Here is a 109,256-nt window from a genome sequence, read left to right as displayed (position 1 = left end):
ACTGGATTCTGCTGTTAGTCCTATCCCTGGTTCACTCACATGGTCACTGTTCTCTGTCCCTGCTATAATGCAAGCTTTAACTCATTTACAGAGCTGTGGGGAGGACCCAATAAGATGAGGAATGGGAACCTGAAGACGTTGTCAAATATGGCTCCTACAGGAGAGATGTTGGGAGTCCATGTGGGCCTCAGAAAAGATATAGGGATTTACATGAGCCTTTAGGAGAGGGGTCTGAGGTCCACATTGAAGTTTACAGGGTATATGTCTGGGTTCCACACAGAATTCACAGGAGATATCTTGTGATTCATGTGGATCCTACAGGAGAAATGTTTGGGTTCCCATCTGATGACCTCAGATGACTTTTTCCCAGTCAGGAGAATCAGAAGGGCCTCTTATTTGTCCAACAACTAAGGCAGGAAAAGTATCCAGGTCCAAAGTCATAAGCCCATCTTTGTCCTAGTGGATTACACCTTCAGAGTATAGGTAAATGGAAAGGTACAACGCTGTCAGTGGTGACAATCATTTAAAGAAACTTAGTCAACAAGCATTTACTGATCACCTACAATGAGAAAGAGCATAATGCAGTGGTTAAGAATATGGACCTAGAAAGCAGACTGCCTGCCTTCCCCCAGCTGTGTCAGCTTGATCAAGGTACTCATTCTTACTGAACCTTAGTTTTCCACATATATAAAACAAGGGTGGTGATCACAGGGCCTGTATATAGGTTTTCTGTGACAATGAAATGAATTAACACATGTAGGCACATGTAACATAAGGACAGTGCCTGTTACACAGTTAATAAGTGCTTGTTTATACTGTGTGCTAAGCCCTGGGAACATGTCCTTCTCATGGTTGAGGGCAGGAATGAAAAAGCCTGAGCCAAACCTTGCAATAATACATTTAAAGCTTCTTCTCACATGTGGTGAATGTCACATGCCACTCACCAAAGCATGTCATATGGCTAATGCATGAGAGACAGAAGACATGCTCTCTCTAGAGGATGAAAGGCATGACAAACGTGGGGATGTCTAATTGCAGGGAGGGAGCAAGTAACTGGGAGCAAGAATCCAATCACTCATAGGGCCAGCTCCAGGCTGTTTGTCTTTTCTTGCCTAGCTATGGTTAAATTAGGCATGTCTACCAAAGGGTCTCTGGGATAGTATCTATGTTACAGGCCAGTGAACAACTGAAAATAAAAGAGGATTTTTCTAGCATTTACTAAATCTTTAATATGTCTGAGTGAGATGCTAAACCTCATGACTATTCCATGAAGTTGTGCAATTATCCTCAATTTGTACACAAGGAAATTGAGGTTCAAAAAGGTAAAGTGATCTGCCCAAGGAAATAAAATGGATGTATCTAAGAAATGGAAGAACGAGTATTTTTAGTTTGGGTTTCCCCAGAAGCAGACACTGGGATAAGGATGTGAGTACAAATGGTCTTTTGGAGAAATGATCCCAGGAAGCACTAGTAGCGGAGTGGAGGAAGTTGAAACAAAGAAATGAATGGAAACCAATTTAGGGTGCACTAATGAGCAGGTTACCACTGTGGGCAATGGTGGGGGGTGGGGGGCATCTTACTGGGGACCTCTGGGACACAGTGCAGAGTGCAACACAGCTGTCCCACCAAACAAATGAGGGAACTAAGGGTTGACAGCTGCTCCTGGCACTTTCAGACTTCCTGTGAGCCTTCTGAGCAGAAAAAGCCCTCAGGCAGAAAATCCCAGGGGTCTGCAGTAAGAAGTCATCAGAAATGGTTAAGGAAGAATGGAGAGAGCACTATGTAGCAGCATCTACTATAACCAAGATCTAAACCCAAGTCCATCTCGCTCTCAAGCCACATCATGCTGCCCCCAAGGTAACCCATTAGGCCTGTGGAAACTTGCAGTATGGAATCTCCTTTCTTAAGAAAGAAACTCCTGCTCCCCCCATCCCACTCCATGCTCCTAGGCTGGGGAGATACCAGGTCCCTGACACTTAGCATATATGCCCGATCACACAGCACTGTGTATACAATGACATGCATTCTTGCCTGCAGAACATGGCAATGTCAGTCCAACCAGTCCACTTACTACTCAAGTGGGCAACCCTGAAACGCAGGGAGCTCACCCTAGGCCTCCCCATACAGTGCCTCTCCCCTCCACCCCTCCTCCCTACCACCTGCTCCCTGTGTCTGTCTTCTCTCCCCAACCAGACTGGAAACTCCACCAAGGCAACCCACAGAACGGGAGAAAATATTGAGAAATCAAATATCTGATAGAAGACTTGCAGGTAGAATATATGAAGAGTTCACAAAACTCAATAATAAAATGAAAAATAACTCACTTTAAAAATGGGCAAAGGATCTGAATAGAAATTTCTCCAAAGAAGGGGCACCTGGCTAGCTCAGTTGGTAGAGCATATGACTCTTGATCTTGGGGTCATGAGTTAAAGCCCCACATTGGGCATAGAGCTTACTTGAAAGAAGGAAAGGAAGGAGAGGAGAGGAGAGGAGAGGAGAGGAGAGGAGAGGAGAGGAGAGGAAAGGAAAGGAAAGGAAAGGAAAGGAAAGGAAAGGAAAGGAAAGGAAAGGAAGAAAGGGAAAGAAAATTTCTCCTAGGGGCGCCTGGGTGGCACAGCGGTTGAGCGTCTGCCTTCGGCTCAGGGCGTGTTCCCGGCGTTGTGGGATCGAGCCCCACATCAGGCTCCTCTGCTATGAGCCTGCTTCTTCCTCTCCCACTCCCCCTGCTTGTGTTCCCTCTCTCGCTGGCTGTCTCTATCTCTGTCAAATAAATAAATAAAATCTTTTTTTAAAAAAAGAAAGAAAAAGGAAATTTCTCCTAAGAAGACATACAGATGGCTGATAAGCACATGAAAACATGCTCACCATCATTAGTCATCAGAGAAATGCAAATCAAAACCACAGTGAAACACCATTACACACCCACTAGAACTGTTATAATCAAAAAGACAGATACTAAGTATTGACAGGGATGTGGAGAAATTGGAACCCTCATACACTGCTGATAGGATTGTAAAATAGTGTAGCCACTTTGGAAAATCGTCTGGCAGTGCTCCAAAAAGTTAAACATAGAGTTACTGCTTGACCTAGCAAGATCTAAACCCAAGAGAAATAAAAACATAGGTTCACAGAAAAGCAAATTTGTTGCAACTGTATTCATAGTAGCTAAAAACAGCCATCAACAAGAGAATGGATAAACAAATTATTATATATTCATACAATATAATATGACTCAAGGAGAAAAATGAATGAGCAATGAATACATGCAACAATGTGGATGAATCTAAAATACATTAAGCAAAATAAGCCAGACCAAACAATAACAAAAACAAAAACAAAACCATACTATGATTCCACTTACATGAGGTTTAACAACAGGAAAATTGATGTGATACAAATGAGTATAGGGGTTGCTAATTGGGGGGTGGGCAGGCGGCTGGGTAGACTGACTGAAAAGGGACAGAAGAAAACATTTCTGGGTTGATAGAAATATTCTAGATCTTGTTTTGGGTGGTAGTTACGAGTTATATAAAATTATCAAAACTTATTAAATTGAAAACTTCAGATCTGTGTACTCTATTGTTCGTAAACTATAACTCAGTATTGTTAGCTGAAAAAGATGGGGATTACCGGAACAGCTTGAGTCTAGGAAACAAGTACGATTCCCCACCCTCAACCTCTCGCCTGCGTAACAAGCCCTAGTCAATGGCTACTCCACATTGGTTCCCTTCTACCAGCAGTGCCTCAATAGACCACATGGGGGCAGCCACGCCTGCAGTGGTTAATATTTGCAAGCGCTAATTTTCTACCAGCTAGGTTGCTCACTGGCAGCTAGAAGGGCTGGGCGCTGCTTGTATAGACTGTTGGCCTACACAGCTCACCTTCATTCATCACCACCACCTCCTTTAGCCTAGCCAGCAGATCCGAACATGCCACACCCACTGCCTACTTGTCGAGTTAGAACAAAAGTATCCATCCAAACCTGTTCCCACTAACTGCAGGCACAGCAAGCCCTGTGTCCCTCAACTTCCCATCCTGTCCCTATTCTTCCTGTCAACAGCTGGGCATCGTGGCATTCCTTTGGCTAGCTGATTCCTACCCATCCTCCGAGTACCCACATGAGTCTCAGATCCTCTGGACACCTCCCTGGACTAGATGTCTTCGTGCCTTCCTTCCCCGCCACCCCGTGCTATGTTGTTAACTAGGTATCTGACTCCCCATCAGACTGAGTTCAGGGCCAGGGCTGAGGGACCAGGCCCACATCTGTGTTGCACACCATCACCCCACTGCCAGTCGCAAGGAACCTTGGTTGAGTAGCGTGTTTGGTAAATGTTTAACAACTGGCTCTTCAGGGGGAAAATGTACATATAGATATATATTTATTTAAGTTTTACTGATATAAAGGATGTGTAACATACAACATATACATAATAAAATATACAACACAGTTTATCGTCAATTCCATATAGCCAATTGATTCTCAAAGAATGCTTTCATCAGTTTTTCCTTTATTCTTGCCTCCAACAGCCTACAGTTACAATTGATGAATGAGCATAGATAATTAACAAACAAATAACGATAAATCAAGCTCTGTATCTGTAGCCTTTGCTTATTTCTGTGATGTAAGTACTTCCACCACGGCTGATTTCAAGCTACCAGTATAATGTTACTGAATGCTGTATCGGGCAGAGATGCCCCACAGCACACCCGTACATAGTATTACCACCATACAGATACCAGAAGCCTAAATTAATTCTAGAGCATGAACAGTATAATGTCATAAAGTTATTAGAATGTACGAGTTTTGAATGACGAGCTGAATATTTATTACTTTTCTTTTAATGCAGCATACTTAATTATAAACTAATATAATTAAATTTTTAATAATGGTTATAGTTTAACAACCAGCCTACAAAATGAAAAATTTAACAATTGGCTCTCGTGGGCCAGTATAAGCTGCTTCTAGCACTATTATGCTTTTCATTTGATTTCAAGGATCTGGCTGCTTTATTCTTTTGTTTTTATATGCAACTTACTATGAAAAGAAAAACATGGTCATGCGTATTCCTCCAAAAAGATTAAGTCTTTTTGGACCAATTAAAACAACAAGTAATTAACATGACTGTCCCAGGGTGCCTGGGTGCCTCCGTTGGTTAAGTGTCTGACTCTTGATTTTGGCTCAGGTCATGATCTCAAGGTCATGAGATCCAGTCCTGCATTGGGCTCCATGCTCAGTGTAGAGTCTGTTTGAGATCCGCTTTCTCCCTCTTCCTCTGCCCCTTCCCCCATTCACACTCTCTTTCCCTCTCTCTCTCTGTCTCAATAAATAAATAAAATGTTTAACAACAAAAAATGCCAAACATGACTGTCTCTAGAATATTTTTGGTTATCACCAAACTCAGAGACTTACTGCCCTGGACTTGTCTTCCAACAGCGCATGGGCCACTGTGATGCTGGGCTCCTTTGCACACTTGAACTCTTCCCTGGGTCCAGGTCCCTCACCTCTTCCCAACCCTCATCTCTCTCTGGGACTGCTGACGATCAGCTCCAAAATCCCCAACTCCACAACATGAAGATTGGTTTAGACTTCACTTTCTACTCTCTCAAACATTTTAGTCTGAGAACCATTTTACATTAAAAAAAATTATTCATCACACCATAGACCTTTGTAAACATGAGTTATTCACCTACATTTACTGTATAATAAATTAAAACTGGGAATTTAAAAAATATTTCTCTATAATTTCATTTAAAGTAACAACAAGGTCGCCTGGGTGGCTCAGCTGTTTAAGTGACCAACTCTTGATTTCGGCTCAGGTTATGATCTCAGGCACGTGAGATCAAGCCCTGCATTGGGCTCTCCACTGGGCATGAAGCCTGCTAAGATTCTCTCTCTCCCTCTCCCTCAGCCCCTCTCCACCTCACTCATGCACTCTCTCTCTAAATAATAATTGCAGGAGCGCCTGGGTGGCTCAGTCAGTTAAGCGTCTGCCTTCAGCTCAGGTCATAATCCCAGGGTCCTGGGATTGAGCCCTGCGTCAGGCTCCCTGCAGGCTCCCTGCTCGGCAGAGAGCCTGCTTCTCCCTCTCCCTCTCCCTGTCCGTCTGCCTATTTGTGCTTTCTATCTGTCAAATAAATAAATAAAATCTTTAAAATAATAATAAACTCATTACATGGTAACATAAAAAACATATCTTTATTTAAAATAATTACATTTTCCAAAACACACACACACACGCACACACACACACACACACAGTAGTGAGAAGTGTGGCACTGCTTTACAATTTTGCAGATCTCTTTAATATCTGGGTTAATAGAAGACAGCTGAAGTCCCATATCTGCTTCTGCATTTATTATTTTTATTGGGGAGAGGGACAGAGGCAAAGAGAGGGAGAGAATCTCAAGCAGACTCCAGGCCCAGTGCAGAGCCCAACAAGGGGCTCAATCTCACAACCGTGAGATCATGACCTAAGCTGAAATCAAGAGTCAGACTCTTAACCAACTGAGCCACTCAGGTGTCCCTGCTCCTGCATTTAATCCATTGCAATAACACATGTTATGCAACCTTTGGGAAATTCCACTGTACCTTCATGATATAATAAAAATGAAAAAGGCAAATAATGTCTTAGTATTGTTATAAAAACAGTTTTGACCTCACAGCCCCCCCCCACACATACACACACACACAAAGAAAGGGTCTTAGGGACCTCCAAAGATCCCCGAATCACACCTGAAGAACCACTCACTGTTCCAGACCATGTCCTGGGAGGGAATGCAGACTTTTCACACTCAAAGAAGCCCATCATTTATTCATTCAATAAATACTGTGCACGGAGTATCAGACACTGTTCTTGGATGCTGGAGATGCAGCTGCGAACACAACCAAGTGCCTGCCCCCACGGAGCTGACATTCTAAGGGGCAGAGACAGATACTAAACAATACACAAATACAGGTATGTCAGGTGATAATAACTGCTGTGAAGAAACACAGAACCAGAGACGGGACAGAGATTGGAGGAGGAGGAGTGTTATTTTACGGTGGTCAGGGAGGCCTCTTGGAAAAGGTGACATTTGGGCAGGGCCTGAAGACTATGAGAAAGCCAGCGCGGGGGACGTGCCTTCAGGAGGACCAAGTACAACCACCCGGAGGCACAGGGATGTTCATCGTGTTTGAGGAAGGGCGAGGAAGCTGGGGAGGCTTGATGGAAGCACGGAGGAGAGTGGGAGATGAGGTCAGAGGAGGGAAGAGGGCTCAGCTGCTGGGTATACTTTCAAAGGTTAATGATAATTTCACTGACTCCATGCCCCTCCTTGAGGCTGCAGCAGAAATAGCCACAGCAATATTTGTAGCCCCACGTGCTCTCCCAGGATGTTGCCATTCCCCAACAAGAAGTAGAGTGTACTTCCTTTCCTCTTGAACTTGGGCAGGGGCTTAGTGACTTCCTTGATAAACAGAAAGTGGCAGCAGTGACACTGTGTGACACCCAAGGCTAGGTCATAAAGCATAATATGGTTTACACCGGGTTCTCTCTCTGTCATTGGATGCTCACCCTGGAATCTGGTCACCATGCTGTGAGGATGCCCAAACTAATCCAAGCAGAAAGACCACATAGAGAGGCCCACGTGGAGATCTGAGGCTTTCAGCTGACGGACAGCAAGAACCAACAGACATGCAAGTGAATGAACTTTCAGATTATTCCATTCCCCAGCCTTCAAGTTCTCCAGCTGAAGCGACAGACATGATGGAAAAAGAGGAGATGCCCTGCTCAAATTCCTAACCCGCAGAATCTGTAAGCATAACAAATGACTGTTTTACCTAACTAAATTTTGAATAATTTGTTATGCAGCAATTGGTAACTAGAACAGAGGCCTCTTGGGATTCTATGTGACCCTTCCAAAGTACTAATCTAATCAATATAGGCCCGATTAAAATCCTGCAATGATTTATTAGGCTAAAGTCAAAGGTGGTGATCCCACCAAGGCATTAAAAAAGATCTCAGCAATCACTCAGCCTTCTTCCTTCCAGGTTATGACTGGGAAGCTTTGGGGTTCACACTGATGGGTGGAAGCAGTCCCCAAAGCAGGTTAATAAGAAGGAAGCAATAAGGGGCGCCTGGGTGGCTCAGTTGGTGAAGTGTCTGCCTTCGGCTCAGGTCATGATCCCAGGGTCCTGGGATCGAGCCCTACATCGCTGCTTCTCCCTCTCCTGCCCCCATACTTGTGATCTGTCAAATAAATAAATAAAATCTAAAAAAAAAAAAAAAAGGAGGAGGAGGAGGAGGAGAAAGTAAGTAATAATAGTCTGGCTGGGGCAGTGCCTAGTTCCTGACATTCTTCTCCTCCAATGAACAGAGGCCACATAAGCACAAGAGAAAACCCAGGGGCTCCTTCCCTGGCTATTCCCCACCTCTTCCTCCTGCCATAAAAAAGCTCCTGGTCATAAAGGATTTCCAGGTGAATTCCTTAAAAATTTCAAGTAGAAACTGCAGACCTGAGCCACACAGACCTGCAGATATGTGAGTTAGTTGATGTGCTAGACTGTCCACAGAATGGCTACCATCTCTATAAAGGCTCCCAGGCCTGTATATACAGGTCAGGCCTTCCACCAAGAGGTGCAATTTCCCTCCTTTTGAATCTGGGCTGGATATTTACGTTGGTTTGACCAACAGAATGCAGGAGAAGTAACAATGTGTGACTTTAAGGCCTAAGCCTTCTGAGGCATCACAGCCCCCATTTTCATCTTTTGGGGATCAAGCCACTCAAGAAATATGTGGACAAAAGCACAGCCCTAGCCATTCCAACCAGCCCAGCTCAGGCACCAGACATGCACGTGAAGCCACCTCGAGTGTTCCAGTCCCAGTCAAGCTCCCAGCTGAATGCAAAGGAGTGACCCCAGCCAACACCATGTGGTACGGAAGAACTGACCAGCAGAGTCCAGTCCAACTACAGAGGAATTAGAAATAATAGATTATTTGTAGCCATTCTGTTGTTCTTGTTGTTGTTTTTAAAAATTTTATTTATTTGACAGAGAGAGAGAACACAAACAGGAGGAGCCGGAGAGGGAGAAGCAGACTCCCCACTGAGCAGGGAACCCAACGTGGGGCTCAATCCCAGGACCCCAGGATCATGACCTGAGCCAAAGGCAGACACTTAACCACTGAGCCACCCAGGCGCCCCAGCCATGACATTTTAAGGTGATTTGTTACCCAGCAGTAGCGACCTGAAACAAGCTGACAACTTTTTAAAACATGAAACTATCACACAAAACCATGAAATTTTTTAGCTTGTTTTCTTGAAAACACTTGGACTTCAGGGCAGAATCTGAAAGGGGTGCACCCTTAACCCACAGCGAAGATATGTGGGCACAAAAGACAACCGCTGGGGAGCCTGCCTGGGTGGCTCAGTGGGTTGGGCATTGGCCTTCAGCTCAGATCCCAGGACCCTGGGATCGAGCCCTGCATCAGGGTCCTTGCTCAGCGGGGAACCTGCTTCTCCTTCTCCCTCTGCCTGCCGCTCCCCCTGCTTGTGCTCTTTCTCTACCTCTATCTCTGTCAAATAAATAAATAAAAGCTTAAAAAAAAAAAAACCCAACTCTTCAGAGATCTGCCTGTCCCCATGACTTCTCCTGGAGGCAGGAATGATGGGGGCTGATGACATCCACTCATGACTCTATTACCTTTTCCAAGGCAGGTTCACCAGGAAGATCATTAATCAGCAATACACATAATTTCTAGGCAGAGAGACTTCTCCCAGAAATTCTGCAAACAAAATATGTTCTTTCCCTTGTTGAAATATATACAATTTATCTTCCAGGACAGTATGTACAGGGCACCTTGTGACTTACTTCAGAACAATAGATGGTAGACACACTTGGTTAACTTCATCTTTTGCTCAAAAGAAGGAAAGAGGGGCGCCTGGGTGGCACAGAGGTTAAGCGTCTGCCTTCGGCTCAGGGCGTGATCCCGGCGTTACGGGATCGAGCCCCACATCAGGCTCCTCCGCTATGAGCTTGCTTCTTCCTTTCCCACTCCCCCTGCTTGTGTTCCCTCTCTCGCTGGCTGTCTCTATCTCTGTCGAATAAATAAATAAAATCTTTAAAAAAAAAAAAAAAAAAGAAGGAAAGACACAATTAATTACCTGGTGGTAACAGGGAATCCTCATGGCCATAAAGGGGATTTGACCACGTAGCAACTGAACTGGAAGGAGCCCCAATTCATCCAGCTTGATTTTGGGGCTCTGTCCCGGACTGGTAGGGTGGGGGATGGGTGAACAGCATTGTTATATAAAAAGAGCTGTTTCTATTCTCACCACCATAGAGAGGTAGGGAAGGGGCAATTGCCAGGAAGACAGGTGACCCAGGGAAGAGAGAACTGTTTCCTGGCTTCTTCCCAGGGCTCCAGACCTACGTGCCTCTACAGCAACAAAATGACACAGTTCTTCATAAGCCTGACTCCAACAGAATGTGGGGACTCTATGGATATACGTAACATTCAGGAAAGTTGATACAGCCACTCGCCACTGAAATGAAATGAAAAGCGTTAAATCACACACAAGCAAAATAAAACCACTGGGCCTGCATCCCTGCCTGTCAACAAACAGCTGGGGCCCAACAGCTCTGGCGGCCTCATGGAGGTTAACGTTCTGTTCTGCCTTTTTTTCTTTTCCTTTTTTTTTTTACCCCGCCCTGTTTGCCTACAAGCTTTATTGCTCAGTAGCTGAGTGGGCAAGGGGCTAGCCTGTCTCTGAAAAGTGGGAGTGAGGACCTCACGGCAGTACTGGGGGGACAACCCGAGACAATTCCAGGAGGTAAGTACTATTACCACTTACATCACCATTTCCATTTAACAGGAGAGGAAACTGAGGCACGGAGAATTTCCAAAGCCTGACCAAGAGCACAGCTAGCAAGTGGCCAAGCTAGGATTCAGACTCAGGCAATGGGCTCCAAGAGTCCGTATTTTTAACCACCCCACTAGCTGCTTCTGGGTATCGAATGGGCAAGCATTTTATGACTTGTCAACAAATTCAGTGCACCCCTGAAGGATAGTTTTAATTCTGGGAAGGCATAAACTAAGCACCTTAGCTCTGCCCCAGGTCAGAGCTGGAGAAGGAAGAGCAGCCCTGGCGCCCACCCCCCATCCTAGGCAAGCACTGGCACAGCAGAACCCTACCGGGGAGTTCCAGGACCTTTGTTCCAGATAACTAGAGAGGCCTATAGCTGATGGCTTTCAGCCCTGCTGTCCCTTCCTCCTCTAGGGAGTCTGGTGCCAGGATTAAGAACAGATTCTGGGGGTGCCTGGGTGGCTCAGTTGGTTGAGCACCCAACTCTTGATTCAGCTCAGGTCATGATCTCAGGATCGTGAGACTGACCCCGCATCAGATTCCAGCCATGTGTGGAGCCTGCTTAAGATTCTCTCTCTCGGGGCGCCTGGGTGGCACAGCGGTTAAGCGTCTGCCTTCGGCTCAGGGCGTGATCCCGGCGATCTGGGATCGAGCCCCACATCAGGCTCTTCCGCTATGAGCCTGCTTCTTCCTCTCCCACTCCCCCTGCTTGTGTTCCCTCTCTCGCTGGCTGTCTCTATCTCTGTCGAATAAATAAATAAGATCTTTAAAAAAAAAAAAAGATTCTCTCTCTCAGGGCATCTGGATGGCTCAGTCAGTTAAGCGGCTGCTCAGGTCGTGATCCCAGGGTCCTGGGATGGAATCCCACATCAGGCTACCTTCTCAGCGGGGAGCCTGCTTCTCCCTCTCCCTCTGCCTGCTGCTCCCCCTGCTTGTGCTCTGTCAAATAAATAAATAAAATCATAAATAAAAAAGATTATCTCTCCCTCCCTCTGCCCCTCCCCACGTTTACACGCTCTCGCTCTCACTAAAAATAATAATAATAATAATAATAATAATAATAATAATAATAATAATAGATGCTGGAACCAGGCTATCTGACTTTGGATCTGGCTCTGCCTTATTTATGAATGAGTAGTAGCTACTGAATAGTGCTTGTATGAGATGAGTTAGTATATGGTGAGTGCATATAGTACAATGCCTGGCACATAGTAAGTGCTACATAAATGTCAGCCATAATTGGTAACTATTCCCTCACTTTATCAGCCCTATACCTTCCTCCCACCCCAAGATTCTCAAAAATCCTGTTTCTTTGGTTTTACGTCAATTCCCACCTTAGATTTAGAAGTATAACCTTATCTTCTGAGTGCAAAGCTGATCCAAAGGTGGAGGGAATAATAGGGAATTTCAGGCATCACAGCAGACTCTTGGGAAGTCTTTTGGGGACTAGCACTCTCCTGGGAACTCTCACTTTGCCCAGGTGAGTAGCTTTTCACTACACTTGTCTCTGGAGACTGGCAGGAAGATGGGGGCTGTGGCAGCACCCATCTCTTGTGGAGATGGAGAGGGAGCTCTGATGGCTTTTTGCTTCTCCTTCCCCCTCTTACAGTCCTGTCTCCTCACTCATTCTAGGCCCCACATATCCCCTCTCCTCGTCTTCCTCTTGGGACTCAGGACTTGGCCTGATGCTCTGAAAGCGGCTGAATTTCATGCAAAGTTGCTGGCTCGCTGGGTCTGCACCACAAACCCCCATCTTCCATCTGTGGGGCCAGAGCCAGCTCAGGAGAAGGAGCAGCCTGAAGGCAGAGGATTGGCTGGTGATGGGACTCCTGGGTCCTGTCCTGGCTGGCCCATGGGCAAAAGCAATAACTGGAAGTGAGACATGGTGAGGACGCTGGACTGGGGCAGAGACAGGGATGGGGAGCTAGAATCAGAGCACCTCCCTAGGGTCTGGGACTCAGTCTGAGTGAAGAGGTATCAGGCCTGGGCAGGGAGTCCTCAGAGGCTGAGCTCTTGATCTTTCCCAGGCCAAGTTCCCCCTCCAGGCTTCATCGCCTAGCAGTATTAAATTTACAAGGACCTTTGATAGCTCTAGTCTCACTCAGTCTTCAAGAAAGCCCTGTGCAGTGGCGACTGTTCTTATGCCCATGACCAAGGCCTTGAAAACAATCTTAGAAAAGTTGTCATTCATGCAGCTGTTTAGCAAACATTTATTGGTGCTCCTGAGGGGTTTAGTGGGTTAAGTGTCCGACTCTTGGTTTCGGCCTAAGTCATCTCAGGGTCTTGAGATGGAGCCCTGCTTTGGGCCCTGTGCTCAGGGTGGAGTCTGTTTGGGATTCTCTGTCTCTGCACACACACCCCACCTCACGCCCTATATCGTGCTCTCTCTTTCACTCTCTCTCAAATAAATAATCTTTTTTTTAAAGATTTTATTTATTTATTTGACAGTGAGAGACAGCGAGAGAGGGAATACAAGCAAGGGGAGTGTTGAGAGGGAGAAGTGGACTTCCCGCCAAGCAGGGAGCCCGATGCGGGGCTCGATCCCAGATCCCTGGGATCATGACCTGAGCTGAAGGCAGACACTTAATGGCTGAGCCACTCAGGCGCCCCGGAAAATAAATAATCTTTTAAAAAAATTTATTAAGTGCTTTCAGTACGCCAGGAAATAAATTTGGCTTTCCTGATTCAAGGTCTTTCCACATATTTGCTTCAATATGTTGATTCCTGATTGCCTCTCCTAAATTTGCCTCCCAAATATTCCCCTTCCGCTGTGGTTTTGAAATATTGACAAATTTTTTGACACTGCTCCCTTCAAGAAGTAGAACCTAATTCCTCTTCAGAGGAAGCTGGGTTATAAAATGCACTCTGGCTTCCTGCTTGCTCTCTCTCTCTCTCTCTCTCTCTCATCACTTATTCTGGGGGAAGCCCACTGTTATGTTAGGAACACATCTATGGAAACAACCAATGTGATAAGGAACTGCGGCCTCTAACCAACATGTGAGTAAGCAGAGGAGCAGATCCCCCAGACCCAGCCGACATCTCGACGGCACCCTCAGGAAAGGCCCTGAGCTAGAACCACCCTTACAAGCTGCTCTTGGGTCTGCAGACCTCAGAAACTGTAAGATATGAATGTTATTTCAACCTGCTGAGTTTGGGGGATAATTTTTTTATGAAGCAATAGATAACCAATTTATCTTCCCCACTGTAGGAACCCCCACTCAGCCCAAAATCAACTCATACCTTTAATAGGCAGCTCGAATCATTTGAGTTTCTTTTTTTCTTATACTCAGGTGAGGTAGGAAAGTGAGTCAGAGCACCTGCTTTCAAACACCTGTGGTCGCTGCTTTTTAGCTGTGATGATTGGGCAAGTTACTTAACTTGTGCCTCAGTTTCCATGTGAGGAAAAGGGAGATTATGAAAACTGAATCAGGGAATAGATCTGTGAAAGTATCTGGCCCAATACTGGGCACTTTGTAGTGAGCTCACTCTGTAGTGAGCTCCCCTTCTAAATTTCTAGCTCCTTGCTCCTTTGCATGCTCCCAAGTCCCAAGAGAGGCTGGGACTAGGACCAGCGGCTTTAGGAGATCTGACGCTCGCTCCTCCTGCCATTGGAGACAGAGGAGGAGGAGACCTGCCCTGCACCTGGGGAATTCTCTCAGTCTTGGGGTAAGAAGAGACTTGTCTACAGAGGCAGGGTGCAGTGCTGCTGGAAAGGTCCTTTTGCAGAACAAGGACTGCTGTTACACTGGCTCGGCTTGGGCTCCAGTCTAGCCACCCCACCACCTCCCCTGAGGGTGAAAGGAGTCTAAGCTGCCACTAACTAGTCCCTAACATATCAGGAAAACTGCTCTTGCCAAGGCTTTGCCCATTTTCCTTTCCTTTCACCAGCTTCCTTCCCCCCCCCCCCCCGCCTCCCTTTAAAATTTTTCTAAATTTATTTTAATCTCCAGTAACATGTGAAAAATATTAGCCAACGTTTCCTGAGAATTTACCAGCCAAGTTTCTACCACTGCTATGTGTCTCACGACCACTTCAGGAGACCGGTTCCTCTGTCAGCCCCATTTCACACAAAACCAAGGCACAGGAATTAAGTCAATTGCCCAAGGTCACATAGAGGCGAAAAGGAGGTAATGAAGCTTGGGCTCCAAGGTCAGTACCTCCTGTACTCAGGCTGTTCCAGGGCTCTGAGCTCAATTCTGCATTCAGTAGTTCTTTTCTTAAAGAGGCTCACAGAAACTGGATGCTGCCTCAGAGGTAACAGATGCAGTATGCTCTTTTCTTAAAGATATTTAAAAAATACATTCACATCTACAAACGCACACATATGGAAATAGATCCTCCCCCCACCCGCGCGCCTTAAAAACAAAACAAACAAAACAAAACAAAACAAAAAACTTGTGGCCCTACCCAGCTCTTTTAACAGAAAGCTTTGAATGTCTTTCCTCGTTTCTAACCGTCGCGGGGTCTGCGCCATCCATACGCGAATTTACTTGCCCACCTTCCCAGAGTTGAACCCTCTACTCCCCTCCCAACCGCGTTCGCCCCTTCTCCGGGGCTCCTCGCAGCCTCCCTGCGCATTCTCCCTTCCTCCCGCTCCCTGTCCCCGTTTGCTCTCACCTCGGCCCTCCCCTCCCCCCACCCCCGCGCGTACCCTTGCTACCTCTCCTCTGTCCCCAATCCTAGCAGCCTGCGCATTTCTCCCCTCTTCCTGCCTCGCCTCGGTACAGCACCGCCCACCCGTTTTTTTCACCCCACTGGCCCCTCTGCAGCCCCCGCTTCCTCCCGGCAATCTCCTCACCCTTACTCACAGTTCCCCCACTCCTCGAACCCTCCCACCCCCCTCTATCCCATCGCCCAGCTGGAGCGCACAGCCAGCAGGCTAGGACGCGCGCTGACAGGGTAATGAATGGCTTCAGCGGTAATTAGCGACCCAGCGGCTAATCACGATGTACATTTACATTTTAAGTGCTGCAGAGGGAGCGGGGAAGGGGAGGAGACCCGGAGGGAATGCGGGCATTTTCCGCCCTTTCCCTTCCCTGGGGAGCGAAGTGAATCCGAGTATTCTACACCTGGAGGTAGGAGAAGGGGGAAGGGGGAGCCTTCGAGGGCCAACCCAGGCGGCCGCAGTACAGCAGCGTGCTAACCCGACGCAAACCCGGAGCTCCCAGGGCCCTTCCACCAAATTGCAGACCCGGCCTATATCCCCTCCAAGTGAAAAGTTCGGCCTAGGCTTGCATACTCCTGCGGATGGACAGCTCGCTTCTTCCCTAACCACCCCGTTCTAACGTCGATTCCACCCGCTCCAGGACTTTATCCCAGGCCTAGCCGAAACTGCTGCCCTTTAAGTCCCACCACTACCTCGGTCTTACGGAATGTGAGGTTCCCTGCGCCCCGCCACGCGCTGCAGTCTTTGTGTTCTCTCAAGGCTGCTGTGCCTCCGCTACTGTGGCTGTTCCTCGTGGGCCCGCGGGAGCTGGGGCAGAGCCGAAGTCCCGGCTCCAAGCGGAACACGACCCCGAGGGCCCCTGAGCCTAGGGTGCGGGCAGGAGATCCCGGACGGAGTCGGTCATTCAGACGTTGGGGCGCAAAGTCCACCAGCTCCAGCCGTTCCCCAAAGGGCGGTAATGGGGTCAGCCCGGGTTTTGAACAGCAGGGGCCGAGAGCTAGGACAAACAAGATGCCGAGGAGGCGACAACAGCTGTGAGAAGAGGGGCACCCCGGCAGCCCCGTCGCAGGACTGGGACCCAGCTCCCCACAGGCAGTCAGGCCGCCCGCACTTTCAGGTTTCCCGCGCGCTGCAGCTCTCCCTGCGCCTCCCCGCCACGCCCGGTGCTAGGCACCCCGACCCGGATCAGGTCTGCACCTCTCCCTCTGTCTGACTCTGCTCTTGCGCGAGGGGCGTGGAAGGGTGAAGGGTGAAGGGCGAAGTCCTGGGGCAGTTCTGGGGAGGGTCCTTCTAACTTCCCTCCCATCATCAGCCCTTCAACCCCAGCCTCACCCTCACCGTCCACCTCTCCTGGCAGGGTGTTGGGGCCACTCTCCCAGTCTGGTGGCGTTCCCGGTAGCTTCATAATGCCCCCGAGGCTTCAACTTACCACCTTCCTCCCTTCCCCCCTCAAGACCTGCCTTCATCCAGCCTCCTTTTTAAAAAAGGACCCCACTGGGTCTCAGGGGGCCAAGATTGACTGACAACGAGTTCCACCTGGGAAGAAGGGGGGGGGATCCACGCTACCAGGGAACAGTGCCTGGCTCACCCTAAAGCATGCAGGTCTCATAGTGGACGCTCCATGGGTGGAGGGAGCTTAACTTCCCTTAAGAAGGGCTCTCCTTGTTCTCTTCCCATTCGCCTCAGGGACAGCCTGGCCCAGAACCTCACCCCTCGGTCCAGGAGCGTACGGGGGTCCGGGAGCCTCCAGCTCCTGTCAGGTGCGGCGAGCTGAGACCTCAGTCTCCCGCCGCCCGGCGAGGACCACGCCGCGACGTAGTCGTCCGAGGGCAGCGCGGAGCGCAGCTGCAGCCCGCGCCTCCGCACTCTGCTGACCGTGCACATGCTGTCCTTGAGGCGAGAAGAGCGGCTCGGGAGCGGGAGGGACGGAGTGGGAGGGCTCCCCTGAGGAGTGGGGGAAAGAGGCTCCAGCAGGCCTCTCGGAAAACCCTCCTTGAGAGGGGACAAGGGGGGCCTTCCGTTGGAACGCGCAAGGGCTCGGGGACCCGGTTTGAGCGGCTTTTGCATCGCAAACACAGGTTTTTGTTTTTTTGTGGTTTTTTTGGTCGCCCGTTTATGAGGGTTGGCTCAGGGAGGGCAGATGGCGATTAAAGGGGGACTTCGCCCGGCAGGTCACCCCCTGACGCTGCTATTACACCTCACCGTGCGCACCGCTCCCTTGCCCGGGTGGCTAGACTCGGGACTGGTTCCGGGAAGCGACAGAGGCTAGGACGGGGGCGGGCCAAGCCGAGTTAGGGGCGGAGCCTGGCAGTAGGGGCGGGGGCTCCCATGCTCCCAGGCGGGGCCTCCGCTAAAGGCGCGGAGCACCGGGCGCCGAGAGCGCGGAGCAGAGCAGCGCCCACTGGAGTGAAGTCGGAGACGAGGATCGCGCCGTCCCAGCCCGCCCGCCAGCGTCCACGCCGCTCCCGCACCCTTACCCCTGCCGGCCCTGGCCAGGCGCGACCGGCGGCCATGCAGCCGCAGGGCTGAGGCGGCCCCATGGCGAAGCCGGCGTCCCCGCGGTCCGGGCAACGACGGCGCATGGAGAACTTCCGTAAGGTGCGCTCCGAGGAGGCGCCGGTGGGGGGTGGGGCCGAGGGGGGCGGCCCGGGCTCCAGCCCCTTCGCGGACCTGGCGCCGGGCGCTGTGCACATGCGGGTCAAAGAGGGCAGCAAGATCCGGAACCTGCTGGCTTTCGCCACCGCCAGCATGGCGCAGCCAGCCACGCGCGCCATCGTTTTCAGCGGCTGCGGTCGGGCCACCACCAAGACCGTCACGTGCGTGGAGATCCTCAAGCGCCGCCTGGCGGGCCTGCATCAGGTCACGCGGCTGCGCTACCGGAGCGTGCGCGAGGTGTGGCAGAGCCTCCCGCCGGGGCCCACACCGGGTCGGAAGCCTGGCGAGCCGGCCGCCAGTCTCAGTGTACTTAAGAACGTGCCCAGCCTCGCGATTCTACTTTCCAAGGATGCATTGGATCCCTGCCAACCCGGGTACCAGCCCCCGAACTCCCATCCCGGACCCTCGTCCCAGCCAACTGCACCGACGTCCAAGAGGAGCCTAGGGGAACCCGCGGCTGGAGAAGGCTCTGCGAAGCGGTTACAGCCTGAGCCAAGCGCTGCGGAAGAGGACCGGACGGCCTGAGAGCTCGTGGATCTGGGCCACCTAGACGCGCTGGATCTCACCCCCAGCGCCTCAACCTTGACAAGACGCATCTCCAGCCTTTCATGCCTCGGTGCTCTGGACATAGCTCCTCAGACGGTCAGCATGGACCCCAAGGCAACAAGAGAGGGACCACAGGGAAGCTTCGTTGGACCCCAGGGAAGCTTCGTTCCACCACTTGTGTTGCCTGAAGACGCAGAACTCCACCTTCAGCTTTTTTGAGCCATACTGGAATCTTCTTCAGGGAGGGAGTGGTGGGCAGTGGGATTCTTGAGCCTTGCTCAGGACCCCCAAGGGTTAAAGGCATCCCGTGTCCACCTGAGTACTTAACCGGAGGAGAGCTCTTGGAATCACCTTCACCATTGGCGGATGAGGGCAAGGGGTGAGAAACGGACTGCTTGAAGGCAAGGGAGTCTGAGTTGGGGGGCCGGGTTCTGTTCTGCCCCTCACCCTGGGAGACCGCTTCCTTTCTAGTTTTCCTTACCCCGATGTTAAGGAGCATCCTGAGATCGAGGTGCAGGGGCACCAACATGGGCTCTAGCTTTTTTAACAATTCACCTTCCCCCCTGGCCCAGAAGGAGAGACCCCGGACAGAACTCTCTTTGCCTTCTCCCAAGTCTCAGAGCTGGAGTCCTGCTTCCAATAAAACAAACACAAAAATGACTGTGCCCCCAGGTTTCTTCCTTAGCACTTAACCTATGTGGAAACTGCTTTGGCCTGCCCCCTTGTGACTCAGTCCTCTCCAGCCTGGAGTCCTTGGCCTTTGAGTCTTCAGGGTCAAGCACAGAGACTGGACAGCTTCAGAATGGAACCAGAGGCACATTGCCCAGTCGCTGGCTTCTCCCTCTCCTAGCCTTCCCTGTCTGGCTCTAGCCTCAGGGTCTTGTGGCCGGAAGGGGGCCTTTGTCCCCTGGTGCATTACTACTGAGGGAAAGGGAGGAGCACATTGCTTTTCTGGAAAGGAAAGAAGACAAGCGCCAATGAACTCTCCTAGGGGTCACTGCCAAGGGAGACACACCCCGCTGGGCTCCCTAAACCTGCAGCCTCCTGCCAATTGACAGCCGCATCCAGAAAGCTGGCACAAAACCCCTCATCACCATCCATAGGATCTCCCCTTCACTGCTCGCTCTCTCAGAAAGGACAGCACACCCTTGGGAGAGGGGGAGGAGAGAGACTGAGCACAAATCCACTGCTGGAAATTACTATTCAGCAGAGAAGCTGGAACTTGGGCTGTGAATCACTGCAGGCTCCCTGATAAGCTGCTGCCTCCAGCCCTGCACAGCTGTCTGTTGAGAGATAACAGCCTCATAAGCCTCTCTGTCCAGCTCCAAGTCAGCTGGGGCTGGGGGTGGGGAGAGGAGTGCTGTGTGCTGGAAGGACTCTAGCGGGTAAAGGGGGGGGGGGGGCACCTAGCCCCAGGATCTTAGAAACACACCCTACCACGTGCAACTCAACAGCACCTCTGGAAAGGAGATGGGGAAGAATGTAAGTCACTTTGCTGGCAGAACCCTGAAATAAATCCTTCCAGCGACAAGAGGTGAGTTTCGGCAGCTGACAGACAGGAGGGGCTCTTTAGGGAGTTCTCTACCCATAGGGGAGCTTTGGCCCAGTGAGCCCTGTCATCCAGACACTGTTTGCCCTCCCCAATTTCTTGTTCTTGATGAGTCCCTGCGAAGGGCCAAGGGGTTTATGTGTGCTTGTCCGACTCACAGGGGTGATCCAAGAAGGTTGGAAAAAATGTACTATCCTGACAGCTAAGGTGCCCTGGGCTGGTCCTGGGCTTGTGCATCTGCAGTAATGATAAAACTCGGAAGAGGTCCTGCATGGTAGATGCTTATAGAAGACTGGTCTTGGTTCTGGAAAAGGGCCAACTTTCCAAAACAAGGATCTCAAGTCCTGATTGCCCAGTCACCAGGACAGTGCAAGCAGAGGCTTGTCAGGGAGGGGGGGCTGCAGAGGCTTTCTTTTCTTGATGGTGGGGATCAGATTAAGTCCCTTTTCCTGCCTAGAAATTCATCCTGCGGTATGGGGAGGAGAGGAGCTTGTTTCCCCATCTTCAGAGCATTAACCTGCCTTAATGGTGGGCTGAGTTTCCGCCTCCCATGCCAGAAGGCAGGTAATGAAACACTTTACTTTCTGCACCCTCGTGCCCCCCCAGCAGGTTCAGTTCCCAGGCTTTTGATGGGTGCTGGTGGTGCCAGTGGAGCCCAGCACCCATGAGCACCCTACCCCTGCCTTACTGATCCTCTGGCTCTGCTGACCCAGAAACAGGCTCCAAAGGAAGGTGACCGATATCCCTATACACCCCTAACCCCAAGACTGAGGTGGGAGCCTGAGAAGTGCTGCAATAAGGGGGAGTTGGCTATAGGAGCACCTAAGAGATGACTTACTGACTACGGGCAGAATGGGAGGGAATGGAAGTTGCTCTGTGAGACCCCATCTTTCCAATAGTGACCTCTATCCAGGAGGAGCTTTCTGGGCCCTGTCTTAGGGCACTTTCAGGCTAGGGGTGGCAGTGAAGGCTCACACCCGTGAAATTGTCAGGTGCCAAAATCCATTTGGGAATGTAAATGTATATATAATCCAAGGCCGGAGCTCATGGTCGGTTGGGCAGTGGATCTCCAGCAGGGCCTTAAGGGACTTCGTTGTTGTGCCGGATCCTAGTCTAGGCACACGGTGGGGCTGGGCGGCAAGGGTGGGGCAGGGCAGGGGATCACAGTATAATCACGTTGTTCCCGTTCAAGGATGTCCCAGTTAGTGGAAAGAAAGTAAGTTACAACACAATGCAGTGATAGTGGGAGAAGGTAGGAGCTCTGAGAAGGGGCGCTTAATGCACCCGGGGTTGCTGATGGAGGTGGATCAGAAGGAGGTAGCCAGCAGAACAGGACTGGACAGGCAGTTCCAGGCAGAGCACAGAGAGGTGATGCTATGTCTGGTGTTGCAGCAGCTACAAGTATCTGAAGGGTACCTGGCAACAGGCAGGCGGGGCTGGGGTACCAGGTCGGAGCCAGGTCACTGGGAGGCTCCCCAAAGTAAGTGGGAGGCCAGTGGGAGCCAGGGAGTGCCCCAGTCTGATTGGCATTTGGGAAGGATCCCTCTGATACCTGTGTAGGTGGGCGGTGGATTGGAAGGGGACTGACTGCATCCCTGAGGACACAAGAAGGTAAGAGACGGGGTTACAGGATTTCTTTCCCTTCAGCGCCCATGGTTCTTGGTCACATCGCTTGAAAGAATGAAGAGGTAGATCGGGCAGAGTGGTGGGCAGCACAGCAGGTTTATTGAGAGAGAGTACAAAGCTCCCAAGGAGGAAGGGGACCCGAGAGTGTTGCCACCAGAGTTTCTAAGTCTAGGGGTTTTCGTGGGCTCGTTAGCAGGCTGTTTTCATATGATTAACCCTCCCTGCACCTGTCATCCAATCAGGTTTTTGTCATCTACCTATCACATGGGAAAGGGTGGAGGGCTCCTTCCAGGGTGGTGTAAGATCTTTTCAAGGGTGGTTTCCTCTTAGGGTGGGGGCCCCTTGTCCCTGCCTGCCTGCCTTCCAACTATCCTTCATCCATGGGACTATGGGAGCGTGGTACTAGGGAGGGAGATGGAGACAGATTTGAGAGCTACCCAGGCTAGGTAGGATTTCACTGCCATTATAGCCAGATCAGAGTGGGGCTTCTTCTTGTGGCATTAACCCTACCTGGCCAGGGCTTGGCCTGCCTTCTTGGCATCCCAGGGGACATGCTATGTAAGGGCCAAACAGTAAAGCCTTTAGAGGGGAGGAGGTCCACAGCCTCAAATTGGTAAAAGCTTTAGGAGCTGTTGTTCATTGGCCATGAATTGGCCAGGGCATGTTCACTGCACAGTAGGGGAAAAACCTGGGTAAGACTGTCTCCCACCCTTATCCCTTAACAGGAACCTCTCCACCCCTCCATCTCCCAACCTCTACCCCATTAATCCTGCACTTTGGGCTGTTGCTGTGCACACATTGCTAGGGATGCTCTAGTCCCCTCTATTTCACTGAGATGTTGCAATACCTCTAGGTCTCCCAAGAGGAGGGCAATTGATAAAAGCAAGGGAGGGAGGGAGGGGAAGGGAGGAATGGAAGAAAGAACAGAGAAAATACAACCACAGGAGGGTCTCCCTGGTGACACCACGTTTCTTCTTAGAGCACAAATCTACGTTTGTAATTGTGCCCTCATTAGTGTGATCCTCTGGTTGTCAGTCATCCCAAAAACCAGAAGCCATGATTGGATCCTGCCTGCCTTGCTCCCCACCCAGCTCTTGAAACATAGGAATCCCACAGAGCTGTTGACTGAATGAATAAAGTCTGGTTGAGCCAGATTTATGAACTATTCTGATGCCACATCAAAGTCCTTAACTGTCAGGGACGGTGGCCACCTTCCCCTGTGCCCACCAAGCTTCTCTTCCCATCTGGGCCCTTAGGTTCTACCTGCTTTTAGAAACGAAGCATCACCATAGTGATACGGACTTGTATGTCCCGCATGAGGATTCTGGTTTTGTGTGACACCTGCTGATTATCATAGATGTGGGTTGAAGTGTGTCCCCCCAAAAGATAACGTTGAAGCCCTAACTCTGGTGCCTGTGAATGTGACCTTATTTTGAAACAGGGTCTTTGCAGATGTAATTAATATGTAAGAAGAGGTCATACTGAAGTAGGGTGGGTCCGTAACCTAGTGTGACTGGTGTCCTTATAAAAAGAGGAGAAGAGTCAGACATGCAGAGAGAAGAACAACCCAAGAAGATGGAGACAGAGATTGGAGTTAACGCAGCTGCGAACCAAGGAGTGCCAAGGATTGCCAGCAAACAGAAGCTAAGAAATATGCATGAAACAGATTCTTCCCGAGATCCTTCAGAGATAGCATGGTCCTGCCGACATCCTGATTTTAGATTTCGAACTTCCAGACCTGTGAGAAAATAAATTTCTGTTGTTTTAAGTCACCCAGCCTGTGGCATTTTGTTATAACAGTCTTAGGAATTAAATACAATACATATTCTCACCACATTCAGTGGAAATAGAGAAGAGGAATGTAGGGTGTTTGCCAAGGTCCTTGTTATCAGATTTCCAGTTCTACATGAAAGAGGCTCTCCGCTCTGCAGGCCTGTGCTATCAAATGTAATGCCTGATGTCATATTGAACATACAGGCTTTGGGGAAAAGCTGTGATTTGGGGCAAGTTCATTCTTCTCTGAGCCTCAGCTTTCTCATCTGCAAAATGGGCCAGATTACTGTGGGATAAAGGATATAATATCTTGCTTCCCAGCCATGGTTGGGAAAAAATTAAAAAAAAAAAATAAGATCCCCATGATTTTTTTTGTTTGTTTAAAGATTTTATTTATTTATTTGAGAGAGAGAGAGGATGAGCTGGGGGAGGGGCAGAGGGAGAAGCAGACTCCCTGCTGAGCAGGGAGCCCGACACTGGGCTGGATCCTAGGACCCCAGGATCATGACCTGAGCCAAAGACAGATGCTGTAACTGAGCCATTCAGGTGCCCCTAGATCCTCATATGATTTTTTTATAGTTAATCAGGGTTGACTATTCCCTGAGCTAAAATACAGAGAACAGCACTCAAACTGGTAGGAGAGACATAAAATTAAATCCCCTTCTCTTTCCCTTCACGTTCAGCCAGCCAGTTGGAACCCTTTTCTGGAGAGAAAACAACTGTTAAAGAACTGTTGTGAGCTGCCCCCTAGAGGTGGTTCTGGGAAAGAGAGTGAGCGCCCAGAGCCGGGAGGCAGAGGGAGACCGGCAGCTAATACAGCACAGAGCTTCCCTGCCCTGGGCCCTGTTTCCAGAAAGGAAACAGCATGTGGGATCCAGCTCAATCAGCTACAGAGACTTCGCTTTCTTTGTTTAAAAAAAAAAAAAAGTATAAGGATTTGGAAAAATTGCAACCTGCGTACATTGCTGGCAGGAATGCAAAGTGGTAGGGGCGCCTGGGTAGCGCAGTCGTTAAGCGTCTGCCTTCGGCTCAGGGCGTGATCCCGGCTTTGCGGGATCGAGTCCCACATCGGGCTCCTGGGCTGGGAGGCTGCTTCTTCCTCTCCCACTCCCCTGCTGTGTTCCCTCTCTTGCTGGCTGTCTCTCTGTCACATAAATAAATAAAATCTTTTAAAAAAAAAAAAAAGGAATGCAAAGTGGTAGAGGCTGCTTGGGAATAATTTGTCAACTCTTCAATACAGTTACCATTTGGCCCATACGATACTCCTACAGGTATACCCAAAAGAACTGAAAATATGCATCCATATGAAAACATGTACACAATGTTCATAGCAGCCTTATTCCTAACAGCCAAAACATGGAAACAACTCAAATGTCCGTGAACTGATGAATGGGTAAACAAAGGTATATCCACATAATGGAGTATAATTCTGGCATAAAAAAGAATGAGGTACTGATTCATGCTACAACATAGATGAACCTTGAAAACATTATGCTAAGTGAAAGATACCAGACACACACAAAAATACATATTGTATGAGTCTATTTATATAACATGTCCAGAATAAGTAAATCCATAGAGAGAAGGTAGATTACTAGTTGCTTAGGATAGGGTTGGTGGGTGCCATTGGGTACAGAGATTCTTTTTGGGGTGATGAAAATGTTCTGGAATTAGTGATTACACATCAGAGCGAATATATTACAACCGAGCTGTACAGTTCAAAAAGATGGATCTTATAGTATATAAGTCATATCTCAATAAAAATTATATCCTTTAATGATTTTCTGATTAGGAAATCACATACTAGAAATAAGTAACTACACTGTGAAAAATAACCACTAAAGCCTCCTAATGGGGATGCCTGGGTGGCTCAGTCAACTAAGCATCTGCCTTTGGCTCAGGTCATGATCCCAGGGTCCTGGATCAAGTCCGGCATCTGGCTCCTTGCTCAGCGGGAAGACTGCTTCTCCCTGTTCCTGTCACTCCCCCTGCTTGTGCTCTCTCTCTCTGACAAAGTCTAAATAAATAAATAAAATCTTAAATAAATAAAGCCAGCCTCCTAACGGTGGCCCCACAGGATTACTTTTGAAGGCTGCTTCCTTCTACCACCCCTTCTCCCTGATTCTCAGGCAACCAAGCTGGTGTATTTATCCACATCACCTCTATGCCTTGTCCCCCATATCACAAGCCGCTCTGCCCTGGGAAAAGAACTGTAATTTTACAACAGCAAAATACTTAAAAAAAAAAAAAAAGATTTTATTTATTTATTTGAGAGAGACAGCACAAGCAGGGGGAGCAGCAGAGGGAGAGGGAGAAGCAGGCTCCCTGCCGAGCAGGGAGCCCGATGTGGGGCTCCATCCCAGGACCTTGGGATCATGACCTGAGCTGAAGGCAGACACTTAACTGACTGAACCACCCAGGCGCACGAGGAAAATGCTTTTTCTACTCACCATTTATTGAGCCCTGACAATGTGCCCTGACCATGTGCCTGCCAGGACCATGTTTTCCATGCACTACATACATCTTACGAAATCTGCCCAATAACCTATTGGGTAGGTTCCATTATTATTCCCATTTTATAGATGAGGAAAGTGGCTAAAGAAAGTGAAGTAACTTGTCTAAGGGCATGTGGCAGAGCAATAATTCAGTAGCAGCAAGAATGTCATTCTCTCAGGTGCCTTCTCTCATAGATCCCCATCCCCCTAGCAGTGGGATCTGCATCACTGGAGGTGCTCAAGGCCGGCCGGAGGAAAGGGAAACAATGTAGGATCAGTCAGACTACTGGCCTCAAGGGCGACTCCCGGCCTTGACAGGCAGCATTCGCTTTTTGCCAGTACACACTTCATTCCCAGCAGAGAAAATAAGAGCTTTTCTGGACTGTGATCTTCCCTTTACTAGAAATTCCCAGGGTGGAATGATGCCTTTGTCCTCACAAGTTCCTCAATACCATCATCTGTCCCCTCTGCACGCGTCAGAAAGGCCTCATCACAGCTCCTCCAGGATGAAGGCTCCAGGCTACAGCAGAAGCTGATGGGCTCATCAGCTGGTGGCCTTGACATCCCTGAGGCATCTGAAGCCCAGCAGCTGCTCCTCCAGAGGGACAGAAAAGGATTTAGGGGGCGCCTGGGTGGCTCAGTCGTTAAGCGTCTGCCTTTGGCTCAGGACATGATCCCAGAGTCCTGGGATCGAGCCCCGCATCGGGCTCCCTGCTCCACTGGAAGTCTGCTTCTTCAGACCTCTCCCACTCCCCCTGCTTGTGTCCCCTCTCTCACTGGCTGTCTCTCTCTCTGTCAAATCTTTAAATAAAATCTTTAAAATAAATAAATAAATAAAAGGAAACTTTAAAAAAAAAAGAAATGAAAAGAAAAAGATTTAGGGCAGACGTTGATAGGAAGAGACCAAAGACCCTGATGGCTTTGGGCAAGAGCCAGGATGTCTGGCCTCAACCCTTCTGGGAAGGAGCACCCACCAGAAACAACAGAATGGACTGGGGTCTGGGGGCCCAGCTGGGGGAAAACTTGGGAAGGAGCAGGGCCTACCCCCCAAGTGGTGCGGTAGGCTGAATTCAAAGACAGCCCCTAAGATTCATCCCTGCTGGTGTACATAGCTTGTATAATTGGGGCAGAATCTGCGAATTTGATGGGATATCATTTCCAAGATTAGGCTACTTATCCATTTACTTTGAGTTAATCAAAAGAAAGGTTTCTCTGGATGTGCCTGACTTAATCAGATGAAGTCTTTAAAAGAGGTAAGCTGCGGTACTGTGAGAGGGCCTATGGAGGGGCCATGTGGTAAGAGCTGACAGTGGCTCTTGGCTACCAGCAAGAAAAAATGGGCACTCAGTCCTACAACTGTGAGGAACCGAATTCTGCCGACCACCTGAACAAGCAGGGAAGAGGACTCTGATTTTCAGATGAGACCTCAGACCTGACATCTTGATTTCAGTCTTGTGAGACCCTGAACAGAGAACCACTCATGCCATGCCTGGACTTCTCACCTACAGAAATTGGGAAATAATAAATGGAAATTGTTTTAAACTGCTTAGTTTATGGTAACTTGTTATGCAGCAATAGAAAATGAAGACTGGTGATGAGGGCTGAGAACTGCCCCCAAGGTAGCAGGGGCTTTGAGAAGCTGTCAAAACCTACCTTTGTGGGGCAAAACCCCACAATTTCTGGAATCAGACAAACCTGGCCTCAAATCTAAGAACGATTTATGACCTGTGTGATTCTTGGGCAAGTGCCCTTTGAGTCTATTCCTCCATCCATAAAACAGATAAATGCTTATCTGACAGGGCTGTTATGAGGCTTAGAGGGGATAACAGTTTGCAGGGGCACCTGGCTGCCTCAGTTGATAGAGCATGTGACTCCTGATCTTGGAATTAAGACTTCGAGCCCCATGTTGGGGGTAGAATTTATTTTAAAAAATATAAATAAAAAAATAGTATGCAGCATGCAGAGACACATAATAAATTATAGCCGTAATTGTATTAAACGACACTCTAGTAGCCAATCTAAGGCACTGTAGGCAAAGGGGAGAGACCAGTTGGGATTCAGGCGCAAACATACCCCAACCAGTACTTTCTTAGTTATGGGAGCCCTGACATCATCCTGAGCTTCCAGCTCTTGATTTGATGAATATTAATTGAAATGCAGTGAGGTTAAAGCTTCTCCAAATGTCCTTTGGTTTGGCTGGTGGAAGAAGCTGAGGGCAGGTGCTTTGAAAAGAAAAGCTTTTTTTTTTTTATTTTTTTTTTAAGATCTTATTTATTCATTTGACATAGAGAGAGACAGCCAGTGAGAGAGGGAACACAAGCAGGAGGAGTAGGAGAGAAAGAAGCAGGCTCCCAGCGGAAGAGCCTGACGTGGGGCTTGATCCCAGAACTCCAGGATCACGCCCTGAGCCAAAGGCAGACACTTAACGACTGAGCCGCCCAGGCGCCCCGAAAAAGAAAAGTTTTTTTATCCTTTTACCAGCCAGGATCATACCCCCTAAAGCCACACTGCTAGGGAGGGAAAAGAGAAAGGCAGATGCTCATACCCAGGAGAAAGGGCCTAGAGTGAGGAAGAGGAGCCTGAATGTCCATTTTTTTCTTCCCTCAGTGAGTTCAGGGGTAGAGAATGAAGGATACCAAGACAAGAGACTGTCTCATTAACTCCGGGTGGCAGCGTGGTAATTCAGGCCTGGGGAAATGGCCCCACTGCCCAGGAGCTCAAAGTCACAATGTAATTAATAAGGCCAGATTAGATGTTAAGAGCCTTGGAATGTGATCAAACCCATTTCAGGGGCGCCTGGGTGGCACAGCGGTTAAGCGTCTGCCTTCGGCTCAGGGCGTGATCCTGGTGTTCTGGGATCGAGCCCCACATCAGGCTCCTCTGCTGTGAGCCTGCTTCTTCCTCTCCCACTCCTCCTGCTTGTGTTCCCTCTCTCGCTGGCTGTCTCTGTCGAATAAATAAATAAAATCTTAAAAGAAAAAAAACCCATTCAGAGCTGTCCTTTATAGGAGCCCTCCTGTAGGGATTTGGGGGCAGGCATTTGGCCAGAACTACTGTTTTATTTGAGGCAAATTACGCACAGAGACTGAAATTGTCTTTGCCAATAATTTACTTAACACAGGTTCACTGTGTTAATTATAATTTACAATAATACTTCACAAGCCAATAGCATACAGGATAATGTCTCTTATGGAGCCAATAAAAAATAACATACTCCAAACCAATGACAGATTAATTACACTACTGTTCCAGACAAAGTGGAGATGAAAGAAATAAAGTCCACATTTAGTTGAGGTGAACCTTTCTACGAGTTGGTTCTTGGTAGAGTCAGTCCCTCCAACTAGAAGCGGGATATCAGCGGCCTGCCTAGATCCCTCACTATTGGGCACATAGCAAGCAGGCCAAGACACTGGTGTTGGTGAGCAAAGCAGGCTGCTTTAAAGGTTATTTCTCCAGGGAGCATTACGTGGTTTGTGCCACTGCCTATAAGGAGTAGCCTTGCCACGGTGGGAACAGATGTCCCTTATCTCCCTGAGACTGCTGTGTGGTTTAACACCACTGCCAACCAAGAGCAGCCAGCCCGGCCATGGCAGGAGCAAGTGCCTCAGGTTCTTCCGAGAACAGCAAAGGGTAGTTTTGTCCGGAGGGGACGCTCTCGCTAAGTCCTCACAAATTCTTTATAAAGTTTAAAAGCCCATCAGGTGATAGACACCACCGCCCTTACTAAGCTGCCAACGACCTGAGTCTTTTCGGCTCCAGGTGCAACTTCCATTAGAAAGTTTTAATATCCAGGGGCACCTAGGTGGCGCAGCGTTTAAGCGTCTGCCTTCGGCTCAGGGCGTGATCCCGGCGTTATGGGATCGAGCCCCACATCAGGCTCCTCTGCTATGAGCCTGCTTCTTCCTCTCCCACTCCCCCTGCTTGTGTTCCCTCTCTCGCTGGCTGTCTCTCTCTGTCGAATAAATAAATAAAATCTTAAAAAAAGAGAGAAAGTTTTAATATCCAACTTCAAAGCAATTTCATTAAAATAAGTTATTCTAAACAAATTCAAACCATGAACAACTTTGTCCAAGACAAGCTTTCAAAACACGGATTTGAAATCATAAATTGGTATACAACAAACATCCAGGTAAGTCCTCAGAACTGGGGATTTGAGGGCCTTGATTGCCAGCAAGCAACCTGCTTTCTGAGTCTGTTTCCTGATCTGTAGTGAAGTGGCTAAACTCATTTTTTAATGCTTGCGGGTTTGTGATAAAAGAATAGTTACTGGGGCACCTGGGTGGCTCAGATGGTTAAGCGTCTGCCTTCGACTCGGGTCTTGATCCCAGGGTCCTGGGATAGTGCCCTATGTCGGGCTCCCTGCTCAGCGGGAAGCCTGCTTCTCCCTCTCCCACTCCGCATGCTTGTGTTCCCTTTCTCTCTGTATCTCTGTCAAATAAATAAACCTTTAAAAAAAAAAAAAAAGAATAGTTACTAAGATCCTTTACATGTAAGCAGTTGTGTTTTTCCTCATTTTCTTATTTTAGGCTCCAACAGGGAAGAGGTTAACAAAGAAGGTGTGTTTGTTTGTTTTTGTTTAAGATTTTATTTATTTATTTATTTATTTATTTATTTATTTGACAGAGAAAGCAAGACAGCTCAAGTGGGGGAACAGCAGAGGGAGAGGGAGAAGCAGGCTCCTCGACGAGCAGGGAGCCTGACGTGGGGCTCGATCCCATGACCCTGGGATCATGACCTGAGCTGAAGACAGACGCTTAACCATTTGAGCCACCCAGGTGCCCCAATGAAGAAGGTATTTTTATTATAACTTATTGCTATCCTTGTAAACACTCCCATTTAAATCTCTTTATTTCCTTAAGTAATCTCTAAGACCAACTTGGGGCTCCAACTCAAGACCCCGAGATCAACAGTTGCATGCTTTGCCGACTGAGCCCGCCAGGAGCCACTTATTACTCCTATTTTGGGTTGATGGACTCGTTTCCGAGTCGGACTTGAACCACTATACGGTCCACCGCCAGGCCCCTTCACCTCACTGACATCCTGGCTCGAAGAAGGCCGCAACCAGAGACTGGGCGGGGCGGGGCGGGCACAGCGTTGAAATCGTTTGTCCTTAGCGCGCCGCCGTAGCCCGCTCGCATCCGCGTGGTGCTCCCGCCCGCCAAGGCGCGAGCGCCGCAGTGGGCGGGACCTCACGCTCCGCCCGCCGTGCGTCGGTGCGTGAGTCCGGCCCCCGCGAGCTCTGGAGCGGCCCGTGAGTTCACACCCGGCTTCCCTTCAGCCTTGGACTGCGCGCCGCCATCGCCGTCATGCTCGGCGCCGCTCTCCGCCGTTGCGCTGTAGCCGCAGCCGCCCGTGCCAGCCCTCGAGGCCTCCTGTACTCAGCCCCGGCCCCCGGCCCCGCCGCCGGTAAGGCCCCTGCCGCCACTGCTAGCGCCCGCGTGTCCTTGCGGTGACCTGGGCCCCCGCCGCCACTCGAGGGCAGGCTCGCCCCGCGGCCTAGCCCCTGCCCTGCGGGCGGGCGGATGAACCTGGTGACCGCTGGCTGCACTCCCCGCCGCCTCCACTTATGGGGGACTCGAAGACGCGGCCCCCCGGGCCTCCCCCAGCGCGACTTCCTAGTGCGGGCACCGCTGACCGGTCAGGTGTGGACTTGCTGTGGGCCTCAAGGAAGGGGCGCAGCGCGCCTCCCGCGCCCGCTGGACCCCTTCGGTCCCCGGGCCGTGACCGTGCCCCGGCGCTGACCCCTGCAGCCACCTGACTGGGAGTGTCCGCCGCGGGCCTACAGCGCGTCGGCGAAGGTGACATTGAGCCGCCGGGCGCGTCGCAATCCGTGTAGGGGTAGGGGTAGCCCTTCCGGAGACCCGGGCACGGACACCAAATGTTTCTTTGAGGGACACAGTATACTTTTTTTATCAGGCCTGTCTCGGTTAGCGTTTTGTATGTCATCTTCACAGACCGTTCTGTCGTTTTAGAGACTGCTGTGCCACGTTCTAATTTTTCCATTTTTACGATAGCTCTCCATGTATGGTCGTTTCCTGAGGTCTGGAAGAGAGCCTGAATATTGATAGGTCTTAGGATAAGAATATTACTCTTTCGAAAATTGGGTACCACAGACTCAGGAATACTGGGTTCTACAAATATAAGGGAAGCTGGTTTTTTGGTTTGGTTTGGTTTGGGTTTTTTTGCATTCAGTCGGAAACCTGATTGCTGCGGTATGAGATGTGCTGCTGATTCCTCTCTCTTAACTGTGCTTTTCCCCTGTGTTTGGGGAGACTCTGTTTCCAGCAGGGTACTTTTAGTTGTGTAACTGCTCTTTGATCTTAGTCCATGATATGCTGCAATGTGAAATTTAGGCCCTAAGCATGCAAATTTAAATGTATGAACTCAAACTCAAAACTAGTAAGATTGTTCTCTTGACTCTTGAGTGTTAATAACTAGACCCTTCAGAACCTAAGAAATGTGTTTCTCTTCATTCAGTTTAGATTTTATCTTGTGTAATTTCTCATAGGACAGTAAGGCTGGCATGTACTTTATGAAGACTGCCTTATTTTATGGAGGAGGAAATTGAGGCCCATCTTGGGAAACTGGTTCCTTTACTAGTGGTGGAACTGCTTTCAGTTTCTTAGCTGTAATTATTTTTTCCCCATCCTGATGTTTGTCAAATTTTATGTTTTTTGCTGTTTTTTTCCTTATCTACATGCTGAAGTACTACAGTTTTTTCATATAGATGCCTTTTGGGGAGTTTTCTTTTGACTTCTTCAAAAGAACTGCTACATTTTGTGGCAGTCTGGGAAAAAGGCAGATATTTTTGGCAAACTGTAGATTAAGGGGATTCCTCTTTTCTTAGTAAGTTTGAACATGTTGGTTTATCTCCTAGGCGTTCTGTTTCCACTCTTGGATATGATTTATAAACGAAAATCTTTATTTTAGGTGTTTGTCCCGTAGACGTGTTTGCCACAAGGAGGTAGTGTTGGTTACATTTATGTCAGCTACTTTCTAGTTGTGTGACCTTGGACATGTTAATTAACATTAAAACTCAGTTGCCTCATCTCTAAAATCAGGGTGTTTGGTAGTTGTGAGGTTTGAATGAAATAATGTAGCTCTTAGTATCTTGCCTGGCACAATGCTTAAATATGTATTTGTTTTATTATAGTGGATTTCATTTTTGTAAATTATCAGAGTTTGTTATCCACATAAAACTAAACAGGTTTTATAAATTGAAAGTCAAAAAGAATAAAATTTTTTGGATGAGGCTGTTCAAGGCCAAGTGTGAGTATACTTGAAAGAGAGCTCTGAGGGGCTTCTGGGTGGCTCAATTAAGCCTCTGCCTTCAGCTTGGGGTCCTGGGATTGAGCCTGTGTCTCCTCCCTCTGCCTGCTGCTCCACGTCCTTGTGTGCTCGCTCGCTCTCTCTCTGTCAAGTAAATAAATAAGTAATTAAATTAATATAATCTTTTAAAAAGAGAGTGAGCCCTGGAGGGGTTAACCTGAGGGGCCTCAGGTTTGCTCTAGTTAAGTAGCATCCCACATTCCAGAAGCCTCCAACTTGAAACATTGTTTTCCAATAACTGCTGAATTAAAATGTTTTAAAACAGTGGTTAGATTCTTTAGTCAACCCTGAAAACTTAAACAATCCTGGCTCCTACATCCTGACTGATAACTTAGGAAGAGTGGGGTGGAGTTTTCTCTTTCCCTGTCTTGCCGCAGGCCTTGATTTAGGTAGCACTTTCTAATCACCTTCCAACCTTTTCTGCATTACTACACTTCTAGATTTCCAGCCCCCCAAAGTTCATGGCTGCTCTTCCGGCTTGCACCTCAACAGTCCTTCGTTTGAGCTTGTTCGTGTGCCCTTTGCATTACTCATTTCTTTCCCTTTCTCCTAGAATTACCAACACCAAAAGTCCGTTTGGGGGCTTTATCTGAGCTGATTAGTTATTAAGTGGAAAGCTATCTAATTTAACTAAACTTAAAACTAAAGGGATTAATTTTTCTAAGCATGTTAGGTTTTTGGTTGTTTGTTGTTGTTTTATTTTTTATTTTTTATTTTTTATTTATTTTTTTTTTTAAAGATTTTATTTATTTATTCGACAGAGATAGAGACAGCCAGCGAGAGAGGGAACACAAGCAGGAGGAGTGGGAGAGGAAGAAGCAGGCTCCCAGCAGAGGAGCCTGATGTGGGGCTCGATCCCATAACGCCGGGATCACGCCCTGAGCCGAAGGCAGACGCTTAACCGCTGTGCCACCCAGGCGCCCCTGTTTGTTGTTGTTTTAAAGATTTTATTTATTTGAGAGAGAGAGCATGAACAGGGTGGAGGGGCAGAGGGAGAGGAAGAAGCAGGCTCCCCGCTGAGCGGGGACCTCGATGTGGGGCTTGATCCCAGGACGTTGGGATCATGACCTGAGCCAAAGGCAGACACTTTAACCAACTGAGCCATCCAGGCGCCCCTTTTGTTTTTTGTTTTGTTTTGTTTTTTAAAGATTTTATTTATTTATTTGACAGAGATAGAGACAGCCAGCGAGAGAGGGAACACAAGCAGGGGGAGTGGGAGAGGAAGAAGCAGGCTCATAGCGGAGGAGCCTGATGTGGGGCTCGATCCCATAACGCCGGGATCACGCCCTGAGCCGAAGGCAGACGCTTAACCGCTGTGCCACCCAGGCGCCCCTTGTTTTGTTTTTTAATAGAGTACTTAACTGAATGCCAAAACGTAGTGTTAGAAATAACTTTCTAGATTGAGTTTGTAGAAATGTTTAAGCTAAAGGAGATGGGTATGAAACACTTTTCTGGGTAGTAAGAAAGGTACATGTAATAATTACCTCTGGGGAAGGAATACATATTATTTCGTTTTTCTTGGGTAAACACGTAAAAGTGGATTTATTGAGCAGTATGGTAGGTGTGTGTTTAACTTGATAAGAAAGCATTAAAGGGATGCCTGAGTGGCTCATTTGATTAAGCATCTGCCTTCCGCTCAGGTCATGTCATGATCCCAGGGTCCTGGGATGGAGTCCAACATCAGGCTCCTTGCTCAGCAGGGAGCCTGCTTCTCCCTCTGCTTGCTGCTCCCCCTGCTTATGTTCTTTCTCTCTCTGACAAGAAAATAAATAAAATCTTAAAAAAAAAAAAAAAGAAGAAGAAAGAAAAAAAGAAGCACTAAACAGTCTTCTGAAGTGATTATAAAATTTTATACCGTGCTTTAAGTATTCAGGTAAGGATAAATTTTTAAAATTTATTTATTTATTTAAGTAATCTCTACACTCAGCGTGGGGCTCGAACTCATGACCCCGAGATCAGGAGTCACATGCTCTTCCTACTGAGCCAACCAGGTGCCCCTAAGCTAAGGATAATTACAGTTTTTGAAAAAGGTAGCTTATAAATTTTTGGTAACAGTGGGTTGGTTAGAAGGTTGTTGTGACTTACACTTTCTGATATATTAAATGTGAATATTAGTCTTGTAAGCGTTATTAAATATCCACATACTTCTGTTTTTTTGTTTTTTGTTTTTTAAGATTTTATTTATTTGGCCAAGAACAAGAGAGCACAAGCAGGGGGAGCGGCAGAGGTAGAGGGAGCAGCAGGCTCCCCACTGAGCAGGGAGCCCGATGCTCAATTCCAGGACCCTGGGATTATGACCTGAGCTGCAGGCAGTTGCTTAACCAACTGAGCCACCCAGGCGCCCCAAATATCTACATACTTTTGATTAAATGTTTGTACTTACTAAATACATTGAAGTCTAGGGATACATTATTTTTTCTTGTAAAAGAAATTAAAGCATGGCGAATTCCAGCCCATTCATATACATGTCCTTCTTCATTCTGGGCTTGGATAATGGAGATAATTTATGTCTCTGGGAAGATTGGAACTTGTGCTGTGGTCCTCTGTGACTAATGGCAGGTATTTGGCTCCAGGCTCAAATGGAAATTTAAGTGATTCTCGTTTCACTTGATGTGCTAGTAACAGTCCATTTCCAGAACTCGCTAGTCTTCACCTTTTTATCTTTTTCTGTTTTGTTTCCTTTTTCTCTGCTCTTTCTCCTGTCATTTATTGCCTTAAGGATGTTTAGGATAGGGGCCCCTGCCTGGCAGAGTCCGTAGAGCATGTGACTCTTGATCTCAGGATGGGAAGTTCAAAACCCACTTTGGGGACAGAGTTTACTTTTAAATGTGTGTTTTTTGTTTGTTTGTTTGTTTTTAAGATTTTATTTATTTGTTGGGACACCTGGGTGGCTCAGTGGGTTAAGCCTCTGCCTTCTGCTCAGGTCATGATCCCAGGGTCCTGGGGTCAAGCCCTGCGTTGGGCTCCTTGCTCAGCGGGGGCCTGCTTCTCCTTCTGTCTGCCGCTTGCTCTGCTTGTGATCTCTGTCTTTGACAAATAAATAAATAAAATCTTTTTTTTTTAAGATTTTATTTATTTATTTGAGAGAGAGAGAGAGCACGAGTGGGGAAAGGGCAGACGGAGAGAATCTCAAGCAGACTTCCTGCTGAGCACAGAGCCTGACTCAGGTCATGGGACTTGGGCTCTATCCCAGGACCCTGAGATCATGACCTGAGCTGAAATCGTGAGTCGGAAGCTCAACCAACTGAGCCACCCAGCTGCCCAATGTAGGGAGCAGAATTCCTTTTTTTTTTTTAAGATTTTATATATTTATTTGACAGAGAGACAGCCAGCGAGAGAGGGAACACAAGCAGGGGGAGTGGGAGAGGAAGAAGCAGACTCCCAGCAGAGGAGCCTGATGTGGGGCTCGATCCCAGAACGCCGGGATCACGCCCTGAGCCAAAGGCAGACGCTTAACGACTGAGCCACCCAGTCATTATATATATATATATATATATATATATATATATATATATATATATATAATATGTTATATTTAAAACTCTCACTTCTTAGATAAAGAGCACTTTTTTCCATTGGCTGTTAAGTGAGAGGACATGTTCCCTCTTAAGGGATTTATCAGAATTTGCAGGGAGGGACTGTAGTTTGAGAAAACAATTTTTTAAATTACTATTGCTTTGTCAGGATGTATAATTTATTTTGGAATATAATTTAATGGAGAGCATAAGATTTCTTTTTAATTTATCAAAAATACATCTTATAAATTTGCTTAAGAATTGAAATGGGCATTTTTTTAAAACTGGGAATTAATACTGTGCTTATCATAGAAATTCAGACATTATGGAAGTATATAAAGAAATAGTTTTTCCTTCCAAAGATGACCACTTTCAACAATTTGAAGCTACATCACACATTGGGGGGGAACGTGTAAACATACATATGTAGTACTTTTTGTTCTACTTGCTTTTCTTTGCTTAGTTTTTACGATTTTTTTCATATCAATACATAAGATTTGTTTCATTTGACCTGCTGAATAGTTTTCCTACCATGATATATATAGTTGATTCAGAATTTGATGCATGGAATATATTTAACACCACTGAGCTGTACACTTAAAAGTGGTTAAGATGGTAAATTTGATGTTGTATATATTTTAACACAGTTAAAAAAAAAGAAAACAAACAAATAAACTTAATGTATTGACAGGACGTGTCAGTATTATTTCTTTCTATACATTGAAGTCATTGTTCTTTCTTCATTGTAGCTGTCCAGTCAGTTCGCTGCTACTCCCATGGGTCACATGAGACAGATGAAGAGTTCGATGCTCGCTGGGTGACATACTTCAACAAGCCAGATATTGATGCCTGGGAATTGCGTAAAGGTAATTGGAACAGGTGTATTTGTCTGCTTTGGAATAGAATTGGCAACTACTTTGTAGTCTTTCACTACTCTGTTGAAAGCAGCAATTTTGAAAATATGCCCCATGTAAACTAGTAAACTAGGTATTGTCATGCTGCTTGCAGTTGGGAAAGTTTATATCCTTCATAGTGTTTCCTGTAAAGCAGCATTTTAAAGCAAACACAGTTGACTTTTTGGGCCAGATAATTCTTTGTTGCAGGGCTGTCCTTTGCACTGTAAGGTGTTTAGCTGCATCCTTGGCTTCAGCCTACTAGGTGCCAACCACCATCTCACGCATACACCCCCACCCCCGGTGTGCCAACCAAAAATGTCTCCTGGGGGCCAAAGTCACCCCTGACTGAAAACCACTGCTATAATGATAGATCAATATGAGCAAGAGTTACCAGTTTTGTAGCTTTTAGATAAGTTAAGCAAGTAGTCATTTGGCTCTCCTTCCCACTCTTGGCAATAGTTTGGGTCTTTTTGTGATTTTTATTCTAATTTATGATTTGTCTTGCCCTGAATTAGTGTTCCAAAAAACAACTAGAAGTTGTTTTTCCTAATTTGCAGTTGTACACTGAACATGAATAGGTAATATTAATGATAAACTAGTCTAATAGTCAAGTAGGTAACTAATTCTAAGTGTAGGTAATTTATCTCAGACCAAGAGTTCAGTCTCTGTGACTGTATTCTAGCATTGTAGTCATTGTGTCTTTTGTTTACATATATTAAAATAACTAAAAGCAGGACACTAAGTGCTTCAGACTTACCTGCAGTAATGTAATAATAACTTATTTTGTTGCAACCAGGGAAATTCTACTGAATAATCTTGAGTAGCAGTAATGAAAAGAACAGTAATTCTTTATTCCCATTAAGAGAATCTTAAATTTTATGATGTGTCATTTTGTGCAGAGCTGAAAGTAATCGTGCCCAGTCATTTTCTGGTTGAATGTGCACTAATGCTTCTCTATATCTCCATAATGTTCTCATTTGGGCTTCATTAACTCTCCCTAAGCATTTCCTGGGTTGTTGTTGGATTATTTTTCAATCAAATCTATTTTAAAGCAACCAAAGTATACACATTTTACTAAGAGTTAAGGATATGAGTTGAAAATGACCCTCTTGTTTGAAAAGAAGCCAGCTAATTATTATGAAAATAGTATCAGGATTTAAGAAAACTCTTGGGTTTTTTGGGTTTTTTTTTAAATCTCAGTCTGCATGCTACTACATGCATGGTTCCACTACATGCATGTTCTTTCCACTAATTCACTGTGGAAGATCACTATGATCTTATTATCTAGAATTTTTTTAAAGTAGATATTTTATTTTATAGACAAGAGAATAGAGTCCAAACAGACAAGATCCCATGTCTATGATTCAGTAAAAATGTAGGTAATTAAATTGTAGTTGATATGAGGATATTCCAGGTTAATATGGCTTCTCTTTTTAATTTGACAGGGATGAACACGCTTGTTGGCTATGATCTGGTTCCAGAACCCAAAATCATTGATGCTGCTTTACGGGCGTGCAGACGGTTAAATGATTTTGCTAGTGCAGTTCGCATCCTAGAGGTTGTTAAGGTCAGTGAAATAACAGTGCTAAAGTTGTTCCGGATGTGGATGGGCTTTTGTTAGGTATCAACATATCCTGTGTTTTTGAATTTGTTAAAATACCTAAAATTAGTTCCTACAGCTATAGGAAATGTGCATTGCATTCTTTCTGGAGGGCAGTTTGGCAGAATTTATGCAAGGTTTTAAAAAATCGTGCTTGAGGGGTGCCTCAAGCCCCTCAACCAGTAGCTCAGCTAGTTAAGTGTCTGCCTTTGGCTCAGGTCATGATCCCAGGGTCCTGGGATTTAACCCCGAGTTGGTCTCCCTGCTCAGTAAGGAGTCTGCTTCTCCCTCTCCCTCTGCCACTCCCCCTGCCCATGCTTGCTGTCTCCCTCTCTCTGTCAAATAAATAAATAAAATCTTCTTTTAAAATTTTTGCTTGATAACCTTTTGTCCAGCAATTCCATTTGAAAATTTATCTTAAGGAAATAATTAAGGATGTATAAAGGTGGGGCGCCTGAGTGACTCAGTCGTTGAGCGTCTGCCTTCAGCTCAGATCACGATCTCAGGATCCTGGGATCGAGCCCTGCATCGGGCTCCCTGCTCAGTGGGAAGCCTGCTTCTCCCTCTCCCCCTGCTTGTGTTCCCTCTCTTGCTGTCTCTCTCTCTGTCAAATAAATAAATAAAATCTTAAAAAAAAAAAAGATATACGAAGGTTATTTGTGCTATTTATGGTATGAAGTTAAATGTTGTTAGTGGTTTCTTAAGATGGGACTTCCCAGAAGAGGTTATCTATTAATGTTATGGAAATCATTCAACATTAAACAATTCATAGTATATTATTATTAATTTTAAGTAGGCTCCACACCCAACGTGGAGCTCAAACTCAGGACCCTGTGATCAAGAGTCACACTGCTGACTGAACTGGCAGGCGCCCCAATAATTCATACTATATTAAAATTATGAAACGATTTTTATGGTGTGACCCCACTTTATTTAAACAAATACATAGATGAAAATGTAGGAGGATATATACTTATCCTCTATCTCTCTCTCCTTTTTTTTTTTTTTAAGATTTTATTTATTTATTTGATACCACAAGTAGGCAGAGTGGCAGGCAGAGGGAGAGGAGAAGCAGTTTTCCCGCTGAGCAGGGAGTCCAACGCAGGGCTCGATCCCAGGACCCCAGGATCATGACCTGAGCCGAAGGCAGACACTTAACCAAGTGAGCCACCCAGGCATCCCTTCTCCTCTGTCTTTTGATTATAGTTCCTCATTTTTCTGTAATGAACAAACGAATACATTGCATTTTAAACAAGAATTTTATACTTTTTTTTTTTTTTTAAGATTTTGTTTATTTATTTGGCAGAGATAGAGACAGCCAGCGAGAGAGGGAACACAAGCAGGGGGAGTGGGAGAGGAAGAAGCAGGCTCATAGCAGAGGAACCTGATGTGGGGCTCGATCCCATAACGCCAGGATCACGCCCTGAGCCGAAGGCAGATGCCCAACCGCTGTGCCACCCAGGTGCCCCGAGAATTTTATAATTTAAAACAAAACAATTAAGGGGCACCTAGGTGGCTCAGTTGGTTGAGTGTCTAACTCTTGATTTCGGCTCAGGTCATGATCTCAGGGTCATGGGATTGAGCCCTGTTTCGGGCTCCCTGCCCAGTGGGGAGTCTGCTTGAGGTTCTCTCTCTCCCTCTGCCCCTCCTTCTGCTTGTGCACCCTGCTCTCTCTCTCTCTCAAATAAAGATATCTTTTTTTTTTTTTCAAGATTTTATTTGTCAGAGAGCACAAGCAGGGGGAGCAGCAGGCAGAGGGAGAAGCAAGCTCCCCACTGAGCAAGGAGCCCAATGTGGGACTTGATCCCAGGACTCTGGGATTATGACCTGCGCTGAAGGCAGACACCCAACCAGGCATCCCAGAAATAAACCTTTTTTAGAAAATATAATTAAGGAGATGTAGATTTGTTAAAGGCAGAAGAACAGCAGCTTGGCACTCTCTTAGTCGATTTGACTTTTTTTTAAAGATTTTATTTGAGAGAGAGAGTGCAGGCGCATGAGCGGCGGTGGGAGGAGCAGAGGGAGAGGGAGAAGCAGACTCCTCGATAAGCAGGGAGCCTGACACAGGGCTCGATTCCAGAACCCTGGGATTGCGACTTGAGCCCTTAAAGGTAGGCACTTAACTGACTGAGCCACCCAGGGGCCCCCATTTGACTTTTTAATATTTGTCCCTGAGGAAGCTTGTGAAAATACAGGTATAATTATATGTTATGGTGAGTATTTGTCAAAACTCTCTTGCCCTGGAAATAAGTGCTCTAAGTATAGCTCTGCATGAAGGGACATGGTCTGTAAGAAAGAAATTCAAGTCTGTAAGGGGGAAAGTGTGACATTATTTTATCTACAATGGGTAAGATAATTAAGGGTTCTGTAGGCTATCAATCCATTCAGCACCAGTACTTAATTCAGTTAAGATCTCAAATTGGAAGCAAATTTAAAAACTTTTCTTGTGTTAACTTAATTATTCGTGTTGCCTGCTGGGCATGTTTAATTATCTTCACAAAATTCTGTCATCACCACCTTTCCTATTAACTTGAGGCTTTAAAATGTTTTGTTTTTTTCTGGATTTAGTCTAACGGTCTTAGTTATTCTCGAGGTGCTTAAAAACCTATTTTGAATAGTGCCTGCATAAATTGTTCTATTTATTGAACTGATAAGTTAAAAGTAGCTGACTTGTATTCTCTGCTGCTAGCCTCTACATATGTGATTAAAAGCTTTCTCAAGTTCATTTTTTAAATAGAGACAGCTTTTCAGAGAGCTAAATGTAAATATTTTCTTTGCCATCAGGACAAAGCAGGACCTCATAAGGAAATCTACCCCTACGTCATCCAGGAACTTAGACCAACTTTAAATGAACTGGGAATCTCCACTCCAGAGGAACTAGGCCTTGACAAAGTGTAAACCCCATGGGTAAGGAACACACCAATGAATAAGGCAGGAAATGAATCCAGGGAATGACATTTCAATTTCTCAGAGTGTAAGACCTTTTAATGGCCTCCTTAGAGGCCAAGAACATAAAGGTTTAAAAAGTGCTAATGGTGGTAAGTTTAAGGAGCTGGAGTTGTCATTTCTAGTTGTTATAATTACTCTCTTACTAGTGTAAAGGGAAGAGGAAGCCTCCTTAATTAAAAATCTATATAAAATATTTCAAACATAAAATTCCATTCCTTTACCTCCCCCAAGCTGAAGGTAATCTGCATACAAGGTGTTCATCACACATGCTTTTATACATCTGTTTATTTGTAATAGGGTGTTATTAATTTGATGCATTCATTTTTGTGTGTCCACATTAGAATTTAACAGTCAAGTAAATATTCACTGATAATAAAAACTTACTTAATACTTTGTTCTCTGTCGGAAGGCACGTAATAGAACTAGCCACAAGATTGTCTAGGCACTGAGAAGCATGCAGAAAATCCTTTGTAAAACAGAAAATAGATAAGCAGTGACTTGTTTTTATTTTATTTGAACACATATAGCGTATATAACTCTATGTCAGGCACTGTTTTAAGTGCTCTGTAAATATTAACTCGCTTAACCCTCAGAAACCATCCCTTGAGGTAGTTACTATTATAATTACTCCCATTTTACTATTTTATTAATGAGGAAACTGTGGCACTTTGTCCAAGGTCATATAGCTAGTACTGGAACCAACACTTAAAGCCAGGCAGTCCAGCTCCAGAGTCCATTGCTGTTATATGGCACACATCCTGTGTCGGCATTTACTAAGGCTATATTTATTTCTCAGTGGTAAACAATGAGGCTTAAATGGAGGATTTGCTGCCTAAGAGTAAGAGGACATTCATTTTTAAAATAGCGGAACAGAAGCTTCAATAAAAGTGCATCCAAAATTATTGAAGGAGCTGATATCAGATCCCTCACAAGATAAAGGTCCAGCGAGCCTGGTTAAAGGTTGCTTTGGAGCAGGAGTCTTAATTTTATCTTTGTCTACCCCCATGTCACCACCACCTCCCTGAAGTCATTTAGCTCACCTTTGTAATACATGGAAGGGTTTTGTTTTTTGTTTTTTGTTTTTTAATGTGTGTACTAATGATTTCTGTGAGAAAACTAGGCATTCAGAATAGAAGATTTCCTCCTCACATTTTTGAAGCTCTTGTGTGTGGTTCATATTCCATAATGGACTCTTAAAAGGATACCTAAACACTTCAGCTTAATTTTTATTTTATCTAGTATTTCAAGGAGTCCAGAATATCTTTATTACATAGGATATATTCTAGCTGTGATGATAGATTTCTTTTAAAAAAAAATTTTAAAGGGCAACTCCCCAGCACTTTTATGAGGATCACCCCAGTAAGTACTAGGTGTATAAACAACCAAAAAGCCACAGAGCTACTCCCTTGTGCGTTAGCTACAGGCGGGATTAAGAAGAATGGAAGAGGCTACACAGAGGCAGTAATTTCCCTGGACTATTGCTCTAAAGAAGGTTATTTTTATAAGATTTCTACCTTTCCTTTATTTTCTAGCTAATTCTTCATGTTTTCTCTTACAGATGGGCTTCTCAAGGATTTATTCATAATGCTACTTGATTGTAAACAATCACCTGGAAATACTGATGATAACATATTACCTTATTTGAACAAGTTTTCCTTTATTGAGTACCAAACCATGTAATGGTAACTTGGACTTTAATAAAAGGGAAATGAGTTTGAACTGAAATTAGGTATTGCTCCATGTGTTTGCTTTGAAAAGCAGAAAATGAGCCATCATAGAGCCATAGATTTCATGGTTTTGTTGCCACTGCGTCCTGAGAGAACTGCCTTAATTCTCTGGAAACCATCTGACATGAAATTTAAAAGTGATCATTGAGATAGTCTTGAGGATGTGCTATGTGGTAGCCAGCCTCTCTCTTAGTGACCTTTTCCTTCCCTTCCTGTTCTTCTCTAGCAGTGCAGTATTAGCCTTGGATGTCAAATAACTGGATATGATAGATTTTCAGTGCTTCGATAACTAAATAAATGGGTTTACTTCTTGAGAGAATTAATAGAATACACAAATCCCGTCTTAGTTTAGAAGTCCCATATTATTGGAGACCAGCTGTTGGAGAAAGAGGTTCTAAGTCTGAGTGACTTCTAGTATAGTTATTCAGACTGCAGTGTCAGGGAAATAGGATTAATAGTAGGTTGAGGTTTAGCTGTCTTTTCTCTAAAAACGAAGTAAGGAAATCTTAGTAAAATCCGTTTTGGTAGGTATCAACACAAATAACCTTTATGAAAAACTGGTTCCCTACCAAAATGTCTCCCTCCCCCTTTTTTTAAAGAAGTGGAAATGTAAATAAACTAAAACAGCCATATATGCTTATTTGTGCAGTTGGCAGGTATGGTTCTTCGGTTTGACCCTTCCGTAGGCAGCTCTTTCCCCTCATCGTTCCGTGTAGTGTAATGTCCCAGTCACACTGCTCTGTTTTTCCTCCAGATTCTCTTCAGGTTCCTTTCCCCTAGGGGTGACATCATCGTAGGTCTGCCTCCCAAATCCTAGAGATGGGGGTGGGTGGGGTCATAAACAGAACAATCACCTATATAAAGACATCGTGGCAGAGATTTTTAAAGTTCTGTGAACATACATACAGGTACTGTGAGAGGAAATTACATTTAAGTTGAAGCCTAAAGGATTGGGGGTGTTTATTTATCCACAGCTTTATCTAAAAGGTAATTTTAGGGGCACCTGGGTGCTTCAGTCATAAAGTGTCTGCCTTAGGCTCAGGTCATGGTCCCGAGGTCCTGGGATGGGACCCCACATCACTCTCCCTGCTCAATGAGAAGCCTGCTTCTCCTTCTCCCCCTGTTTGTGTTGCCTCTCTCGCTATCTCTCTCTGTGTCAAATAAGTAAATAAAATCTTAAGTAGGGGCACCTGGGTGGCACAGCGGTTAAGCGTCTGCCTTCGGCTCAGGGCGTGATCCCAGCATTATGGGATTGAGCCCCACATCAGGCTCCTCTGCTATGAGCCTGCTTCTTCCTCTCCCACTCCCCCTGCTTGTGTTCCGTCTCTCGCTGGCTGTCTCTATCTCTGTCAAATAAATAAAATCTTTAAAAAAAAATCTTAAGTAAATAAATAGTAATTTTATTACATGACATGTCTGACCTTTGCACCATTGGGGTGGGGAGGAGAGATTTTTTATTTGACAGCTAGCCTATATGCATACATAATCACATTTAAATGTGCTTTTGCAATTCCCCAGATCTAAATGATTTACTATAACTAGCTGAAAAAGGGCCATGTCAGTATCATGGGCTTTTTACCTTATAGGAGGAATGCAAAATGATGAAAATGGTTTCTGCTCTTAAGATCATAGGAGGGGCCTGAGGAGGGAACATATGTATACAGCTATCTACAAGGGTAAGAAATGAGTGCTATGATGGTTTTCACACCACGTTTATTGAGTGCCTACTGTATATCAAGCATTGTGCCGGATACTTGATAATAGCAGTGAATAGGAGAGAGAGATTTAGAGCCTGGAGAAATTGGAGTTAGGATCACAATTTAGGAAGTTATTTGGTGTAGTTTTAACTTAATAAGTATTTTAAATCAAGATGGTAGCAGTAGAAATGGGAAGAGATGACTTTGAGAGTCAAATATTTAAGTGTAGTTACTAATTCAGTGAGGGGGAAACAGAGCTCTTAGGAAGGCCGTTTTACAGATTTCAGAGATGGTACCATTTTTGGGAAAATTGGAGTTGGCAAAAAGAGGAGCTTGGTGCAGGGTGGAGAAAGTACTGCATTTGGGGCAACTGGCTGGCTCAGGGGAGCACATGACTCTTGATCCCAGGGTTGTGAGTTCAAGCTCCACGCTGGGTGTAGAGATTACTTAAAAATCTTAAAGAAAAAAAAATACATTGGATTCCGGACCTGTCAAATTACAGCCATCAGTGGGTAGGATAGGCATAGAGTTCTGGAAAGAGCCGAAGAGTAAAGAATTTAAGATTTAAGGTTTGAAACAGCAAAAGGGGGGATTTCTAAGATCATTTGGAGGCAAATGTAGTCTAATGGCTGAAATTGCAGAAGCAACTACATTTAGTGGGAAAGAGAGGAGTAACTTTTACAGAAAATGTTAATTACAAAGATAAGGGTATTGTAAGTTCCCAGGTACTCATCAGTCCACTTCAGCAATTACCAGTATGTGGCCACACTTTTCGTCTATATTCTTACCCCCACTCCAAATATTTTGAAGATTGATTTATTTATTAGAGTGAAGTGAGTGGGGGGTGCAGAGGTAGAGAGAATCTTCAGGCAGGCTCCCTGCTGAGTGCAGAGCCCGATGCAGGGCTCAATCTCACAACCCTGAGATCATAACCTGAGCCAGAATCAAGAGTCAGCAGCTTAACCAACTGAGCCACCCAGGCGCCCCCCAAATATTTTGAATAAAATCTCAGGTATCATGTCATTTCATCTGTAAATAAATATTTTATAATATCTCCAAATTATATTTAAGCACAACTGCAATAAATAAATTTTTTTTAAGGAATTTTTGATGGTGGTCTTTTTTCCTTAAAATAAAAATACCTTTACTGGGTTTTCTCATTTTATTTATTTTTGAGAGAGAGGTGGAGAGCATGAGAGAGAACACACAAGTGTGGGGTGAGGGGGGGGGGAGAATCTCAAGGAGGCTCCATGCCCAGCACTGAGCTGACATGGGGCTCGATCCCACAAGCCTGAGATCATGACCCAAGCCGAAATCAAGAGTCGGATGCTTGACTGAGCCGCCCGGGCACTCCTGGGTGTTCTCATTTTAAAGATGATACATGTTCATCAAACAAAGTACAAAAATAAAACACACCTGAAATACCCACCCAGTTACAACCACTGGTAGTATTCTGATGACCGTCTTTCCAGACGTTTCTCCTTTGTGCGTGTGTATATACTTTTGCATGCTGCTTTACAAACCTGTTTATCTCCCCTTTGCTAGACAGTTTTCTATATCAATTAATACAAGTCTGTCTCCTGCTTTTTAATGGGGCATAATATTCCATGGTTTGGGTGTTTCAGCTTGGGTGATGGCTTTTATAATGAACTTGTGGCTGAATCAGAGGTGGTGAAGAAGTGATTCTAGGCAATGAGGCAGGAGGGAGGAGTCCTGAAGAATAGTTAATCCTGGGACGCCAGGGTGGCTTAGTTGGTTAAGGATCTGCCTTCAGCTCAGGTCATGATCCAAGGGTCCCGGGATTGAGTCCGGCATTGGGCTCCTTGTTTGGCGGGGAGCTTGCTTCTCCTGCCTGCTGGTCCCTGTGCTTGTGTTTGCTCTTTCTGACAGACAAAATCTTAAGTCCCAAGAGGGTAATTGGAAAGATGGTGGTAGTTAAAGTGTTGGCACTTCTTCAACATGCTGAGATTTTGTATGGAGCTGGAAAGAATTGGTAGCTCGCTGGAAGTTACTGTTTTCTTTGCATCTTACATTCTGTTGAGATTTCTACATTTTGTTTTTGCCTAAGTCATTTGTGCTACTCGAAACAGATGGGTGCTCTAAGTTTATTGTAAATGCTAACTTTTAATTTTAAGCCCCTTAAAGTTTGTTACAACAGTGCCTGAGACTGCAGAAATAAGCACTGCCTTTTAAATTGGTCTCATTGGGGTGCCTGGGTGGCTCAGTCGGTTAAGCGTCTGTCTTTGGCTCAGGGTCCTGGGATTGAGCCCCGCATCTGTCTTTGGCTCAGGTCATGATCCCAGGGTCATGGGATCAAGTCCCACATGGGGCTCCTTGCTCAACGGAGAGCCTGCTTCCCCCTCTCCCTCTGCTGCTCCCCCTGGTTGTTCCCTCTCTCTGTGTCAAATAAATATATAAAATCTTTTTTAAAAATTGCTCTCATTGTGTATCTCCTTTATTGCCAAGATAAGGGTGGGAAACTATGGCCCTTGGGCTAAATCCAGGCCATCACCTCTCTTTCTGCTGCCCACAGGCTAAGAATTGTTTTTTACATTTTTAAATGGTTGAAAATCAATAAAAAGATTTTGTGACAGAAAATGATATGAAATTCAGGGGCACCTGGGTGGCTTAGTCGTTAAGCGTCTGCCATGATCCCAGGGTCCTGGGATTGAGCCCCGCATCGGGCTACCTGCTGGGCGGGAAGCCTGCTTCTCCCTCTCCCACTCCCCCTGCTTGTGTTCCCTGTCTCGCTGTCTCTCTGTCAAATAAATAAAATCTTTTAAAAAAATTATATGAAATTCAAAATTCATTGCCCATAAGCAAGGTTTTGTTGGAACACTGCCACGTATTCATTAGCATATTACATGTGTCTGCTTTTTTCAGCTTTTATTTATATATTTTTAAGTGTTTTTTGTTTGTTTGTTTGTTTTTTACAGACTTATTTGTCAGAGGGCACAAGCAGGGGGAGCAGCAGAGGGAGAGAGGGAAGCAGGCTCTCCGCTGAGCGAGGAGCCCCATGCGGGACTTGATACCAGTTGATCCCAAGACCCTGGGATCATGACCTGAGCCAAAGTCAGAGGCTTAACCAACTGAGCCACCCAGGTGTCCCAAGATTATTTGAGAGAGTGGAGTGCATGCGCATGCACAAGCGAGACCCCCCAGGAGCAGAGGGAGTCTTTTTTTTTTTTTTTTTTTTTTGGTCAGGGAGAGAGAGATGGCACAAGCAAGGGGAGCAGCAGACAGAGGGAGAAGCAGGCTCCCTGCTGAGCAGGGAACCTGATGCAGGAACTCATCCCAGAACCCTGGGATCATGACCTGAGCCAAAGGCGGACACTTAACCAACTGAGCCACCCTACTGTCCCCAGAGGGAGTCTTAAGGCAGATTCCATTCTAAGCACTGTGCTTGATAATCGGGATTCTGAGATAGGACCTGAGCTGAAACCAGAAGTCAGATGCCTAACTGACTGCACCACCCAGGTGCCCCTGATTTTTTTGAGTTTTTAAAAAATTGTGCTTAAATACACATAAAATTTGCCACCTTAACCATTTTAAGTGTGTAGTTCAGTGGCGTTAAGTACATTTGCGTAGTGCAGTTTCTTTTTTTTTTTTAAGATTTTATTTATTTATTCGACAGGATAGAGACAGCCAGCTAGAGAGGGATCACAGCAGGGGAGTGGGAGAGGAAGAAGCAGGCTCATAGCGGAGGAGCCTGATGTGGGGCTCGATCCCATAACACCGGGATCACGCCCTGAGCCGAAGGCAGACGCTTAACCGCTGTGCCACCCAGGCGCCCCCGTAGTGCAGTTTCTATGGCTGCTTTTGCACTACTGTGGCAGAGCTGAGTAGGTGGGATAGATACTGCGTGACACGCGCAAGTCCACAAAGTCAAAAATATTTTCTGTCTGACCATTTATAGGAAAAGTTTGCCAACCCCTAATCTAAAAGAATGGAAATTATTTTCAAAGCAAGCTAACTTCTAAATCATAGGCCTATTACTAAGAGGCAGAGGTGATTAGATAAATTAAGTCTACTGATAAATCTCTTACTCCTATCAAATGCCCGTTTTGTCCTGTCAGTTCCCCTATTTTCTATAAGTCAAATTTGATGCCTTTACTGTGCTGGGGAAAACAGGTACCTCTGTTAGCTTAATGGACTCTAGTTCCACCTAAAAGAAGTAGACAGTAATGTTCACAGTTTGAAGAAAAACATGCTTCCACAGCTTGGTGATGAAAGGGGCTTCTACCCTAACAGAATGAGGTCTTAAGCTTTTTCTTTCCTTATTCTTTATTTTGAAAAATTAAAAAGTAATAGTTTGCTACATTTGTTTTACTCCTAGTATATATACACTTTTTTCCTCAACCACTCGAAAGTAAATTGCAGACATGGCATTTTACCCCTAAATACTTAAGCAGATATCTAAAAATAAGGACTTTCTCTTCCTATACTACCATAATACTGTTCATATACTTCAAGAAGTTTGCCATAAAATACATACAGTCCATTTTTCTGGAGTCCAGGCCAGTGGTGGTGTAGAATGCCGTACAATCTGCATTGTTTCCTCATTATTAAAATCCAGTTAAACATTTTTGGCAAGAGTACTACACAGATGAGGGGTGCCTGAATTTGACCCCCACGTTTGGTGTAGAGACTACTTTAAAAAATTAAAAATTAAGGGGTGCCTGGGTGGCTCAATTGGTTAAGCGTCTGACTTTAGCCCAGGTCATGACCTCAGGGTCCTGGGTTCGAGCACCGCCTTAGGCTCCACACTCAGCGGGGAATCTGCTTCTCCCTCTCCCTTTTCCCCTCCCCCTGCTCTATCTCAATCTCTCTCTCTCTCTCTCTCTCTCAAATAAATAAATAAATATTTTTTTAAAAATAAAAATTATAAAGAATACTACACAGATGATGTGAAATTCCAATTAGATCCCTTCAAGACAGATGTGATGAGTATATCCTAGCATCTTTGTATTATATTTATCCATCAGCTGATGGGAGACAATAATGTAATAATAAAATGAAAAAATAGGTTTTTTTTCTCTGTTCACACATCCCTGGTGTCTCTTCCTTTTAAGGATACCAGTCCTATTGGATTAGGGCCCCACCCTTATGACCTCATTTAATCACTTTACCTTAAAGACTTTATCTCCCAACTGTTACCCTGGGGGGTTAGAGCTTCAACATATGAATGGGGGTAGGGGGTGGATAAAATTCAGTCTTATAACATTAAAGGCACACACCTGACTGGTACAAAAAGAGGACAGGCTTTTGAGGCAGGTAAGAATTCAACCCTCACCTCTACAACTTTGTGGTCTTTGGCAGATCAGTTAATCCCTGTGACCCTCACTTCACTTTCCTTATACATATGTGAAGTGAGTATGATAGTGCCACATAAGGATGTGGTGAAGATTGGGAAATGTATCTTCCCTGGAAGGAAGTGACATGAATTAATGTGGGTATGAAAGTGGAGCTGGTGACCTGGGACCCCACAAAGACCTGCAGATTGATGCAGTTATCTGCTCTACCAATAAGGGGAGAAGTCAAAGGCTAAATAGAGTCTGAAACCTGTGAGATGGGAAAAGAGTTTCAGAGGGAAGTAGCAGGATGAAAAATTAACTCTTGATGAACGTGATGCAGAAATCCTCAACAAAATATTAGCAAACTGAGTTTAATTATACATTAAAAGGATCACACTCCATGATCAAGTGAGATTTGTTCCAGGGATGCAAGAAGGTTCAACCCCTGCAAATCACAAATCAATGTGATACACCATAGTAACAAATTAAGGATAAAAACTATGTGATCATCTCAATAGATGCAGGAAAGCATCTGACAAAATTCAAGATCTATATATGATAAAACCTCAACAAAGTATGTATAGAGTGTATGTATACCTCAACATAATAAAGGTCATATATGACAAGCCTGCAGCTAACATCACTTTCAAAAGTGAAAAGCTGAAAGTAAGATCAGGAACAAGACAAGGATGCCCACTCTCACTACTTTTATTCAACACAGTGTTGGAAGTCCTAGCCAGAATGATAATAAAAGGCATCCATATTGGAAAGGTAGAAGTAAAACTGTCACTATCTGCAGATAACCTGTCATATATAGATAACCGTAAAGACTCTAGCAAAACACTGGTAGAACTAATAAATGAGTTTGGTAAAGCTGCAGGATACAAAGTCAATATACAAAAATCCGTTGTTTCTATATACCAACAATGAACTATCAGAAAGAAATTTAAGAAAACAATCCCATTTACAATTGCTTCAAAAACAAAATACCTAGGAATAAAGGAAGTGAAAGCCCTTGGAAAACTGTAAGACATTAACAAAAGAAACAGAGTAAGACATAAATGGAAAGATATACCATGTTCATGGATTGAAATAATTACTATTGTTAAAATATACATATTATCCAAAGCAATCTATAGATTCAGTGCAATCCCTCCCAAAATCTGAACAGCATTTTTCTCAAGTAGAACAAAGAATCTTAAAATTTGTATGAAACCACAAAAGACCCTGAATAGCTAAAGCAATCTTGAGAAAGAAGAACAAAGCTAAAGGCATCATGCTCCCTGATTTCAAACTATATTTCAAAGCTATAGTAATAAAAAACAGTATGGTATTGGCATAAAAACATATGGGTCAATAGAAAAGAATAGTGGGGCCCCTGGGTGGCTTAGCTGGTTAAGCGTCAGCCTTCAACTCAGGTCATGATCTCAGGGTCCTGGGATCAAGCCCAACATCTGGCTCACTGCTCTGTGGGGAATCTGCTTCTCCCTCTGCCCTTCCCCTGCTTGTGCTCTCCCTCTCTCTCTCTAGCTTGCTCTCTCTCAAATAAATAAATAAAATCTTAAAAAAAAATAGAACAGAATAGAGAGCCCAGAAATAAAGCCACATATATATGGTCAACTAATTTACAAGAGAGGAGACAAGAATATACCATGAGGAAGGGACCGTCTCTTCAATGAATGGTGTTGAGAAAGCTGGACAGCCACACTCAAAAGAATGAAACTAGACTACTATCTTACACCATATAAAAAAATTAACTCAAAATGGATTAAAGACTTGAATGTAACTATAAAACTCCTAGAAGAAAACATTGGCAGTAAGCTTCATGACACTGGTCTTGGTGATGAGTTTTGGATCTGACTCCAGAAGCAAAGGCAACAAAAGCTAAAATAAGTGGAACTACACCAGACTAAAAAGCTGAACAGTGGGGTGCCTGGGTGGCTCAGTCAGTTAGGCATCTGACACTTGATTTTGACTCAGGTCATGATCTCAGGATTGTGAGATGGAGCCCTGCGTTGGGCTCCATGCCCAGCAGGGTGTCTGCTTGACATTCTCTCTCTCCCTCTCCCTCTGCCCCTCCTCTTGCTCATGCACGCATGTGTGCTCTCTAAAATTTTTTTAAAAATCTTTTTTAAAAAGCTGAACAGCAAAGAAAACCATCAACAAAATGAAAAGGCAACCTATTAAATGAGAGGAATCTTTGCAAATCATGTATCTGACAATGGGTGAATAGCCAAAATATATGAACTCATACAACTCAATAGTGAAAAAAAAATTGATTTAAAAATGGGCAGAGGATGGGGTGCCTGGGTGGCTCATTCAATTAAATGTCCAACTCTTGATTTCAGCTCAGGTCATTATCTCAGGGTCATGGGATCGAGCCCTGTATTGGGCTCTGTGTTGAGCTAGAGGCCTGCTTGAGAGTCTCTCTCTCCCTCTCCCTTTGCCCCTCCCCCCATTCACATTCTAATTAAAAAAAAAAAAAAAAAGGGCAGAGGACCCTAAAAAACATTTTCCCAAAGAAGGCATACAGATGGCCAATAGGCACATGAAAATGCACTCAAAATCCCTAATCAGGGAAATGCAAATCAAAACCATAGTGAGATTCCACCTTACACCTATTGGAATGGCTCTTCTCAAAAAGACAAGAAATAATGAGTGTTGGCAAGGATGTGGAGAAAAGAAACCTCATGTACTGTCAGTGGGAATGCAAACTGTGCAGCCACTATGAGAAACAGTATATAGAGTTTTCCTCAAAAAATTAAAAATAGAACTCCTGTATGATCCAGTAATTCCACTTCTGGGTATTTATCCAAAGACAATGAAAACACTAATCTGAAATGATATATGCACCACCCCCCATGTTCACTGCAGCATTATTTACAATAGTCAAGATACGGAAACAACCTAAGTGTCCATCGATGGAGGAATGGATAAATAAAATATGATATATATATATAATAGAATACTATTCAGTCATAAAAAGAATAAAATCTTGCCATTTACAAGAACATATATGGAGCCTGAGAGGGTATTATGCTAAGTGAAATAAGTTGGACAGAGAAAAACAAATACTTATCTGTGGAATCTAAAAAACAAACAGGGGCACCTGGATGGCTTAGCCCATAGAGCATGTGACTCTTGATCTCGGGGTTCTAAGTTTGAGCCCCACACTGGGTGCAGAGATTACTTAAAAAAAATTGGGGTGCCCGGGTGGCTCCGTTGGTTAAGGGTCTGCCTTTGGCCCAGGTCATGATCTTGAGGTCCGGGGATGGAGCCCTGCATCAGGCTCCCTGCTCAGTGGGGAGTCGGCTTCGCCCTCTGCCCCTCCTCCAGCTCATGCTCTCGCGCTCTCTCTCGCTCTCTCTCTCTCTCTCTCTCTCTCAAATAAGAACAACAAACAAACAAAAACACCAAGCTCATAGATACAGACAACAGATTGGTTGTTGCCAGGGTGTGGCAAATAGGTGAAAGGGATCAAAACAAGAGTTAAAAAATAAACAAGGCAGTCTGCCCTTGGGGAGTGTAAAGCCGAGTGAGAATAAACACTAAGTTCCTAGAACACTGTTAAGTGTTTTAAGGTTACTTTTTCTTTTGTAAGATTTTATTTTTAAGTAATCTCCGCACCCACTCAGGGGTTTGAATTTACAACCCTGAGATCAAGAGTTGCGTGTTCCCCCATAAGGTTACATATATTGAGCTCTTATATGCGAAGTGCCATTCCGCGCGCTTTAAAATTTAACCTCACAGTTCTGTTCGATAGATACTATTATTATCCCCATTTCTCTGCTAAAGAAATGGAGATATAAAGAGGTTCAATACCTGCCCAGTAAGTGGCAGAACATGTTCAATCAGATAGCAATGAACTGAGCATTAATGATGGGAGATCTAGGAGGGGCATGAATGAGAGCTACAAGTTACCGGAGATTTTGTGACATCACGCGGGTTTTGGCCCCGTTTTCTTTGGCCCTTGGTGAAGTCCCCATCAGTTTAATAGGCAGCATAGCCATGAGAAAAACATGTCTTTGGTGTCCACGGGGACCTGAGTTCAAATCCCAGGTTTCCCACTTAACTGGTGAATTTGACCAAGTCTAAGCCTCATTTGCATGATAGGAATAACTGGCTATGGCGGGAAGTCATGAGAATTTAATATAAAGTTGAGCCATATGGGGGCACCTGGGGGGCTCAGTCCATTAAGGGGTGGATTTCAGTTCAGGTCTTTATCTCAGCTCCCGTCTTGATCTCAGGGTCTTGAGTTCAAACACCTAGATGCGCCCCACACTAGGAATGGAGCCTATTAAAAAAAAAAAAAAAAAAAAAAAAAAAGGTTGAGCTATATGAAATTGCTGTTTCTGGAAGTCTAAAACAGGGGTCTGGGCGCCTTGCGCCACAGTCCGTTAAGCGAAGGACTCTTGGTTTCCATTCAGTCAAGATCTCAGGGTTGTGGGACCCAGCCACGGGACCCAGCCACGCTTCTCACTCTGCACTCATCAGGGAGTCTGCCTGGGGTTCGCTCTCCCTCTCCCTCTGTCGCTGCTCGTGCTCTCTCTTTATATAAAATAAATATATTTTTTTAAAAAGGGTGGAATCTACCAAAATAGTTAACATTCTTGTGTGATTTTTCAAAAACCCCAGTCCTAAATTCTTTTTTCCTATCCTGCCTAAGGCATAGTCCTGCTCAACTGTTTGGGTGGCCCTGGGGACTCAAGACTGCATATTGTTATCTACCCGGTGGAGGCCAATCAATTAGCCTGTGGCGGCCTCATGAGATTTGGCAATTCCTACAAGGATCTGGAACTTCTCTTCAGTCAGCCACAAGCACATCCCTTGGGGTCCAGAGAAGTCAAGAGCCATGACAGTTCCGTGCCCCGCCACACACAGACTCAGTGCACTTTCACCCTTCTTTCCACAGCCTATTTTGCACTTATTTTTCGCTGTACGACGGGTAGTGATGTTGGCTCCATTTTAAAATGCGTAAACTGAGGCCTAGAGAGGGTCGGGCACCAAGTAGTATTAGAAATAACGTGGGTTTGACGTTAGATGGATCAGCCCAGGCAATGCCTCTAGTGTCCGACCGCCTCAAAGGCCTTGAACCTCTCTCTCCGACCTGTTTCCTTTTCTGGAGAAGGGAACTTAATATCTCCTTTCCTCACACAGCTCTTTTCGGCTCAACCCAGGTTCTCCAGGCTCGCCTTTGGGAGCTCGGGATGTAGCGAGGACCCACGCGGCAACACTGCGGAGAGCGCGTGCGCGCCAGGGGGTAAAGAGCTCCGCCCAGCGCGCGCACAGCCGTGGCCTTCCGTAAATATCGATATTTTCTTTTCCACTGGGGCCAGAATTGGCCTCGACGTGCCCAGGTTCCGGCCGACTACTAGTAGCGCAGTGTGTCTCAAAAGCCGGAACTGAAAGCACCCAGACCCCGGGAGTGCGGAACAATTGTGCCACCCCCAAAGCAGGCGGGGCCGGAAAGCTTGGGCGGAAATGGCCCGCGCCTGCGCGCCGCCATCTTTCTCGGAAGACACCGCCTCCCTCCCTGCCCAGGACTCGTAAAGCCAGGAGGCGGGGCTCTGCGTCGCGGCGGGCCGTGGCCAGGGCATGGCGACCGCGGATCCCAGCGGGCCCGGGGTACGGACGTCTACCCCGGGACCCCGCCCCGGCGGGACCCCGGACTGCGCAGCGGCAACTAAGGGGTTGCCCTTCGGGAGAAGCGGCAGTGGAGTCCCCCGATTGGGGGAGCGGCCCCCGGCGGTTGTGGAGAAGAGGGGGCCGTACATGGTGACGCGCGCGCCTTCCATTCAGGCCAAGCTGCGTGAGTGCGGCCCGATGGGGGGTGTCTCTGCCTGGGCGGGCTACCTGGTCCCCCGGGCGGGCTCCGGAGCCCTGCTGGGGCGACCCCGGTGGGGCAGCTCTAGCCCGCTCCCGTCCCCGAAAATCTGTTCGGAGAGAGCGGGTTCCTGGCGTTTGGGAGACACGGCGGAGTAGGGAAGACCCCGCTGACCCGGGCCCTTTGACTTCCAGAGAAGCACCGGGACCTGGCCAAGGCTGTTCTGCGGAGAAAAGGCATGCTGGGGGCCGCGCCGAACCGCCCCGACTCTTCAGCGAAAAGGTCTCAGCAGGCGCCACCTCCTCAGTGCAAGCAATTTCCAGAAAAGGCCTTGGTCCTCAGGCTGGGAGGCAGAGTTCTCACGTTTTAAGACCGAGCTAGAGATTCACCTGACGCTAACTCGTCTTTTTCACTGTTTTAAAGTGGGAAGAGGAATGACTTTTTTTTCCCTTTAAGGATGTAGTGATGTCTAGGAAAGGGCTTTGGCATAACAGTTTGGTCAGTGCATAGGATCATTTACTGTCTGAGTGTCCAACTAGGGAGCAGCACAGTGGCTGGGTTCCCTAGGAGTGAGGATAGGCAGCAGTGTGGGAACAGCCAGTGCTGAATTTCTTTTTCAACAGAATGGTAAACTGAGGGCTGGATAGAACCTTATCCAGCGCCTTTTATACATAAGAGTTCAAACTCAAGAGAGGTGAAGAAGAGATTTCCCCCAGGGCTGGCAGTTTTTCTGTTCTCTGGTTGAAGTAAAGGTGAAGTGGTGGAGCTTTCCCGGTTCTCAAAAGAGTAGGTGTGCTTTTCCTCAGGAGCAGTAGGGGGAGTGGTGTGGGGAAGTGCGCGTATTCCCAGTGGCTGTAGCCAGTTACAGGGCAGGCAGTGGTGGCCGTGTGACGGAAGGCAAGACGGGAGTACTACAGTCAGTTCTTTTTCCATAAGGGCAAGCACTCTGGCTTTCCCTGTGAAATGTTGCTTCATCTATGCTTGGTCTCTTCCCCATCTCCCCTCAGGTCAGTGAAGTTTAACAAGGGCTATACTGCCCTTAGTCAGAGTCCAGATGAAAACCTGGTGTCCCTTGACTCTGACAGGTGAGTGCTCTCCTTGAAAATACCCCCTGGGGAGTGACTTGGGCAAAACTGCAGATCTCTTCCAAAACCCTTCATGCATGTTGCAGAGTTGTCGTCTTCGGGGCATTACCCCTTCCCAGGATAGCTTGGTTAGAGGACTCGGTGACCATGCTGCTCTTCGATTTGGAGCACTGGCCTTGTGTGGGGGAATCATCCTCCCCTGTTACATCTTCGCTGTTGGTGAGAGTGACCCCATCCCTGCTAGAGCCAATGTGAAGAGCCAGTGGTACTCGTGGCAGATTCTGGGCTTGAGTTTTGTGATGGTCTTTGTTTCACAAGTCCTCCAGACCCCCTTGCATGCTCTCCACCTTGCCATTTGCAGCTGGGCTCCACAGGCATCCCGCTGAACTGACCATTTTCCTCTTCTCCTAGTGATGGGGAGCTGGAATCCAGATACTCCTCCGGGTATTCCTCTGCAGAGGCAAGTCCAGAGCGCCTTTCTGCACGGGGCCAGGCTGCAGGCAGCGTCACCGCCACTGCCAAATGCTTGTCTTGTGCCTGCTGTATGCACGGCACTATGCCAGACTTCCGGTCTGTTCTCCAATCTTCTATTCTGCCCTACTCCCCCAGCAGAAGTATAGGTGTCTGAGGAAAGCTGTTGAAAATTCAAGAGACCATAGACCCTTAGGGCTGAAAGGACCTCACAAGTCTTCTAGCCCAGGTGACCACTTAGAAAAGGAATCCTCTTGAAAAATCCCACCTAAGTGTTTCCCAGCCTCTACTTGCTTGAATGCTGCTTGTAACTGGGTACTCACTCCCTCCAAGAAGCCTTGCTGTCTGCCCTCCCTCCAACACACACACACACACTCACACACTCACATTCCTTCTTTAGGTAGCTCTTAGAGAAGTCTCCTTATTAATTTGAAATGTCTCCTGCAGGATGGACTCAGTGGTCCTAGGCCTGCCCTCCAGTGTCACCCAGTATTCTAGTGTCCCTTCCTTTGATTGCCTTTTATCCGAGATCAGCATTCCTGTCCCTCCCCTGGCCATTCTCCACCAGGCTTGCTTGCTTCCAGGCCAAACAACTTGTGTTCCTTCAGTTGTTCCATCAGTGGGACTCAGACTGAGATGCCAGTGAGCTGGCCTTTTGGACACATTTCCAGAGTGATGGTCCCAGACAAGACACAGGGATGGACAGTTCTGGCATGTGCAGCTTACTTCCTTAGATAGAGGCAGAGTGCTGGAGACATGACTATATGCCACTGTTATTTTTTCCTTGTTCTGGAAACCCTTGGCTACCCCCCGAGTTTCTGCCAAAGAGAATAGAAGCAGTTTGTAAATTTTATCCTCCTTGAATATCTAGGTGCCTAAGATTGTTAAAACTAAGAAAAGAAAAATTAGCCAAGAGCCAGAGAAAGTCCTGCACTGTTCCCAACCTCCTGTTCCTTCTGCTCAGCAGAACTGGTAAAGCGAGGCTGACAGGTTCCACTTTGCAGGGAACAGGCTCTGCTGGTGAGGCTGACGTGTTCACCAGCAGTGCAGACAGAGCTGCTCCCCACCCTGTTCCTACGTAGCTCGTCTTCTGCCCCATTGTTCTGGTATCATTGTCCCATATTCTTCAACTGCCTTCACAGGGACCAGTTGTTCCAGAACGGTCGGGCCATTGACTTTCAAAAGTAATCAATTTGGAATCTGATATTTACATCAGATGCCTTAGGATTCTTTAGTGAGAACAGCTTCCCGGGAGTTAGTGACACTGCAGCCTGGACAGTACTGGCTCAGGTTGCTGGGGGCCCCTCACTGCTGGGTGGGCCTACTTCCTCATGTAGTCCAGTGATGCATGGAGTTGGCCTGAGGGTGGACTGTGGACAGGAAGCCCCGGTAAGGGAATGTAGGTCTGCCTTTTGGGCAGTAGTTATTTCTGCTTTGCCACCTGGCTTACAGTTCTCTCCTCTTCTGCTCTTAGCAGGTGAACCAGGATGTGAGCCGGCAGCTGCTCCAGGATGGGTATCACCTGGATGAGATTCCAGATGATGAGGACTTGGACCTCATTCCTCCCAAGCCTATGGCCTCTTCAACGTGCTCCTGCTGCTGGTGCTGTCTTGGGGACTCTTCCTCCTGTACCCTCCAGTAGACATAACCCCCTAAGATGGGCCCTGCTCACCATACCTGCAGAGCCGTGTTGGCCCTTCTTAGGTCACAGAGTGCAGTTTGGGCTGCAGTCAGCCCCAGAATCACTGGAGGCACTGACCCTCTGGGAAGGTCAATGACCTGCAGTTACGCCTTACCTGGTGCTTCTCAGGCCAGAGGCCCCCATCTGGGCCATAGGGTGATAGGTGGAATTCTGCGGTTTTCCTCTGCTATTAGAGCAGAGTTTGGAAAAACCACTTTAGTACGGGCAGGAACAGAGGGATTCTGATTCTTGTGGTGACAAAGTTGGCTAAGGATATCTTTCAGATATCTTGACTGGTATTTGTCTTGCTCGGTGGAGAGACAGCGAGCTTTTGTGCCCAGGCTGTGCTGGATGGTGTTGTATGGAAGCAGAAAATAGCACTTTATGGCTTGCAGCTGGGAGTCTCTGAAAAATAGCTGAACTATTTGGGAACCAGTTTAAGAAATTCCATAATGCTCCGTCTTCCTGGCTCCACGATGGGACCCTCAGGAAAGCATAAAGCAAGGCCCTTTGGCCCTCTTCCCCTTGCACCTGTTTGGCTCTGGCAGGGAATACAGCCCGCTGCTTGATGGCACAGCAGGATCAAGTCTTCCAGAATCCCTGGACTCAGAGCATCCCCAGCTGGGTCAGCTCATCCCTAGTTAGAGAAAAATTGCTCCACTATGTACATATTTATTTATTTGTCCTTCCTTGGTTACCATTCTTTGCCTTGGTCTTGGCTAGTTCAACACCCAGTCTTTTGAGTGTAAAGGTTGGGTGAAGGGCCTGGAGCCCAGAAGCCTGCAGGTTTGGGTTACCAGCAGAGGGAGCTGCAGGGAGCGGTCAGGTGCCTTCCTATTTAGCTTTTGAAACTTGAGAAGAGCAATGGGTGAGAAGTGTACGGGTGCAGCTGTGTGGGCTTTGACGCGGACAGAGGCTCACAGGATGGGCAGGGACGCGTGCCAGCTCCCAAGGCTCTTGCCTGAGGAGATAATCGGCCATTGCGGAGGGCTTCCCTTCACTCCAGCATGGGTCTCCCCGCAGATACTGAGGATTGGGCTTTACAGTAAACTTCTGGGGCAACCCAGCCTCAGCCCTCAGTGTGAGCACAGCTGAGACAGACATAATCTCCCCAGTGACCACGCCCCCACCCCAGATGGTATCTCTTGCTCTACCAGTCCTCTCTAGAATTGTGTTCAGTGGTTCCTTTTTTTTTTTTTTTTGACCACCTAGAGCCGTGGTGAGGACTGAAGGAGAGTGGACATGGTTCCCAGCCTAAGGCTCATGGTAGTCAGGATTGGGGTGTGGGTCCCACATGGGAAGTGTCTAGTCTGGTGATTTATTTGATGTCCTGTGGCCCCTAGAGGAATGAGGGATGGCACAGACTCTTGTTCTACCGCATGAGGTGATTGGAAGGCTGAGGAGGTCAGTTAGAAAGACCTTGCCAGATGACTAGGGTGGTCTGTCAGTGCTTGATTGGCCTCTATCTTGGTGCTTCTGTAGAAGCATAGAAAGTCAAGAAGAATATATGGCATCCAGGGAGCCGTGGTTAACATTTTATGATCTGGCAGCATCACAGCAGGAGGGAGTTGGGACGGAGGCCGTAGGCACCTCAGGTTGGGGTCTGGGAACCGGGGACGCAGGCGGGTTTGGGATGGGTCTCTGCGGTGCCACACAGGTGCCTCACATGCCAAGCACCTGCAGGTGTTTGAAGACGGGGGAGCATCTTCATCCCAGAGCCCTCGCCCACCCACCGAGACTGTCTCAGGCCTTCCTGGCTTCCACAGAGGTGCCGAAGTGCACATGCAGAGAGGGCACAGATGCAGGGCCGTGTCAAGAGACAGCGGTGGTAGCTGGAAGCCCAGTGTGGGGCCACATTTGTGTGGGGGAATTGGTTAGGACAGAATAGCCTGAGCATTTAGCAGCAGCTGTGGGTGAAGGTGGCAGCAGGACCCCAAGCCCAAGGCCCTCCAGGTGGTTGTTACTGTAAACATGTATTTGCCTGCATCTGTTCCTGGAGAGGATGTTCCAGAACTGGTTGACTCCATGTGGAAGGCATTACCTTTGTGGGGAAAGCTATAGGAACAGGCCAGCTAGTCAGGTTAGAAATGATCTGTTGTTTGGGGCCAGAGGTCCCAGGCTAAATGTCACCCGTAAAGGCACCAAGGTGCCTAGAGCCAAACTGCCTTAATTCAGAGTCTAGGTATTCTGCAGGTGACAGTGTCCTGGGGAGGGGGGGTGTATTCGCAGTTAACCTCACACGGGAGTAAGTGTATGGTGTTTACAGAGTACTCTACAGAACTCTTGGCTTAGGCTTCCACAGCCCTGGAAGTTTCTAAGAATAAATACAATCATGCTAGTTAAGCTGTCTCTGTTGCAATAGGATTTTAACAAGCCCTAGACCGCAGCCCTCTGAATTCTGAAATGAAGAGCCTAACAGCCCCAGCTGTGGCCAGTCCTCCTAGGACCTCCCTCTCCCTGCTATTCCCAGCGGGCATCATCTTCGGGCTGCGTCACTGGAGCGAGCAGGCCTTTGCACAGCACTTCTCCTCAGACGGCCTACCTTCTGGCAGACCTTTTCTTTTGCCAGGTCATCTTTCGTTTTAGCTGAAGAAAATGTGGAGGCCAAAAACCTCCAGAACAGATTGGCCAGAATTTTTTTGAAGTGGTTTCCTAGATTTCCCTTGTGCAGGCGGTGTAGTATGGGCAGCAGCCCAGAAAGACCCTTTTGTGCCAGTCTAAACCCTTACTCCACAGGAAGGAGTGAACGGCCTGGGGCTCCGCTTAGTCTGGGGTGACGGGATCTCAGACAGCGATGCCACCTCCTGCAGAGGTGTCCCACCTGTGGAGGGTAGGCACAGGAGAGTAGATGTCCTCCATACTTTCTGCCAGTTAGAGAAAGCTAGGTTTCTCTTCACAACACGAATTGGATCGTCCTGTCCCCGAATCCCTGTATGTACGACTGAACGTATTCTAAGAAATGGCTGACAGACTTTCTCTGTGAAGGGCCAGTCAACACTTTGGGGTATGCGGGCCATGCAGTCTGTGCATCTATTCCATTTTGCCACTGTAGCCTGAAAGCAGCTAGACGGATTGTAAATGATGGGTGTGGCCAGATCCAGCCTGCTGGCCTTTGAGTGCTGAGCCCTGCCCTGAGGCCAACTGAAAACATTCAGGAATCCTGCACCGACTACCTATCTGAGATTCTCCTTCCCCATCTGCAGGATCTGAGGTTGGCCTGCAAGCTCCGCGTCTAAAGCTGAAGCTGGCTGCCCCACCCACACATTCCTGTAAGAAGGCTCCATACGTACCCACCTCGGGGAGCTGCTGGAAGCAGGCAGTAAAGCAAACACTGGACATCCGGGAAGGGCTCGATGAGCCCACTTCAAGGACTGGAACGCGGAAGGCTGACTGCTCTACCTCACAGCCTCAACGCAAGTGATCTTTAATTGCTTTGACAGAGCCAGAGGGTGACAATGAGTAATACTAGTCCACAGGCCTACTCTCCCCGCCTTTGCAGCTGAGGAAATGGGCAGTCCCAAGGCCAGAACCCTGTTCTTAGAAATTAATTACCTCCCCTCTTGCTGGGAGTGATGCTGAGCTAATCATAGATTTTTTACCAGCCTGCCTAATGCTATTGGCTGGAACAGAGCCTGGCTCAAGTATAGTGAGAATACGAGAGGAGTATCAGGTCTTAGTCCTCACCACAGTCCTCTCCCAGGAGAAAGATGGTTTGTCTGAGGCTTGCTCCGGAGTCACTACCTTCAAGCTCACTACTCTACCCCCGCTCATCCAGAGCAGGGATGGGGCTGGAGCTGGGCCTGAAGAGAGGCTGGCCAGGATTTAGGGTGACTGTCAGAGAAGAGCCAGGAAGGCTGTGGCGTCTACAGCAGGCAGCAGGCACGGAACATCAGTAGGTCTTCGGGCACGGTGAGCTTCAGTGAGACACTCTCATTGGCCCCAATGAAAAGCACCCCACCACGCTGCAGGGGGATTGGCGTCTGGGCTGTAGGACTGCTGGCTGTCACTCTCCCCTGGACCACCAGTAGGATGCTGGCAGAGTCCACGGCCAAGACCTTGTATTCAGTGATGGAGCCAGGGACCTGGGCAGAAGGACAACAGGGTGATGCAGCTCGTTTTCTGTGCCTGTCAGCTCATGGGGGTGGGGGGGATAACCTCGGGCAGCGAGAGGGAGAGCTCGGCCACCTTCTCCCCCACTGCTCAGGCTCTTGTCAGCATGGAGGCCCATGTCTGGTCCCTGGTACAAAGAGGAATGGGTAGGCCCTGTGGCTGTGTCGTGTGTGCGCCCCCACCCTCCACTGCCACCTCCAAGCGCGCTTAAAAGAAAGGGAACGCAGCTCCAGGTATACTCCAAGTGGTCCTTGCCGGGCTTTTTCATGCCATACAAAAGACACCCACCATAGCCCCCCCTGCTCCCACTCACCTCCATCTTCATGACCGTGAAGTCTGGCACAGGGGGGTCATAGACAGAGAGGTAGGGGTCTTCCTGACTCCGTGTTGGAAGAAAGAGCCTGTCCTTGCTGGGAATATAGCTGAGCATTTCACACAGGGTTGGCACATCGATGAACTTGGGTGTCAGGCCAGCACGAACGGTGTTGTCTGAACACGCCATGCACTCCACACAGTCTGGGGACAGACAGTTGTCATGTGCTAACCTGATGAAGGATGTCTTGGAGTTTGGCTCACCAGGGCCGGGCCTCCTAACCTGAGGGCCATGAACCCCCTGCAGAGTTAGGCAAAAATGTGTGAAACGCATAATCCAGGAGAATGGGCTAAGGTATCAGATACCAAAAACAGGTGGTAGGTCACCCATTATTGTCAGGGGGCATCATGTTATCCCCTGGGGAAGCCCCAACCCTCCCCAGACTCTATTCTACCACAGAATCCTGTCCATGAGTGGATAAATGGCCAACAGTCAAAATGTGACCCCTTTCTGGGGCAATGTATTTTCTCACAAAAATTTCTGGATAGATAGGACAGACATGCAAAGGTGGTGTGATGCAGGGGAGAGAAGAAAGGTCTTGAGCCAATGTTGCCTGGGTTTAGATTGTTCCCACGCATGCAGACAGGGTAGCATGAGAGTATCCTGACCTCACATGGTCTGTGTGAAGATTCAAGCAGTGTCCAGGACTAAGCTGGCATTCTTCATCCCTACTGACCACTACCCAGCCCACCCCAGGAACCCTGGGAGGTCAGAGCTGGACGGGACCTTTGACCTTCGCCTCCCCCTTTTATCTAGATGAGGAAGCAAGGCTTGGTAATGGGGCTTGCTGCTAAAATGTGGCTCACCTTGGGTCACCTGGCTGCCTCCGACAGTGGAGCATGCGACTCTTGTTGATCTTGAGGTTGTGAGTTCAAGCCCCACATTGGGTACAAAGATTATTTAAAAATAAAATCTTAAACAAATGTGGCTCACCTCCTTTCAGGTAGGCATGGGGCACATTAGCCTCCAGAAACATGGCCTCTCCCGGCTTTAGGGTAAGCAGGTTCAGGAAGTAGATGGCAAAGCATCCAATATCCCCTGGATACTGCTGGTGCAGCTGTAGTAAGAGCTCCCCACAGATGTCTTCCATGTTGTTTCCAGCAGCAGCTGAGGGTCACAGAGCACCCCAAGGCCACTTAGGAACACTCAGAAGTCTTCACAGCCCACCTTGGCCAGCAAGTCCTGGGGAAGGCCCTGCCTACAGGAATCCAGAAACGGGTGGGTGTGTTCTCCTAGCCACATCCACACCGTTTGGGGGCCAGCCTTCCTTGATCTTCCAGCCCATACAGACACCACTGTCCCCACTCTGTCTATATGCCCAGCATTCCAGCCACTGAAAGGGCTGAAGTTTGGGGCCAGGTAATCTCCGTCGTGGGGGCTGTCCTGTGCATCGTAGGATGGCTAACAGCATCTTTGACCTCTACCCACAAGACAGCACCCCCAACCCATGTTTTGAAACAAAAAATGTCTCTGACAACTGCCAGTGTCCCCTGGTTGAGAACCACTGCTGTAGAGCTCCATCTATTTAGGGGATAACCCAAGAGTTCCATATGGGGTGACCAACTGTCCCAGACAGCCCAGGCCCTTCTCTTTTTTAGCCCTGAAAGTACTGTCTCAGAAAATCACAAAGTTCCAGGCAAACTGAGATGGTTGGTCACCCCAGAGAGCAAGAGGCAGGATATGCCCAGGACCAAAAATGTGTCCTCAGCCTGGGCTAGAGTACTGGGGGAAGGCTTTGGAAATGGGGGGGAGGGTGGTGAGCTGAAATTTGAGTGTGCAGAGAAGGGGGGAGGACATGAGTAAGTGAAAGCGGAATGTGTCAGTGCCAAAGTGAAGAAACCAGCTGGTCTGGATTGGAGGGTGGTTCTGAGTCTTCACACAAAGATGTGAATATCCGCTCGGTCCTAAGCACTGGGAGCACACAAAGTTCGAAGAGACAGGTCCCTGGCCTGGAGAAAACCCCGGTTTTCACAAGTTTGCATGTGCTGATATAGACTCGCAGGTGCGAAAGCTTCTACCTCACATAGGAACGGGGTTCTGGGAGCTCCTGGCAAGAGTAATCTGTTCTGTTGAGAGTGAAGGCCCAAAGGGGAGGCATGGGAGCAGAGACAACACCAAAAACTAAACAAAACAAAACAACCCCAAAGAAAACAAAGGATATGCTTGGATAAAATAGTTCTCTGTGGCTCAGCAGTAACAGGGGAAATGTGTAGAGAGAGAACCAGAAGAGCTCCGGGGTCTCCTAGAGAAGGAGCTGGGGCCTCACCACGTGCGCCACATAAGCTCATAGCTGGAGTCCATTCTGCCTTGTTTTACACTACTTGTACCGCCTTCCCAACCCAGATGCCACAACCACACCCATCACAGTCATTTCCTGAACTCTCCTTAGTTAGCACAAGGTTGGGCACAGAGCAGGTATTTAAGGAAATGCATACATATTAAAAAAAAAAAAAAAAAAAGGAAAGATCTAGTGATTGAAAGTTCTGGGCTTCAGGCCTTTCGAGAGAAGGAGATGAGGATCCCCTTGTCCCTTTCTTGCTCTCCAGCCCCAAAGTATAAATCCATCCATGGCGAGCAGCTGTAGGGCCGGGGAAGTCTCAGAAAGCCTAGGTGGAGGACCTCCTAATAGCTGTCCAGGCCCATCTGTCTCCAGACCCCCAGAGAAAGAGCCAGTTAGGAAGCAGCACTCTACCTAGGGCCCTGCTCCACAAAGACGGGAAGAAATGCTCAGTTGCTAATAGACCATCTCGGTCATCTCAGGCCCATTTTGGTGTTCCACTTGAGCCAAAGGGTTGAGAACCCTGGCCCCATGGACTAGTGTCTGTGCTGGGGTAAGGCAGGACGGGGCACTGCCCCCAGGCCCACAGCACCCACCTTGCTGGGAGATCCGCTTCACCAGCAGGCTGAGCTGCTCCACCACCACGTTCTTCTCACTCTTCATCAGGTGGGAGAAACAGCTCTGCAGCGCAGAGGCTGCCGCCTGGGAGTCGCTGCTCGTGCTTCCCTTCAGCTGTGCTGTTGCATTATCCCCAATGAGAAACCGGAGCTCAGGCACCTCTGCGGGAAGGCCGGGCCGGGGCGCGTGTCAGGAAGAGCAAGATGGAACCCGAACAAGTGGGAAGTCGGAGGAGGCCTGCCCATACCATCCCTAACCAAGGAGCCAGGCAATGCTAAGCAAACTCTGAGGTAAAAACCGACCACTCGCCACCAGCCTCAGCAGCCACACCTGATCCTGGACTCACAGGCCCGCCCCAGTGGCTTCAAGAACTCATCAGCCAACCAGCCCCTCAGTTCCTGTGACACTGAGCCTCCATTCTCTGCCACTGTTCCAGCTCTGCCTGGGGCTGCCCATGCATTGTAGGCCCAATATGCATGTTCTCAGCATTCGGCCCACCCTTACTTGTCAGAAACGTCACAATTTCCTCAACGGGCCGGAAACCACATAAACCCTGGAAGGAGGTGAGGGCAATGGCCATCTCTGGCTTATGGTTGGCATCAGGGTAGTGCTGCGGAGCCTGGAGGTGCAGTTTCTCTGCCAGCTCCTGTGGGACGGCCAGGGGAAGAGGGGGGATGGTCAAGGTGCCGCCATCACCTAGCAGGACACCAGTCCCACCCAGCCCTTGCTCTCTACCCTCCCCCGTCACCAGACAGCAGTGGCTTCATACTTTTGGCAATGGGCCCAGTCAGGGCATAATGCAGAAACTCAGGGTCCAGCCAACCCAGGGCAGGAACACGGGCCAAATCTGGGGGAGACTTTAAGAGGCCTGGACTGGGAATCAGGAAGCCCAGGCACCAAGCCAGGCTCGGACATGAATAAGCTACGTGACTTTGGCTACATCCCTGTCTTCTCTGGGTCTTACTCTCCCTGTAGAAACGAGAAGTTTGGACAGACAAATGCCTAGGAGCTGAGGCAACAGCTAACAGCTCTCCCCCCAGAGAGCCAGGGTGGAAAACAGCAGATATGAGTAGTCCTCGCTGGATGAGGGGAACCCAAGAAAGAGCATGGAAAAGCTCCTTTGGCACGGGTTGGCCAGCTGTCCGCTGAGACTTAGCTGCCAGCATGTGTCACCAGCGTCTAGCCTTCCAGAGCTAAATTAGGAGTCATCAGGCCTGGATTTAGCTTTGGGCTGGAGGGCGGTGTGGGTGGGGTAAAAAAAAAAACAGCAGTAAAAGTAGAGGGAGGGCCTTGACATGAGTTCTTTTGTACCTTGACCTCTGCACCCCACTCTGATCCTGTACCTTGTTAGGGTGTGCCTGGATGGATAGGGCCGTTTCAACTGAGAGCACTTTGAAGAGGAATGGCAGCTTGCCATTAAAGGTGTCCTTGACCTTTGAGCCCAAGCAGTCCTGGTTCTCAGAGATCCACTGGCCTAGGGTCTTCTGTGAGATGCGATTGTCCAGGATCTTGGCATCTCCCCGGGGGTGGGACCCCATCCACAACTGGAGAAACAGGAAACTTGGGAGGGAAAGAGGAAGAACCTGGCACCACCAACCTGAATCCTGAGATGGGCCTCGCAGGCCTGGGTATAAATGCTCATGCCATCACAGACATACAGGAAGGCAGCAGACCCCTGAACACCAGTAGTCCGGAGACCCAGTTCAGGCTCTGCCTCCAACCAGCTGTGGAGGCCTGGACTAGTTATTTCTGGTCCCTCGGTCCTCGATTTTCTCATCTGTCCAATGAGAATGACACCTGCACTGTCGAGATCACTAAAAAGCTCTCTCAAATGCCTCTGAGAAGGGTTAACATTCACTTAGTCCAATCTCAGAAGTAGGCCTTGCTATGCTTTGGCTTTATCTCACCTAAATGGGCAGGAAAAATACATATATTAGGCTATTAAAATGTAAAAGCTAGTCAAAGTAAAAGTTTTAATTGTCAAACAGGGTTGAATTAAAATTCAGTAAGTGCTGAGAGTTCTTCGGGGGAAAGACAGTACCGAAAATCCCAGCCTCTTATGACAAAACCTCTCTTCTTTCGGTGCTACCATTTGGATTCATCACCTGCTGGAATCTGAAGAGCCAAGAGGACCTCCTCCCTCTTTGCTGCCTCCCTCTCCCAGCTGATCCATACGACCTACCCCAGGCCCTCTGAGTGGAGGAATCCCTCAGTTCATCTGCTGTTAAAGTGAAATACAGGGGCAGCGGGGTGGCTCAGCCGGTTGAGCCTCTGTCTTCGCCTGGGATGGAGCCCCATATTGGGCTCCCTACTCAGTGGGGAGTCTGCTTCTTTCCCTCTGCCTCTCCTCCCAACCTGTGCTCTCTCTTGCTCTGCACTCTCATTTTAAATAAGTAAAATCTTTAGAAAGATATATAAAGTGAAATACAACCCGGTCTCACCTCTGCATATGGCTTGTCCTCTGAGATCCGGGCCTGTGGGTCACTGCTGGCCAGCAGCCGAGCCACTTCACTGTTGGAACCCATCTTCCCCCAGGCATAGTGCTGCACCGCACAGGAAAGTGGGAATACTGGGGGCAGGGGGGCAGGGGGACAGAGACAGTGGGTCAGCTTCCACTCCACTTCTGAGGCCTGACCCTACGGTCCTGAGAAAACTAGTCACGAGCTGAGGGTTCTGTCTGGGGGACAAAGTCAAATAAGGGGTCTGTAGGACCCTTCTCCGCAGGCCTCGATGTTCCCATCTGTAAAGTGGGCAGTAAGGCTTCTCCGCAGACGTGAGGTAGGTAGTTGCGTGGACGGACGGGGAGGGAGCGGGAGGAACCTATTACGCGACACCCCGTCTCGAAGTGACCCATGCGCGGCTCGTCCCCTCAAGACCCTCCTGCGAGGGCTGAAATAACGGCTCAATCCCTATCGCAGGTGCCCCCTCCTCTATCCAGAGCCCACCCGTCTTTCCGCGGAGTCGCAAGCCTGGGTCCCACCTGGCATATCAGGTCGGGAAGGGTCCCCGCGACGCGACCCACCCCCACGCTCCTCTGCACCCCAGCCGACAGCCCACCTTGCTGAACCGCCATCCTCGCGGTACCGGACCAGGCTTCTGGCACGTATGCCCTTCCCGGCAGAACTCGCGGTCCCTCTGCTCCCAGAGCTTCATGGGAAATGTAGTTCCTCGAGGGCCTCCTTGGAGGCCCGTGCTCCTTGTGCGGATTCTGAACGCCTCTCCCACCCTCCAGCCGTCACCAGGAGCCTCCAGCAGCCCAGAGACTTCCCGCCCTCAATCCTGGGTCTCAGTATTCATTCGTTCGTTCCTTCATTGGACACAGATTTACTGAGCACTGGCAAAATGCCACGGGCTGGCCATACAAATGAGAACAAGATAAAGATCCCTTTGCCTTTATAGGGCTTACATTCTGGTGAAGGAAAGATGGGCAAATAAGGATAATAAGTAAATCATATAGTATGTTGAAAGATAAGTACCACAAAAAGTAAGGGGAGGGAGTGGGAGGCAGTTTGCAGAATTTTAAATTTTAGCAGTTGCAGAATTTTAAATTTAAAGGTAAGCCTTATTGAGGAGGGGAGGCTTGAGCACAGACTTGGAGGTGAGGAGGAATGTTCTGGCAGAAGAAATAGCTTGAGCAAAGACTCTACGGCGGGAACATGGGAACGTGGGAACGTGCGGGTCATATTCTGCAGTAAATAGGCTAGAGGCCAATGTGGCTGGAGCAGAGTGAGCATGTGTGTGGGGGCAGGGTACACTTGAGGTCATCAGAGAGGAAAGGGGTGGGCAGAACTTTGCGGGCCATTGCGAGAACTTCAGCTTTTACTGAGTAGCTCAGTCAGTAGCAAAGAATTGCTGCGATCTAAGTAGGGACTCACTGATGCTTGATGATGACAAATGTCACATGCAAGGCCCTTAACCACCTCAGCTTCAGTTTCTTCCTCTATAAAATGGAGATAACAACGTCAGCCTGACAGGTGTGTGGGAGAGTGAGATGGGATGGTGTGAGGTGCAGGAAAGCAGTCAGTGCTCGGTGCTCCTCTGATCCTCCCTGCCCGAAGTACTGCAGACGCAAAACCCCAGTCGCTCCTCCAGGCTGAGCTGCTCACATGTCACACACACAGATGTCAGGGAGAATCACCTGGAACTGTGCATGCTGAAGGCTGGGCCTTGTTTGTGGGGTAATCTTGCTAAATCCTCCAGAAATAGGCCCTGACGTCCAGACCTCAGTCAGCAACCCAGGAGGAGGGCAGGCAGCTGAGGCACCTGGAATGAGGGGCTACAGTCCTGACTCTGCTTCCCTCCCCCCTTTCCCAATTCCCACAGTCTCTACTTCACATGCCCAGGGGAAATAAGGGGTGCTGTTTGTTCTGTAATGGTCTGCCCGGCTGTGGACATCCACCTCCCCTGGGGTCCCCCGGCTCAGATAAATCAGCCTGCACTTCAAAGGAAGCTTCACCATACACTAAGGAATAATAAAATGGAAAATACAAGAATCCTACAAACAGCACATCTCACAAAGCTCTTACCTTTGAATACCTCTCCTTTTCCTCATCCCCACTCCCCCAGCCATATGAAACTTCTGGGAGAAGTTGGAATTTAGAAAGGAAAGAGGAAGGTAAGAAAAGTGGATGAGGTAAACAATAAATATTTACTTATTGTCCATCATGTGCTTGGTACTATGTTAGTGCCAGAAATACAACAGTGAGCAAAACAGACCCTACTCCTGCCCTTGTAGAGCTTACAGCCTAGTGAGAGAGACAGACATAAACAAATAACCATCAATACAAGTGTATACTTACAATCTGCAATAACTATTATGAAGCAAAACTATAAGGTAACATAAGCATTCGTTGTGGTAGGAGGTGATCTAACCTATAGAGTGGAAAGGCCACTCCTGATGATGGAGCATCTGTGCTTGGATAAAAGGATAAGTAGGGGTTAACTGGGGTTGATGAGGGCATGGGCTAAAAGCATACCAGGAAGAGGAAGAGGGAACTTCATGGGCAAAGGTTCCCAGGCAGGAGGGAACAAGGGAAGTTTGAGGAACTGAAAAGCCACTAGGAGGGCTGGATAGGTTGGGCAGATCCTACAGGACCTAGCGGCCATACAAGAATTCGGGTCTTTATGGAAAATAATCGGAAGACTTTAAGCAGTAAGGTTTAAAATAATATAATAATATTATTTTGTAATTGTATTTTAAATAAACAATATTGTTACAATAATATTTTATAGTATTTTGTCCCCTTTAAAGCGATCTTTGGTTACAACATAAATAACAATGGACCAATTACTAGCCCTGTAGCAGAGCAGGGTAAAGAATGACAGTGGCTGGATTCGGTGGCAGCAGAAATGACCAGCAGAAAGATATGAAGGAGCAGCCATCAACCCCATTGTTGAAGTCTCTTATTCACTTAACAAATGCTTGATGTCCAGATTCAAATCCCAGCTCAGGCCCTAAACCTGTCCTGGGCTCACGGATCCTCATCACTAAAACGGTAAAACTTGACAGCAGGGGGCAAGACCTAAAAGAATCAGGGCTCGTGAGCACGTGTGTGGGACAGCTGCACCGTCGGTTCTTCCGATAAGAACCCCTCTGCTCGGCTCTACCACCAGAACCCTCGCCTGGCTCAGCGAGGTCCTCTCGGGTCAGGAACTCCGTTTCCCACTCCCGCCGAAATAGGCTCAGACTCCAGTCTCCTGCCTGGACCAGTGCGACTTCCCAAACTTGCCCTCCAGGGAAATGAAGGGGTTAATTTTCCAACTCCACTTAGCCGAGTTTACTTGGGAATTTTCCAACACAGAGTTAGAAGCTATCAGACCGAGAGGCTGCTGGGAACGTCTCCGCCTCCGGCTCCCTTGTGCCTGGGTGCCGCCCCTAAGCCCGAAGCGCAAATATAGGAAAGGAGCGGATGGAAGCGGAATGCCCACCTGCCGCTCTGTAGTGGGCTGGGCAGGAGGGCGGGGCGGGCCTCTGTGACGTCAGGACCACGCCCCCTGGGAAGGCGCTGCGCCTGCGCCAGAACGGCTGCCTCGCTCCCGGAAGTGGAGGGTCTGCGCGGAGAGCGCCGCTGGGTCTGGGTGCCCGGAGGCAGAAGCGCTGGCGGAGCTCGCTCGTCAGCCTCCGACCGCCATGTCGTCCTTCGACACCAACCCCTTCGCAGACCCAGTGGACGTAAACCCCTTCCAGGTAGAGCCCCCAACTCAGTTCTCTCTAGTGCCAAAGGCCGCGGCTCGGGCGTCTTTCGCTGGAGCCGGGAGACGTGGCGTAGGAGAGACGGGCTGTTTGCCCAATGGGAGAATGGGCTCTGGGGGCTGGCCTATCGTAGTGTCTGGGGGGGCGGGACTAGCAGCAGGTGGAACTGCGGAGGGGGCGGGGCGCTGTAGCTTCGGGAGAGGTGGTGGGACCCCCTAGCTCGGGGAGAGGTGGTGGGACCCTTTTTTTCTCCGGATGTCGCCCCTCTGGCTGGACCCTGTTAAGGAAGGGGACTGAAGCAGACGCGGTCAGGGAGACCCACCCCAGCGTCGAGGAGAGAAGCGACTTCAACTGAGGGGGAAGTGTGGCTACCCCATCCCGCAGTCTTGGCGAGACACCTGCCTTGAGTGACATTAGGAAAGAGGGTGACAACAAAATGAAGAGGTGGAAGCTTCTGGTGGGAAGGAGATCCCAAGTTCAGCTCTCCCCCGACCCCCCGAACAGCCAAACTAGCCTACAAGGTATAGGAGGCCCACTGAGATTTGCTAGATTTGCTAAGGAAGATTGGGAGAGGGTGGGGAGGTAGCCAACGCACGCTGAAATACGGACTTGATAAGAATTCCACACCTTGGCCACGGGTCTAGTTTGGACTGGGATTTTAGCTAGATAGGAGGGAGAGCCCAGGTTAGGGAGGGAGAAGTGAGGGGGCTCTGAGGGTCTTGAAGCACAAGAAGTGTGGTCTGATGGACCTGTGTGTGTTGTTAGGGTAGTAGAGATGTGTTGACCTTTGAGCTGGCCTGATCTTTTGAGCAAAGGATAGCGGAAGAAGTCTTCCTACTTAAAGCCGAAACCTTTCTGCTTTTGAGCTGAGGGTACAGGGATATTCTTTTAACACAGCGAAGTGCTGGGGCTTCTGTTAGCTCCACATCTCCTGTGTCTCGTTTCATGTCTGCTCAAAACCAGTTCTAGGGAAACTTGATTGTGCTGACTGGTGATTTATGAGCCCCGAGGTTTCTGCTCTGTCAGGATGTCACCAGGCACATTAACTCATCTGCTTGTATTTTATTCTGGCCATTGGCAGCTGCAGAGTTTCCTGCAGGTGTGGGGGAAGTACTTAGAGGGGTCCTTCCTGCAGCTCACAGCTTGAGTTTTCTCACCTTGAATTCCTTCAAGGGTCAGAGCAAAGACAAAGGAGACTAGCAGGGAATAATTGTATACTGTCAGAGTGAACATTTTATGCCTCTTTCTTGGTCTCAAGGTACTTAGTCAAAGGGAGCCCTCAGGGCAAATTTTAGTAGTTTGGTCTTGGTAACATCCTGAACATTCCTCTTGCAGCTTAATGCTTCTTGATGGAACCTTGTCTCTTATGTAATGCGGTCATCTCAATTGAGTAAGAAAAAAACATTTGCATTTTTTTTTCTGCCGGTGTCATCTGGTAAGAGTTTGGTTTAATTCCAAAACTGCTTTATAACACTGGACTTTGAGTTTTAGTAAGGATCTAGTAGTCTCTTGGAATGCCTTCTGTGTAATGATTTGCTTTTTTTTTTTTTTTCTTGTCAGAATCAGAAATAAAATGTCTGCTGCTATCTGAGAGGCAGTCAGCTGTCCAAAGATGCAAAGAACTTGTCCCCAGCGCTAGCAGTGGGCAAGATAATTGGCCTGAATGCTGCCCTGTATTAATAGCAGCTTGAAAGTCTTAGGCTGAAACCGCATCTTCAGCCCCAGGAATGATTGTGCAAACTGTGGTAGAAGTAACTTCTGCATTCAAGTGAGACAGTCTGTCCATCAGGCAGCCCCAGGATATGACAGGACAGGAAGCAGCTGTGGCCCTGTAAAGAGCAACATCTGGTGGGGAATCCTGTGTGGGAAGACGAAAGCTGGCTGGCTGTGGCTCCGCTCCTCCTTATGCTGGCCTGGGTTTTTCCTCTTGGCACACAGTCCCGTGGGGAGAAGGAGCTTTGGACGTGAGGCCCTCAAGCTCTCCTGGAGAGCTGCCCTCCCTGTCCTTGTGATGGAAGTGTTTGCTTCCCTGACTGCCAGGGCTGGGTCATTGGGAGGGTGCAGCCCTGGGGTGACTGGGTGTGAGCCCAGCTTCATTTACCCAGGGTGTTAGCATAGAGCTCAGGAGAGAGCAAGGGGAGAGGCAGTAGGCTCAGAAACTGTCACACCTAACCAGCTTTCAGAGCAGAGTCATGTTTTCCGTCAGTCCGTGGTAGGTCATGAAAGTATACTCAGTGTTCAGAGTCCATGGAGGCCTATTAGATCCAGGGGGCATCCTCCGAAATCTATTGTAAACCCTCATTCCCGAGAGGAGGAAACCAGGAACCCAGTAAGGACGGGACGTGCCAGAGTCACCAGCTAATTCGCAGCAGGAAGGAGCCCACATCTGGGGCTTTTGAAGTTCACATATTGGTCTTAAACTGCACTGGGGTTTTTTAGGCCAGCTAAGGAAAGAATGTATCTTCGTCATCACTGCCCCTGTTCTTGGAATGAGAGTACTGGTAGGGGTGATTAGTGATTAGTACTAGCTAAGTGAGTTTTAGTTAGTACTCACTAATTAGTGTTAGCTACGCAAGTTTTTCCCCAGTGTGTGGGGCTGGAATAATACAGATTATATTGAGCTTTTTAAGACACATCTGCTGTGCTTTTTAGCCGCATATGTTCTGAGTAATACCAGTGCTAGAAGGTGCTTAAGGTTATGTAGTCACATAAGTTTGGGAGTCACTCTGAATTCCATTTTTCTTGCAGATTGACAAGGCTTGTTAGTTTGTGAAAGGCTCTGAGCAGTCCTGCAGTAAAGACATGTGCTCAACTTTGTCTGACCCGGCATTTCTCAGACTTATCCAACCATGGAATCCTTTTTCTGCCAGCTCTTGTAATAGGCCGTGCAACTTCCGGTGTGCCTTTAAATTGACTTCTTTCCCCGTGTTTTTTTATCCACTTCCTGCTCCCCGCCTCCATCTTCCCCCCTGCACAGTGGGCATGGGCTTTTATGACCTCTTCTTTGCCTAGAGTTGTGATTGGGATTCTTAGCAAACTTCCTGCCTTGTAAGAGCGGAGAGCACACAGTTGTCACAAGAGCGCAGCAGAAGTTTTACCAAACTTCCAGGAGGAAGCAGGAAACTGCAAGCCAAGGATTACCGATTTCACAACCTCCCCTGGCACTCCCTCATCCCTCTGTTAATTATGGTGCATCTGCTCTGCAATCTCTGGGTATGCGGGTCCTGCTTTGGACTGATCCCAGCGTGGCTGCTCCCAAGAGCGTCTCAGGAAGGCTTGTCGGGGTGTCGAAGAGGGAGAGGGCTGCAGGTGGGCATTGGCACGCCTGTTGAAGGTTCCAGCAGTCCGCCAACAAGCAGGTCACCCAGGCCAGCGCCAGGGCTGCTTTCCTACTGGGCATCTCTGCCATGTTGCCCCAGGCAGACGGCATCGATCTCAGGAGGGGGAGTGAAGTAGCTGGTGGTGCTTGAACAGAGAAAACCTTTCAGCGTCCTGAGTTGCCAGATCACACAATATCACTTTCACACGTTGCCTCCTCGCAATTAAAAGATAATCTCAGTGGTGTGGCTGCTTCCCAAGGATTTAAAACGTTTCTCTCCCGTGGGAGGAGAAAGTGGTGGCAGAAACGTGATTTGGGTGTGAACAAAGCTCCCTGCACAGACAGCGAGGCTTTGCCACTTCCCGGAGAGGATGGGCTCCAGCTGACTGTAACTTCGGGAATTCTTAAAACCACCAGATGGACCTGTTAGAACTTTCTTGTGCAATAGGAGCATTGTCTCAAGAAAGTTGAAAATGGTAAAGTTCAGACAGTGGGAGTCCAGACAGCTGGCAGACTGGGGTGGAGGGGAGTCCTCTCCCTGCCTCTGGCTGGCACCCGGAGCCAGGCTGGGTGCTAGAAAGCACCTGGCTGGAGACACTGCTGAACTTGAATCCTACACTTCGGTTTTCTTTGCAGCTGCTTGGAGTAGGATAATTCTGTGTTCAGAGCGGTGGTACTATTTAACCAGGACCAACAAGGGGTACTTGCCGCTCTTTCAGAGAAGAGTGCTGTGCACATTAGCAAGGTGTGACCTGTCCGGCAGCGCCCCGCTGAGATGCCGACACCTGTATGCGCAGCACTGAGCTGCTGCTGCTCCAAGGGCCTGTGCCGGAGGTGCAGGTAAATGAGCCCGTGGCCTGCCAGAACTTCTGACCTGGCAGGAGAGCCAAGAAATGCTAGCTGCGCACGATAACACTGTAGGTATGAGGACGGTAGTCAAAACTTGCCAGAAGGAGCTGTGAGGGATCTGAGGAGGAAGGGCAGAGTCCTGTGGTAGACAGGCTTAGGCCGAGAGCAGAGAGCCTGGCAGATGGGGAGAGAGGGTATTTCCTACTTCTGGTGACGGAGCACCAAGAACCAAAAGTCGCTTCTGCCTGCTGTTGCCCTGCAGCCCCAGGCACTTCTTCCCCCTGAGAGCCTGCCGCCTCTCCCACTGTGGGCCTGGGGCATGCCTGCTGCTTGGGGCACACTCGCTAGCTTGGCCAGTCCCTCTGGTGGTTCTCTCTGCCCTGGCCTCTTTAACGCTGGGACTGTCACCACCTTCTGCCTGTTTTCAGGCTGTGAAACCTGGAGTTCTGTCCTTGACTTTGTTCTCACTGTTTACCTCTCTAAGTTCTTCCGTTTACACTGTAGCCAGCATGTGGGGTGCAGGAGCACCTGGCTCCGGGGACCCAAACAGGCCACTTGCCACTAACAAAATCCAGAGGCGGAGAGATGAGTGGTGGTGAAACAAGAGAGGACTTAATCGCAGGGAGCCCGACACCAGGAAGACAGCGGGAAGACAGCGGGCTAGCATCCCAAAGAGGGTCGCCCAAGTGCGGGACAAGGCTTTCAGGTTTACGTCGGGAAAGTGTGGGGCAAAGGTTGGGTCTGTGCAGGTCTGCAGTGAACGTTAAATCCCTCATTGTCTTCAAGGCAATCACAGGTGGAGTCTTGCTGGCTCAGGACAGTCCTTGTTGCTTGAGGGGGTAGTTTCGGTTCCCATCAGAGGACGCTTGGCCCTCAGGGTCTTCAGCCTGCGCCCAGGGACCAGCTGGAAAGAAGAACACAGCTAGAATGCTTGAGGTCAGAACAGGGGCCGCGAAGTCCTCTTTCACTGTGGCTCAGAGTAGCACCCACATCCCCGCGGTCGCAGATCTGGAGCTCTGGGGGCACCTGGCTCGCTCAGTTGGTAGAGTGTGTGACTCTTGATTTTAGGGTTGTGAGTTCAAGCCCCACGTTGGGTGTGGAGCCTACTTTAAAAAAAAACCAAAAAACAGACAAAGACCTAGAATTCTAGCCCTTACCTTCTCCTGAGCTTCAAACCAGTAGTCTCATGTTTCACCTGGACGTTGCCAACCTTTTCAAGCAGACCTAGTCCGTAGCTGTCTCCAGACCAACTCGGGATCTTCTCCGGGCCTCTCCTGCTCCCACACAGCCACTCCTGAAAAACCTGTTCCTCTTCCCCCGTGATCACTGATCTTGCTCAGCAGTGGCTCTGTTCACCAGTCACCCAAGCTAGCCACCCAGTCCCTCAACTTCCCTTCCTCCTTTCTTGCCCAGAGAGTGGCCGAGCCTGTGGCATCTCCCTGAGCAGGGCGTCTGGAGTCTGTCCCCTCTTCTCTGCTCCCAGCTGTCATGCCTTGGTCCTGTCACCCCTGTGGACTGCGGTCCTGTCCAGGCCTTGCTCGCTGCTCACTGCACTCTCTGCACTGCGGCAGACGCCAGTCTCCAGTTGCCCTGCGCTGCCCACGGGTGGAGTCCAAACTCCTGCAGCCTGCCCGGACCCCTGCTTCAGGCTGGTTCCTTGGCACTCCTGGCTCCTCTGTCTATACTGTTCACTCCACAGCCCCTGGAAACTTCTCCGGTGTAGAGGCTGCTTTTATTTTTTATTTATTTTTATTTATTTATTTTTTTTATTTTTTAAAGATTATTTTAGAGCGGGGGTAGGGGGAGAGGGAGTGGGAGAATCTCAGACAGATCCCCCACTGAGCGCAGAGCCCAACCCTGGTCTTGATCTCACCACCCTGAGCCAAAGCCAAGAGTCAGACCCTTAACTGAGCTACTCAGGTGCCCCTAGAAGCTGCTTTTAAGCGACGGGTTTGAGCACTGGAAACCTGAGTCAGGTAGAAGGGCCCACAGTGGCCCCCTAGCTGAAAGCAAACAGGCTTATTAAGTGACCCACCTCAGAAGATCCATAAGCCCCTGCTGACCAGTGGGCTCCTTACAACTGGGCACAGGTGCCAAAAAGGGAAAATGCCATACGTTCCCATACCTCCTCACTTCTCCCTTAACTATAGCCCCCCGCCCCCCGCCCCTGCTTCATGGCAGACCGTCTCTCCTTTGCTGTCCTGCCCACTGCTCCTTTGCAGGGTTTTCAGTCAATTTCTGTGTCCTTGGTCCTGCCTTGGGTGAATCTTTGCGGCCACCTGATTGGGTGGTCCCACATCCTTTCGAGCTGCTGCGCCTTTGCCAACACTGCTCTTGCCGCCCTCCTTCGTGCTTGCTAAACGTCTGTCATCGCTCAAGATCCGACTTGGGTGCCGCCTGAGTAAAGCCTTCCCTGACTTCCGGCCGCTTAGTCCCTCCCTCCTCCATGAAGCAGGTGCGTCGCCCTCTTCAGTGCACATCTTGCCGCACCTCCGCCCTCCTGCTTGTTCTCTTCGCAAGCGCAGGAACCAAGGCCTTTTTTCGGTGTCTGAGCCCTGTGCATGGTGTGGGACGGTTTGTGTAAGGAGGAAACAAAGGTGGAAGGGGTGGCAGGTGGCTCAGTTTGACCACGGACCAACCGCTGCCCGGGGTGCAGGTGCCAAGGCCTGGAGGCCTCAGGTGCCTGGCGGGGTGGTTCAGCCTCACTTTTTTGGGCTGCTCTGTACATCACTGCCGTGGCAGGGAGAGAGGCCCCGCGTGCACCTTGCTCATTTGGTGGGTCCTCAGGCTCTTTTAAAAAAGGCGTGGGCGCATGTGCTTTTTTAAGGTAAAAATAACATAATCACATGGAAAATTTGGAAGACAAAATAGATCGTTTAGATTTCTTGCCTTTTGCAACCATTGTTCTTTTGATGTGTTTTCCTGCCAGTCTCTTTTCATATGAGTGCTTTTGACAGAATTGTTACTTGGGGTTCATATAACAAAGCCTTTTCTGTGTTGCTGCCCTGTGTTCATAGTTGTGATTTTTCATGGCTGTGCAGACCATTGAGGGAACGTGTACCAAAACATTCTTATGCTCACTGTCATTGGATGTTTAAGTCATTTCCCGATTTTTGTTTAAAGATTTTATTTATTTTTAAGAGAAAGAGAATGAGAGTGAGTGGGGGAAGAGGCAGAGGGAAGGGGAGAGAAAGAATCTCAAGCAGACTCCCTGCTGAGTGCAGAGCCGGGCTCAGGGCTCCGTCGGAATCCAGCCCCGAGATCATGACCTGAGCAGAAACTGAAGTCAAATGCTCAACTGACTGAGCCACCCAGGCGCCCGTGTATTTTTTCTCCTATTGTAAATATTGGTGCAATAAATATCTTTGCAGATACAGATCTTTACACATTTTTATCGTATTTCCTCAGGATGGAGTCTCAGGTAGGACAGTACCGAGGTTAACTGTGGCTCTTTTCACTTGGGACCCAGCCAGCCGGGCTGGGGATGATTGCCCTTTTTTGTCCCATGACGCACAGCCTTGTCTCCAAAGTAAATAGGACTTCACAGAGGTTCCAAAGTATTGGTAACACTGCCTCCCAGAGAGAATGGCCGAGTGTTTTCTGTTGTTGTTCATGAGGTATTTATTTAATGTGTTTATTTGGAACCTGAAATCCCACATGGGGAGCTTGGGTGGAGTGTGGGATGGAAAAGCAAGGAAAAGTCACAGCTCAAGCACGGCCGGGACCTGTGACATGGAAAGTGACTGCCAAACCGGAAACAAGCGTGTTTTTCCCGGGCCCTTCCCTGCGGAGCTCCAGCCTGCCTGCCTGCCTCTTTTCCCTCTCTCGCTGCCGCTACACGAAGGGTTCCCCTTCCCCAGCGGTGGTGGGCCCCTCCTCTCCGCTGTCTTCCCCCCCCTTCCCTTGCTCACTCTGCCCTGGGCTCCTGTGCTGCACACACAAGTCTCTGCTAGAATCCTCGATCCTTGGCTCCAGGAGGGCAAGAGTTGCACCCTCTTCGTCGTGGTGTGGCCCTCACACCGTGACTCTTCCCTGAATGAAAAGAACTGAGTGCAGGCGTGTTTTCTTTGTTACAAATTCAGCGAAGGGCATTAGCCAGTCTGAGTCCTTTGTGTACCAAGGCGGTTTAGGTTACCTCTCTATAGGTGAAACTTAGTTCTTGCCATCCCTTGAAATAGCTACTTGACCCGCTTACGAGTCCGCTGATGTTTGGCGAGTGGGAAAGGAGGTTGCTGCTGTGACTTATTTGTGGTTCGGGCTAGAAGCTGAGGGTCTTCATTCAGACCGCTCGGTGTGGTCCTTACTGCAAAACTCTGCGTGTCTCCTACCATGGGGGTTCGCCAAGGACTTCCTGAAGTCCAGGAATAAAGAACTGAAGAGAAACAGTTGTCCTGCTCACTCATGTGCCCTGTCAGTGTTCCTCAGGAGTGGGGTGCCTTCATTCAGCCGCACATGGAGTGCCTTCCGTTTGTCGACTGCACCAGGCTTTGGGGCTACGCTGCTGAGCAGGCCTTCCCCTCTCAGGCTTAGCGGTGTGTCCCTGAAGATAGACAAATTCAGGATCCGGCTCAGCCACTACCCCTGAGATCTTGGACAGACTACTTCCCCTTTCTGATTTGGGGCTTTCTCCAGCTACAGGGTGGTCATGGCGTTGACATGGGGGGCGGGGAGTTGTAGCTTTTCTCAGCCAGGGCTCCTCAGCTGAGCCACAGCACAGAAGCTGGCTGAAGTGACGGTTCTCTCCATTCTCAGGGATGGTTTAGAACCAGGACTGTTGTAGGTGCCCGGGAGAGAAGTCAGGTCGTTGAAGACAGGGGATGCCTTAGGGCGTTGGGCCAGAATTCTTTCGAAGAGCCAGGTTGAGGAAGGCTGGTAGAACCTTCATTTCTGACGGCTTGACACAGTGGCCAGTTTTGGGGTGACTAGAACTTCACCATAGCGTCATTGTGTAAGCCTGGCACATAGTAGACACTGTCAGTGTTAGCTCCCTTCCTCTCCTGCCAGGCCTGAGCTTCTTATCTTTCAGAAAGAGCCCAGGTCTCCCAGAGTGTTCCAGGCCCCTCTTCTGAGGCCCTGGGGCTGCTGCAGTGATGCAGGCGCCCCCCCCCCCAGCTTTTGGGCGGTGCCTCCCAGAGAAAGTGGAGGAGGGCACAGGGCGTGGGCTCTCAAACATCCCATGTGCTTCTCCGCGTCGGGCCTTCGGCAAGCACTAGCAGCCAGAAGTGTGAACTAGTCACGGCAGCATCTGGCTGCAGAGGTCACAGGCTGTTGGGGAGACAGTGTTTGTGGTGAGACTGCTGAGGGGGCCAGGACCAAGTGTTGAAGATTTTAGTGAAAAGGAGGAGAGATCACTCTAGGCCAAGGAGTCAGCTCACCCACCCCTGGAATCCTCTTGGGCTTTGCCTTCTGGTCAAGGAAGTGACCTCTCTTCATGGTCTGAAGGTTGCCTATTAAAATGTGTGCACCTCAGGCAGACATGTGGGCCAGCACCCGAAACTGCTACCAGAGCCACCCCTCTGTCCTCCGTCCTGTGACACAGACTCAGGTAACCAGTTCCTTGGATGGTGGATCTGATTTCAGTGACTTCAGCTCACCCAGTCTGCTGTGGCTTGGTGTTTTGTGAAGCCAGAAAGGGGAACAGAGCCTGAGCTCCAAATCTTTCTTGTAGGAAGCCAGCCCAGTGATTCTGGGAGAAATCTGCTAGGCATTCAGCCAACGAATAACCTCAAGGCCAGTTCCTCCAGCTCAGGTGGCCTTCTGAACTTCACCTGTCACTTTGTCCAAGTTGCGGGGGCCACCAGGCAGGGACATAGCCATGTGACCTCCTTGCAGAAGAAATTGGGTGGGGGTGCAGAGATGAGGTATGTCCAGAGAGAAGAAGTCAGTTGGAGCTGTGTGCCCAGCTCTGGGCTAGACCCTGGGGCCAGCCAGCCATCCAGTCTCATCGGTCCGGAACCGGAAGCCCAGGTGGGAAGACAAGAATTGGTATTGTGAAAAACATCAGAGAGAACAGTCACCGCTGTCCCCTGGTTCTGTGAACGTACAGAATAGGGAGCCAACCATTTTGAGACCTAAGACAAGTACAGCACCGTGGTGAGGGTGTTTCCACATCTGAGATGTGAGGGGATTGCCCTCTGAGGGTGTGTCTAATGTGAATATTGAGTTTGAGAATCCGTCCAGTGGAGGTGAAGCTGGGCCAGCAGGACGGGAGCATGTGGACCGTTGTGAGGGACTGGGGGGGGGGGGGTTGTTGGGAGGGTTAGGGGGCCAGGGGAGGCCTTGTAACCGGGGCCTTGGCAGAGTGCAGCAGCCTCGTGTCCATCCTTCACAGCTGTTTCTCGCAGAGCCCAGGCATCGCTGTCGAGCTGGACCTGAGCCCCGTACCTATTATGTACAGGGAAGGGGAGGGGAAAGGGATGATAGAGTGCGGGGAGGGGGCAGGATGAGGCTGCTGGCCACTGGCCCCAGGCCAGCAGGGAGGCTGCTGGGATGCAGGAGATTACAGGGAGTGCTGTGCGGGCCCTAGGCCAGAGGGCTGGCCTTGGCAGAGGTCAGATGGGGAAGGGAAGACTCAGGAAGGAAAACTCAGGAAAAAACTGTGGTCTGAGGACATTTTTGCATTTTTTGAAAAGAATCCAGGAAAAAAAACCCAAAAACATTCTCCTGGCTTTTCGTCTGAGCCCTTCATGCCTCTGTTCCTAGCAAGTGTGCCTGGTTTAATAAAACCAGCACTGGCAGCCAGCAGCGTGTTTTTGTTCCAGAACCTGAAACTGTCCTTTAAAAAAGAAGAGGAATAAGTGCTTTCTGTAAAATAATAAATGCAACAGTACAGAAAGGTTATGAAGTAAAAAATAAGTTTCTCCCCCTGCCCCCCCTAGTCCCTAGATGTAAATACTGTGAACTGTTTTGAATCTGGAAAAGGGCACTAACAAGGACATGGGTGGTATCTATTCCAAGGTACCAGAGTGGGAAGCTTGCTCTGGGTCTCTTCTGGGAAGTCATCGGGGCTGAACTCCTCCTTTTCCAGAAAGGGAGAAGAGACCACAGCTCTGGTGTGGCAGGGGCTGGGCACAGGAGCCTTCCTGAGAGGCTTTTCAGGGCACCAGGAAGGGCCTTATCTGTCTCCCTTCAGCCAGGTATCCCTGAGGGTGCCCGCTGGCCCTAGGAGGGGCCAAGAGTTGGTGATGTCATTTCTATACACGAACAGTGATACTGAAGAAAGAGAAATTAGGGAATCGATTGCATTTACAATAGCACCAAAAACCGTAAGATATCTTGGAATAAACTTAATCAGAGAGGTAAAGGATCTATATTCTAGAAACTACAGAACACTGATGAAAGACATTGAAGAGGACACAAAAAGGTGGAAAAACATTCCATGCTCATGGATCGGAAGAATAAACATAGTTAATGTTTATTAATTAGTAATTATTTATTAATTACTAATTACCAATTATTAATTATTATTAATTATTATCAATGCCATCCTGATCAAAATACCAATGACATTTTTCAAAGTGCTAGAACAAACAATCCTAAAATCTGTGTGGAACCAGAAAAGACCCCGAATCGTCAAGGAAATGTTGAAAAAGAAAAGCAAAGCTGGGGGCATCACATTGCCTGATTTCAAGCTATACTACAAAGCTGTGATCACCAAGACAGCATGGTCGTGGTACAAAAACAGACACATAGACCAATGGAACAGAATACAGACTCCAGAATGGACCCTCGACTCTATGGTCAACTAATCTTTGACAAAGCAGGAAAAAAACATCCAGTGGAAAAAAGACAGTCTCTTCCATAAATGGTGCTGGGAAAATTGGACAGCTGTATACAGAAGAATGAAACGACCACTCTCTCACACCATACACAAAGATAAACTCCAAATGGATGAAAGACCTTGATGTAAGACAGGAATCCATCAAAATCATAGAGAAGAACATAGGCTGTAACCTCTTCGACATTGGCCACAGCAAGTTCTTTCATGACATGTCTCCAAAGGCAAGGGAAACAAAAGAAAAAATGAACTTTTGGGATTTCGTCAAGATACAAAGCTTCTGCCCAGCAAAGGAAACAGTCAACAAAACAAAGAGGCAGCCCATGGAATGGGAGAAGATATTTGCAAATGACACTACAGATAAAAGGCTGGTATCCAAGATCTATAAAGAACTTCTCAAACTCAATACCCAAGAAACAAATAATCAAAAAAATGGGCAGAAGATACGAACAGACACTTTTCCGATACAGACATACAAATGACTAACAGACACATGAAAAAATGTTCAACATCATTAGCCATCAGGGAAATTCAAATCAAAACCACACTGAGATACCACCTTACGCCAGTTAGAATGGCAAAAATGGACAAGGCAGGAAACAACAAATGTTGGAGAGGATGTGGAGATAGGGGAACCCTCTTACATTGTTGGTGAGAATGCAAGTTGGTACAGCCACTTTGGAAAACAGTATGGAGGTCCCTCAAAAAGTTAAAAATAGAGCTACCCTGTGACCCAGCAATTGCACTACTGGGTATTTACCACAAAGATACAGACGTAGTGAAGAGAAGGGCCATATGCACCCCAATGTTCATAACAGCATTGTCCACAATGGCCATACTGTGGAAGGAGCCGAGATGCCCTTCATCAGATGGTTGGATTAAGAAGATGTGGTCCATATATACAATGGAATATTACTCAGCCATCAGAAAGAATGATTACCCAACATTTGCATCAACATGGATGAGACTGGAGGAGATCATGCTAAGCGAAATAAGTCAAGCAGAGAAAGACAATTATCATATGGTTTCACTCATTTGTGGAACATAAGGAATAGCAGGGAGATCGGTAGGAGAAGGAAGGGAAGAATGAAGGGGGGGGTTAAACAGAAGGGGAATGAACCATGAGAAACTATGGACTCTGGGAAACAAACTGAGGGCTTCAGAGGGGAGGGGGGTGGGGGACTGGGATAGGCTGGTGATGGGTAGTAAGGAGGGCACACATTGCATGGTGCACTGCGTGTTATACGCAAATAATGAATCATGGAACACTACATCAAAAACTAAGGATGTACTGTATGGTGACTAACATATCATAAAAAAAAAAAAGAGCGAGAGAGATGGCGATGTCCCTCCCCTTCGTCAAGGTTCTCTCTTCTTCCCAGGGCGTCTCATGGCTGTTTTTGTTTGTTTTTGTTTTTTTCCCTTTGCAGGATCCCTCTGTGACCCAGCTGACCAATGCTCCACAAGGTGGCCTGGCTGAATTCAACCCCTTCTCAGAGGTTGGTGAGCATGCCCTCTTTCTGGGTCCCTGGGTCCTCTGGCTGGTGCTAGGTTTCTGGGGCAAGGAGCCTTGGCAGAGGCAGAGGCAACTCTGAGAAGCTTCAGCCCTCAAAGGAACAGTCCTAACATGAGCTTGGGGTGGGGGAAGGGTGAAGAAGTCCCCAGTTCTCCCCTCCGGATCTGTGATCTGGGCCCCTCCCTGAAGAGAGTAGGACCGTGCTGGGGAGCTGTGACTCCAGCAGAGCCAGGGGTGCTGGGTGAAGCATCACATTGCCCAGCGCCTGAGGCTTGATGGCCAGGAAGCCACAGAGGTAGGCCCAGGCCTGCCCCAGAGGGAATGTCCCTCACAGGCAGGGGCATGCCACTTACCCTGCTGTGGGTTTGTCCCTGTGTGGCTGACCGGTGGAGCCACTCACCTGCCTCCTTTGGTGTGTTCCACACAGACAAATGCAGCGACAACAGTTCCTGTCACACAGCTCCCTGGGCCCTCGCAGCCAGCGGTTCTCCAGCCCTCGGTGGAACCAACCCAGCCAACCCCCCAGGTACTGTTGACCAAGATCCCTTCAGCCTGTCCTTTCCAGCAAGGGAAGCACCCAGACCAGTACCTGAGCCCTGAGATTGGGGGAGGGGGTAGACAGAGGGCCTTCATTCTTGGCTCCCTTTCAAGGGCCCTCTTGATAATCTCTTTGGAGCTGGTCACTTGCACATGGAGGGTCTGCTCAGCCAGCCTAGATCCTCACCCCCAGCCCACTACTACCACCGAAAATAAGCTCTGCTTACCAGACAGGAGTCCTTGGTGTGTTCGGTGAGAGCATTTGCCCCTCTCGTGCCGTTCTAGATCCTTGTGGACCCTTTGGTTTGTCCTCTCTTACTTGGGGCCCAGAATCTCTCTCTCTCTCATTTTTCTTTTTTTACCTTTTTTATTCCTGCCTTTCTTCTTATTTTCTTTGTCCCTTCACCAAATACTGTAAATCTTGTCTGCCTCGTGCCTGATCCCCTACTCCATCCCCTCACCACCCTGCCGCGCGCTCCCTGCCACCCCGCGCTGGTGAGCGTGACCCACAGTGGAGTCGTATGTTGCAGCTCCTGCTTAGACAGGCCAGCAAGTTCCTGCCTACCAGGTTCCTGGCAGTGAGCGAGCTCTCAGAGAGGCAGATGCTACTAGGAGGAGATAGTATTCTCAGAGACAGCTACATGCGAAGGCTTCCGAAGGTAGGCAAAGTGTAGATGAGCGGGAGTGAGGGCAAGGCCCGAGCTGGGCTTTGGACTCTTGTGGGCCCCAAGCTGCTCCCACTGTCTGACCGGACTTGGGAGAGAGGGCTAAGACCCTCACCATGGTCCAGCGTGGTCAATTCTGGTCCTGCTTTTGCCCCCAGGGCGTGAAGTTTACCTCCCGAAGGCAGCCTTAGCTCTTCGAAAACTCTCTTTGGAGAGAGGGAGAGAGTGAGCGTGTGTATGCGTACACACGCATGCACACGTACGTATGTACACATACTCCCGGTTTGTCATCCTGCAAGGTGACTGGTTTGATAGCCATTCCCTAAGGACTGTAGATTTCAGGAGGAGCTGGGCACTAGTGGCTCCCGGCAGGAGTGGGTCCCGGGGCCCTGGGCTGGAATGCCTCACGTAGAGCTCCCTAGATGCCTCCCTTGGAGGCCTTGCTCTGCCTGGACAGGGGATAAAGCTTGGACTCGGCATGCACAGCTGGGCGGAGCAGGGCCAAGCCTAGGGGGCTGGCCTGGGATGTAGCTGGTCACAGTTCAGGTGACGTCAGGGGTTGCACCTGGGGGTGGGGTGGGGTGGTGCTGAGATCCCTGAGGCCCTAAGTGCACCTTGGTCTGCCCTCGTGTGCCTCCCCGCACTCACTGCTAGCAGGCCTGCACTGTGTCCCCTTCACACGCACACCCTCCAGGCTCTTCAAGTGAGGTGTGGCTCTCCGGGTTTCTGGTTAAGGTTAGTCTCTCGTGAGGCCATTTTCCCTTTGCTGTTACCCCAAAGGTCACTGTAATTGAGCTTTGCCTGGATTCCAGAATGGGGGATAGTTCTCTCATCTCAAGCTCAGGGAGGAAGGGGAGACAAGAGCCCTGCTTAAGGCTGGTTAACACCTAAGAGGACAGAGGTGTCACAGGAGACAGGTCGCCTTGGCGTCTCTGTGGTGGTCTCTGGTACCCAAGACACTGTGGGGCTGGGATTGGCTCTCCCTGCATGGGGCAAGGCCCTTCTGGTTTCCTACTCAGGCTGACGCTGTCCCTCCTTCTCCCATGTCCGGCTGCCCCCACCCTCTGTGCCCCCCAGGCCGTGGCCTCCGCAGCACAGGCGAGCCTGCTTCGGCAGCAGGAAGAGCTGGACAGGAAAGCAGCCGAGCTAGAGCGCAAGGAGCGGGAGCTGCAGAACACAGTGGCCAACTTACACGGTAGGGGAGGCGACTGGTCTCTGGGCCAGCGTGCCTGGCGCAGGAGCCTCCGCTGAGCCTGCTTGGTCCGGGGCGGCCCCGCAGCTCTGTTGGGCTCTAGAACATCTCAGCGGCGCCGCTGCCAGCGCCAGGAAGAGCAGTGAGGTGGAGGCCGGGAGACCCGCAGGGTGGTCCTCGCGGCTGTAGATTGTTTCCACGCTCCTTCCTGCTCTGAAAGTTCTTGCTAGAGTAAGGGGCGCTGGTCCTGCGTGCGATTCCCCCTAACCTTCATGATGATAACCCCTTGTGCTTACGGGCTGGTTGTTCGTAAAAATCATCACTTAGGCCATTTTGCTCTGTTTCCCAGTGCATTTGGGATGCATTATCCTGGAGTGGGCTTGTGGGTATTCATGCCCCATCCCACTCTGCCCATCCCACTGCCTACCCATAGCAGCCCTGACCCCCACTTGCCGGCCCCCTTCTGGGAGCCCTGGTTTGGCTCGTAAACTGCTGGGGTGTGCACCCCACCATGCTGCTGCAGAGGCCAAGCCTGACCTCATTGCCTCTTTGTACACAGTGAGAGAGAACAACTGGCCGCCCTTGCCCTTCTGGTGCCCTGTCAAGCCCTGCTTCTATCAGGACTTCTCGGTGGAGATCCCTGCCGACTACCAGCGGATATGCAAGATGCTGTACTATCTCTGGATGTGTGAGTCCTGGCCCCGCCCTCGGAGCTCCGGGGGGAAAATGCGGTGCACTCCAGAGCCCTGTCTGCTCCAGCTGCTCCTCCCCGCAGACTCCAGCCTTCCTCAGTGCTGGGCCGGGGGGGTTGGGGGACCTTCTGCCCGCACGATTGGCTCTTCATGATGTGTGGTGTTTCTGCCGCTGCCCTCGCTGTATGGACCTCATGTCCTCTCCAGGGGGTGGTTTGCCAGGCCTGGGAGCCCTTCCATCCCCTTGGCACCAGCCCATCTCTCTCTCTCCTCACCCTCCCCAGTGCATTCGGTGACTCTGTTTCTGAACCTGCTTGCCTGCCTGGCGTGGTTCTTAGTCGACAGCTCCAAGGGAGTGGACTTCGGCCTTTCGATCCTGTGGTTTATCATCTTCACCCCCTGTGCCTTCCTTTGCTGGTACCGACCCATCTATAAGGCTTTCAGGTGAGTGCGGCTGGGGCAAGGGGGTAGAGTATGGCTGGCATCCCAGGTAGCAGGCCAAGGGCCTTATGCCCAGGGACCCCATCCCAGCCTCAGAGCAGAGTAGGATGGTGGGGTGATCCACTTTCCCATTCCTACCCACAGTTGGAGCAGACGGGGGTCAGGAGCCATTTTCCTGCGATGTTGTGCCCGGGGTCTGCTCTGGGCACTGTCCTTGGACTAGGCATGGGAGACCTAGAGAAGGGTCCGTGCGCTCCCACCTGCTGCCATGCTGTCTGATGCGTTAGGATTTCCGTCACTGGGAAGAGGGCGGGGCTTCTTCAGCTCCCTTCTGAGGCTTTAGGGAGTCCCCTTTGATAAGCTCTCCATGGCTTATCGCTCCAAGCTTGTTTACGCCTCTCCCCTGCCTCCCCAGGAACTCTCTTGAGCCTGCTGAGTGCAGACCGGTTGACCTAGAATAGGCAGTGTGGACATGAGCGGCTCCACCTCACAGACCCTCGGGGCTTGTGGCATGGCGCCTCCGAGTTGCTGCTTTCAAGCCTGGGAACCTAGCAGGCCGCAGGGAGAGAGGGGCAGTAGGGGCCAAACCCTCCCATGCACTCCTCAGGCAGTACGCCAGCCTTCGAGGACATGGAGATGGAGGTTTGGTCTAGAGTTCTGTGCTCCCCAAATACCTTTTCTTCCACCCAGGCCAACAGTCTTATTATTAGATATTTATACCTTTGGCCTAGATTTCCTTGTCTCTTAAGAAGTGCAGATACGTACCCCAGGAAATGGACCGTTAGGCTCTTTATGTCGTCCTCTGGGGAGCAACTTTATTAGCTCTTTGAGTAGAGTGGCAAGCACTGACCCCTTAAACTGGAGGGCAACGAGTGGCAAGCCCTTTTTGATTATGGTTGTGGATGTCTGTGTCCTCTGGACAGTGTGGCTGCTCCCCTGGAGCTGTCTGCACTCCCATCCTGCCTCGGGGCTCCTAATGCCATGCCAAGCGAGGAATACTGAGCAGTGAACCCCCAGCCCACTTGTGACGTGCATTTCCCCCTCTCTCCGCAGGTCTGACAACTCTTTCAGCTTCTTCGTGTTCTTCTTCCTGTTTTTTTGTCAAATAGGGGTCTATATCATCCAGTTGGTTGGCATCCCTGGCCTGGGGGACAGGTGAGACCTGGGGCAGCATGAGGGGCTGATGCTTGGGAGGCGGCCTGGCCTCTCTCGCCCTGTCTCCCCGCTCCCAGAGAGCCCTCCCAGAGGACCCAGGGGCTGGTGGCATCCTCATGCCCCTCCAGTTCTTCACTGGTCGCCACTCGCTGCCTCGCCTGTTCACCACTTTCTGGGGTGTTGTGGGTGGACCTGCCCTGAACCCTTAGGCGACCAGGGCTACGTCCTGTGGAGGATTGCGTCCTCTTTCTTTGCTTCTGCCGTGCCCTCCAAGAGGCTGGTGCTACTTCTACAGGCCCCAGGCGAGCCCTCGGGTTTGGGCACTTGCGGACAGAGGCCCTGGCCTTTTGTGGACTCTGTGCTGTGACTTTGTCCAGAGGCCATGTAATGTCAGGAGCTGGAGCCCTAGCCTCTCCTGGATTGGCTCCTTGCTTTGAGCGTAGAGCTGGCTTGAGTTTCCTGGGTGCCAGAGCCCTCAGCTCAAAATTAGCCTCAAAAAGAAAAGCTGCTGGCTGATGTTTTCCTTTCTGCCCCAGTGCACAGGGAACATTATAGAAAGGTCAGGCTGCCACTTGGCTGAGAGCCTGAGCCTGGAAGGGCTGTGCTACTTTGGTCCCTTCCCTCCAGTGGAGCTGGCAAATGCAGGGCGGAGGGAGGGGGCTGACTCATCTTGCGCTCCGAGCGTGCCCACTGCCCTCCCGCCACCCCTCATCCATCTCGCTCTGCTGTTTCTGGGATGGCCCCTTTCTCTTTGAAAGTGTCATCACTCACTACCCTCAGTGGCATCCTGGAAGACAGGCTATGGCATAAGGCCTCTTTGCTCCCCAGCTCGGGAGTCAGAAGGCTTGAGTTCTGGTCCAGGCCCACCCCCCCCCCCCGCCCTGCCCCCTGCCCTGCCCCCTCCCCCCTCCCCCCTCCCAAGCTCAGCAGCCTCCAGCTTCCCAGCGCCTCCCCACCTCACCTCCCAACCCTCACGGCTGGGTGGATAGAATCCCCCCTTTCTTGTTATCAAGTATAAAATACACAGAACATAAAATTTATTTTATTGACGACTTAAACCATCTTAAAGTAAGAAATTCAGTGGCGTTAAGTAGATCCATAGTGTTATGCAGCCCTGTCCATTGTCTAGTTCTAGGCCATCTGTGTCACCCTGAGAGGAGACTCTCTACTCATTAGCAGGCATCCTGCTCCCTCCTTCCCGGAGCCCCTGGCAGCCATGAAGCTGCCTGTGCGCGTGCACGCACGTGCGCGCTCTCTCTCTCTCTCTCTCTCTCTCTCGATCTGCCTACTCCAGACATTTAAGTGGAACCATACAGCATGTGGTTTTTTGCGCTGGCCTCACTCAGCATGAATGTTTTAAGGCTCATGCTGTACACGGATGTGTACATCCTTTTTATGGAGCGCTCGTCCATCCGCTTGTCTGCTCATCAGTGGACAGACCCTGGGGTGGTTTCCTCCTTTTTGCTGTTGTGAACAGTGCTGCCATGAACATTTCTGTACAAGTCTTCGAATACCTGGTTTTGTTGTTTCGGTTATGTATCTGGAGTGAAATTGCTGGGTCACGTGGTCAGTCTGTGGAGGAGTGGCCAACAGTTTCCTGCAGTGGCCGCACCATTTCCTTTGGCAGTGTACAAGGGTTCTTGTTTTTCCACAGCCTCACCAATGCTTGTTTTGTCTTATTTTGTTTTGTTCCCAACTTAGAGGTATATCATCTCACTGTGGTGGTCTTTTAAGTCGGCTCCACACCCAGCGTGGAGCCCAACATGGGGCCCGAACCCATGACCCCGAGACCAAGACCTGAGCTGAGATCAAGAGTTGGGTGCTTCACTGACTGAGCCACCCGGGCGCCCCTCTCGCTGTGGTTTTGATTGGCATTTTCTGAATAACTAGTGGTGTTAGCACTATGTGCTATCTCTTACGTGCTTTTTGGCCATTTGTGTATCTTGGTTGAAGAAATGTCTGTGCAGGTCTTTCTCTAGTAATTGGGTTGCCTTTTTGTTGTCGAGTTCTTAATGTATTCTGGATACTAATTTATCAGATTAACACATTTCCCCCTTATGTGTATTATTTTTTCATTCTTGTATTAGTGTCCTTTGATGCACAAAAGTTTTTAATTTTGATGAAGTCCGGTTTTTTTCTTTTGTTGCTTATGTTTTCAGTGTCATATCTAAAACCAGTGCCCAACCCAAAGCCATGGAGAGTAAACGGTTTTCTTCTAGGTATTTTAGTTTTAGCTCATACTAGGTCTCTGATCCACCTTGAGTTCCATTTCCGTGCGTGGTTGAAGTCCGGGTCCAGCTTCATTGTTTTGCATGTGGCTGCCCGGCACCGTTTGTTGGACAGACTGGGGTCTTGGCACCCTTGTCCAAAATCAGTTGATGATCGATGTATCGGTCTGTTTCTGGACTCAGTTCTTTTCCATTGATCTGTATGTCCTTTTCTTTTCTTTTCTTTTCTTTTTTTAAAGATTTTATTTGACAGAGAGAGACAGCCAGCGAGAGAGGGAACACAGGCAGGGGGAGTAGGAGAGGAAGAAGCAGGCTCCCAGCGGAGGAGCCTGATGTGGGGCTCGATCCCAGAACGCCGGGATCACGTCCTGAGCCAAAGGCAGACGCTTAACCGCTGCGCCACCCAGGCGCCCCGATCTGTATGTCCTTGTGCCAGTACTGCACTGTTTTGAGAACTGTGGCTTTGTAGTGAGTTTTTAAATCAGGAGATGTGGGCATATCCCCGTTATAGATAAGAACCACTGGGGCTCAGGAAGGTCACCTTCCTACCGACTGGAGGCAGAGGGGCTGCCCTGGGTCCCAGCGGGAGGAGCTGAGGTGATAGGCTGAATGCAGTGGGTTGGCCAGTGGTCCTCTTTCCCAGAGGGTGGGCTTTGGGAGTGAGCAGCTAGGCTTTCCACGTCCCCTAGAGCGGCTTGGACGACTCCTGTCCGAGGGCAGTGTGGGGCCTGTCAGCCTCACAGAGGCCTGGCCTCCGGCCCACGGCTTCGTGCTGTAGGGAGCTGCTTGGGTGGTGGCTGGTCAGCCTACAGCAGCCACTTAGGGAAGAGACCCTCACGGGCACCTCTGGGGCCCACTCTCACTGTGTTCCCTCTGGCTTCCTCCTCCCCCCTTTGCAGTGGTTGGATTGCAGCCCTGTCTACGCTGAAGCAAGACCACTTGCCTGTGTCGATCATCATGATGGTGGTGGCTGGCTTCTTCACCCTGTGCGCTGTGCTCTCGCTCTTCCTTCTGAAGCGGGTGAGTGGTGGCCGCTGGGCCAACCGCAGCCTGAGCAAGCAGGCGCCTCTTTCCTGCCTTCGCCTTGGGGCTGCCCATCACTGGAGACAGTTGGGCCCCCCAGGTCGCAGAGGTCCAGTGACTGTCCCCAGGTTTCGGGTGGGAGGTCAGGCGGGCCCCCAGGGTGCACTTCTCAGCCCAGCCTCTTTCCGCAGGTGCACTCCCTGTACCGCCGGACGGGGGCCAGCTTCCAGCAGGCCCAGGAGGAGTTTTCCCAGGGGATCTTCAGCAACAGGACCTTCCGCAGCGCCGCCTCCTCTGCCGCCCGAGGAGCCTTCCAGGGGAACTAGTCCTCCTGCCTCTCCTTCCTCTGCCCCAGCCTTTTCTCTCGCCTGCCTTCTGGCTGCACTTGCCGTGGTGCCTTAAACAGTGGTCATGCCCAGCACAGACCTGGGGAGGGTCTTGCACGGTCCTTCCTCCCTCCCTCCTTCCTTAGCCGCCTGCTCTCCATTCTGCCCGAGGGGAGGGGAGGGAGGGAGGGACAGGGACCTTTTTTTTTTTTTTTTTTTTAACACAAGAGAAAAAAGAAAAAAGCTGTCTTTCCTTCTCTGGTGGTGCTTCGGTAGGTTCGAAGCAGTGGGACTGTAGTTCACTTCCCCCTACACACGTATGTACACACGTGTGCGTCGCATACATGCACACACTTGGGATCACCAGCTGACCTGGGCCCACACCAGCTGGAGTTTTATTTCTGCCAGGATCCTGGGATTCCACTCCTCCCCCAGCAGGCCTGGCCTGAATCTGGCTCCACAGACCCAGCCTGTGGTTTCCACAGTCCTGCCTTTCCTTCCTGCCCAGGCTGGGGTAGTCTCCCAAGGGCTCCCCTTTAGATGAGCTGCAGTCCACGTGGATGGAAAGCTCTGTTCCCCAGATCACTCTGAGGTGGTCTCTGGGCTTCCAGAGCCTCTGGCATGGTCGCTCCCAGGCTCTTCCCTGCCTTAATGTTTCTCACAGATTTATAGCCCTTTAATGCCCCCTGCACTTTCCTGGTGTGGGGGTACTTGTGCCCTTTGGGCCGTCTCTGAGCCCTCTCCCCTCTCTAGACCTAATGAATGTGCAGGAGGGTTGTCTGGGATTTGGGGAGGAGGAAGGGATGGAGGACACTGACCCCAAGTAGTCCTGCCCAGCCTTTGACAGTTGTCTAGGAGGGTGGAGTCTGACTGTCCTGGTGTGGTTTGGCCCTGTTTCAATTTCCTCTCCTCCTGAAGGACAGCGGCCCTTTGCCGTGGCCTCAGATTCTACCCCACTCTGCCTTCTCCGTTCAGCAGTATCTCATGTGTATGACTCTTGGGGGCGGGGGGACAAGAATCAGTCCAGAACTGCGTCCCTCATGCAGGACTGATGAGCCACTTTTCTGAGGGCTCCCCCATCCCCTCAGTAAAACCTAGGTCACCTGTCACTGGTCCTGGGGATTCGTCAAGTGTGTCCGTGTGATGGGCACCTGGGAATCAACAGATAAAACCTGCACCCTGTCCTCTAAAGGCTGTACACAGGGTGGGTGTGTGGACTGAGGGGACTTCTCAAAAAGCTGACCAACTGCCTGCCTCTGGGGCCTGGGGCCCACCCCGGGACAGCGTGCAGACCGGCAGCCCACTCAGCCCCAGGGCCACTGAATGATCATGGCAGTAACCAAGGTTTTGTAAACTTTCTGGTATTTTTTTCTTCATGTACAAATGTATATGTTATGTCTCAATTTTTGTGCTTTAAATAAAAACAAGACATTTTCAGACAACCCTAGTCCTAATGTCTGGTGGCCTTGGGAGGGTGGGAGTGGCCCACAGAGCCTGCACTGAGCTCGAGGCTCCAGTGGCCAGATTCTGCATCTGGCCGCCCTGCTCTGGCTGGTGTGGGAGGGGCCGAGCCCCTTCCTGAGACTATTTGGCCAAAAGCACCTTCTTGTCTCAGTATCTCTACTTTAGAGCGGCTGGTTCTGAGCGGGCGGGGCACGCTGGGGAGCTTCTTTAACTCTTACCTGCCACGTGGCACACCGGCTCAGCCCGGGACCTCAGCTCTTGTCCTTCACGTGAGCCGTAAAGCCCGGATGGGATTTCCCCCCCCACCCTCGGCGACCTCGTCTGCCGCGGGGTCCGCTGTGCTCCCACCACGTGATCTCCCGTGAGCCGGCGCCAGGGAGCAGCATCTGGAGCACCTGGGGGAGGCGGGGCCGTGGGGGCGGGGTGGGATGGCGGCCCGCCCACCGCGCTGCAGTCCCGGCGGGCGGCGCTGGGGGCAGCGTGGAGTCCGCCCCGCGGCCGCGCGCCCTGACCGCTGGGCTGCGCGCCGGAACGCGACTCCGGGAAGCAGGAAGCGGCGGGCGCGGGGCGGCCGGGATGGCGGGGCCCGGCTGGGGCCCCCCGCGGCTGGACGGCTTCATCCTCACGGAGCGCCTGGGCAGCGGCACGTACGCCACGGTGTACAAGGCTTATGCCAAGGTGGGTGCGGGGCGGGGCGCCCCCGGGGACCCCGGCGCCGGGCAGGGACGGGGCTGGGGAACCAGTGAGGACCCGGCCCCTGTGCCCGCCAGACCCCGAGCGAGCCCGGGTGGGCGTCCAGCGAGAGAGAGGCGAGACGCGGCGTGCGAGCAGTGAGGGGCCCGCGGCCGGCCGCCCTTCGGCGTAGGAGCCGGGAGCTGACTGCCACCCTTAGGTCTTAAAAACAAACGCACGCCCACACAGCCCTGTTTTGTCTGGAGAGGCAGATGGAGGCCTCGGTGGAGCGCGGTGTCACTGGCTGTGGGATAGGCGCAGAACGGGGAGGATCCTTGATGGGCTGGGAGGAGTCTGGGACAGGGTTCTGGAAGGCTGGACCCGGTTAGGAATCGGCGTGCGCCGCTCTAGAACCCCGAATGACATGCCTTAGTGGGGGCACTCGAGAACACAATGAAATAGATTACGGAGGAGAACACCAGACTGGGTGGGGAGGCGGGGATTCCAGAACACCGGTGCCTCCCTGGCCTGAGAAGGGGAAGCTGGGAAGCCTGCAGGCTGGTGTGAGTGGGGAGGCCCAATGATGGGGGAAGAGGGGCCAGGCATGGGCTCTGGCCCCCTCAAGGCAGAACGCTCAAATCTCCTGTCCCCACAGAAGGACACTCGTGAGGTGGTAGCCATAAAGTGCGTGGCCAAGAAGAGTCTGAACAAGGCATCTGTGGAGAACCTCCTGACAGAGATTGAGATCCTCAAGGGCATTCGACACCCCCACATTGTACAGCTGAAAGACTTCCAGGTGCGGGCCTGGGGTGGGGGGCCACCTCCAAAGGGAGCTGGAGAAGGGACATTCTCTTCAAGCTGCCTGTCTGCCTCTGTAACCACAGTGGGACAGCGACAACATCTACCTCATCATGGAGTTCTGCGCAGGGGGTGACCTGTCTCGCTTCATCCATACCCGCAGGATTCTGCCTGAGAGGGTGGCCCGTGTCTTCATGCAGCAGTTGGGTAAAAGCCTCTGACCCTCGCCTGACACCCCTTCCGGTGATCTCTGCCCCCCTCGACCCCCCACCCCAGGCTTAGAGCCTTTCTTAGCAGTTGTCTCTGTCTCAGTTTGGATTGTTAGGGCCCCATCTTTCCCATGTGCCTATCCCTGGCTTAAGGATGCCGTGACAGACAGAGAGGAGCCCCCATTTGTGGGGAGTCCAGGTTTCCACATGGAACATAATATAAGGAACTTCTAGAATGTTCCAGGGCCCAGGGGTAGGATTTTGCCAAGGAAAAGAACAAGACCGTAAGGGCTGGGGGGCTGGGGAGGCTTCTAGGAGGGGGAGGGGACTTGTGAAACGGTCCAAGGGGTTAGGGGGCAAATTCTTAGAAGTGGCAGGAACCTGATATTTAAGTATTAAAACATTCAGTAGAGCAGCCAGCGCAGAAGTCAGGCTGGGCAGGCTTGAAGGGGCAGATGGAAGGCTGGGGGAGGTGAGAGGCCGGTGAGGGATGGGCTCCTCTGACCTGTTTCTCCACATGGGTCTTATTCCCCAGCTAGTGCTCTGCAGTTTCTGCATGAACGGAATATCTCTCACCTGGATCTGAAGCCACAGAACATTCTGCTGAGCTCCTTGGAGAAGCCCCACCTTAAACTGGCAGGTGTGAGTCTGGACCAGCAGGGATGAGGTTTGGAGGGTGGGCGTGCAGAGGCCTCCTGCTGCCCAGCTCGCTCAGCAGCCCTGGTTCTCATGGCACCCTCTGTTGAGTCATCAAACAGTGACGGGCTGGCAGGTGCAGGGACGGGCCCTACCACCAAAGGCAGAACATTTCTCGGCCTCCCCACCCTCAACTCCAGCAGTGGACTGGATGGGGTCAGGGCTCAGTCTAGGGTCAGGGTCAGGACCCCATGTGTGACGATGGGAAGGGCTCAGTGTGTGAGCAGGGTTGGGAATTGGTCCGTCCCCAGGACTGGGGCTCAACCTGTGACTCCGTCTGTGGCAGTGTTGGAGGGTGGGAGGTGGAGGAGGAGGTGGCTGTGGCCAAGAATGGTCTTGAGGCTGGGAGGCCAGAAAGCAAGGTAAAACCTCGGCTCCTAACCGCTGGTGGGCCCTTATCCTCATAGCTGGTGCAATCACGGTGGGCTTCCTGGAAAGAGATGCCTGAGGGGGCTGTGCAGGGTGCGTGGGATTTATTCTGGCTCCCAGAGGAAGATGTAGGAGGGTGTTATAGGCTAATTTGGAGAGAAAGAGTGTGAGCAGAGGCTGCAGAGTAGGATTGATCCTGATGAGCCTGGTGGGTGGGGACGAGCCCTGCACTGGAGCACAGGGTGAAGCTTTAGAGGGCAGGAGCCACAGCAGCTGAATTGGGGCCCTGCTGCCTGGCCTCTTGCCCGCAGACTTCGGCTTCGCACAGCACATGTCTCCCTGGGACGAGAAGCATGTGCTCCGTGGCTCCCCACTCTACATGGCCCCCGAGATGGTGTGTCAGCGGCAGTATGACGCTCGTGTGGACCTCTGGTCCGTAGGGGTCATTCTGTACGGTGAGAGCTCTGTCCCTGGCCCCAACCCCGGAACCTCTACTGTGTGTCCTCAGGCAAGGCCTTTCTGGGCCACTCCTGAAGAGTTCTAACAAATGTGATTCTGTGGGCCCTGGGGACCCTGCCCTGAGGGGTGTCCCCCTGCCGACTCCAAGGAGTGGGCCAGGCCGGGCTTGACCCTATCCCCTCCCAGCCTGCCCTCTGCCTCCCTTCCACAGAAGCCCTCTTCGGGCAGCCCCCCTTTGCCTCCAGGTCGTTCACGGAGCTGGAAGAGAAGATCCGGAGCAACCGGGTTATTGAGGTGGGTCTTGAAGGGTCCCGGCAACCTGTTGGAAGAGGGGTCAGGGCCCTGAGTTCAGAGCCTTCTCTGCCACCTGCACAGCCCAGGCTATGGCTCCAGGCCAGCTCTGTGGTGCTGGGCATGCTCTAGAGGGCAGGGTGAGGCGCTAGGGTTCCGGGAACCCGGATCAGCTCGCTCACGGCAGGGAGCAAAGGGCCTGCCCCAGCAGTTGTGTGCGGGCCCCCTGTGGGAGCAAAGCAAGCAGGCCAGCCCCAGCCTTCCCAGGAGTGATCCCGAGAGGGGAGAAGCCGCCCCAGCAAGGCTTCCGGTGAGGGCGTGGCCCTGCACTGGCTCCAGCGCCTCGGCCCGTCGCTGCTCTTCCCGGGCCTCCGATTCTCCACCTGCACACGCGTATCTCTGGGCCGTCCCCGCACCAGGTGGTCCCAACCGGCCCCTGGGCGGGGGGCTGAGGTGCTGGGCCCTGTGTGATCTGTCTCCCACAGCTCCCCTTGCGGCCCCCACTCTCCCGAGACTGCCGGGACCTGCTGCAGCGGCTCCTAGAGCGGGACCCCAACCGTCGCATCTCCTTCCAGGACTTCTTCGCCCACCCCTGGGTGGACCTAGAGCACATGCCCAGTGGGGAGAGCCTGGCCCGAGCAGTAAGTGGGCCAGCAGGAGGGCGTGGGAGGAGGGCAGGTTGGGGGTGCACCGGGTACCTGCTTGTCTCTGTTCGTGGTGAGCATGGGGGGTGGGCCTGACCCCCGACCGCCTGTCCCCCAGACCGCCCTGGTGGTGCAGGCCGTGAAGAAGGACCAGGACGGGGACGCCGCGGCTGCTTTATCTCTGTACTGCCAGGCGCTGGACTTCTTCGTGCCCGCCCTGCACTGTGAGTGCCCAGAGCCCCTGGGTGCAGCAGGGGTGGGGCAGCCACGGCTGCAGTGGATGGATTCCAGAAGCAGCTCCCCGCCCAGAATTTTGTGGGAGACAAAGCAGAGGGTAAATCTGGCGCTTGGTCCTTTTGAGGATTCCAGAGGATTTGGTGTGGGGGCAGGGCAGACGCCTCATGTAAACCCCCGCTTTCTACAGATGAGATGGATGCCCAGCGGAAGGAGGCAATTAAAGCAAAGGTGGGTGAGGGAGTCTCCTGAAGGAAAGGGGTGAGCGATCCTGGGGTCTCTGCAGACCGGCTTTCTTAGACCTGAGAACCAGAACGTCTCTCCCGGGGAGGGTCAGGCCCGCCTCAGTTGCTCCCTGCCATTACAGCGTGGGGTAGTCGCTGAGGAACCAGAGGAGAACTTGGAGGTGGGTGCTGGTGAGGGCGGTGGGGTGGGACAGCCCCTTCTCAGCCCCTCACCTCCTGCAGGTGGGGCAGTACGTGTCCCGGGCTGAGGAGCTCAAAGCCATCGTCTCCTCCTCCAATCGGGCCCTGCTGAGGCAGGGGACCTCTGCCCGAGATCTGCTCAGAGGTAGGCCTGGTTCCTGGCCTCAGCTCCCAGCAGCTTCCCTCCAGTCTGAGGGGCGGCAGCCTGGGGGAGGTTCCCTGAGATGAAAAACAGGCTGCTCCCCTCATCCTGAGCCTTTGCCCTCATCCCAGAGATGGCCCGGGACAAACCTCGCCTCCTTGCTGCCCTGGAAGTGGCTTCGGCCGCCACAGCCAAGGTTTGTACCCAGCACGAGGGGCCTGCGCGGGGCAGGAAGAGTGCAGAGCGTGACCCTAAGTGACCCAGTGTGCCTGTGGCCGTAGGAGGAGGAAGCCGGCGGGGAGCAGGCTGCCCTGGACCTGTACCAGCACGGCCTGGGGGAGTTGCTGGTGCTACTGGCAGGTGAGGCCCCCCATCCCCACACTCCCCCAAGCCCCGGGCTGCCCAGCCCTCACCGCACCCTCCCTTTCTTTGTAGCGGAGCCCCCAGGCCGGAGGCGGGAGTTGCTTCACACCGAGGTGCCCGCTGCGGTTGGGAGGGTTGGGAGGCTTCCTCTTCCCCTCCTCCCCCTGCTCCCATGTTGGGGGACCTCCTCAGCTTCCCTCAGGGTGTTCCAGGTCCGGGAGTCAGACCTCACAGACTGGGGAAGTCAGGGGCCCCATGCGCTCCATCAGGGGCGTGGGTGCCGGGGGTCAGGGCGTGGGGACAGACAGGGTCTGGGGACCCAGCAGCGGAAAGTGGGCTGTGCTGCTTCGGTTGGAAAGGCCTCTTGGAGAAGCGAGCAGATGATGAGCTCAGAGGGGCCGTTGTTTGGGTGGGTAGAGGGTTCTGGAGAGCATCAGGAGTGAGAAGGAAAGCAATTTGAAGGCCCCTCCGGCCTACACCCCCATGGGCATGTCTTCCCTCGGTAGGTTCAGAACCTCATGGCTCGAGCTGAGTACCTGAAGGAGCAGGTCAAGGTGGGCACGTGGGCTGGGTGTGTTCTGCCCCTCTCTGCCCTGCGCCCCCTTGCATGTCTCCCCCTTCCGTCTTCCTCTAAAGGTCTCCCCATCGCTGTCTCTGTCCTTGGCATTCGTGCTCAGTCGCTCAGCGGCCCCGTGCCCGCCTCCGGCTGTCTCTCACCCCTGCACTGCCTTTACGCTCCACAGATGAGGGAGTCTCGCTGGGCCGCTGAGACCCTGGACAAAGAGGGACTATCAGAGTCTGTTCGTAGCTGTGAGTCCTGCCCTGGGGTCGGACCCGGACCCTCTACCAAGGAGGGGGAAGGGCTGGGGGCAACCCTGGATTCTGCCTCCATGCCAGAGACTTAAGACGGACTTTCCTCCCTGCCTCTCCACAGCATGCACCCTGCAGTGACCCTGGAAGGATGACTGGACAGACGCACAGCCACCCCTAAGTGGGGACACACTCCCCTAGACTGACGCCCGAGTCCTATGGCCTCTGCAACACTACAGAGCAGGCTTCCTGGATGAGCCACTGAGACCCCCCACGTCCCAGGATCCCCAGCCCCCTGCAGGATCCTCTGCACTTCTCAGACGGTACAATGGGCCTTGTCCGTGTTGGGAGCACCAGCCTTGGCCCCTGGGAGAAGGGGAGCAGGACTCTGGGAGAAGAGTTTCATTCGTGTGACTTCGGTTATGTGGTGGTAGCTTGATTCTGAGCCTGTCAATTTCGGGGGCATGAGGCCTCTGGTTTTGCTCTGAGAACAGGGCAGGTGGCCCCCTGCAGGGCACTTCTGCTCTTGCCCCTTGCCCTGTCAGTAGGCAGCTGTGCCCTGTGCACCCCCGCCCCCCTGGTCCTTCCTGGGAACCCTTATTGCGACTCGCCTCCCTCCTTGCACTGGAGCGGGGCAGTCCAAGACCCCTCAGGGACCACCCACCACACGGTGTGCACTCAGCCTCACAGAGCTCCCCAGTTTTCCTGGAGCTGGCCCTCGCCCACCCTCTCAAAATTCTAAGATAATCCTTCAGACATGAAAATCATGTACTCTTCAGGGGTGGGGCAAATTTGAGAAAGCCATGCCTTGTTCCTGCTCTGGCCCAGGGGGCACAAGGGGAGTGGTCTTCAGCTTTCGTCTATCGCCCCCACTGGCCCCGGAGCTGGTCCTGGCCTGGAGGGGGGAGGTTGGGGCTGCCTGACCCAGCAGGCTGCAGAGGAGCCGGCAATCAGGAGACCGGGCTCTGGGTCTGGCGTTGCTGCCACCCCAGTGTGCGACCCTGGGCAAGTCCCTTCCCCTTTCTGGGCCTGATCTCCCCAGCTCTCCATGGGGCTGCTAATACCTCCTCAGCTCCCCACATGGGTTTTTAAGAGGACAAAGTGACTTTAATCTGGAGAAGAATGTACACACAGTGGATTTATTTGGGGGCTCTTTTTAAAAAGTCCGCAAGGGTGCTGGTGATCTCTGACCTTTGTGCCCTTTAGTGCCTCCTTGGGACAAGAGGTGTGTTCCTTGCAGGAGGCTAGGTGTAAAGAATGTAATTCATTGTTTCTCTATTAAATTATTTTCTGAACTTGTGCTTCTCTTCTTGCCCTGGGAAAAATAGGGTATCCCCTGTTCACAGGCTGGGGCTGGAGGGGCCCCAGGAAAACCTGGGAAGCCTGAGAGAGTGGGGAAGGCCCCACACAGGATCCCCTGGCCTTCCCATAGCCTCTTCCCCTGGACTGGTGAGCAAGCAGTGAGCCGGACCCCGGGGAAGGGCATCCTCTTGGGTGTCTAGTGCTCAAACCCAGCTCCCCAGGGCCCCAAGCTGAAACAGTTTCCAGCAGACTGCTTTCCCCCTACCAGGTCTTGGTCTGAACGGCATACAGGAGCATCTTTGGAGACTTAAGGGAGGGGGAACGCATCTGCTGGGGGGCTTCTGGTGCAGCCAGTAAAGGGCTTCCATACTGGGAGGGACCTAATCCCCCCCCCAGCCCTTGTTGGGGCCATTGGGGGCACTGTCGAGCAGTGGTCCAGGGGCCAGAAGGCATGGCCAAGATGTTGGTTCTGCTCTTTGGCGCTGAAGCTTGGGACCCATTGATTAGCCGGTTCCTTGGTAAAATGAGGATGAAGATAAGCGCCCGGTGGTGGTTTGTAAGGACTAAAGGACTTACTGTATGGGAGCGTGACACCGTACACGCTGAACACAATGTTTTCAGATTTAGGGAAAGGAATGTACTTCATATTATCTCTGGGAGTGGGCTGCCCAAGAAAGCCTCAGTGAGAAAAATGAGGGAAAGGAAGGAGAGTGACTCCACCCTGTGGGTGGGTGGATGGAGAAGACCGGTTGGGAGGGAGAACAAATGAGGAAGGACGGGGTTGAAAGACCAATTGAACAAAAGGATGACGGGCTAGAGGGTTGGCCCGTGGACCCCACTGTGTGTATGTGATCTCTGCATTGGCTGTGCCCAAGCATGAGCCTGAAACTTCTACAGATGGGTGTGGGGAGAAGGGCCCCACTTCAGGGACAGGAAACGCCTGGGAGGCTGAGGCCAATGGAGGAGGCCCCGGGGAAGGGCCTTCCCTGGGGCTCCCGGCTGGTCCTGTCTCTAAGCCACCTGCCAAGGAAGGAGGCAGCCCAGCCAGAGGAGGTGGGGCTCACTCTCTAGGGTTCTCTTCGAATGGCAGAGACCTATGGGAAATGTGCTAATCTACTTTAAAAATATATAGTTTCCCCCCTAGGAGTGAGTTTCCATGTCTCACCTTTAACACTTTGAGTGTGCCAAGTGGGCAGACACGCCACAGCATCTGCGTGCCTCACTCTGCCCTGTCCTCCCACTTCCACTCAGTCCCCCAAGCCCAGAGCCAGCACTAGGCCAAGCTGGGGGAGCACCTGAGCCTGGGTCCCTCTGTCTGCCAAGGGGCCAGCAGATGGGCCGCTGGAGCAGACTGAGATGTCCCTGTGCCCTGCCTGCCCTTTCTTTTGCTAAGTAGGAAGAAGTGGAAGGACAGAGAACCTTGGTTCCTGCAGGAGGCCATCTAGAAGAGCACTTGTCCCCAGAGGCCAGCTGCCATCCCAGCCCCTACATGGGAGATGGCCCAACCTGGGGCTGGGACATCAGGGAAGGGACACATCACTGTCTCTAGAGTAATTCATACCCACACTTGAAATCCCACAGGCACACAAACACACAGACACTAACAGGCCACAGGCCGCAGACATACAAAAACACCGAAGCCACGTTCAGGTTCGCAGACGCATGCAGACCCCACATGGGCTTACACTCGTGATCACACACAGAGGCATGGTTCCTGCTGAATAAGGCCGAGGCAGCCTCAAGGCCACTGCTCCCCCAGATCAGCCCCCCCTGGCTCCCCTGCTCTCCCTGAGCCTTGCCCCGCAGGATTCTGGGAACAGTTATGCCCGGCAGGCACAGGGTTAGAGGCAGGGCAGCTGGCTCTGTTGCTCCCTCCCACGCCCCTCGCACAGCTCCCCATCCCCAACCCAGCCTCAGGCATCAGCTGGGTCAACAGGCACCGCCAGCATCTCAGGCTCAGCAAGCGAACATTCCCCCAGGAACATTCCCCCAGGTGTCCCCAGCGCCTGCGGGGGCGGGGGGGGGGAGGGCTCCATGTCTGAGGAGGTACCATCTGGCCAATGGGGGGACCAAGGGGGGAAGGGGAGTTCCTCTGAACTCCAAACACCATCACCCTCCCAACTCCTCCCTGGGGACCAGGTGGCCTCTGGAAAGTCACTGCTTCCCTCTGTTCCCCTCTCCCTCTGAGAACCAGGCCTGAGCTGTCTGTGTGGACAGAAGAAGGGACTGGAGTAGGGCAGGGGTCACCAATCTTCCTGAAACCGCCCATATTACGGGGCCAGAGAATGGGGGTGGGGTGAGGGGAGGAGGCCAGCCATCTTTGCCATCCCTCTCTTCCTGGAAGCGTGGACCAGGTCGGGTCACAGGGGCTGTCTCATCCCCTTTCAACATCTGAATCCTCACACTGCCTGCAAGCATGAGAAAGAGGAAAGGAGGAGGAAAGGAAAACAAGAGAAAGAAAAAGGCCCAGAGGGGTAAATGGCTTACTCTAAACTATGCTGCTCTAATGGCAGGGTTTTAATTGCTGTGGAAAGGGAAGTTTGGAGGCAAGTGGCTTTTTTTGTGGTCCTCACATCACACCAGGTGGGTGGACCAGTCACGGACCAAGTGACTGTGACTAGGCGGAAGCAGACACCGCCGGGAAGAGAGTAGTGGGCCAGTAGTCCCGTAGACAGGCCCTGAGGGCTTGGGAGTGGGGGCAGGTACAGCGAGGGGCCCCCCACAGGAGCGTATGAGTCCAGGACAGGTAGGAGCCAGGACCGGGGCGGAAGGGGGGGCACAAATGAGAAGGACATGGACTGACAGGGAAGCCCTGAGAGCAGGGGAAGGAAGAGGGGAGGCAGGGAGAGGCCAGCAGAGCCTGGAGACCCCTCAACCTGTCCTCCTCGCCCATCTCTGCCTGGGCGCCAGAGCTGGCTCCTTTTGCCCCAGAACCTCCCCCCCCCCCAATTCCAGGGCCACACAGACAGGCCTGGGCTTCCTGGGGCTCAGCCCCCTCAACTCCCTGACCCCAGGCCCCAACCAGCCTATTTTGTGAGGGTTCAGTGAGCGCTAACCCCCAGCCTCCCCCGTGGTCTCCCTCTCTGCCTCTTTCACTCTGGGTCCTGCAAACCACTGAGGGAAAAGGGGTCTGTCCAATCCCATTAGGCAGAAGGCCCCTGGAGGGTGGAGTGCTGACGTGCGCCTTGCTGCTGCTGACGTGGCCGAGGAGGCCCACGCAGCTCCCTCCCCACCCCACACCCAGCCTGGGGCTCCAGCTTGGGTCTCCTCCAGCTCTAGGAAGGTCAGGAGGGGGTTTTGTCCAGAGACTGACCAGGGGGCATCCTAGGAGCAGCTCAGAGGCCCAGGCCCCTTCCCGGGAGATGCTTGGGTGTGACATCCCGAGCCACACTGTCCTGGGCCTGTGTCCCTCCCTGCCCTGACCCTCCTAATTCCTCATCCTCTCTTTCTCCTCTCTCTTCCACCTGTTTCTCCCCATATTACCTACTGAGCAGGTTTTATGTTTCTTGTTCTTAGTTTACAAGGCAGGCCTAATGGAAACTTTGCCCTTGAAACCAAACCCTCATAGGGCCGTGCTGCCTATAAATCTTGGCTGGCTTCCCAAGACGGGTGCCAAGCAGGGACACGGGGTTAGCCCATAGCACCTCGTTGCTGCTCAAGGCCCTGGGGTGGCCTGCTTGGGCTTGGTTTCCTGTACCCCCCACAGGGAAGTAGGATGAGATTTGGGCTCTTCATTGTTTTTTTGTTTTTAAAGAATCAGTTGTCATTTATTGATGGTCTCCATGTGCCAAAGATTTCACAGGCAGTCATCCTTTGAAACATTATTATTTAGGAAGGGGGTAGTTCTTCATTTCACAGCAGGGAAAATAGGCTCCGAGGAGGGAAAGGGACCTGCTCAAAGTCACACAGCTGTGCCAGGACTGGAAGGCGGTTGCCCTGCCTTCTCTGTTAGACCTTCCATCCCCAAGGTGAGAAGGGGGGATAGGCTTAGGTGCCAGAGACAGCTGTGATTGAGCCACACCCCTCCTGGGGTCCCAGGTGCAGCCCCATCCAGCTGGCTGCCACACCCCCCTCAAAGCCCAGTCCTGTTTCATCCAGCCCCAGCTGGACTGGTGCCCTCTGTCCAGTGCAGGGACCCCACCCTTGCCCAGGGCCCCCAAGAGGGTAAAACTTGAACATCTTACAGAGCCTGGCATTGCTATGAAGCTATGAGTGAGGAGGGTTGTGGGGCTGTGAACCCCAAGATTCCTGGAGGTCTATTTAAGAAGGGGGAGGAAATTTTTATTTTTGATATATTTCAAATTTTTATTTTTCACAGAGCTGACAGAGGAGATCCAGCTATGGAATCCGGAGAGAGTTCTACGGGAACAGAACAGAAATTGCCTGGGCCTGGGTCCAGAGAAGGCCTAGAGCCGCCTGGGCTACCGTTCAGTGCCAGCTTCATCCTTGGCACTCGGCCCCTCACACAGCATCGCTCAGCTCCCAAGAACCAGAGCCCACAGTACAATGGCAGCCACTCGAGGCGACGGCTGCAGCTGCTGTCCTGCCCAAGGAAGAGTGTGGGGTTGGCTCCGAGGGCCAGGGAGGCCACACCAGAAAGAGTCTTAGAAATTACCCAGTCCATCCCCATTTTAGAGACGATGCAGTAAGGCCCAGAAAGAGCAGTGGCTTTCAAGGAGAATGAACGTGGAGGCTCAAATTCGGGCTTCTTGGCTACTGAGGGAGTCTGCCCAAAGACCCCTCTAAGCATGTCTGAGTGTTGGTGTCTAGAGGGGCTGGCCTGTGTGTGTGTGTTTGCCAGGATGTGTCTGTGGCGCATGCTTCTGCACGTGCTATGGTTTCCATGTCTCTCTGTGTGTCTCTCTA

General features: G+C 50.1%; 6 protein-coding genes across 15 annotated transcripts; 5 read left to right on the top strand and 1 right to left on the bottom strand.

The window, feature by feature from the left end:
* Positions 1-17,875: 17,875 nt before the first annotated feature.
* RPP25 (ribonuclease P and MRP subunit p25) lies at positions 17,876-21,348 on the top strand. The gene has a single exon (XM_026478540.4). The coding sequence runs from the start codon at positions 18,047-18,049 to the stop codon at positions 18,686-18,688; it is 642 nt and encodes a 213-aa protein (XP_026334325.3). The 5' UTR covers positions 17,876-18,046; the 3' UTR covers positions 18,689-21,348.
* A 9,987-nt stretch (positions 21,349-31,335) lies between these two features.
* On the top strand, positions 31,336-44,166 carry LOC113240981 (cytochrome c oxidase subunit 5A, mitochondrial). Its single transcript, XM_026478539.3, has 5 exons — positions 31,336-31,558; positions 37,746-37,862; positions 39,338-39,459; positions 42,277-42,399; positions 44,000-44,166. The coding sequence occupies exons 1-4, from the start codon at positions 31,459-31,461 to the stop codon at positions 42,388-42,390; spliced, it is 453 nt and encodes a 150-aa protein (XP_026334324.1). The 5' UTR covers positions 31,336-31,458; the 3' UTR covers positions 42,391-42,399; positions 44,000-44,166.
* Positions 44,167-56,447: 12,281 nt separating this feature from the next.
* Positions 56,448-65,626, top strand: FAM219B (family with sequence similarity 219 member B). Of its 7 annotated transcripts, none has more exons than XM_048221702.2 (6): positions 56,462-56,968; positions 57,178-57,265; positions 57,991-58,068; positions 58,480-58,528; positions 60,017-60,141; positions 63,424-65,626. In XM_048221702.2, exons 1-6 carry the CDS (start codon positions 56,755-56,757, stop codon positions 63,428-63,430), a joined length of 561 nt encoding a protein of 186 aa, XP_048077659.1. In that variant the 5' UTR covers positions 56,462-56,754; the 3' UTR covers positions 63,431-65,626. The 7 variants fall into 7 exon arrangements, with proteins under 7 accessions (XP_057159663.1, XP_057159664.1, XP_048077662.1 ...); XM_044391920.3 differs by having other exon boundaries at positions 56,471-56,968; positions 60,014-60,141; XM_057303681.1 differs by lacking the exon at positions 63,424-65,626 and having other exon boundaries at positions 56,450-56,968; positions 58,480-58,638; positions 60,017-62,563.
* On the bottom strand, positions 63,629-70,767 carry MPI (mannose phosphate isomerase). Of its 2 annotated transcripts, none has more exons than XM_026478534.4 (8): positions 70,657-70,767; positions 70,041-70,168; positions 68,943-69,159; positions 68,104-68,245; positions 67,578-67,760; positions 65,637-65,810; positions 64,644-64,846; positions 63,629-64,302 (listed from the first exon to the last, which is right to left on the bottom strand). In XM_026478534.4, exons 1-8 carry the CDS (start codon positions 70,750-70,752, stop codon positions 64,084-64,086), a joined length of 1,362 nt encoding a protein of 453 aa, XP_026334319.2. In that variant the 5' UTR covers positions 70,753-70,767; the 3' UTR covers positions 63,629-64,083. The 2 variants fall into 2 exon arrangements, with proteins under 2 accessions (XP_026334319.2, XP_026334316.1); XM_026478531.4 differs by having other exon boundaries at positions 68,943-69,143; positions 70,657-70,752.
* Positions 70,768-73,596: 2,829 nt separating this feature from the next.
* SCAMP2 (secretory carrier membrane protein 2) lies at positions 73,597-96,954 on the top strand. 2 transcript variants are annotated; one of them, XM_026478529.4, is made up of 10 exons: positions 73,597-73,786; positions 87,168-87,236; positions 87,681-87,779; positions 88,321-88,449; positions 89,533-89,650; positions 90,207-90,335; positions 90,624-90,783; positions 91,834-91,935; positions 95,063-95,183; positions 95,378-96,954. In XM_026478529.4, exons 1-10 carry the CDS (start codon positions 73,730-73,732, stop codon positions 95,510-95,512), a joined length of 1,119 nt encoding a protein of 372 aa, XP_026334314.1. In that variant the 5' UTR covers positions 73,597-73,729; the 3' UTR covers positions 95,513-96,954. The 2 variants fall into 2 exon arrangements, with proteins under 2 accessions (XP_026334314.1, XP_026334313.1); XM_026478528.4 differs by lacking the exon at positions 88,321-88,449 and having other exon boundaries at positions 73,606-73,786.
* Positions 96,955-97,495: 541 nt separating this feature from the next.
* ULK3 (unc-51 like kinase 3) lies at positions 97,496-104,383 on the top strand. 2 transcript variants are annotated; one of them, XM_026478524.4, is made up of 16 exons: positions 97,496-97,654; positions 98,304-98,444; positions 98,533-98,653; positions 99,191-99,295; positions 100,032-100,175; positions 100,391-100,473; positions 100,956-101,111; positions 101,233-101,338; positions 101,539-101,579; positions 101,816-101,918; positions 102,047-102,111; positions 102,197-102,275; positions 102,351-102,391; positions 102,785-102,832; positions 103,022-103,088; positions 103,213-104,383. In XM_026478524.4, exons 1-16 carry the CDS (start codon positions 97,553-97,555, stop codon positions 103,227-103,229), a joined length of 1,419 nt encoding a protein of 472 aa, XP_026334309.1. In that variant the 5' UTR covers positions 97,496-97,552; the 3' UTR covers positions 103,230-104,383. The 2 variants fall into 2 exon arrangements, with proteins under 2 accessions (XP_026334309.1, XP_026334312.1); XM_026478527.4 differs by lacking the exon at positions 97,496-97,654 and having other exon boundaries at positions 98,355-98,444; positions 98,610-98,653.
* Positions 104,384-109,256: the final 4,873 nt, after the last annotated feature.

Source organism: Ursus arctos, unplaced genomic scaffold, assembly GCF_023065955.2.
Source record: "Ursus arctos isolate Adak ecotype North America unplaced genomic scaffold, UrsArc2.0 scaffold_28, whole genome shotgun sequence".
NCBI lineage: Eukaryota > Metazoa > Chordata > Mammalia > Carnivora > Ursidae > Ursus > Ursus arctos.
Note: the sequence above shows the minus strand (reverse complement) of the source record. Positions and strands in the feature narration are given on the sequence as shown.

Coding starts and splice junctions, on each gene's coding strand:
- MPI (XM_026478534.4), bottom strand. CDS start 70,752: ATGAAGCTCTGGGAGCAGAGGGACCGCGAGTTCTGCCGGGAAGGGCAT. Junction 68,246..68,942: donor TCCAGGCACACCCTAACAAG/GTACAGGATCAG, acceptor GCCGTCCCACAG/GAGCTGGCAGAGAAACTGCA. Junction 64,847..65,636: donor CCATGCCTACCTGAAAGGAG/GTGAGCCACATT, acceptor GTCTGTCCCCAG/ACTGTGTGGAGTGCATGGCG.
- SCAMP2 (XM_026478529.4), top strand. CDS start 73,730: ATGTCGTCCTTCGACACCAACCCCTTCGCAGACCCAGTGGACGTAAAC. Junction 73,787..87,167: donor TGGACGTAAACCCCTTCCAG/GTAGAGCCCCCA, acceptor TTCCCTTTGCAG/GATCCCTCTGTGACCCAGCT. Junction 89,651..90,206: donor CACAGTGGCCAACTTACACG/GTAGGGGAGGCG, acceptor CTTTGTACACAG/TGAGAGAGAACAACTGGCCG.
- FAM219B (XM_026478535.4), top strand. CDS start 56,755: ATGGCGACCGCGGATCCCAGCGGGCCCGGGGTACGGACGTCTACCCCG. Junction 56,969..57,177: donor TTCCATTCAGGCCAAGCTGC/GTGAGTGCGGCC, acceptor TTTGACTTCCAG/AGAAGCACCGGGACCTGGCC. Junction 57,266..57,990: donor CCCGACTCTTCAGCGAAAAG/GTCTCAGCAGGC, acceptor ATCTCCCCTCAG/GTCAGTGAAGTTTAACAAGG.
- ULK3 (XM_026478524.4), top strand. CDS start 97,553: ATGGCGGGGCCCGGCTGGGGCCCCCCGCGGCTGGACGGCTTCATCCTC. Junction 100,474..100,955: donor GGAGCAACCGGGTTATTGAG/GTGGGTCTTGAA, acceptor TGTCTCCCACAG/CTCCCCTTGCGGCCCCCACT. Junction 102,112..102,196: donor CTTCGGCCGCCACAGCCAAG/GTTTGTACCCAG, acceptor CTGTGGCCGTAG/GAGGAGGAAGCCGGCGGGGA.
- LOC113240981 (XM_026478539.3), top strand. CDS start 31,459: ATGCTCGGCGCCGCTCTCCGCCGTTGCGCTGTAGCCGCAGCCGCCCGT. Junction 37,863..39,337: donor TGCCTGGGAATTGCGTAAAG/GTAATTGGAACA, acceptor TTAATTTGACAG/GGATGAACACGCTTGTTGGC. Junction 39,460..42,276: donor GCATCCTAGAGGTTGTTAAG/GTCAGTGAAATA, acceptor CTTTGCCATCAG/GACAAAGCAGGACCTCATAA.
- RPP25 (XM_026478540.4), top strand. CDS start 18,047: ATGGCGAAGCCGGCGTCCCCGCGGTCCGGGCAACGACGGCGCATGGAG.